This window comes from Hakea prostrata, chromosome 8 (assembly GCF_041222555.1).
Source record: "Hakea prostrata isolate BN-2017 chromosome 8, UWA_Hpros_2, whole genome shotgun sequence".
Taxonomy (NCBI): Eukaryota; Viridiplantae; Streptophyta; class Magnoliopsida; order Proteales; family Proteaceae; genus Hakea; species Hakea prostrata.
The window spans coordinates 46,777,339-46,921,517 of record NC_142607.1 but is presented as its reverse complement, the minus strand read 5'-3'; the positions used below and the strand labels follow the sequence as shown (position 1 = coordinate 46,921,517).

At 37.5% G+C, this 144,179-nt stretch overlaps 5 protein-coding genes, 9 non-coding genes and 1 pseudogene across 18 annotated transcripts; 12 read left to right on the top strand and 3 right to left on the bottom strand.

Moving 5' to 3' along the window:
• Positions 1 to 484: 484 nt before the first annotated feature.
• Positions 485 to 11,684, bottom strand: MIK (pfkB-like carbohydrate kinase family protein). Its single transcript, XM_089165962.1, has 2 exons — positions 10,263 to 11,684; positions 485 to 840 (listed from the first exon to the last, which is right to left on the bottom strand). The coding sequence occupies exons 1-2, from the start codon at positions 11,130 to 11,132 to the stop codon at positions 643 to 645; spliced, it is 1,068 nt and encodes a 355-aa protein (XP_089022088.1). The 5' UTR covers positions 11,133 to 11,684; the 3' UTR covers positions 485 to 642.
• A 7,170-nt stretch (positions 11,685 to 18,854) lies between these two features.
• On the bottom strand, positions 18,855 to 56,652 carry ATH9 (ABC2 homolog 9). The gene is made up of 12 exons (XM_089164647.1): positions 56,271 to 56,652; positions 52,969 to 53,123; positions 42,483 to 42,608; positions 42,088 to 42,183; positions 41,764 to 41,864; positions 41,581 to 41,617; positions 39,320 to 39,538; positions 38,484 to 38,595; positions 24,248 to 24,339; positions 23,954 to 24,133; positions 23,665 to 23,778; positions 18,855 to 19,176 (listed from the first exon to the last, which is right to left on the bottom strand). Exons 1-12 carry the CDS (start codon positions 56,452 to 56,454, stop codon positions 18,976 to 18,978), a joined length of 1,617 nt encoding a protein of 538 aa, XP_089020773.1. The 5' UTR covers positions 56,455 to 56,652; the 3' UTR covers positions 18,855 to 18,975.
• A 10,875-nt stretch (positions 56,653 to 67,527) lies between these two features.
• LOC149008242 (pathogenesis-related protein 1A-like) lies at positions 67,528 to 68,018 on the top strand (annotated as a pseudogene).
• Positions 68,019 to 79,549: 11,531 nt separating this feature from the next.
• LOC149008241 (uncharacterized) lies at positions 79,550 to 83,425 on the top strand. Of its 2 annotated transcripts, XM_089166879.1 has the most exons (3): positions 79,550 to 80,268; positions 80,374 to 80,651; positions 83,031 to 83,425. In XM_089166879.1, exons 1-3 carry the CDS (start codon positions 79,962 to 79,964, stop codon positions 83,121 to 83,123), a joined length of 678 nt encoding a protein of 225 aa, XP_089023005.1. In that variant the 5' UTR covers positions 79,550 to 79,961; the 3' UTR covers positions 83,124 to 83,425. The 2 variants fall into 2 exon arrangements, with proteins under 2 accessions (XP_089023005.1, XP_089023004.1); XM_089166878.1 differs by lacking the exon at positions 83,031 to 83,425 and having other exon boundaries at positions 80,374 to 83,022.
• A 1,622-nt stretch (positions 83,426 to 85,047) lies between these two features.
• LOC149008240 (HSP20-like chaperones superfamily protein) lies at positions 85,048 to 98,144 on the bottom strand. The gene is made up of 5 exons (XM_089165801.1): positions 97,958 to 98,144; positions 97,574 to 97,722; positions 97,433 to 97,481; positions 97,137 to 97,279; positions 85,048 to 85,367 (listed from the first exon to the last, which is right to left on the bottom strand). The coding sequence occupies exons 1-5, from the start codon at positions 98,004 to 98,006 to the stop codon at positions 85,281 to 85,283; spliced, it is 477 nt and encodes a 158-aa protein (XP_089021927.1). The 5' UTR covers positions 98,007 to 98,144; the 3' UTR covers positions 85,048 to 85,280.
• A 7,992-nt stretch (positions 98,145 to 106,136) lies between these two features.
• On the top strand, positions 106,137 to 110,070 carry LOC149008239 (vacuolar cation/proton exchanger 3-like). Of its 4 annotated transcripts, none has more exons than XM_089165708.1 (12): positions 106,137 to 106,264; positions 106,404 to 106,660; positions 106,767 to 106,834; positions 106,933 to 106,961; positions 107,093 to 107,289; positions 107,393 to 107,611; positions 107,707 to 107,835; positions 108,737 to 108,853; positions 108,949 to 109,002; positions 109,083 to 109,199; positions 109,285 to 109,378; positions 109,480 to 110,070. In XM_089165708.1, the coding sequence occupies exons 2-12, from the start codon at positions 106,484 to 106,486 to the stop codon at positions 109,524 to 109,526; spliced, it is 1,248 nt and encodes a 415-aa protein (XP_089021834.1). In that variant the 5' UTR covers positions 106,137 to 106,264; positions 106,404 to 106,483; the 3' UTR covers positions 109,527 to 110,070. The 4 variants fall into 4 exon arrangements, with proteins under 4 accessions (XP_089021834.1, XP_089021832.1, XP_089021833.1 ...); XM_089165706.1 differs by lacking the exon at positions 106,137 to 106,264 and having other exon boundaries at positions 106,273 to 106,660; positions 109,480 to 109,543; positions 109,645 to 110,070; XM_089165707.1 differs by lacking the exon at positions 106,137 to 106,264 and having other exon boundaries at positions 106,273 to 106,660; positions 109,480 to 109,543; positions 109,628 to 110,070.
• A 5,837-nt stretch (positions 110,071 to 115,907) lies between these two features.
• TRNAK-CUU (transfer RNA lysine (anticodon CUU)) lies at positions 115,908 to 115,980 on the top strand. The gene has a single exon. It is a non-coding gene; the product is annotated as a tRNA-Lys (tRNA).
• A 7-nt stretch (positions 115,981 to 115,987) lies between these two features.
• Positions 115,988 to 116,068, top strand: TRNAL-AAG (transfer RNA leucine (anticodon AAG)). Its single transcript has one exon. It is a non-coding gene; the product is annotated as a tRNA-Leu (tRNA).
• A 3,442-nt stretch (positions 116,069 to 119,510) lies between these two features.
• TRNAK-CUU (transfer RNA lysine (anticodon CUU)) lies at positions 119,511 to 119,583 on the top strand. The gene has a single exon. It is a non-coding gene; the product is annotated as a tRNA-Lys (tRNA).
• Positions 119,584 to 119,590: 7 nt separating this feature from the next.
• Positions 119,591 to 119,671, top strand: TRNAL-AAG (transfer RNA leucine (anticodon AAG)). The gene has a single exon. It is a non-coding gene; the product is annotated as a tRNA-Leu (tRNA).
• A 7,404-nt stretch (positions 119,672 to 127,075) lies between these two features.
• Positions 127,076 to 127,148, top strand: TRNAK-CUU (transfer RNA lysine (anticodon CUU)). The gene has a single exon. It is a non-coding gene; the product is annotated as a tRNA-Lys (tRNA).
• Positions 127,149 to 127,155: 7 nt separating this feature from the next.
• TRNAL-AAG (transfer RNA leucine (anticodon AAG)) lies at positions 127,156 to 127,236 on the top strand. The gene has a single exon. It is a non-coding gene; the product is annotated as a tRNA-Leu (tRNA).
• Positions 127,237 to 137,854: 10,618 nt separating this feature from the next.
• Positions 137,855 to 137,927, top strand: TRNAK-CUU (transfer RNA lysine (anticodon CUU)). Its single transcript has one exon. It is a non-coding gene; the product is annotated as a tRNA-Lys (tRNA).
• A 7-nt stretch (positions 137,928 to 137,934) lies between these two features.
• On the top strand, positions 137,935 to 138,015 carry TRNAL-AAG (transfer RNA leucine (anticodon AAG)). Its single transcript has one exon. It is a non-coding gene; the product is annotated as a tRNA-Leu (tRNA).
• Positions 138,016 to 140,959: 2,944 nt separating this feature from the next.
• TRNAK-CUU (transfer RNA lysine (anticodon CUU)) lies at positions 140,960 to 141,032 on the top strand. Its single transcript has one exon. It is a non-coding gene; the product is annotated as a tRNA-Lys (tRNA).
• Positions 141,033 to 144,179: the final 3,147 nt, after the last annotated feature.

The following is a 144,179-nucleotide window of genomic DNA, read 5'->3' as shown; positions in this document are numbered from 1 at the left end:
AATTGTCTACATACAAGGGGAACATGCAATCGGTATTTTTCCCTAAAGTTGATTGTTTTTCAAAACCAAAAAAAAAATCATGCGAAGCAAATTTTCGTAAAATGATATTCAGCCTTGCCTTACGGAAATCATTTTAAGATCGTTATTTCTTGGATCTCTAAGAAGAGATGACACTACTCTTGATCCATCAAGAGGTGAGCAATAGTCTGTAATGGAACAACCTCAAAGTGAAATAAGAACTACTAGGCATATAAGACAAGGGGATTAGATGCTACGAATAGGAGAAGATTCAATGCAACAATTTACTAAAAAATGCTAAGAACAGAAGAAGATTCAATGCAACAATTTACTCGAAAAGGTATAGTCGAGTAAGAAATAAGAAGGGGTCTACTAAATTTTTTTTTTTTTTTTTTAAAATGGAAAAAAAAAAAAAAAAAAAAAAAAAAAAAATGGCAACAAAAAAAAAAAAAAGAAAAGATTTTTTTTTCTTTATGGCCACTTTGCGTTCTCCAGTCTCCTGGCTAAACTTTGATTAAAAAAAAATTCATCAGATTTCAGAAAATTTCCAAGTGTAATGATCTACCTTAAGGGTCACCAGGGTTGCAAACTATTATTAAGTGCTGGCCAAATTATTCAGAGAGTTTAGACAACCTCCTCAGGCAGGATAGGCGGATCCAATCGATCTTCCTTGCCATGGTTGACTGAAAACAGCTTAGCTGCTCTGATAAGGTAAGCCTGGAATTCTTCATGCTCAGCTGATTTCCGAAACTCTGTTGCATTTTCTTTTCTTTCACAGCCATTAGCACAAGGGATCTTCCTCTGTAACTCATCCTTTACTCTCTGAATACACAATGTGAAAAAGAATTAGAACCAATAAATATCACAGCTTCAGGGAAGAAGTCACTTCAGGGATATTAAGGCACCAATATAAAGAAATGATTTGGAAAAATAAACCACAGGCAAATCAGTCACTCCTACGGCAAATGTTCAACACCTATCAATCTGCATCAAATCAATGTGCAGATGCACAATCTTAAAAAATATACCATCCATGCACTTCAATGCAAAAGGAAGATATACATTTGGATACTTCACCAAGCACTCTGAGCTTTATCTTGCAATAGTTAGAATTAAAGAAGCATGAACTCCATCTCTTCTGCAATTCTAAAAGAAAAGCAGCCAAATATTCCACATTATTATATTGGAAAACCATTGTAACCTGATAGTCTAGTCCAATGGTCTGCGTTTTGGTTCAAACAATCTGGAACGTAACACCGTGAGCTTTAAAAGAGAAAAAATTACAAGTAACACAATTCATAAAATAATGTTTGACTACCAAGTACAGTGGTAAGGTGTATTACCTCTATGGAAATATAAAATCAAGAGTGTGTTGGGGGGGGGGGGGGGGGGGCAGAGATGCTACTCAACTCTAAATTAGTAGTGTATCAAGGCAGCTGAGGTTCTTTATTGCATAAAAGAAAAAACTTCATTATTAACAACTAGCTCAGACTTAACCAAACTACATGGGGTCAGCTACAATGACTTTTTCCCTCCAATCAACTCCATTCAAAGTCATAATTGATAGAAAGCATTAGCTATGCATGTCTTTCTTACGACTTCTCCTCAGGTTATTTTAGGCTAATCACTGGCTTTTTTAGTTCCTTCTGAAACAAATCACTTCTCCATGCTAGAGCACCCCAAAGCTTCCCCTGAACATTGCTGCACCATCTATCATACCGTAACTTCTCATACAACTGCTCTAACACAGCAGTCCTTGCTTTATCCTCCGTATATTCGCCACACATCCATCTCAACATCTTCATCTCCATTACACTTAATTAATATACGATGCTCCTCAAAAGCACAACACTTAACCCAATATTTCATATACGGGTTATATGACTATCTTATAGGATTTTCCTCTAAGCTTTAAAAGAATTACGCCAATCAAACACCACTCCAGATTCACCTTCTACTCCATCCATTCTATTGAAATCTTTTTCTGAAACATCATTTTATGTTTTAAGTATCTGAAAATAAGTCTCAATGTTATGGATCCAAGTTATACGGCCACCTATATCAGCAATTTAGATGGTTATAATTAGGACTGGACACTCCATTCATCAGTCAACAGATTTCACCAAGAAAATGGTTAGACCTTGGTCCGAACTGTTCACCTTCATGCACTCAACATTCTGTCTTCCTGACCAAATGATCTGTGAATTTGGTCCTAAGGCAAAATTAAAAGCCCGGCACAGAAGCAAGAGTAATTGCACTCCAAAATGAAATATACTTCCCCTCTGGAATCAATAAACTAGCATGCCAATCATAAGATAACAGATAACTAACTGCTTATACTATTTACGAAACATACAAGGCTGCAATCCCGGCAGTGTCCTTCAAATTTCATGGATGGGGCTATTATTGGGTGATACAATTTCCATCATCAAGAAAAGGGCAATTGCTTAACTTCCAATATAGAAAATCCAAAAGCAGGATTGCAGATATTACTCTCCTATGACCAACAATACTTCCTGTCAGTGTAACTGTAGGTACCTTCCAGAAATAAAAATTTGTTTCCCTCCTTAGAAGGAAATCTTAATACCAGAAACCCTAATGATAGGCAACATTTCGGGATCTTATTTTCATGGTTTCTAATGTTAAGGCTGAAGACTAGAAGAGTAGCAGAAACCTATCATAATCATAGTTCATAAGGGCCTTGTTTCCCCCATGTTGACATCATCCACATTCATAAATTATATTCAGAGGGAATAAATTAAAAGGAATAATGTGAGAGTTCAGCTAACTCATTTCAGACAACCAGCCACCATATTTCATTTCCAAAATTTTGCAAGTTTTTGTGTTGACCCAAGTAGGGTGATGTTATGATCACACACTGCCAAGGGAAGACTTTCTGTACAATTACATGGAGGATAATGAACGGCAAAATGAATACTACTCATGTGATACAAGCCAGTCACACTAAGAGTCATTTAATCAACTAATGGCCTAAAACATGGAAGAAGTGTCATGCAACGTACATTACTTCTACAACTTTGAATATAACAGAGAACTGTTACATACTATAGATGATACATGCAATTTCAGTAGGAAATCAAGGAGGTTACTAGAAAAAACTAGAGTACCTATAAAAGCAAATAGTATCAGGGCATTAAAAAATTCTGGTTATTCACCATGGATAAGAATTTATTAGTCCCATCAGGATTATTATTACCACCATTGTTGTCAATTTTGAAGACACTGCATCTGGCGGCCTTATTGTTGCTACCATAATAGATAGATTATAATTGTTGTTGTAGGTCATAGAAAACATATATGCAAGGGCACAAATTTGACTATATATTATTTTCACAATAGAAGTTTTTAAATGCTTTAAAGCTTACGAAATTAGTTTTCTGAAGTGATGGTAATGCAAATTGGGAATGATCTGAGCAGGCACCTGGTAAAATATGAACAGGGTACCGACAACAATTGGATCATAAATTTTGATTCAGAAATTCCTTGAAGTTTACAAACACAGTTTAATTTTGAGGGATATGTTAAAGAAGAAGCTAGGATGGAGGGGACTTCATGGTTATCAAAGTTATGCATTAGGCCAGTTGCCAAGGAGAGGGAGGCACCTGTACATTCCTCCACATAAGATCTATGAGCCTCTACAGAGAAAAGAATGGGAAGAAGAAGAAGAAGCTTATAACAGATCTAGTTGTCTTTCATTTAGAATAGGAAGATATGACCAACAGGAATTTATGTTTACTTTCTGATTTGGCTTATTTGGTTTACTCAAGTTAAGGACTTCAGATTGGTAAGAGCTTTCTTCTATATCTATTATTCCCCTGTTTTAGGGGGATGTAAGAGTCAGTACTGATTGCAGTTATTGTTTTTCTTGGAAAATGGAAAAACGTTTGTTGATGTATTTTATGCATTAATCTGAATCTAAGAAGCCACTGCTGTTGCTATCATCTTGGATATTACTTCTCACAGTTGCCCAGTTTTTCTGACTTCAATTGTTTTGGTAAGTGTTATTATCCTCTTTATGAAGGGAACTGAACAACTGCCAAGGTCCAGAGTTTACGTATATCAAGGAATAACAGAAGCTGGTCTGAATTGAAATAGTGCAAGGAGGGTCGAACAGGAGAAGTACAAAATTAGAGAAACAACCCTCATATAAAGGTAAAAGGAATAGCAGAGAGAAATACAGAATAAATAGAGCAGAAGATGAAACTCATGGAGATACTAAGGCAAAAGAAATAAATAACAACCAAACTAGGACATACAAACAACTATAGCAACAAATAACAAATCTAATACTGTCCATTAGCTAAACCCTAAACATGAAGTTTTTGGTGAACTTTAATGGGGGGGGAAATAAGGGAATAACAAATCCTCATGCTATAAACCTACTCTATTTTTCTCACATCCCACACAGAGACTAGAATACTGATGAAATCAAATAAATGACAACTCCATCAAGCTTTACAAAGAATTTAACATAAGATTCTTGGCACGCTAGGTAAATTGTTGGTTAAGTTGGAAGCCGAGATCACCACACAACTAGGCCGATGAATTGTCAGGACAAGGTGTGAAGAGGATTACATGGACAACGAGGAACTTTTTGCCACTATTGGAGTTATGGGTTATACAAATGTGATTAGCCGCAGTTTTGGGTGTACCAAAAGCAGTTTAGGATGTCACAAGAAATTATATGGGTCCCTTGGTGTCTATTATGCAGTCAGGGTTGTCACCACGTTAAGATTGTTCATCTTCAGCTTGATGCTTTCTAATCAAATCGTGAGCATCCATTTGGCATCCAGGGATGCTGCTGCATTACCTTGCTTCTTTTAATGGTATGAGCCATTTTCAGTGCTGAATGACAATTAGGCATGTCCAGAAGTTTCAGATCAATTAAGTGATCTGTAGAGCTACCAAGGCATGATTATGGTTTACCCAAACCTCCAAATCAGCAAGTTTGAGTCCAACTAAAGTAAGCTCTATTCTCTAAAATGGAGAGGTTTTTGTTCATATGATCAGATCATCGGATCATATCAAGACCATGTCAAGAGTGAATCCCATCTATCAGAACAAAGTGATTTCTGCACGGTTGGTTCGTTAGCAAATTTATATCATTCTATTCAGATGTCATCATATCTAGGTGTCGATTGGTTGAAATCTTATTATTGGATCTGGGTCTTATTATGGATTTGGAATGAATACAGAATTTTCCATGTTATACTATTCAATTCTCAACAACAAACTAATTTTCAATTGGGCTTATACACTTTCTGGTCAGTCTAGAGCATTGAAGAGCCACTCTAGAGGTTACTGATTATTGTTGATTCAAAATCTTGTGGGTCCATCTACCACAGGTTACAAGCCAATATAAACTAACCTGTGAATGTCACCTTTTGGGCTAAAAAATGAAATGAAAATTGCTCTGTTCTGAACAGGATAGATTAAGTCTGGGAAGTTTGCTTCCTACTACAATTCATTCTACAAGTACAACTGATTCCACCAATATTGAAAATCTAGTGGTACTATGGCCATTTTTTGACCTAGGAGTATGTCAGACTGTAGTAATCCTAATCCCTACATTGAAATTCTTTCTTCTTTACATGCAGATAGGTAAATCTTTCTAGGCTTTCACTGATCCCCACATCCTATTCATAGAGAAAAATCAATCGCTAACCTTAAAATACTGAAGTCATCACATGGGTACAAAAGTTCCACATATGAGAACAATAACCCCAACTCAAACCTACCAAGGCACTTAATCGACTGCATGAACTCAAAAAGTATATGTTTCTTTACCAGCCCACTGTGACATAAAATTTGAGATTTGCTGCTGGTTCTGGTTTTGATCCTGCTGGCAGCATTAAAAAATCAACACTAGTTTTGCACTTAAATGTAGTATGTGGGCCAACTTGGGTGGATAAGTTTCACGATATACCTGAACTTGTGCAAATTCACCTGGAACTATATAAATGTTATAAATCAGGGAGGAAAGCTTCATTCAAATTGCCAAACTGGAAGTCACTTGGTATACAGCACAGTAGAGGAATAAGGTACCAACAAAATTCTGTTGGAAAGCTAAAAAGCACTCAAAAGGCAAACCCTGTCAGACTTTCAGAGCCTCTTTGGGTGATTGGCTAGTGTTATAACCTTGCCATTCAAAAGAAAAATAAACTGGCTAAATTTACACAGCCATGTGAAAGAAATTTGGACGTTCAACAGGTCCTAAAAAGGTCACTCTAGAAAGAAAATCATGGATCAGCTTTTTGGTTTGTTACCCAGTGACATCTGAGTGATCATTCCTTTCCAATTTTCCATATAAACCAAAAACTACTTGGACCATTCAAGACTGGACCAATGAATTTGAAAAATGTATACAACTGTAAGATATTTGTCTTTAGCCTAATGTAGACAGTTTTGAACAACATAGTCAAGATGTTGACCATCAATTAGTTGTTTGAGTGGAGTGCATGGAAATGCGTGGAGGCATTGACTACAGTTGATTGACTGCAGTTAAGTCATTAGAAATATTTTATACGCTAGTTATTCAACAACAGTAACTCATTCCCAAGGAACATTATTTCGCCGCAAATCGGCGAAATTTCGCCAATTTTCAGTAGTTTCGCTGGTCAGCGAAACAAAAACCTAATCGAAACAAAAATCTGTAAATATCGCCAGAAAATCGAATCAGTTAAAATCGCCGGAAAATCGACGATTTTCCAGCGAATCAAACAAAAATGATTGAGTGGAGTGGAGTGCATGGAAATGCGTGGAGGCATTGACTACAGTTGATTGACTGCAGTTAAGTCATTAGAAATATTTTATCGCTAGTTATTCAACAACAGTAACTCATTCCCAAGGACATTATTTCCCGCAATCGGCGAAATTTCGCATTCAGTAGTTTCGTGACCAGCGAACAAAACCAATCGAAACGAAAATCTGTAAATATCGCCAGAAAATCGAATCAGTTAAAATCGCCGGAAAATCGACGATTTTCCAGCAAATCAAACAAAAATGGTTGAAGGAGAAGAAGAAGAAAGAAAGAAAGAAAAAGAAAAAGAAAGAGAAAGAAAAGAGAAGCAGTAGCAGCAGCGGTTAGCACCGTGGAAGAGGAAGAAACAGAAAATAAAAAAAGAAGCAGTAACCGCCACTGCTGGAAGAGGAAGAAACAGAAGCGGCGGTGAGCTGGAAGGAGGTAGTAGCAGCGGCGAAAGAAAGAGAGATAGGACAGAGAAAGAAACAGAGTAGTCGCGGCGACATTTCCGGATTGTTGAAGGAGAAGAAGAAGAAAGAAAGAGAGAAAGAGAAAGAAACCGAAGACAAGTAGTTACCTGCAAGGCTGCAAGTGCTGGCTTGCTGCTAAGGCGCCGGCGAAATCTCACCGATATTTCGCCGAGATTTTGCCGGTTGCCCGGCGAACCAGGCGAACCCAGCGAGATTTCATTCCCTGCTCATTCCAACTAAATGGGTTGGCTACAATGATCTTGCCCACCAATCAGCTCTATTTGAAGTTCAATTTGAAGCCAGTTCAAATCTATGCATGTATTTTCTCACCCACTTTTCTTAAGGTCATCTTAGGTCTGCCACTGGCTCTTTTAATTTCTCCAGTTTAAGTCAAATCACCTCTCTGCACAAGAGCATTCAAAGGCCTACACTCAACATGGCCATGCCACGTCAAACTTTCTCGTACATTATCACACATCAGGGCTACTCTCATACCGACTTTAATATGATCATTCCTCGATTTACCTCTCTGCACAAGAGCATTCAAAGGCCTACACTCAACATGGCCATGCCACGTCAAACTTTCTCGTACATTATCACACATCAGGGCTACTCTCATACCGACTTTAATATGATCATTCCTCGATTTATCTTTTCTAGTTTTTCAAAAATCCATCTCAACATCCTTATCTCCACAGCACTGAGTTTTTATAAGCATTACCCAACATTCTGCACTATAATCATAACTGACCATATAACCCAGCTACTAATTTTTCCTTGAAAATTTTTATGGAATTAACCAATTACACAAATAACCACACACACCTCTCCATTTCAACCAGCCTATTTAAATTCTCTCTAAAGCATCATCCATTATATCACCACATTTATTTATGACTGATCCAAAATATCCAGAATAACCACTTTGAAGAATTTCCATCTCGTCAAGATTCATCACCTCACTATCCATCTTAGTGTAACCAAAGTTACACAGCATATATTTATTCCCCTTGTTTTGTTATTTTTCCTTATATTAATGCACAGATAGGTGGGAACAACACAAAGAGACCTTCAAAGGATCAGAATTTTTATATAGTTGGTATGGAGAAGTCATCCTTTATTTAGTCCAGTGTTGGTACAGGGTGTCTAACTACTGTCCATTGCTGAAACCAAACTGTATACGAGTATCGTACTGAATTGAAACCCTTACAGAAAGTAGTCAGATACTACCATCCTTTCAAGGTTGAGTTCAATAGGACCTATACCCTGAGATGATGTGGGTTCAATCCTGAACTTTAATTCATCGGAAACTATTATATTTGAAATCACATATTTTCACAAGTTGAAGTTCAAATTTTTACAGCTGTCAATGGTCAAATTTGTTAAAAGTGTTATTTTGGACGAATTCAGTTCAGGCTGACATGAAAAGATTTTAAAAAAAAAAACACCACAAGAGGCTGGTATTTAATGGCAGCATGTGAAGCATAAAACTTGCAGAAAATCATCATCTGGATTATGGACTTAACAAAGCCCAGAACAGTAGAGGGAGAGAAACAGTAAACTCGAATTCAATGACATTCTTCATAATTGGTGGCCTAACCATTTAGACTGACTTTTGAATTGAAAGTTGATTGGTTGAAAACTGCAAAGCAGTGGACTGAAAAAAGTCTTCCTTAAGTCTAGAGTTAACCATGCACTTTTGTTTGCCATTAATAGTGCAGAGTGATTTGACATTTTCTATTCACACCGAAGGAGCCTACACTAATTGCAATTCTCATGCACAATATGCCTTCATTATTTATTTTTTTATCTTTTGGGTTCATTTTTCTTTTTGTTTCAGAAGCTAACTTTTTTTCTTTTCGTTTTTTTTTTTTTTTGTTGGGGGGGGGGGGGGGGTGTAATATCTTAGTTGAGATATCTTTATTATCATCTTGTTAGCACTTTTAATGATGGATGTCAATTTTTGCATCCACTACCTCTAAGGGTAACTACATTGTACAAGAAATCATAAAGTCACCTTATTATTTGAAGGATGCATACTTATTAAACAGTGACAGGATGCACATATGCATAACTATGACAGTTTAACCATGCTTCTACCGAATAAATAAATAAACAAAGAAAGAAAGTTTAACCATGCAAAACACTCCGCTTATGGTAACTTTATTCTTTAACCCTAATGACAAAGGCACAGGACTGAAAAGAAAGTTTAACCATGCAAAACACTCCGCTTAATGGTAACTTTATTCTTTAACCCTAATGACAACGGCACAGGACTGAATACCATCAACACACTTGTCTAACGACAATTGTATAGCACCAAAGGCCGTTGTAAGCTTGTATAAAGAATGTATCAGATGATACCTTTCAATAAAAAATAAAAATAAATAAATAAAAGGTATCATTGATACCTAGTATTTATATAAGACATGCCCAAATTCTTGATATAAAACACCAACCAGGATTGAACTAAAAAGATATCTGATGTAGGTTTCCAGGGGATACACCTTCCTTGTTCTCCAACTGTGCCCCAAGCAACCAGTGCTCTTTGCAAGTAAAACCTCACTGTATACTCATTAATGGATTGGTTATTTCAAAGTCTTCAAGAGCAATTTACGTGCAATTTACTGTGGGAAGAAGGGTCCTCTAAGGTCCTAAATGAAGCTAGTGGGACCTCTATTGCTGCATGATATCCTGATGCGGAATTCTTAAATACTGAATTATTTGCTAATTTACTGCTATCATGCTCTTCTTTGAGATGAAAGTTCAAATGGAACTGTATATTTTGGATTTAAAGTTGCACTAAGTTCCTCAAAGCATGTATTAACTCTCAAAAGAAAGAGAGAAGTATTTGCAACCAACAGAACTGTTCGAATCCATCTACATTCCAAAGTAGTAACATATTTCATCTATTCATATGCATCAAATTGTATCTAAGAAAACAACGAAAGCATACTTAATTAGAAAAATCCAACTCTAAATAGGAAGAAGCAAGAAGAAAAGGAAAAAACCTGGAGCAGTCTTGAGTCAAATTTGGGAAGACCAATCTGAGCAACGGTCAGTGAACCAAAGAAATTACCCAAGAGGGCTGCATCCGGCACCTCCAAACCTCGAAAAAGCCCTGCAACAAAACCCCCCAAGAAACTATCGCCAGCACCTGTAGGATCAACTTGGACAGTCGGAAATGCCAGAATCTGCATTTCCTCATTTTCCCGGAAAACCCTACAACCGTCCTTCCCGTCAGTAACAACAACAGAACACCAATTCCGTGTCTCTTCAACATCAACAAAAGGAGCTTCCTCAGCAGAAGCCTTGAGGAAGCCAATCCGAGGAATGAGATGAAAGAAACCACTCTCTCTGAGGGAAACAAGCTTCACAGTCCCATCCACAGGATCAAATTCACGAATTAACGCTTGAATGTCAACAAAAACTACACGACAGATATCAAGCATACGCTCGAGGGTTTCAGGCAGGATCTCCCCTCCAACACCAACGGCCAGTCCGAAATCAAACTGGGAATCGGGAAGGTCTGAAGGGTTAATCGGATCACATGCACGAACCCTTTTGAGAACACGGTCTTGAAACCCATTAGAATCTGGCTCAGAGGTGAAATAGGCATGGAAGACAGTGGTCAGAGAGGAAGAACAGAGGATGGGTTCTTGGGGGACAGAGTAGATAAAATCAGGGCCGACCTTGGAAACATAATGACAGGAGATGGAAAGATTGTCAAGAACGTTAAATACGAAAGACGCAGCACCACCAAGACTCTCACCCACCACTTGCCCATCACGGATCAGAACGTCGTGACAGTAATTTCCCACCACCAGACCTCGGAGATGATCCACCACCGCCTCTGATTCTTCTGGAACTCGACTCACCATGGTGACTTCTTTGATCCGGAACAGAAATTGAGGTTTGTTTCAGTTCTTCGTCGACGCCTTCTGATTTCATGAGTGCTTACAACAACCCAAGTTCAGACCATGAAAACAAACGGAGAGAATCTGCGATGTGGAACAATTATGCTCAAAGAATGAAAGCGTGTTCCTGAGTTTTGAATTGCGTTCGATAAGGAAGCGACGCGCGCCAACAAAACGACTGAGAGAGAGAGAAAGAGAGACAGAAAAGCAGGGGAAGAGATTCTTGGGTACGTGGTGTGTGCTGTGTTTTCCACTATTCCACCTTCAGTTATTCTGAGCCATTGGTGTAAAAGGGAGAATTGAAGAAAATGGGAAATGAAGGGTTCGCAACTCATCAACTAAAAAAGACAAAAAAATTCCCACTATTATCGCAGGAGAAAGGAAGAAGAAGAAGAAGGATTGTATTTGCAGCATTATGGGGACTGCAAGAGAATTTGGAATTGGATTTTGATTCTTTTGAATTGGAAGTATTCGAAATCTGGTAGAAAGTTGAGGACCGTTATTAGTTTTCTGTTCTTCGGGGACATTCATTCGGATCCCGGGAAAGTTGAGAACTGCCATTTTCCGCTGCTACACCATACATGTACGAGGCTAGCTCAGGTTCTCAGTTGTCAATGAATCCTGGACAACCGTACAATTGGAATCTATTCGCCTTAGATTGGTTTGCCGATCTGATCGTCGTATGTGAACTTAGATGGGCTACCAGATCGGACGATTCAAATTGGAATCGTTGTGTAAGGGGTGGTTTGACGAGTCACTATATCATTGCTCTAAGTTGATATTTCTCTCTGGATTTTGGAGTCTTTCCGTTTGACGTGTTCGGCCGTTCCAACTTGACGCCTTTCTTGTCAGGTAGTAATTCAATGCCTTCATGGTTCATAGCATATTAATTAAATTTAGAAATTTAAAAATATAATAATCCAAAGGTGTGTACCGAAGAGTTTAAATCACACAAGTCTCCACCCAACTCTTCATCCACCCACATCACATGTGGTGGGCCTGCCTGACTTGTATGGGATCCATTGTAAAGATGGAAGGATCGGTGGACAGCCTGCTTGGGTGGAGAGGATTTAAATTCCAAATCTAATTGGTACATGAGCTTCTCCACTATGAATGAATCATTTTTCGTCTAAAAGCATTATGGAAGTGGACGCCTGCGATCATATGTCTAATGTTCGTAGGTTTAGATACCATCTTGAGAGGCCATAATGCTTAGAGATTTCCTCCACATGTACCATCAAGGTTTAAAGTAGTAGTATTGAGTATCATATCGGTCAAGTGATTCTAAGAGACGTATCATACTAGTTAATGTATTTTAATGTGATCTAATACAAAGATATTATCGATATGTATTGTATCGATTGTATCCAACATGGATATATATCGACTAGTATTATACCATATCATGGGATACTTAAAACCTTGGGTATAACTATTCTATCCCCTTCTTCTATCAAAGAGACATTAATCTAAAGAGTGAAAGGATTCGAACAAGTGAAATACTTCACTAGCAAAAAAAAAAAGTGAAATACTTGGGTTTTTATGAACTTGAATGAAATAGATGGGCTTCTTGTTAGGATCGAAACTAAGGAAAACTCACACACAAAAAATTAAAACCCACATAATTTTTATGTGGGAAACTCTCAAGGGGAAGAAAAGCCATGGCCGCCAAAACAATCCACTAATTTCAACAAATTGAGGAACCAATTACAAAAGGAGAAGAGTTACATATTTCTATCAAAAAACCCTAAACCGATATATAATCAACATCATCCATATCTTAGGGTAATCTAGGCCATCGGATGAAGAATTTCCATGTAAATCAGGTACACAAAAAACTAGTTTTGTTTGCTCCATTCCCCACCACCACCCGTAATCACATAGAATCGGACCTACATAAATAACAAATCTCCCACTTAGGACTGATTCTCAACTGTTTCTTCATTTAGTGGATTGAGGCGATGTCTTGCCAAAAATCACATAACAAGACCAAGAGAAGTTGAACAAAACTCCAACTTCTCCCTTGAGATTAACTTGGTGAGCATATCTGCAGGATTCTTACTTGTGTAAATCTTCTCTAACCTGAAAAAAATCCTCCTCAAGCTAAGACCTTATATAGTGATATTTGACATCCATATGTTTGGTCCTCGAATGATATGCCAAATTCTTCGCCAGTTGAATTGCACTGTAACTGTCACTATGTAATATGCAATCTACCTGCTTATACCCTAGTCCTATCAACAAACCTTGTAGTGAAGTCATCTCCTTACAAGCTTTTGTTGCAACAACATGCTCAACCTCAACAGTTGATAAAACAACAATCTTTTGCAACCTTGACACCCAAGAAATTGTTGTACTACCCAGAGTAAACACATAATATGTAGTACTCTTTCTTCCATCAACATCTCTAGCCATGTCAGAATCAACAAAATCATGCAATTGTATATTAGTACTTGAATAGCACAATGCCACATCCTTGGTACCTACAAGATTACCTAAGAATCCATTTTATTGCATTCCAGTGTTCCAAACCAGGATTAGACATATACATGTTAACAACTCCCACTTCATGAGAAACGTCTGGTCTTGTATAGACCATGGCATACATGAGGCTATCCACTACTGATGCATATGGAATCTTTGCCATCTTTTTCTTTTCTTCTTCAGTTTTGGGACTATCCAATCTTGAAAGATTTTTAAAGTGCCCTACAAAAGGTGTGCTAATTGGCTTATCACTCTCCATGCCAAATCTCTTCAACACCTTTGAAATGTACTCACTTTGGCATAATTTCAGCATCTTCCTCTCCTTGTTCCTTTCAATCTTTAGTCCCAAAATTTGCTTTGTAGTACTCAGATCTTTCATTGAAAATTCTTTGGACAATTGCTTCTTGAGGTTCCTAATATTTATCATGTTAGAGCCTGCAACTAGCATATTATACACATACAAGAGCAAGATGATGTATGAATTTTCAAAGTTCTTAAAATAACAATAATGATATGCATGACAACGAGTATTATTATTTCCTTAAATAAACCTGTCAAATTTCATATACCATTGTCTTGGGATCTGCTTAAGTCCATTGAGACTTTTTATAAATTTCACACAAGGAGCTCCTTGCCAATCTCTATATATTCCTATGGTTGCTACATATATAGATCTTCCTCTAGATCACCATGGAGGAAAGCGATTTTGACATCCAATTGTTCTAAATGTAAATCTTTTGCAACAACAATACTTAGAACAGTTCAATTTGTAAACAATTTAACCACAAGAGAAAAATTTTAGTAAAATCGATACTTGCCTTCTGTTGGAAACTTTTTACCACCAACCTAGCCTTGTATCTTTGAGAGCCATCATGTTCCTGTTTCAACTTATACACCCATTTGTTTTGAATTGTCATCTTCCTAGCTAGAAGCTTAACCAATTTTCAAGTCTGATTTGTATATAGAGAATTAATCTCATCATCCATGGCTTTCTTCCATTCCATTTTACTAACAACTTGCATTGCCTCATCATAGCAACTAGGTTCACCACCATTTGTGAGCAATAAATAATGTAGAGATGGAAAGTAACGGGTTGGGGCAATAATAGTCCGTATCTCACGCAGCATTGTAATGGGTGGAGTCATTGGCTACTCATGAGTTTCATGTTCATCAATCTGTTCTACATCAAGATGTCCAAGATCATTAGAAGAATGTCATTAAATTCAACATATTTTGGTTCCTCCAATTTGTTCTTCTCTTTGATCTTATCCATCTTATCCTTGTAGAAAACATCCTCATTAAATATAACATCTTTACCTCGGATCACTTTTTTCTTATCATGATCCCATAGCCTATAACTAAAGCTATCTCCTTCATAGCCTGTAACCAAAGTTATCTCCTCCATAGCCTAAGAAAGTGCATATTTCTTATTTTGCATCTAACTTAGATCTATTTTCAGCATCAACATGAACATAGGAGATGCAACCAAAAATTACAAATGTGATAGTTTTACCTCCTTTCTTATCCAAGCTTCCTTCAGGCAATCTGAAGTCAATTGTTGTAGATGGTCCTCTGTTGATCAAGTATGCAACAGTGTTTAAAGCTTCACCCCGGAACTTCTTTAAGTAATTTAGCATTCAACAACATGCTCATGGCATACTCTATAATGATTTTGTTCATGAGGTTAGCTATGCCATTATGTTGTGGTTTCTTTGGAACAATCTTTTGTCTTCTTATTCCATTCACAACACAATACTCATCAAACTCTTCACTGCAATACTCACATCTATTATCGGACCTCAAGCATTTCAATTTTAAACATGTGAGTCTCATTCTCAACTAGACATTTCCACTTTTTAAAGATATCAAACACTTCAGATTTATTTTTTTTCATAAAATAAATCCATAACTTTCTAGTTGAATCATCAATGAAAGTAATATAATATTGAGAACCTTTAAGGGAAGGTATCTCTCTATCTCTACGCTACCACCATAGCACCCTTGATAATCTTCCAAGTCGTTTTAATGAATTTTGTGTCAAGTCCTACATCATTAGCTAATGGACCCACTGAAATCAAATTTTTTTGTAAGTTTTGGAACCCATTGCAATGTCAGTTGTGTCCCTTTTGGCATTCCAATTTGCACATTTCATCTACCAATTATGTCACAGGATTCATCATTACCAAGATATACCTTGCCAAATTTTTTTTTTCATAATTGAGGAAACACTCCATGTTGGAAGTGGCATGAAATGATGCAACAGAGTCTAGTATCCAACAGAATTCACCTTTCCTATCACAACACAGAATCAAAGTTTCATCTTCATAACCTGATTCATTGGAGACGTTCATTGAACTGTTGCTTTTGTCATTCTATTCTACTTTCTTCTTTGGTGCTTTATAGTCACGTTTGAATGACCCTTCTTCTTACAATTCCAACATGTCAATTACGGACCCTTTGAATGACTCTTTCTAGATTGTGACTGTTCATTCCCTCTATTGTTGATGTGTTTTGAATATCTACCTCATTCTTCAATATTTAGGGTAGAATTAGATGTTTCCCCACATGAGTTGTTCTTCCTCCTTATATCTTTATCAAGAAGAAAGCCTATCATGTCCTCAAACTTGAGAGTAATGGACCCTAAAGACTATTAGGTTGACTTAACAAAATTATAAGGACTAAAACTTCATTGTTGAAATTAATTCCCACGGATTCTAACAGACTCGTGATGGTGTCTCCAATGTCTTCATATTAAATATTTGTTTCATTAGAAATACCTTGTTTGATGCTTAGGGCTTTTCATACATCCGTGCTAGGGCTTTCATCACGTCCTCTATGGTCTTTTCCTTGGATATGTTGAAGGCCACCGACAGAAATAGTGAAAGATGAATCGCCTCCAAGACTTTCCGATCCTGTACCTCCCACTTCTTGTCTAGGTTGACCTTTCTTCCCGCCAAGTGGCAAATATAAATCCTTCTAATATAGGTAGTCTTTGACTTGCATCTTCCAAAATCCAAAGTTTGAAGGATCAAACTTCTTGATCCACAACTTCCCTTCTTCCATTATTGCTCCCACTCAAATTATGGCTCTAATACCAAGTTATTAGGATCAAAACTAAGGAACAATCACACAACAAAAAGAAGAAAAGAAACACAAAACACAATTTTTACATTTGAAACCCTAAGGGCAAGAAAACCTAGGGCCGCCAAAACAATCCACCAATTTCAACGAACTGAGAAACCAATTACAAAGGAGAAGAGTATCATAATTATACCAAAAGACCCTAAACCAAGATATAATCAACACCGTCCATGTCTCAGGGTAATTTGGGCGGTCGAATGAAGAATTTTCATGCAAGTAAGGTACACAATCGGGCCCACATACATAACACTTCCAAGAGTAAGAAGCATGGAAAGAAATTTCGTCGAGCAGTCACCGAGGGCGAACAAAATGCGGTCGAAACCCGAAACAATATTTCGCCGAAAGGACGATTTTCGGCGAAACCAAGATTTTCTGGCGGAACTTCCAAATTTGGCCGGAAAATCGACGATTTTCCGGCCAAACTTCAGATTTTTTTTTTTTTTCTTTCTATTGCTCTTTGAGTCGTGGGTAGAGCTCCGGCTATTTCGCCGGAGAAGAAGAAGATGAAGAAGAGAGAGAAAAGAGACAGGGAGAAGAAGGAAAGAGAGAAGGGAAAGAAGAAGGGGTCTGGAGTCTCGGATTTCGCATTTACTAACAGAAAACCAAAGAGTAAGAAGACCTCAAAATAGAATTTTTAGGGATTGAAATCACAATTGCAAAGATGTGTGTTGACTTATTACTTTGCCTAGTTTTGTGTTGGCACACAATTGTACAGAATGAGCTGATCAGAAGGCAAAACCAAACACTACCGAGACTCGGAAATTATAGAAATTCAAACAATAAAGTGAGCTTGAACTCAAGAAGGAAAATGAAAAGCAAATGAGAGAGCTATTCTTTGCCTCAATGATCTCTGATTCTCTGGTGTCATGTTCTAAAAACCATATATTTTGAACCCAACCTACTAAGAAAGCAAGGAAATGGAAGCAACACATTTACAAGGTTTGAAGAGAATTCAAGAAAGCTTTAATTAGAACAGGTCTATCAGCAGCCTGGGAAAGCAGCAGAACATTTCAAGACTGAACTTTGCCTGAACACCATAAAAAACACGTCGCTAAAATACAGTTCTTCTTAGGCACTCCAGGGGTACCAAGTAACATGAACCTTTCCCCACAGGAGACGCCCCAAGAAAGATGATAACCTCATCTTCATTTAACCCTAACCAAAAATATCCCCTCCTTAAAAATATTCCTCTGTAATCCAGAAAGGTTTTGAACAAGGTTTACATGCACTGAATCGTATTTTCTTTTCCTGACTACCATTAACAAGGATCATCCATCTCCCAATAATTCATTTGGAAAGAGGTCTTCCCCACAGCAACAGCATGTAGAATCTCTTGCCCCTATACTAATCATGGCATGGTAAATAGTGTCTAGTAGGAAAAGCTCACATGGTATCACCCTCATGATAATGTATGGATAAGCATCCCCAACTGATCATGGGCAATTTGTTTTCCTAATAGCAAACAACCATAACATTTTCCCAACCAAATGTAGTAAGTTTAGATGTCTATGATAATAATTGAAATAAGAGAAAAAGGGAAAATAAAAAAGGGAAGAGGAATGGCAATCCTGTAACATTCACTCTTCCACCATTATACATCTGCTGAGACGGTTAACTATGAAAAACTTGTGCTAAGTCAGTAACAGCCTTACCCCAGCTAAATAGGATCAGCTGTGAGCTACATGGATTCCTGCTCTTCAATCAACTCTATTCAAAATAAAAAATGAATGTTAATAATGTTTTCATGTTTACAAATAAATGAGTCAGAATCAGAGAATGCTGACAAAATTATTACAAATAATTTGCGCTGAAAATCTCAATTATGCTCAAATGAGGCTTTACACGAAGACATGTTTCTGAATTTGCCGTCAATCCAAAAAAATAAATAAACAACATGAATATTTTGCTCCTAGAAGACGTGGCTTTGTTGTTATACATTTACCAATGCATCTGTAGTTGCATGTATAAAAGTCACCAGATACAAACCTAGTGCAGCTGGCAGGCAGTGCGTTCTCAAACGCAGACCGAAGTATGCAAATGAAATGAAAACGGGCGGAAGAGGCCAGAATGGTTGCTCATGTACAAGGAATTGACAGCAGAGGCTTGAATACCACCTGGTAACTTTTGGGAAAGTAATTTACTTGACTACCAAAAAGGGCCTGAGCACATGTTGTCCTGAGTCTCACCCAGCCAAGGCTTTCCTGACCCGGAAAAGCCACATGGCCATGTGCATGGTGAAGAGTCGAGCTTCCAGTATCAACTCCTCCAGCCATATGCTTAGCGCTGATAAAAAGGACTTCTTCTGTGACATCTTCATCTCAATGACTGCCTCTGATGAAACTCTTCCAATGATTAGGAACGTATCCAGAGAAGATCCTTGTAACTGTAAGATAAGCATTGACAGGGTAGTAACTCAGTCCATGTTCCTTGCACATTACATGCAAATAAATAATTCACCTCAAAAAAATGCAAAATAAATAACGCGAAGGAGTGTCCTCAAACCAAAGAAACCAGCAGGAGATTAATTGCTATTAGAATCAATACAGTTACAAAGACATATAATAACTAGAACTTTCTTTTAACGTGTAGAAGAATATAAAAGGGTAAGAATAATAGACAATAGATATAAGAAGGGGGTAGGGGATTGACCATCTCAGCCCTGGTCTCTCACCCACAGCTATCTTGGCTGTTGAACATGAATTTTACTCCATAACTGAGGCTAATAGGCCACAAATCAATTTCTCCAAGAGTCTTCTCTTCTATTGCAATGAAAATCTATTTATAGGTTCACTAAAGCTTAAATAAGAAATTTTAAAAAAAAAAATCTAAATTGAGACAATAATGAAGATAATAATACATCCCAAAAAAAATGAAGATAATATAACAACTAGAACTTTCTTTTTTAACATATAAAAGAATATAAAAGGATAAGATAATAGATATAAGAAGAAGGGGGGTTGAGGATTGACTATGTCAGCCCTGGTCTCTCAACTACAACTATCTCGGCTGTTGAACATGGATTTTACTCCATAACTGAGGCTACTACTAGGCCACAAATCAATTTCTCCAAGAGTCTTTGCTTTTATTGCAATGAAAATCTATTTATAGCTTCACTAAAGCTTAATAAGAAATAAAAACTTCTTTTCTCAGACAACAATGAAGATAATAATTCATCCAAAAAAAATAATGAAGATAATATAATGACTAGAACTTTCTTTTTACATATAAAAGAATATAAAAGGATAATAATATTAGATAATAGATATACGAAGAAGGGGATAGGTGATTGGCTATCTCAGTCCTGGTCTCTCACCCATGGCTATCTCAGCTGTTGAATATGAATTTTACACCATAACTGCGGTTACTATGCCACAACAATTTGTCCAAGAGTCTTCTCTTCTATTGCGATAAAAAAGGTCTACTTATTGCTTGGTTAAAGCTTAACAAGAAATAAAAAAAAAAATCAATGAGATTAGTGACTAATAACCTAGTAATTAGTGACAATAGAATCCTATTAAAAATAGACACTGATAAGCCCCTTGTATCACGAGTCTATAAACGAAAGCGTGGCAAGCAAATCCCCTAAATCGAGTGGAAGATTTGAAGAGTCATATTACATTTAGGTTACTTTTTAGGATTAGATTTGAAGAGTCATATTACATTCAGGGTACTTTTTAGGATTAGATTTGAAGAGTCATATTACATTCAAGTTACTTTTTAGGATTAGATTTGAAGAGTCCTATTCGAATTGGGATGATTCTTTTGATTAATACTGTAGGAACGAAATTGCTATAAATAGGGGGAACGAAGAGTAGAGGAGAGAAGGTTTTTGAGTTATTGGGTGAGAGTTATTGCTCTTGGGTAACCGTAGGATTCACCTACTGTTAGTAGTGTGTTTTGTTTCTCGTTCAACTTTTATTCAAAATCCATTATTGCTATTATCTTCTTAAGTTATTCCATCTTTGTTAAGTTGCCTCATTCGGGTACTTAACAATTGGTATCAGAACTGTAATGATCCAGGGAGGTAATGGCACTACCTTCATTTTCTAGTGAAGGAGGAGTTCAGAGATGGATTTTAGAGGTTCTTCTCTTTTGCTGGGAGAACCAGATCGAGGAAGAGCAGTGGTTGGGGGTGGCGATCCAACATCTGGAAGGAGAGGCACTTGACTAGATTTATCACAAGAATTGAACGGCATTTTCTTGGACGGGATTCAAAGAAGCCCTGAAGTGTGAGTTTAACGATGGGAGACAACCGAGATCAAATTTGGCGATAGACACCAACCAAGGTTGGATCGAGTATAGTATCAATGTGACTGAATCGCCAAATTGGGTTGTAAAGAAGGCTGGAAATAAGTATCGAACGGAGGATGAAGTATTGGCCGGCTACGAAGTCACGCATCACCAAACGTGGAACAAAAAGACGAAGATAGGATTGAGTGAAGATACCTACCGGACCAGAGTGGAGGAGCAATATTCTGCAATAAAATCGAGATGCGGTGAAGTGAAGAAGCATAGAAGGAGGCCAGGTATAGTCGGCGGCAAGTTGCAGGCGGCAAAGACTTCGGTTTGCAAGAAAGGAAGAAGACGATGGAGTTTTAGGGTTTTTGAGGTTGGTTCGGTTCACCTCAAACCGGTTCGTAGGTTTGGTCCAATCCCTATGAGCCAAAGATTGTGTTATTTGGGCCTCAATCAGTTATGTTTCGTCGCAAACTTAAGGCCCAAACAAACCCAACACAAAAACTGGGCCGCTAGACCCCCAAAGAAACCCCCTTGGGTCAAGCCCACTCCATTAAACCCCAGCCCATCTTATTTCATTAACCCAATATCCAACCCATATTCCTTAGTCCACCATTTTAAGTGCTTAGGCATAACCCATTTAAAAGACCACCCTTGGGCCCAACCCTTTCCATTAACACCAAGCCCATCTCGTTTGATTCAATGGAAAGGATTGCCTCCTTGTGAAAATACTTGGGAAATTTATGATGAGATGCATTAAACCCCAGCCCATCTTATTTCATTAACCCAATATCCAACCCATATTCCTTAATCCACCATTTTAAGTGCTTAGGCGTAACCCATTTAAAAGACCACCCTTGGGCCCAACCCTTTCCATTAACACCAAGCCCATCTCGTTTGATTCAATGGAAAGGATTGCCTCCTTGCGAAAATACTTGGGAAATTTATGATGAGATGCAGTCCCACTTTCCAGATTTTCACCTTCAGGACAAGGTGAAATTGTTGGAGGGGAGTATTGATAAGCCCCTTGTATCACGAGTCTATAAACGAAAGCGTGGCAAGCAAATCCCCTAAATCGGGTGGAAGATTTGAAGAGTCATATTACATTTAGATTACTTTTTAAGATTAGATTTGAAGAGTCATATTACATTCAGGTTACTTTTTAGGATTAGATTTGAAAAGTCATATTACATTCAGGTTACTTTTTTGGATTAGATTTGAAGAGTCCTATTCGAATTGGGATGATTCTATTGATTAATACTGTGGGAACGAAAATGCTACAAATAGGGGGAAGGAAGAGTAGAGGAGAGAAGGTTTTTGAGTTATTGGGTAAGAGTTATTGCTCTTGGGTAGCAGTAGGATTCACCTACTGCTAGTAGTGTGTTTTGTTTCTCGTTCAACTTTTATTCAAAGTCCATTATTGCTATTATCTTCTTGATTTATTCCATCTTTGTTAAGTTGCCTCATTCGGGTACTTAACAGACACTAACAAGAATTAGAAAGTACTAAGCTTTATAATCAACCCACACGAATAAATAACTAAAAAAGAAACTGAACGAAGCTTCTAAATCTCCCAAGAATAATATTATCTGATCTTGGGCCGCACAAATCTTTTGAGGAAAATTTCCACCTAAGGTCAAATAGGGGTTGTGACACTGCTCACATGAACACAACATGAACAGTTTTTTGGACTCCCGTCCATCTTCATTCATGCTCCATTGAACCAACAAAAAATTGCTACATAATCACAGCAGGCTGCCTTTCACAGCAGTCACATCCCACAACCTTGTTGGACTGAATTTGGGGCTTGTTCCTAGTGGTACATATGCACTTTTAATCTACATCAACACATAGGTGTCAAAGTCCTGTCCTGAGATGAGAAACACAGAGAAATGGTAATGGTGACTATTGGATGGGATTTCATTCAGGAGGTCGTCAATTTTATGAGATGATCTCCTCCTTCCATCCCACAAACAGACTCTGCTCAAGTGCAAATTTTATAACTATTAACTGATTAACTACTGTTTCAAAATGGGGAAAACAGAGAAAGCATGCAAAGTTACCACCAAGAACATACTCGGGACCCTACAGTAATCAATTCATCAACCATGTCAAGTGCTGTATAATATTATAATGCATGCTCATTCTTCTTTTCTTCTTCTTTTTTCATCCCCCCCAACATATGTTATCAGAACTAAGGCAAGCAATAAATAAATTACAGTAGCCAACGATCCAAATTAATTGCAGGATTGCAAGTTACTAACTACAAAACCAAACCCAAACTGGAGAAAACCTGGAAACTATGCTCTAGCCTAACAACAATGATTCTATGATTAATATGGAATTATATCATTTCACTTGAAATGTTAAGAAACAATAATTAATCCCCTCAATGAGCTGCAAAACCTAGAGCTACGGACTTGCAAATGATGTTGTTGAGGTGTTGAACCTTTGATTTGAACTAGTCAGAAAAGAAACATCTCACAGCATAAGAGATCATTCAGAGCAAAGCAATAGATACTAGTGCTCACAGATCACTATTGACCAAGAATTACCATACAAACAAGGCAGAAATTGCAAATCTCATAATAATTAATACCATTAGATACCAATTTAAAAAAAAAAAAAACTCTACCAGAGCATGGTTGACTGATCGTAAGCAATCATTGGTCTTCAACATTAACAAAATCACACGAGGAAGTCTACTTAGAAGCTCCGAAATTTGGGGGAAATACTGAGATGCATACATCTGCAAAGAAAGAATATTGTCAGGAGGGTAAAAGATGAAACATATTTCACATTAACACTTTAACAGAACCAGATGAAGTTGATCATGCAATAAGTAAACTAATCATGCAACAATGTTTGTCTGAAAACCAGAGAAAGTATCATCTTCCTAATAACAAAAAATGTCATAAAACAACCTGAAGTTCTGAACGGTCACTGTCATTCCCTTGGACAACCAAATGGTCAGCAGCTGTGTCAATGACCCTATTCCACGGCTTCATTGTAAGAATCCCTGCAAAAAGTATATACAGATCCTCTCCAGCACCCAGTTTTATACTGTTCTCCTTTATTGCATTAGCATCAGAAAATACTAGTGCCTGGACAAAATTTCAAAACATATTTTTAAAAAAAAATTAAATTAAACTAAAATAGGTTGCATGAGACGCAATTTTCTGTGGGAAAGATAGGGGAGGGATTAGATGTCTGAATACCTTCCAAAGAGCAGCATAGTTACTTCTAGTAGAGAAATCAAGTTCCTTGTAAAGGCCATGGTCAAGCAGCACCAACTGAGGTTTTCTCTTGCCTATAATTTAAAAGGAAGTAGATAAGTTCATATGAAAAAAGAGTTATGCATAGTGCATGGAATATGGAAAAAACCAGAGTTCCAGTAAAATAGTAGATTAAAACAAATTATAAAAAATATGGCTGGATAGGTCCTTCATCATGCAAAAGAAAACCCAATCCTCAAAATCATTACACCAGAAGTCCCTGAACTTCTTGTGAGCCACGACTAAAAGTTTATGGCTGAAGGTCTATAAACAGTTACCCTTCCTTGATGAAGGACCAGCACCAGATAAGGACTCTTCAGGCTTGCTCCCAGCATTTTCGTAGCTTTATAGTTTCTAATTAATTAAGCAAAGCTGGGGACAGAATTTTCCTTTATGCATGATATTCTATCTTATGCCTTTTAGTTTGAGCATTATGTTTTAAAAGCCTCCACTATCAGTGTCTCCTATTCCTAATTCTAACCGAATAGACCAAGCCCCCCCCCCCCTTCTCTCTTTCTCCAGGTGGAAAACCTAGTAGTAGAGCCTAAACCCTAGGTAACAAAAAAAGGAACTTTCCTTGGGGTGTCTGGACAAGGGGATGGGGAAGCAACTATAGCTTGAGGACACATCAAAGAAGGCAGCGTTCCAAATGCGTCCAAGGATCTAGAGATGGAGGTCAATCTTCTAAGGCTCCCCTCCCACCAAAGGTGATAAATAAAGATTTCCCCAGAAAAGCAAGGAAAAGGGCAAGTGAAGAAAAGGTGATCAAGATCTTCCATACCATGCCAACAAAGGATGCAAAAAGAGTTGGTGGGAATATGGTGGTTTACGAGGAATAACTAGGTGGGGAGTGAAATATTCCACCCAGATCTCTAACCCAATGTCATGTGTAGGACCCAAACCCTAAAGATCAAGCCCACATCAACTGTGGATGATATGTGTATACTGTCGACTGGATAACAAAACCATGGAAAACAAGGGAGGGGACCTCAACCAAAGTAGCTCTAATTAAGTAGGAAAGAAGGAAGGGCGAGGGAGTACTTGGGTTGGGGAGAAGGATTACACATTTCCAGCCAATGCACATCATTGAAGCCTACACTCAAGTACCTTATGCAATCATTAACAATAGCCACTGCACCATAGCCGAGTTACAGGCTAATTTGGGACATGACAGAGAGAGAGTTGGACACCTAGGATCCTCACATGAAAGTAACCCTTCGAGTCCCACAGACAATGCAAAAAGAAACAGGTCATTTAGAAAAGTATCGGAGGAGTTACGAATGGAACAACATACACGGGTCTAGATTAACTGATAGAGAGGGGCGGTCGATTCGATCAAACGACCCTCTTACTTGTAGTAATAAGTTGAACCCAAGTTAGGGGACTTAGAATATCCTAATTACCCTCAGGAACTGTCCTAAAACCCTTCTCACACCTCACTAAATTAGAATATCTTGTAGGGGAGAAGTGACAGAAGAAGAGGCAAGGAGAGTGAGGGAGTAGTAAAGGGCTGGAAGGCCATCAAGAACCACGAAAATCAGCAATTGGCATTAGATTCAGGTAACCCTTATTACCCTACATAGTTGTCAAGGCGTTGCCTAAGCACCGCCTAGGTGTCCTAGCCCTTTTTTAGGTCAAAATGACCTGGTGTTGCATTGTCACCTTGCTTGGTGTCGCCTTCGTTTTCATTGTCCTCTATCACCTCGCCTTGCCTTGTCGCCTTGACAACTATGCACCCCTATACAATCCTATACCATTTTTGCATTGATTGGGGAATCCTAACATGGGAACCCAATAAATTAAACTTGGGAATGGGGTAAATCCATGGGGGGTTTTGTTGTTTGGGATTAGGTATACGTTTCCCACACCTAAAGGAGCTAGAAACAACAAATGTACTGCAAATATGAAGATTTGAACCTCACCCTTCACTTATAGATAAAATTACCTTTGAAATGATGAATTCAACATGCAAAGACATGGTTCGCACTCAGTCAAGGAGATGAGTAGCCTCAACAAGATGGAAATGGACTCTCAGGGTGGAGAAAGCCCCAATTGGAACTACAGAAGAAGACCCAATCATCCAGCTCAGATTTGGGCTATAAACCCCATTGGACGATCAGCCAATTGATTCCCCCCCCCTCCCCAGTGGTCCAATAGACCAGTGGCTTTGAACTATAAGAATTTGGGGATTTAGCCTTGGGAAAAGCTCCAACATGCATATAATCTTTGTACATGTCAAGGGGTCAGAACTCCAGCTTGGAGAGGCTATGAAGGAAACCACACACTGAACCAAGGGTTTGATCATCAACACCAAGGTGAGGGGATAAGTGCTAGGATTCTAGGAGATCTGCCAAATGTATTTCAATGCTCTGAACTCTATTTTGACCAAATTTTCTGTTGATATGAATGTATTATCGCTGCGATTACTTGCATGTATGTAGGATTGTGAGAATTGACATGATGTGGTGAGATGGACATGCTTACGGTAGTGGAAGTTACATTCATGAGATTAAATTCAGTACTTTTATTTTATTCCTTATTATGAGAATGTGGAAATAATGTGATCAAGGTTGACCGCCCCCCATAATGGGGTACTAAAACCCAGGCCCAATGGGCGCACCAAAGGGCTGGCCGAACCATTATAGCGATATTTTGGTCATTTTCTTGACATAATTAGGGTGTCTTAGGTCTGGATCCCGTTGAGTCCAATGTGTCATCTGGACCCTAAATCTGTTTTTATTTTATTTTTCTGTTTATTATTTTGCAAGTTATTTGAGAGTCCTTATGAGGTTGAGAATTCCAGTTAGGTAGGGATCCCACAACTTAGAGCCCACTTTAATCTCCTAATTGTCAAGACTCCATACCTACTCTTAGAATTTGGATGGAAGTCCTCTAGAGTTAGTTACCGAGTTTTTGGGGGTCAAAATACTTGGTCAAAGTTCGGGTTAAAAAATGGAGTCCTGATTGGAGTCTATTTTAAATTAAGATTCATTTTGGATAATTAGGTGTTATTTTCTAGGATGGATTTTTTTGTGCTTTTTATTGAGTTGTAAAGGGGATCCTAGGATCCTAGTCTATAAGGTATTGTTTACTTGCAAGATAAGAAGGGTGGGAAAATAAGCATGCAAGACCCACTTGTAGTGAGGTTGCGGAATAGGAATGGAAAGGAAGGGGTTTTGTGAAAAGGTTGAAAATGTGGGTCCACTTCTACAATTCCCCTCCCTTTCCCACAACATCCCACAGAAAATATAGGATTTTTAAATGAGACAGGGTGGGAAAAGTGGGATGTCACATCAGCAAACAAGCTTCCTTAATTTAAGGAAACTTGTCTACTCATTTTCTCACCCCATTGAACCAAACAAACCATGCTTTGGGATTTCATGGAAAAGTTTACTTTTTTTCCACCCCTTTTTTCCAACCCCACTTCAAATTCTTCAAACAAACGGTACCTAAGGGATTCCCTAGTTAAGCCAAGTTATTTCCTTATTAGAGCGCAAGTCTTTTCTGTCCACTTGTTAGGCTATAAATATCCCATCCAACTCCATTGCAAGGCAAGTTGAATTGATGAATAAAATTAAGAGTTTGGAGGCATAAGGTCATTGTTTTCTTGGGAGGCCCATGGCGGATTTGAGTGTTCTTCTTCTTGTAATTCAGCCCTTGTTCTTCAATTTCCAGGCTTCCAACATTAGTTCACCAAGTCCCAGCAGCCATTCAACATCAACGGCAGCTCAAGTCCAACACCAAGTACAACCCCCCCCCCCCTTCTCCATTCCATCTGCAAGCCTTCCCCTCCCATCCCAGCGATAGCAGCAGAAACCCACCCCCTAATTCTCCCTCACCCATTCCCTTTAGGCCTCCCTTCTTCCACCAAAAGAATCGCCCCATCCCTAAGAACCTAACCCTACCGTTAGTACCTTGAACACCATTAATCCTAAATCTGAAAATTCCTGCACTTCCATCTTCAACCCCTATAAACCCAGATTTTTACCCAACCTTCAAACACCTATATCATTCCAACCCCAACTCCAATTACCTTGCCTTTCAGGATTAGCATCCCTACCCCTTCTCCTACACTCAATCCCAGCCCCAATCAAATCCAAGAATCCCAAACCCATTCTTCAAACACATCCTAATCCATCTAGGACTGACCTAAATTTATTAGAATCAACCTGAAAAATAGAACATTAAACAACAGCCTCCTCCTTAGCCTAACCAAACACTATAACAGCATCCCCTTAAAGGCTTAAAGCCTTAACCTGGAATTTCACTGGAATTAACTACAGCAACCGCTGAAACCCTAAGCCCTTCTATTCAGCCTTAAAACCCTGAAACTTAATCCTATACTTAATTCCCAGGTCTGAAACCCAATTACAGCATAGTGTTAACCCCTAAAACCCATCTTCCTTTAACCCTCAAGGTGGCTGAAACCTCCAAGACTCAACCCTCACCTTGCCAACCTCAATACCTCCAAGAGGCATTCAATTACAAGCTTCTACTACCCTAGAAGACTGCTGGTTCACAGATAAAGGATCCTGGAGTGACCCAATATTAGGGTTTAATTTCAAAATCCCAAACCCTAGAATCTAGGTTTAAATCAGGAAATGATCATGCAACAATGATGAGCATATGAGCTATGACATGAGGGTGCAAGGTTGTGAATGTGACTACGGGTTTGGGTATGTGAATAGGCTTGAGCATATGCATATCACATTGTAACATCTACCATGAGCATCATGCTAGAATGCATGGTTAGGGGTAGTCTTACATGCTACAATCCTACCAACAGGGTTGATATTGTTGGGTTACTCATGGCATGGATTTTATTTTTATCCTTATAATTGCTTATAGTGTAAGGTGTTAAAAGAGACGAGGTACGAGAGTGAGAACAGTGTTGCTTGGGAGTTTCCCAAAGCGATGGCTGAATCTGTTAGGGGCCACAAGGTAACTGGCACATTATTAGGTTATCAAGGGCTTTCCAAAGCGACAGTCGAATCCATTTAGGGGGTACCAGTAACCTGAATAAGGGGTGCTAACCCAAAGTGATGGCCGAATCTATGAGGATTATCGTCCCATGTTTCCTGATGTACCATGAGTAAACGACCGATGCATGGCTAGGAATGTCCCATATCACAACACTACCTAATTGCAATAATTGCAAGGTGGGTAACCTGTGGTGATTGTGAGGTGTTATGCAGAGAAAAATGTCTTACTAGAAGTGGGTTTACAAAATGACCGAATCCGTGAGAGCCATATGACAACAAGAAAACACCATTAACCAGATTGTGTTCGGTGTTTCCAAAGCGACAACCAAATCAGTGAAGCGTATAATAGTTCGGTAAGGTTAAAGAGAGGGGGTGACGATTGAACCCGTGAGGGATTGGTTCCCAACAGTATATACGTGACAGTAGGTAGTAGACTCACATTTATAATTTTGGCATGATATTTGATGGCATGTTGGAGTGTAGGATAGCATTCACTCATACTTTAGATTTGTGAGTTCTCTTGACAAATTTGGTGGAACTCATCCCTAGGAAATCTTTCTTTTAAATGGAGATACAAGTGCAGAGCCATGGTGGGAGATCTCGCGAGATATCCTGTTTTTTCACCTTGGCGAGGCGAGATGGAGGTCGAGATCTGCAAGTTGGGATATCTCGCTCGAGATCTCGCCATATCTCGCCCTAGATCTCGCTGGAACTCTCAATTTTTGCCTTTTTTTGTAGATTTTGGCTGAATTTTCACTTGCAACTACTCTTAGCACATCTACAACAAGGAAGATCAATCATTTTCTACTTGTCTTATGAATTTATGATTTAATGACTTAAATAAAACTTCTAATGGTTGTATAATTATTTTATTCTTGAAAATTGAGATTGTGATACTCGTATGGATGGAATTTTGATAACATTTAAGTTAGTTGATGCATTTGATATACTTGCTTTTCATTTATATGCTTTAAAGGTTCTATATTACATGTTGTATAACATTACATTCCCTAATCCTACTACATTTCAGTTTCACATTATGGGTAGACTTAGAAATCATACATAGGGTTGTTTCTGCAAATCCAAGGCCACCAACGTGTTCAAAAGGCCTTAAATAAGCTAAATACCAAGTTTCAACCCAATTGGGACCCTAAAACCCACAGAGATGGGCCACCGAGTTGACGCCAAAAAATTGTATATCTCGACCGAGATCTCACCGAGATGGTCGAGATCTCTCTTTTTCAAGGTGGCGAGATCTCTCTCGAGAGCGAGATCTTCTACCATGTGCAGAGCCCATGCAAGAGGCAGAGGCTACTGCTAGTGAGGCAGTGGCAGAGGAGAGATTACAAGGGATGGTGTGCCCCTACATGATGCCCTTTGTGTGTGCTACACCTGCGCTTACAGATCTTAGATGTTCGTCACTTTTAAGAACTCATGTGGGGACTTTATGTTAAAGCTTTTAAACTTTAATTCCAAACTTGTAAATTTGGATTTTGGGTTTACCGCAATTATCATTGGCTTTCCATATTAAATATTTAATGATATTATGACTTTTCTCCTGGGCTATTGATCATGTGTTGAAAGTTGTACTTAGTTATGGTACAACATCGGTGACCCCCGAGTACGAACTAAACAATTTTAGGGCGGGGTTTAACAAGGAGACACTATGATGTAACTAGGCCTATATCCCCCCCCCCCCCCAAAAAAAAAACACACACACACACACAGATTGAAGGGCTATGGAAGCCCAGGAATTGAGCCCAAACAGCCTCCTAACCATGCAGCAATCAGGGTTGACCAAATATCCCTAGGGATATTTTGGTCATTTTCACACGCCTTCTTGGGGTTCCATGAGTACTGGGAGACTCTTTGTCCTATCAGGAGTCTAGAGCTATTTTATTTTCTTTAATTGGTTCAGTCAAAGTCATGATAATTAAGAGTCCTAATCTTGGTGGAAGTCCAAGTTGGAATCTAATTGCAAGATTCCTTCTACATAATTATTATTATTACTTTGCTATTTTCTTATGGTCCCAGGTGGCAATTAGTTATTACTATTAGTTTTAGAAAATTCTTTATTTGTGGTCATAAAGTAGTTGAGTCGAATTCAGTTTCTAGTTTAAGTCTACGTTTTCCATGTAAGGCTATTTGTAGCCCCACTCTCCTTGTAAAGAATCAGTAGAAGATAAATAAGAGAATGAGGCTTGGAGTCACTGGAGAGACCACACAACCTGGGCTGAGAGTTTTCCTTGACTTTCAGCAAATTCAGCCATCTGTCTTCAGTTCCAGCAGCTCCATAGCCTAATCAAAGTACAGCAACCACAGCCCCCTACCCTACCCTATGACAGCCCTAGAAACCCTCCCCCTTCCCTTTACACCCTGCGGCCAACCCCTCTTCCCTTCCCTCTTCCCTTCCCACTTCATTCCACCCTCTTCCTGTTTCTTCGTTCTTGTGGCAGCATCTGGAAAGAAAGAAAAACCAAAAAGTGGGGGGGGGGGGGGGGGAGAACAAAGAAAGAAAGACGGAGAAAGAGAGAAGGCAAGAAAGATCAAGATTCTTGGAAAGAAGTCCAAGATCCTAACAAAGAGCCTTCAAGCCCAACCACAAGGCTTCCTTCTTCCTTTTTCCCTTAGCTGTAGACCTCCCACTCTTTTTCTCAAACGATAAAACCCTAATCCATCTCACCTAGGTCTCTCTTCTCGAATTATCCATTACTTTCTCCAAATCATCTCAAAACCATGCCTAAACCATCCCAAGACTCCAGCCAGAGGATTCCTGGGTAAGTTTGGTATCTCAAACAGTCAAACCATACCCATATTAACACATTCTTTTCATACTAACCCTAGTTCATCCCATAGGATCGTTGGGTAACCCAAACCCTAGTAATCTCAAAACCACCAGGCCATCTTAATTTTGTTCAAACCCTAAACCTTTTGAGAAGACCCTTGTTTACCAAGTATATAAACGGAAGGGCAAATAAGGGAAAGCAGCATCAGTTATAGCAGAGCCACAAGAGAACCTAGCACGTCTAACATCTGAAGCAGGGGAAGAGACAGGTGGCAGCTCATCATTGGACACTGCAGCTCATCATTGGACACTCCATCTGGCAGAAGATGATTGGATAGAAGAGTAAATTCTGTTAGAGTTTGTTACGTGAAGGGGAGTATGAAAGGGGGACTGAGGAAAGGAAAGAGGAGAAAAATATAGAAGCAGCAAGCAGAGCTTGCGGGGAGAGGGAGGACCTCTGGGAATGGCTCAGCCATGGTGTTGCTCAGTCGGTAGATGTTGATTGATGCTGTGTTTATATGTGTTTCATTTTAGTTTGTTTAATTTCAGTAGAGTTCACAGTTCTTAGTATCTCAATCTGTAGTCTGCAGCTATTTCTACATCAGTGTTCTTTAATGGAATCGATTAGTACTTCAAGTTTACCCTGCTGAATATGTCATTCTGAATTCAGTTTCTGTGATAGTCCCTGCCATTAATTCTTTACAAGCCGTAGCAGTAAGAGATTAATAGGGATTCAGGGCAAGTTAGGGGGGGTCCTAACAACTTGGTATCAGAGCCCTAACAATCCCAGGGAGATGCGATGACATTGACGATATTTTCAGGTGAAGGCAGTGTACGGGAATGGGTGATGGAAGTATCGTTATTCTGTTGGGCAAATCACATCGGTTACAAGCAGCAACTGAGCGTGGCTCTCCAGCACTTGGATGGTGAAGCCTTAGAGTGGGTTTACCAGAAGAGTTGGCCAGTGTTCGATTGGAGATACTTTAAAGAGGCTCTGCAACAAGATTTTGGTGGAGGGAACACACCAGATTCGAGCTTAGTTGAGAACATCCATCATATAGAAGTCGATAACATGCAGCAAGGTAGCGGAGTATCAGCCAGAAACAATTTCCAGATGTCATTGGGTCTTCCGATGGCAGCAGCTGAGAACTGTGCCGACAACCTTGGTGCCGAGAATCTGTGCAATATCTCTGTGAAAGGGATCAAGGGCCAACAGCTACCCTCTGCTTGTGTCGATGACATGGCAATGGCAACATTCAAGACAGGAAAGCCCGATCTAAGGAAGAAGGTCACACCTGCTGTTAACGTCTGGCAGCGAAAGCCTTGGCGCCGGAAGGATGGAATCTACATGTATTCTCAAGACTCTGCTCATGGACAACAGAAGAAACGACGACCTTTCAGAAAGGTGAGGAGCTGGGTGGTTCGAGCTACGGCGAAACCTCCTTGGATGAAGCCGAATGTGAGAGAGGATGGCCGAAATCTTCCGGCGGCGGTTAGGGTTGTTGTTCGCAGGAAAGGAAGAAGAAGACGATGGAGAGTTAGGGTTAGTGGAGTTGTTTCGGTTCGCATCAAACCGGTACGTGAGTTTCATCCAAACCAATTGGGCCAAAAACCGTATTTCTTGGGCCACGATCAGCTATGTTTTGACTCACACATTGGGCCCAAACAAACCCAATACAACAATTGGGCCGCTAGACCCCCAAAGAAACCACCTTGGGCCCAACCTATTTCTTTAAACCCCAGCCCATGTTATTCCATTAGCCCAATACCCAACCTATATTCCTTCACCCACATTTTTAAGTGCTTCAGCCTAGACCCAAATCCATCCTATCTCATTAGCCTAAGTTCTGGCCCATATTTCTTAACCCATGGACTTAAGCAGTTAGGTTTAATCGACCCAAAATTAACACTTTCGGCTCAGCCCACTGTATTAACAAGCCCAGCCCAGTCCTGTTATCAGATAACTAGCCTATACTATTCGTCCCATGGGTTTACATACTTAAGCCCCACCACTTCAATAGATCCAATATGGGCCTGGCCCATTTTGTTACAAGGAAACCCATTCCATCTCATTTCCATTCTGGGCTTAAACATTCTAAACCAATCAACAAATCAAACTCAAACCAGTCTGAACCAAGCCCTTACCGAACCAGCGGACCGAACCACAAGTGGAGGAAATGATCGTCTTCAACCTTGTAAAATCGAGACGGAAACCAGGCAGCAGAACTGGATTTGCAGCGTTGCGATGGGTGTGGGGTTCGTTGCCAGCGACAGCATCTTCAAGACCGATTGTTTCACTGCAAGCTGTAATGCTATTTCCCCAGTCGTTTTGCATAAATGTTTTGGGGCTTTCGCACAGAGGACTGCTCACAGGTGTCGGACGACAGCCGCAAGGAGGGTGCTCGTAAGGCGATCACGCAAGGACCCAAGGCTTCTCACTCGGTTGAGAGGACAAGGTGCTGGGGCCGCTGTGCTCGACGGAACAAGAACCACCGATACGCAGGCATCTGCTGTGAGAGTCACAGTTTGTCATCTGCAGGACACACACACCAAACTCATTCAATCACCCTGTCAAAACACGAAGGAACTCATCATCCCGGAAGTTTTGGAGATCTTGAAAAGCTACAACACAGCCAAAGTTAGATTTGGTTCTCGTTACAATATCAAATCCTCAATCAGATGAGCTATCTTTGAGTGCCCTTTTCTCGGTGGCGATATCAAGAACTGTGAGGGTGTAGCTCTCTGCACATGGGCTAGTGCCAGCATCAGAAGCATCAATAATCTTCGCACTTCCTTGCATACCTTCCGTCAGTCTACAGGATGCAGTGGGGAAAGCATTATCTCTGGAACTTGCGAACTTACTTTGGAGCAAAATCTTATATCAACAACAGTTGTAGTATTAGTCTGTGATGGACCAGAGGTTTCTCCAGAAAATAGTTTTCTGTCCAGATTAGCTCTGCATTTTCCATTCATTTTTTCTCTATGGGATAGAGACCACCCAAAAGCAAGTAAGTCCTCACAATTCTTTTGACCAGATGGTAAGTATATGTCCAATTCGGATACTGCTGAACATTCAATTGAAGAAATTCAGGCTTATTCTGAAGAACTTGACACTGTATCAAGCGACAAATATGATAAAATTTCTGCTTCCAGAGGAGCTGTTCTGAAAAGAGAACATATTATTAGATGGAATATCGGACCAGGAGTCTACATTGCCAAAGCATGGGTCAAAGGAAGGGCTTGCATTCCATTGCTTCTTCTTCAGGTCTACAGAACAGGGGTGCTATTGGGTGAAAGTCCTTCATACATATATGGATGCTCAATTCCTTACAGCAGGTGTTGTGATCTCCTCTCTGTATGGACTTTCAAACCATTTGCAATTGGGATCGGTAAACTGACAAAGAGGGCTGGTCAAGATGCTGAACTAGCATGGTTATGTGGCAAGCATGTGAAACTCAAGTTTCAAATTTTGCCGCACCTTGAGGACAAGGTGAAACTTAAGGGGGGAAGTGTTGATAAGACCCTTGTTTACCAAGTATATAAACAGAAGGGCAAATAAGGGAAAGCAGCATCAGTTATAGCAGAGCCACAAGAGAACCTAGCACGTCTAACATCTGAAGCTGGGGAAGAGACAGGTGGCAGCTCATCATTGGACACTGCAGCTCATCATTGGACACTCCAGCTGGCAGAAGATGATTGGATAGAAGAGTAAATTCTGTTAGAGTTTGTTACGTGAAGGGGAGTATGAAAGGGGGACTGAGGAAAGGAAAGAGGAGAAAAATATAGAAGCAGCAAGCAGAGCTTGCGGGGAGAGGGAGGACCTCTGGGAATGGCTCAGCCATGGTGTTGCTCAGTCAGTAGATGTCGATTGATGCTGTGTTTATCTGTGTTTCATTTTAGTTTGTTTAATTTCAGTAGAGTTATCAGTTCTTAGTATCTCAGTCTGTAGTCTGCAGCTATTTTCCACATCAGAGTTCTTAATGGAATCGATTAGTACTTCAAGCTTACCCTGCTGAATATGTCATTCTGAATTCAGTTTCTGTGATAGTCTCTGCCATTAATTCTTTACAAGCCGTAGCAGTAAGAGATTAATAGGGGTTCAGGGCAAGTTAGGGAGGGTCCTAACACCTTTCTATAAACCTCCAAAACCAAGATACACAATTTATTACCCATTTTCTTCACCAAAACCATCCCACAAGGAAACCCATAATTATTTAGACATTCCATAACCCACAATTTACCCTTTCTTTACCCAAAACAAACCCATCAACAAAACCATAACCTTTTATTAGCCCATTTAGTAGCTGGTTCTAATAACAGAGGGTCCTAGAAGGTTAACCGAAACCTTCTGACATCACACTGGTTGAGGGATCTCCAAATACTCAGAGAGTGGCACACGGTCACCAAATTAAAATAAAAAAAAACTTTATGAGTCTTGCGCACGGGGAGGGGGGAACCAAACTAGGGGGGACCAGGGGACAATTTGGCTACAGAAGCAAGTTCACCTCTAAGTGGAGGATGTGGAAAAGGTTCTAGAGGGTCTAAGGAGCCAGATGGTTTGATACGGAGGAGGGCATGGGAGGGTGGGAGGGAGGACCAAACCTATGTGAGACTCACATGGGAGAAGTGGGGGAATCAGGAGCCATTGGAGATGAAAGAAGAAAGGGAGTAGACTTGGGAGTGCAGGGGGCCAGAATGGTTGTAGAGGATGCCTATTGGATGCCAGGGGTTGAGCCAAAAGGAGACAACAAAGTTGGTATCCTAAGTAGAGATAACAAAGAGGGGCTAGGGTCTCACCAAAAGAAGCTTCCTCCAGACCCAGGCAAGGCTAGAGGGGAGAGAAACCATCCCAATGGAATCAGTTTTGAGAAGATGGGAGTAAACCGAATTAACCCATATGGAGTCCTGTCTAGACCAAACTTTCCAAATGGGTTTCAACAAACTGGCAACATTGTAATCCTATAAGACCCCTATTTAAACCCCCCCCCCCCCTTTCCCCTTAAAAGAAGAGTATTGAACCAGTTTGTGCAACTTCAGCTTTGGCTCTAGTGAGACTTTAGGCTCTAGTGAGACTTTAGGCTCTGGTGTTTAAAATCCAGATCTGTTGGTTCCTTGGAATTTTAAATCCAAGCAACTGGGATCCTAGGTGTTTCAAGTTCAAGGCTTGCCAGTGTTTCAAGGCCAAGATCCTTAGGTTTTGGATTCAGCCTGCCATTACCACTCCTCATTTCCTCCATTGAAGCACAACATACTCAGCAAGGTTAGTACATCAATAGTTCATCTCGTCGTCTTTCTTCCCCCCCCCCCCCCCGCTTTTTCCCTTTCCTAAAACCAAGAAAACCCCACATTGTCCTACCTTGCTGCATATCTAAATCTCCCAAACCAGCCATCAGAATCTGCCCAAACTTCATGTGCATCATTACCCCAACCCACTGTCCTTCGATCCAAATCTCATCCTAATCCTAGAAAACAGCAAGTTTTTTATTTTTGGACTCTCCAATACCCTAAAAACACAAACCTAGATCTAGATGGTAACCCAATCCAACCACCGGTTCAGACCAGCAAACTGAAAAAAGAGATAGCATTACCCAAAAAAAAATGAGATAGGAACCAAGTATGGCAGCACCAATAATACTGCTACACTAGAACACTTCGACTACAATTTGTTCTTCCTGTTCTTGTGGATGTATGTCCTTGGACCTGCATCATTCTGAGTTTATCTATATGATGCTTCTTGACTGCCCAGGATTTCATCGTACATATTACAGCCAGTCGAATGACTATTTCACGATACATATTATAGCTAGTCGAATGGCTAACTTCAACAATATAGAATCAAAATTGCAACATACATAAATATCCCCAATCAACTGAACGTCTAACTGCATTAAAAATAAAAATAAAAATAAAAAAGAAAAACACGGCCCAAGTAAAAATGAAGAAAACTGGCAATGAGTGGAGAAGTCTAATCTTGAGGCAACTGGTAACCATATCTCAGAATTACGACCAAAATTCTTGTTGTTAACCTACTTTGTCAAAATCCTACCTGATTAGCCTTACCCCATTCATCTGAACTTCCAGATTTTACCTTTATAGTCAAAGCTTAGGGCGAAATAATTAAAATCCAAGCCTAAAACCATGCGATTAGATCAAGTCCCTGTTAGTAAATTGGATGATGCCTCATAAACCAGTCATTCCAAATTAAAAATTGCATGGAACTAGTATATTACTTGGCTTCAAAAAATAATTAATCTAAAATGGAAATACTCTCAGATTTTAAAGTTTGTATTGCACAAGGAAAATGTCTGACACTAACAAAGATCACAGAACAGTACTCAAGACAGTAAATCAGTAACAAAAATTAGTTGAAGTGGTGCCATAATAAATTACTTTAAACTATCAACAGCCTCACCTAAAATACTCTTTGTACTAGATGGTAAAGGGCGAATCAGAATGTTGGCAGCATGTGGATCACAATGCACAAATCCATGTCTGAACATCATATCTGCAAAAGCTTCGCTAACCTGCATGGTTTGAAGCAGTGATTTCTCATCCTCTAAACTTTTCTTCAATGCCAACAGATGAATAATTTAAGAAAAAATGTCTGCTGTGAACCTCAGCACAATAGTAAGGTTGGCCCATTATCACAGGTTCAAATCGGGAAATAGAGTCTCTGCAGGGGGGGGGGGTAAGGCTATATGCAATATGATCATCCCCAGATCCCCCCCAGTGGTGGGAGCCTCACACAATGGGTTCGCCACTCTAATGTCCATGGGATAATTCCAACCAACCATTCCAATGAGGGCATCAATAGAGAAGTTGGAACATGCTCTGCCACATAACTCATCCAACTTGAAAGCCAAAAACTAAGACAATAAGATTTGAATACAAAAGAATGCATTGAACAGATAGATAAGACCATACATAAAATAATTTTTCATTGCCTGAAAACCATACATCTATTTTGTTCGGAAGAAAAGGAGGATCTGGACAAAATAGATGAAACGGAAGAGATCCGAGTGAATGGAAACGAAAAAACAAAGGATGGATTCCACTTTAACTTTAAAGAGACATCCTATAAAAATAGCCCAGTTTTCAAAAATATTTCGTAGTTTGCCTGAAGATTTACAAAAACATCCATTATAAAATAATCTAGCAGGGACACCACATTTTATAACATAAGTATTTCGTAGCTCAACTTATAAACATGCTCATTTGGCAAACTAGTCAATGAAGTAATAAACTTACTATTTTTGCAACTTCATTTGGTTGAATTCCAAGTCTTTGAATAGCCTTCACATCGCTTACTTGTGCACCCTCTATAAATTCCATAGTCAAAAGCTTTGAGGTACTCAAAGTCCAATAAACTATTGGGGCATGAACATACTCTGCAAGATGAGGGGATAACTTCCTAAAGTTATCCATACATTTCTCGCTGTTCTTGGCTTCTACCATGAAATCTAATTCCTGATGGTCACAACTGGAACTGATCAAAAATTATGCTAACGAAACTTTTGGGAACTTGATTTCAAAGAACATAGAGGTAATGAATATTCATTGCTACATTATGCAAGATAAACAAATTTTTTCAAATGAAATGCATAAAAAGTGCACCAGAGATTAAATGACCATATAGTTGGAACAACTGAAATCACAGTTGATAACCTTAAAACAAATGAAATGCATCATGCCAAACAGAATCCTGTTTTTTGTTCCTGACGAAGTGCAGACACGAAGAAAAAATGATCATATAAGTGAGATTTCATAAAAGCAAATGCATCTACTTTTATCTACCTTTTGTGTACAGGATTAGGATGAAGTGCATTTAAACCAATTTGATTGCATTCCCAGTGTGTAGGCCAATATTTACATCAGTGTATATATTACTGACAAAGTTTGACACCACACAGCTGCAAATGTGAAATTCATACAATGGTTTTTGGTTGAATTTTACCATCTTAGGCCTGCACCAAATGTTCAATTCTCCCACTGTTTCTGCAGGCACTTCCATTTACTAAATTAGAATATGACCAAATTGCAAGACCTTCAAAGCTTCCAGAATTAGTTGCCATTCCAAAAAGTTTCTAATTCTCTTTATGAGTACTTTCCATCTGTGACTGCTCAAACTCCAGATCCAACCATTGGATTAGAAAATCATATTCTGAGGGTTATGTCCATCGACCTAGATCAGAGTCCCATCAGATTGCTCAGTTTTGATCATTTCTCACATCCCAATCCCAGGTAGAATCTCGGCCCGGGGATCCTGGTTTCCTTCAACAATTCTAACCTAAACTTATAGGTGGGCCCTAGGATTCCATTACTATTTTAAAATGAATCCAATCTAGACATAGCTAACTAGTCCTAGGAAATTAACTGATAATCTTGATTTACTATTATTTGACAATCCCTTTGGGGGGGGGGGTGAATAACTCCTAGAAAACTACTTGAACTGTGAAATTTAAAATAAAAAAGTTCTTGAACTTTGAGAAGCACTAACAGAATAGAATATAAAATTTACTCATGTCTTGTGTTTGACATGCTACTCCATCATTTGGATTTACAGAAATTGGCCCATTACAAAGTTAATCCAAAAAGCATTTGATAGGTCCCTAGTAACACAAGTCTACACTCGACAGGGAAAGTAAATCCCTAAATTCTAGGGAAGGAAATGATTGGCAGATTTGAAGAGTCCTATTGTATTCAGGTTACTTTTTAGGATTAGATTGAAGAGTCATATTACATTCAGGTTAGAGTCATATTACATTCAGGTTACTTTTGAAGAGTCCTATTCGAATTGGGATGATTCTGTTAATTAATACTGTAGGAACGTAATTGCTATAAATAGGGGGAAGGAAGAGTAGAAGAGACATGTTTTGAGCATTGAGAAAGTTTATGTGAGAGCTATTGCTCTTGGGTAGCCGTAGGAATCACCTACTGCTGGTAGAATGTATTGTTTCTTATTCAACTTTTATTCAAAGTCCTTTTTTTCTTCTTGAGTTATTCCACCTTGTTAAGTAACCTCATTCAGGTACCTAACAGCATTCCACGTAAGGCTCATATGACCCAACAGAACTTGAAATTAAGCCCAGCCAGGCCCCATTAAGTTAGCTCTGTGCATCATATTTATTTGAAGTAATAACCGTAAGCTATTTCCCTTTCCTTATTGCTATATTTTCAGGGTACTAGCCTGAAGATATTGCTGGCTCATCACTACCACTAACCTCTCTTCTATTTCTCATTCATCACAACTGGTCTGCTGGCTTTGGGATTTGCTACTCCAACTGCCATTGGGCCCATTACCCACAGGCATGATAGGAGATTTCCACTCCCTTTCAGCCATCAGAAGGATAGATAAGCAGGAACTAAATGTGACATAAACAGATTTATATGGTGAACCAAATCCAAATGGAATGCAAGGACACCACTCAAAAAGTTAATACTTGTCAGGAACTTGAATCTGGTTAAATATAATGAAGAAACAGGTAGAAAAGAAATGGGAGTAGACTTACCTTCGGTAAAGTTTCACCTATTTCATCAACCAACCACCTAAATTTGAAATCGCAAGGTCACTGGGATTAGCAAGGTTATTCAAAGACATAAGATAAGCTTTGCTTAGTTTTTCTTGAAACTACAATTGCAGAACAAAAGACTTGGATCAAAAAGCAACATAAAAAGAACATCTGAATGAGTACCTATAATCAAATGAAGGAAAAAAGTTATGGAGGGTGTTCACTATCAGACCCACAGTAGCCTGATCTGCAGCTACTGTATCCGTCATGTGAGTGTGCTGCACCTGCACATCAAGATTGCAAAGAAACATGGAAAGAAGTCTCAAAAAGTATAGCAATACCATAAACCAGCTTCAAGGTTGCAACAAAAACATGAAAAGAAGTCTCACAAGTTATAGCAATATTAAAAACCATTAAAATATTTAGAATTTATGGAATTCCACTTGAAAATATACAAGTTAAATGCAATGACTTCCAAGATGAAATTGAAAGAACAGCAGTTGTAACCTTGACAGCAACTTTCTTTCCATCATGAGTGCGAGCAGAATGAACTTGTGCAAGGGATGCACTTGCTAGAGGCACAGGATCAAATTCTGCAAAAATCTGCACAATCAGAAGCACTTGACTGAATAGGTAGGTATAAGTAAAACATAGTACCCATCTTTTATCGAAATATTGCTGTTTAAAAAACAAGATCAACAGGAAGATACACACAGAATGCTGTAGATAAGTTGTAGAAAGTTTTCTAGCAAAATTGCAAAATAAGCAACGATAATCAAGGTATCAAATATCACTTCACCTTTCCATCCAAAAAAAAAACTAAATTATACCCATTTAATTATAGTCAGTCATGCCATTGAATGAATGAATTTCCTAATAGCAGATGAAGGAAGATAATGTACTTCATCTGGCAATCCACCAAGCTCTTTCTTGAAGACATTGCAAACTTGATCATATGAAGAAACTGGACATCTATTCAACATTGAAGTTCGCATTATTTGCACATATTCTTCAGGAACTAAATACTCCTGCAACAAAGGACAGCAACAGGAACCAGAAAATGAGCAATTCCCATGATTAAGCAATTACCATTCATTTCATCTCTACGATATTGAAATTTTAACATATGAAGTAATTTCTGATGCCTGTCAGCCCCCAAGATATCCCAAATTACTCAAACAGTTCGTGAACAGTAACCAGGAATTGATTCCTACTAAAATTCACAGTTTCTTTCCAAGTCATTTTTTTATAGTCAGACAGAAGACAAATGGAAAAGGCAACTACATAACCTGATCATGATGTAGCACAAGCAGTTAATGTTCACGCTACATCAACCTAGGAGATTGTTCTTCATATTTGGTGGGCTCCAAGTTCAGCTCGCAAGGGGATAGATTATTCTTCATATCTAATAGGCACCAAGTCCAGATTGCAAGAATCAAAATAGGAGATGCTATTTCGGGTAGGAGTTTTAGAGATACTGTCGGATTTTGTTACTTATCTATTGGGATAATTATGCAAGTAGGGTTTAGTTTGGATAGGTCAATAGGAAAAATTTTAGTAAATTTAAATCATTAAGAGTCTTAATTTTACTGAAATATGTTTCTTTGATTATTTAAATCCTTGTATTCAGCTTGAAAAAGATAATGAAGATATGAATTACTAGGTTTTTTATGTGCATTTGCACCCCGTCCCCCTTCTCTTTTTCTTGTCTTTGTATGAATCTTCTTCTCCCTCCCCTACTACCAGTCTGATTCTTCTCAAGCCCGTCTTCCCCCATATTCTTTCTTCTTCTTTTCTTATTCTGTCCCCCACTTCACAACAAGCTCATCTAGAAAACCTGCATCGAAACGACAATGAGAAGATGGTATATGACACTCTTTTATTTCAAAAGTAGGGGGAAAAAGGCAAGTTGCTTTTAATAAATGATAGAAGAGTTTTTGGTCTCAAACTAGCTTCATGTGGAGATTGAGGTCAAAATGACATGAATTTTGTGGGATAGTTAATCCAGATCCATCACCAAAACAGGATTACTTTCCTAGGAATAAACCTGGGAGTGGGGTCATATAGGTGTTGGGCATCAAACCCATGGGTTCCCTATGTAAATAGGCCACTTTCATGTGCCTTAAGAAAATAGAGAAAAGAAGAGGAGGTTCCTCAAATATTGACATTTAGGTTAAGCACGAATTCAGCTTTGTTACTAAGATTAGGTAACTGACCTTAATACCCCCCCCCCACCAAAAAAAAATACCTGCCGAAAAGATCCAGATTGCAGGAAAAATAGAAAACTTAATCAATTGATTTTTTTTTTGGCCAGGAGCAAATAGCTACCTGCTATTGCCATCTTCTTCTCCTGTGTGAGAGCTAGTTTATACTTTATACTGAGTGTGTAAAGCAAGGTTGTCAAAGTGACAAAGCAACCAAAGTGATGGAGGGCTTCCAAGGCACTAAAGCGACAAAGCGCCAAAAAGCGATGACTAAGCAGTCAAAGTGTTCTAGTGTCAATTTTTTTATATTTGATCCAAATATCAAAAGTTACATAAAATTCCTAGCATTTAAGTATGAAACATTTTGCAAACTTAATGAAAAGTTCATTCTTATAATCAGTAGATAAGATTGGAAAATGTAACATAGTCATTAACTTCAAATATAACAACATTGAAATCACAAATCAAACTTCAAAGTTTGACAACCAAATTATCAAAACAACTACAACCCTACTGGGAGACAAAAAGTAACTCACACACCTGCTGAATAAATAACTTAGGCATTATGCATTCACTTCCAATTGTACCAGGAAAAGTAACATAATAAAAAATTTAAAAAAAACCCAATATCAGAATCTTAGAGAAGAAATGCTATTTCAGAATCACAGAGATGTGATATTGGGTTTATTGTTGGTAACCAAATATGCGATATACTGTTATTGGGTTTACCATTGAAGTATTATTTCAGAATCTCAAAGAAGAGAACAGAAAGAAGGGGAAAAGAGAGAGAGAGAGAGGAAAAAAGAAAGAAAAAAAAAGCCAATAAAGATGTGGTTGGGCGTTCAAAGCGCCCACTCGGATGCTTAAGCGACAAAGCGACCACTTTATTGACTTCAAAAAAAGCAACGGTTGCTTTGACTGGGTAGGGACCGCCCAGATGCTTAAACGATACCTTGACAACTATGTTGTTAAGTCTAAGCTGGTGTTGGGAAAATGAACTCCTTGATGGTGAGAAGTCACAAGGTTTTTTAAAGCTTTCCTCTTCACTATTTTGAAGAGCACTCACTGTTCATGAACAGATTCAGTGCAAGCATTTCAAGTCGAGAAGACTTGCTTCCAGCCACCATTCTAATTCGTCAAAATTAATCTACAAATTCCCCTTTTTGAAGCCCTATGCATGTTAAATTCAAGCTGGCTCAGTCTGAGATCCGTTAACTGGCACTTGGTTCTTCTAAGGCTACATCATTAAAAATTTTACACCAGTTATTTCACTCCATGCTCTGCATAAAGAACAACTCCATCATCATATCTTTTGCACAATTTCCTACAAACTTGTTCGTATGACATCAAGACAGTTTATAATTTTTGAGTTCAACAGGACAAAATAAGTTCACTTCCTTTCTCTGTGAGTTGTATTCCAATTTAGCAGGATAAAATCAAATCTGTCTCCAGACCCATCAACCTAATCTTTCCTTTTCTTTTTTTTTTTTTGGGGGTGGGGGGGGGGGGGGGGGGGGGGTGGGGTGGGGGAAGGGATTGCTGCTAGTGAAACAGTGAAGCAAAACTCTGCTCATACATATGTATCCACTATCCATTAGACAAGGCATCTCAAAATTATTGGATATAGGAAGAAAAAGGCCAAGATTCTCTTCTCCATCAGAAACTAGGAGGGAACATAAACCACCCATGCTACAAGGAGATAATAGCAGGGGGTCAAAAGTGTAACTTCAGGCCCCAATCAGCACCAAAGTATTGAGACTTCCTTAATCCTTAATAGAATACCATCCACTATGTTTACAAACAATTTTTTTTATAAAGATAACTATGGAATTCCGTGATTGGTTAGGTACTTTAAGGAAGTTTAAATTCAGTAGGATGAGGAAATGTTATTCCTAGAATAAAGAGAGTCGGTTACAACTAAATTAATGCCTATTTAGGTTTAGTTTCTTTTCTTAAGAGTCCTAAATTATTGTAGCCTTGTTTTTAGGGATTCCTAGTTTGTTGGGGAGAATATTTCTCCTTTCCTTGTATACGTACCTGTAATTTATCGACAAAATAAGAGAGATCTTTTTCCCTAATTACCTGCATGGTATCAAGGCAATAGATCTGAACCATCGTCTCTCACTCTCCAAACTCTCAACCATCGTCTCTCACTTGCCAAACTCTCACAGCTACCGAAGAGAAAACCACTTCTTCATTAGAAATCACATCGGTTTCTGGAAATCATGCTGCCAACAATCATGGCAGCGCAAACAACGTGCAACTTCAAATTAATAGACACAAACTCAATGGCAACAATTACATAGAGTGGTCACAATCAGTCATGATGTACATCTGTGGGAAAGGTAAAGATGAATATCTTACAGGTGGAGTCACTCCTCCAAAGGCTGACTATCCAAAATTCAGAAATTGGACCCGTCTTGGCCGATCAACTCAATGACCAATGAAATTGGTGAGAATTTCTTACTCTATGGCTCAGCTCATGAGATCTGGGAAGCAGCTAAAGAGTTCTTCTCGAGCAAGGAGAATACCTCAGAGATTTTCAAGATTGAATCAAAACTCCATGATCTTCGGCAAGGAGATCTCTCAGTCACTCAATACTACAATACCCTCACTCGAAACTGGCAAAGATTGGATGTGTTTGGAGAACATCAATGGCACTGCTCAGATGATGCAAACAAATTCCGTGAGATTATTGAGAAAAAGCGGATATTTAAGTTTCTAATGGGACTAACTAAGATCTTGATGAGGTTCACGAATTCTACGAATGAAGCCTCTGCCTAACATTAGAGAAGTATTTTCTGAGGTTCATAGAGAAGAAAGCAGAAAGAAGGTGATGCTTGGAGAATCTACCCTAGTTTCAGTCAATGAAAACTCTGCCCTAGCTGCACGTGGAACACATTCTCATAACAGTGACAATAGACAACGGAAGGGAAGACCATGGTGTGACTACTGCAAGAAACCAGGTCATTCACATGACAGCTGCTGGAAAATCCACGGCAAACCAGCAGACTGGAAGCCTTCAAGACCTGCCATCAACAAAGAAAGCCGAGGAAACCATGTCTATGTAGATGATCAACCTCCTTCCACCGATGCCAATCCTTTCAGCAAAGAACAACTTGACATGCTGGAAAGGATGCTCACTCAATAGAATTCTGCCATCAGAACAAGATCTTTAGCACAAAAAGGTAACTTTTTATGTGCACTGATTGCAAATTTAGAAAAACAAGACTCATGGATTGTAGACTCTGGGGCTTCAGATCAGATGATTGGAGATGCAAACCTCTTCCAGGAGTACAGTCCATGCTATGAGAATCTCATAGTAAAAATGGCAGACAGGTCTCTCTCCAAAGTGGCAGGAATAGGTTCTATCATTATCTCAAAGGACCTCACTTTAAACTCTGTTCTTCATGTTCCGAAATTGGACTGCAATCTTTTATCAATTAGTAGACTTACTCGAGATCTTCATTGTGTTGCTAAATTCTTCCCAAATACTTGTGAATTTCAGGTTTTGGATTCGAGGAGGATGATTGGCAATGCTAGGATATGCTCAGGTCTTTTCCTTCTACAAGTCAAGAAAACTTCTAGAGGGCAAACTCACAATGCAGTGTGCGTTTGGTCTACAAACCAGATCAGTAAAAATTCCCTTTCACTTTCTAGTTCAAAAAAGGATGGTGATATAATGTTATGGCACTATCATCTCGAACACCCTAACTTCATGTCTCTTCAAAAGATGTTTCCCTCTTTGTTCAGCAATAAAAGTCCTAAATTTTTTCAATGTGAAGTGAGCCAATTCTCAAAACATACTCGTAGTTCCTATCCTACCATTCCATATAAGGCATCACATCCTTTTTCTATGATACAGTGATGTATGGGGACCTTCTAGAGTCAAAAACCTCACTGGTAATAGATGGTTTATATCTTTTGTTGATGATCACAATAGAGTCACATGGTTGTTTCTAATTAAAGAAAAATCTGAAGTCAGTTCTAATTTTATGCAGTTTAACACTATGATTCAGACACAGTTTCAAACCAAAATTCAAGTGTTAAAAAACTGACAATGCAAGAGAGTATTTTGACACCGTTCTGGGGGAATACTTTACAAGCCAAGGAATTATTCATGTCAGTTCTTGTGTTGATACACCCACAACAAAATGGGGTTGCCGAGAGAAAGAACAGACACCTTCTTGAAGTGGCTCGATCTGTAATGTTTACAACAAATGTTCCTAAATTTTTTTGAGGGGAAGCCATTTTGACTGCTGCCTATCTCATAAATAGGATGCCTTCTAGAGTTTAGAAATTCCAAACACCGCACCAAGTTCTTCTTCAATCCTATCCAAACACCCACATTCCCTCTACTTTTCCTACAAGAATATTTGGTTGTACTGTATTTGTTCACATTCATACACAACACAGGAGCAAACTTGATCCAAGAGCAATCAAATGCATTTTTGTTGGGTACTCCTCAAACCAAAAAGGCTATAAGTGTTATTCCCCAACCACTCAAAAATTTTACAATTCTATAGATGTCTCTTTCTTCGAACACACACCTTTCTACAAAACTGATATTCCGGAGGAGAACCTTAATCAGGAATATTAGCTTTGGGATATTGAGTCCAATGAGCCATCGTCCGTGAGAAATATGAGTCCATCTTATATCCATATCCAAACTAAATCTGAATCAGAAAATTCATTTCAGCCAAAACCCGATAACCCAAGTGTTCCAATGGCTCAAAGTGAATCTGAAACTGAGTCTAAAACACCCCAACAGTCACAACCTGCAGCTATCAATGAGTTTCGTGCCTACTCTAGGACAGACAAGACCCAAAAAGGTAAAGAGCTGCTGATATCTAAGCAAGGTCATAAATCTAATCCGGTTCCAAAACCACAAAGCTCATCAAGTAACAGTGGTACAGAATGTGTTCAAGTGGATTTTCAACAATCTTGACAAAATACATATTCCAAGTTCTATTCATGAAGCTCTCAAAGTACCAGAATGGAAGGCAGCTATCTGGGAAAAATCCGTGCATTAGAAAAGAATGAACCTGGGAGATATCCGATTTACCATCAGGAAAAACCCCTGTTGGTTGCAAGTGGATTTTCAAAGTCAAACAAAATGCAGATCGGAGTATCAATAGATTAAAGCGAGATTAGTTGCTAAAGGTTTCACTCAATCCTATGAGATTGACTACCATGAAACTTTCGTCCCTGTAGCCAAACTAAATACTGTCAGAATGTTGTTTTCACTTGCTCCCAATCTTGACTGGCCTTTATATCAACTAGATATCAAATGCATTTCTTAATGGAGATCTAGAGGAGGAAGTATACATGGAGATACCACATGGGTTTGAAACTCATGCAACCACCAACAAAGTCTGCAAACTCAAGACATTGTATAGGTTAAAGCAGTCACCAAAGGCTTGGTTTGATAGGTTCACATGAGCAATGAAACAGTTTTTTTTTTTTTTTTTTTTTTTGATGAATAAATAATATATTAAAGACAAGGAAAGGAATACAAGGTCTTTAAGCAGAAGACAAAAGAGAAGAGCTAAGGCCCCAAGAGAAAACAACGAGCATGTTCCTTGGGGAATCAACAACAGGGGGATGGGGAATGGCTAACAGCTTAGAAGAAATCTCAAAATAGATGGCGTTCCAAATCCTATCTATAGAGCGGGATTTGGAAGTCCATCTTCCAAAATTGTGCTTCCACCAAAGGTGATGGAAAGAGGCACAATACACTAGCTTACCAATCCGATCGCAAATGGAGGTTCCAGCAAAGTTTCTCAAAATCCAAGGCCAATCCCAGGAAAACCCGAAGGAATGCCACGAACAGGACCAAATGGAGGCTAGGGTTTTTCCCCAGAGTGATCTGGAGAAAGGGTAAGAAAAAAAGAAGTGATCCAGATCTTCCAAACCATTACAACAAAGGATACAACTGGGGCCGACTGGGATATGGCGGTTGATAAGGAAGGATTGGGTGGGGAGAGCAAGGTTAAGGGATCTCCAAAGGGTTAGGGAGTGACAGGGAATGAAGTTTTTGAACCAGGCCAAAGGGGGCCAAGGGGGCCAAGGGGGCTTGGGGCTATGGGGGGGAAGGAGGTTCCAAGCAGAGGAAGTAGAGAAGGTTTTGGTGGGGGAAGGCAACCAAACTGTGGTGTCATGAGAGGAGCTAGAAATAAGGGGTAAAGACTCCCAAACCTATGTGAGAATGGGGAGGGGCGTCGAGGACCAAGTGTCATTCAAGATGAATGAAGACAGGGGCACGGATTTGGGATACAGGTGTCACAGACAACACGGGGGCCAAAATGATTGAAGATAATTCCCATTGGATGCCACGGGTCTAGCTGGAAGGAAATGGACGTACCAGAAGCAATGGAAGTGGAGATAGCAGAGATGGCACAGGAGCGCAGCAAGAGAATTTTCCTCCAGACCCATGAAGGATTGGACGGCATTGAGGTAGTCCAGAAGGAGTCGGATCGGAGGAGGTAAGAATAAACCCACTTAACCCAACTGGAATCTTGCTTTGAGGCAATTTTCTAGATGAGTTTGAGAAGGCAAGCCATGATAACATCAGAGATTTGGCGAATACCCAGGCCTCCTTCAGAGGTAGGACGGCATAGGGTTGACCAACTAACCAAATGGATGAAGCGAGAGGATTGCCATTTCCATAGGAAGGCACAAAACAAGGATTCCATCGCTTGAATTGTTGATTTGGGGATGGAGAAAACTCCGCACCAGTAGAGGTAAGAAGATTGGAGGACTGAGCGGATAAGAACCAACCTACCAGCAAAAGAAAGAAGCTTGCACTTCCAGTGCTGAAGCTTCTTGCGGATATGATCTAGCATAGGGAGACAGTGGTGGCGAGTGAGCCTACCAGGGATGAGAGGAAGGCCAAGGTAGACCACAGGAAAAGAGTCGTGCTCGAAGCCCGAGAGTTGAAGAAGGGAGGAACGAAGCTGATTGGGGACACCGGAGAGAAAGAGAGTGGATTTGTCAAGATTGACGCGAAGACCCGAGAGGGATTCGAAAAGGGAGAGAGCCAAGAGGATGGAAAAAATGGACAGATAGTCCGCTTCAGAGAAGATCATGAGATCATTAGCAAAGGCTAGGTGGGTAAGATTTAGGGACTTACATTTGGGGATGGGAGAGATGAGGAGATAATCAGTTTTGGATTGGAGGATGCGGGAGGAGATCTCAAGAGCTAAGGAGAAAAGGTAGGGGAGAGAGGGCATCCTTGGCGAATACCCACCCGGGAATGGAATAATCCAGTCGGGGAGCCATTAGCAAGGATGGAGAAGCGAGGGGTGAAGATACAGGTCTCAATCCAATGAATGAAGGGAGGGGGGAAACCCGTGGAAGAGAGAATATCATTGATGAATTCCCAACGAATAGAGTCAAAGGTTTTGTGGAGATCTACCTTAAGGAGCGCGGCTAGGGAGTGGTCGGATTTATCAAAACCACGGATAATTTCCGCACAAAAAAGAATGTTGTCTGTGATACTACGGCCCGAGATAAAAGCAGATTGATTTTCGCTCACAAGAGAAGGTAAAGCCTTTTTTAGTCTATTCGCTAGGATCTTAGAGATGAATTTGTAGAGAATGTTGCAAAGGGAAATGGGGCGAAGTCAGGGAGAGAAAATGCTCCTTGCTTCCTGGGAATGAGGCAAAGGAAGGTTTGGTTGATGGAAGAGAGTTGAGAAGGGTTAAAGAAGAAGCTACGGACGGCATGAACAAGGTCATCTTCAATGAAATCCCAAGAGGCTAGGAAGAATCCCATGTCAAACAGATCACACTATGTTTGTTAAGCACTCACCAAAAGGAAACAGGGCTATTCTTATTGTGTATGTGGATGACATTATACTAACTGGAGATCCTGATAATGAATTACAACAACTCAAAAGTTTTATGGCAAAAGAGTTTGAAATCAAAGATTTAGGCAATCTCAAGTACTTCATTGGCATGGAGATAGCACGGTCAAGGAAAGGAATCTCAGTCTCACAGTCCAAGTATATACTAGATTTTTTAAAAGAAACAGGAATGCTTGGATGCAAGCCTCTCAATACCCCTATGGATTCCAATTCAAAACTGGGAAGCAAAGGTGAAAGTGCACCCATTGATTAAGGAAGGTACCAAAGATTAGTTGGGAAACTCATTTATCTCTCACATACCAGGCCAGACATATGTTTCGCTGTACGCATGGTAAGTCAGTTCATGAACCAGCCAACTGAGGAGCACATGGAAGCAGTTTACAGAATATTGAAGTACTTAGAGATGACACCTGGTCTTGGATTGTTTTTCAAGAAGACAGAAGACAAAGATGTCAAAATCTTTACTGATGTAGATTGGGCAGGATCTATAACTGATAGACGATCAACCTCAGGATATTGCACATATGTATGGGAAAATCTGATCACTTGGCGCAGCAAGAAGCAATCAATTGTGTCTCGAAGTAGTGCAGAAGCCAAATTCAAAGCATTGGCTCATGGGATATGTGAAGGAATATGGCTTAAGAGGATAATAGCTTAACTAAAAATCCAGATAGCCAAACCAATAAAAATGTTCTGTGACAATCACTCCACGATCAGCATAGCAAAGAATCCAGTGCTTCATGGACAAAACATGTGGAGATCGATCGACATTTTGTGAAAGAGAAGATAGAGACAAGCATGATATCACTTATATACATCCCAACCTATCAACAAGTTGCAGACATTCTAACTAAGGTTGTGCCCAAGAAGATGTTTGGAGTACTTAATTGCAAGCTAGGTTTACTTAACATCTACACCTAGCTTGAGGGGGAGTGTGGAATTCTATGATTGGTTAGGTATTTTAAGGAAGTTTAAATTCAATAGGATGAGGGAATGTTATTCCTAGAATAAAGGGAGTTGGTTACAGCTAAATTAACTCCTATTTAGGTTTAGTTTCTTGTCTTATGAGTCCTAAATTATTGTAGCCTTGTTTTTAGGGATTCCTAGTTTGTTGGGGAGAATATTTCTCCTTGCCTTGTATATGTTCCTGTAATTTCTCTTGCAAAAATAAGAGAGATCTTTTTGCCTAATTAACTGCTAACAATTGACAGAACTCAGAGTCATTCACTAATAGGAAGAGGAACCACCTTTGTGAGACACTTCATGATTCTAGCCATAGTCAGGCAAATACACAAATTCAAACAGATAAAAGCATACCAGCTGACTGAGGTGTTGACCAAGCTTGATATAAATTCCTCCATTCTTGAAACACAGTTCCTGAAGCCTAAGTGCAGACCTGGTGTGAACTTCGTGTTTAATTTTTTCCCTCTCGACACTTCCTTCCGGAAGTCCCAGCAGTGAGTATTCATAATCTGACAGCAGAAGAAAACAAAAGTAAATAGAAATACAAAGTATGAGGGTCACAAAGAAGCACTATAAGACCATCCAATCTCATCAACAACCAAATGCATCAGAAAAATAAACCTATCACACATTTATTGATATGCCTAACAGGACAACTGTTGTTATTATCTCACATTCATAATTTTCACTATTAAATCCTTTGATCATTTCATAAAAGTACTAGTGTTTACTCTCTCTTTTTTCGGTACAGATAAATAATCGCACTCAAGAAAGATATGGAAGAATGCTAATGGCTTGTTGAAACTGGAGAAAGGGTTTTCTTGTTCTTATCCCTTTTGGTATTATTTACCGCATGTACCTTATCTACCAGCATGGTTACTGAATAGTTCCGGCAATAGTGTACTTCAGCTGAGAATTAATGAGCTTTTCATAGATCAAAACCAACAATTATTGGGTAATAGATATAACACATGTAGCACATGCACTCAATAGTGCCTAGTGCTTCAGTTTCAGGTATATAACATTCAAGCGTGTCCATGGTGAATGACACTGACTCAGCCTAACTAAATGTGTAACGCCTCGCCTTCCAATATGGAACAAGGCCGTTAATTAATCCAAGAATCAGTTTCACTAGGTAGCAAACCAATTTAGACAAAATAGCAAGTTAATAAAACTAAACCCAAATTATACAAAGTACTAATCAATGAAAGTCGTTTTTTAAATATTAATAAACTGAGACATTTTCATTATTCTGGAATTTCCAAAATGAACTAATTGTTAAAGTATTACATATTCCCAAATAAAAACATCCAATAAGCGATTACATGATTATTCGAAACTAAATAAGGGCCTGTTTGGTTACATGAGTCTAGAGATTTCAAATATCTAGAGATTTCAAATCTATGGAGTCATAATTTATAAAATTAACTGTTTGGTTAACCGAATATGTGGAATGAAATCAATGGATTCATCAGTGATTTTTGTGAATGCACAAATGTTTAGCGTTTTTATAATAGGGATGAAATCTTTGGATTTCACCCCATACCCATAAATCTACAGATTCACATTTTTAGTGTAAAAAGATGAATCTTTAGATTTCATGAATCTAGAGATTTTCACAACCAAATGGGTATAAATCTCACATTCATAAATCCAGAGATTTCAAATCTCTGGATTCATGTAACCAAACAGGCCGTAAGAAACATTTCAAGAGTCTTAACAATTAATAAATAAGTGAGGTTCATCATTAGGTTGGGTTTCCTCCATCTCACGAATCATGATCCAATCCCTCAAAGTCATGCTCTCTACACTCATCATTTAGGAAAATATTACGGGCATAGAAAAAAATTTGAGGGAAACACAAGTTTCGACTAGGTGAAAATGGGAAACCTAGGTGGGAAACTGGGAAATTTTGAAGAAACTTAGAACTTTTTTGTGTAAGTTTTGACAGGTTTTAGGGAGTATTTTAGGGTGGGACTCTGCATTTAAGCTAATTAGAGTATAAAGAACACATTGGCTATATTTTGCTAAAAAATCAATGTAGATATGTCATTTAATGTACATAAAATCAATGTAGAGTTGTTCGAGAAGTACACTAAACTTAAGTACATAACATTCAATATATAATTTCTAACTTCAAAACATCATAACAAAGTAACTGACAATGAAAGGAAAGTACAACTCAATGCCAAGAGGAGTGCCTCGGTGGATCCATCCTATAAGTCGAATAATACTATGCCTATAACATCCCCTCCTCTAACCAACAAACATAGACATCCCATGACATTTTATGCCTATGGTTGTCAAGGTAATCGACAACTGTAACTGTATAAGTCTGGTCATCAACATGCCTAAGATAACCAATCTAAGGGAATACGCAATTTGGATAGGGAAGTCCTGATGGAAGGGGTATTTGGGGAACATGAAAGAAACAAAAAAAATTGAAAATATGGGAAAGCTACAAAACATGTAGGAAAAAGTCTCAAGTTTCCACGAAATTTTCCAAGTTTCCACGAAATTTCTCAGGTTTCCACGAAATTTCTCATGTTTCCCACGAAATTTGGGAATTTTTTTTCTCATGATCCAGTTGGTCTAGCTGGGTTAAACAAAGTTTCGACAGGGTTAAACAAGTTTCGACAAAATTCCGACAGTTTCGATCGAAACTTGGGATTTTTTCGGTCCCCTAGTTTTTCGTTTCGAGGTTCCCAAAAATATGGCTTTATTTTCAGGCAGCGAAAATGGGTATGGAAGCAGGGGATTGTTGGACACATTTTGAAGAAGATTCAATCATCTTTAGTTATTTAAAAAAAAAAGGTCGTACTCATAAATTATTGAATGCTGTTAGAGTACTAGTTGCGCATGAACTCCTCAACAACCAAATCAGTAATTCGAATTTGAATTTGAATTCATCAAGAGTTCTACCAACATCAAGAGAACTCAAGACGGGAATAGGACAAAGATAAGAATTATTTCGAATTTCAAATTCAAGACTGTATCTTGTTGTGATAAGGATTCAGCAAATTCAAATGTAAAACAAATCCTAGATCCAAAGGCTGATAATTCTAGGAGTCTCTATAGAACTTCTATAAGAGATATACTACCTCCATCAACAAACAAGAGGACCCACTCAATAGTGGAAGTAGGATGCAGAACAACCAAGAGAACCCATTCAATGGTGGACTTAGGTTTCACACTGCATCCGAACCACTCTAATTCTGTGTTGCCTTCCCTATCTGCTTCTCTTCTATCTTTTCTCAAATCCTAACTTAATAAACGCATACTAAAACCAGAACGGTGGAATGGAATAGTGAACTAGAAATGGTGAAGCTTAAGGCTTAGTGAGTTGAGTTGACTCATATGAAATCCCGAATAGTGGAATGGAATAGTGAACTTAGTGAGTTGAGTTGAATTAAGAACGACTTCAAGCATAACATTCAGCCAATTGCGCTGCTAATCAAATCCAATTGTACCAACTGTTTCCCTAACTGGCGTTCTTAACAAATATAATATATAATTGAACACTAAACAGCATAAGATAACCAATTAAATAACTAAATTATGGATCGAAAAACGCATGAGTACCTCGAACCTAGCTAACATTTCAAAAGGAATTCGAATGAAAAAAAGTAAAGAGAATATAGAAAAGAAGAACAGACCTAAGGCGACGATAGCAGCAGTATAGGAACTACGGAAGAGCCGAATCGGAACCGCAGTGCAGAGCTTGAAGGTCGTCGCAGGGTTGTCGGAGGTCAAGATGGCCGCTGACGCAGCTCCGCCGCCAAGAGCTGTTGAAGCCAACGTTAGCTTCGCTCCAGCCCGCAACAGAGATCGCGCGGCCATCCTGAGAAACCTGAGAGACCAACTTCAACCAAAAACGAAGGAGCAGCGAAATCAACGCCCTTTGAATCCGTGCTGTTATTTAACTACCTTCGTGCTTTGTAAGGTCCGAATCACGCTGGCGGATTTAATTCCGAGCTTGCCGCTTCCACTCTCTCTCCTCAGCCGTCGGTCCATAATTTAGCTCTCCTTTTAACCTGTTTCCAGTCATGCCGTAAATATGCGCATATGCTCGAAATTCTAATTTTAACCAGATGCGAAATTACGTATACACCCCTGAATTTATAGTCAATTATATTTAGGGTAATTTTCATTTGGACCCCCTGAGGTTTGACCTATGTCATTTTTAGTCCAAATAAATGAACATTTTGCATTTGCCTCCCCTAAGGACCGGGTGTCAACGGTTCGGGTTGGGCCGGTTTTGGGCCGGGCCTAACGGTTTCGGGCTGAAAAACACTCAGCTCAAACACGGCCCATTAAGAAAATAACGGTTTCGGGCTGGTGCGGTTTGGGTTCGGGCTAACTAACGGTTTGGGCTAACTAACGGTTTGGGCTAACGGTTTAGAATTGGTTTACTAACAGTTTGGGTTCGGGTTTATTAACGGTGTGTTTTGAGTACCTTGTTGATATGTGAAATTTATCAATAGTATGTGAACACATTTAAATATTAAGTTATCTCCAAGTCTTTTGTGGTGGGTGTTCAAAACCAAAAACTTTTTTTTTACAAAGAAATGAAACTTATAGAACTAATATACAAAAAAAAGTTGGCATCTTAATGAATTTTAGTTGGTTGTCTCTGCTTATTTTCCTCCCCCTTCTTGACACTTGTAAAAATGGATCAAAATAAAGCATTAAAAGATTTTTAAATGATAATACACTTGCTAAATATTTACTAAACCCATCTTCCAAATGGCGAAGGCTTTGATAAGCTTGTTGTTTGCATATTCCAAAGTAAAACAATTAAGGAAAACAAATGGATATTTGGGCGTTTTTCTTGTCTTTTACATTTAAATTTAAGTTATTTTATTTCTTTATAACGGGTTTAACGGGCTGGTTCGGGTTCGGGCTAGTTTCGGGCCAAATGGTTTGGGCTAGCGGGCCACACACGTGCTGGCCCGGCCCAGCCCGAACCATTGCGGGCTGAGGTTGTTCAGCCCAAACACAGCCCATTAAGTTTAGGTTCGGGCTATAGCGGGCCGGTTCGGTTCGGTTTTAACGGTTTGGGTTAGGTTTTGACACCCCTACCTAAGGTATCCAATAAGGTCAATTAAGGACAAATTGTGATTTTTATGACCAAAATACTCTCATATTAATTTGCATCATGTTTTCATAATTAAAAAAGAATGGGTTATTTGCATCTTATAAATTTATGAATTATTAAATCTTTGAATATAAAAATTTAACGATTTAAAATTTATTAATTTTCTTCTCAATTCCTACTTCTTCTTCATCCTGGACCCTTCATCTTCTTTGATCCATAGCCACAGATCTTTAAACCCTAAATGTTTCAATTTCAACCATGAACTTTACTCGCATCCCCGCATCCCCACCACTACAGCCAGCCACCGGCACCGTCACCTCCAAAGCCCAGGAAGCAGAATTAGAGTAAACACTGTTTTAAGCTAAGGTCTGAATCTAGAAATGCTAATGTACTTCAACCACGCCAAGAAAGGTTCACATAGCTGAAAGCACAGGTTTGTGCGTAGTTGAAATACCTAACGATCGAAGGAGACTGAAAGAAAGTGATTTCTTCGTGACTCTCACAGTGCCTTTAGAAAGAAAAAGGGATCGCGAGTAATAAAGATTGAAGCAGAGTGCAGAGAGCTTCCACACTTAATTTGAAGGCAATTTTTTCTCTTTTACTTAACGAAGCTAAGTAGTTTAAGTGAACAGAAGAAGCATCACAGGAAACTCTCCATGAGCTCTCTGAAACCTGGCGTTTGTGAAGTCTAAACTCTCCAAAGTGGAGGTGAAGAAGCTAGGGAGAAGCAGACGAAACTCCAAAATGGAAAAGCACAAAAGGCAAAGCAGTCTTTAATAAGTGTAGAGTAGAGTGACGTCTGAAGCTTAAAACAAGCTTGGTAGTTGGGTCGGCGGCGTGGGCAATGGCGATGGTGTATATAATATGTTCTGCTTCCTGGGCTTTGGAGGTGCCGGTGATGGTGACGGGTGACTGTAGTGGTGGGATGCGAATAAAGTTCATGGTTGAATTTGAAACATTTAGGGTTTAAAGATCTGTGGCTATGGAAACAAAGAGAAATAGAGATCAAAGAAGATGAAGGGTCCAAGACGAAGAAGACGTGAATTGGGAAAAAAATTAACAAATTTTAAATCTTTAAATTTTTATATTCAAAGATTTAATAATTCATAAATTTATAAGATGCAAATAACTCATTCTTTTTTAATTACAAAAACATGATGCAAATTAATATGAGGGTATTTTGGTCATAAAAATCACAATTTGTCCTTAATTGACCTTATTGGATACCTTAGGGGAGGTAGATGCAAAGTGTCCATTTATTTGGACTAAAAATGACATAGGTCAAACCTCAGGAGGTCCAAATGAAAATTACTCTTATATTTACTATCCTTTGAAAAAGATCAATACAATTTTTTTTTTAGTATATATATCAATACAATTTTTATTAAATGATGATGTCATCATAATATAATATTTAAAAATGCAAATTTTAGTTTTTTTTTTAATTTTTTATTTTTATTTACATTCTTTTACAATACCAACTTACCCTCATCATCTTCTCTCTCTCTTGTTCTTCAGCCTTCTTATTCCTTGGTTCTAGTCGCATTGTCCTCACCACTATATGTTTCTTGATCTTGGTGAAAGCAATTATCCTGTATTAGCTACCTACTTTTAGGGGCCACTAAAATCTAGTTGCAAGAGTTGCTTTTGATGTTGTTTTACTCGTTAATCGTATTTACAACCTAAGTCTTCCTTTTCTTTTCTTGAATCCTCCGCATACAAATCCTCCAAAGTTCAATGCCCTACTAACAAAAAATATTCCACCATCATCCTCTAAAATTTAGAGCTACATCGTGCACTTCATCTTCTTCATAAATTAGCATCATTGTTGAGTCATGGATGGTGTTGGTCTTGAATCTACACTGGTCCTGGGTTGGTTCAAAGGCAACATGAGCTAACTTTAAACTAGGTATCTACACATGAAAAAGAACCATAACAATTGGCCGTCTTTGTGGACAGAAAGCCACTTCAGATGATTTAGTCAAATTCCGGATCACACAATTCCTCGTGGTGAGGATTTAGAACTCAAAGAGTATTCAATGCTTAGGATAGTTGCAAGAGAGTAAATGTATTTGTTCTCACATGATCTTCCTTCTTTGTTTCATTCTTTACCTTTATACTTAGGATACCATGATGCCCTCATGGAGAAGATTATTCTACCTCCTCCAATTAGCATATGTCAAATAAAGAGCCTAAATTGATTGTAACACTTAGTTTCTTTGGAGAAGTCAAAGCCCAAATCTTCTTGAAGAAGCTAAGGGTGTAACACACTTGGTTTCAGATATTGTCACAAATATATTTTCACGCAATCCCTTGATTTGACATTTAACCCCATAATTTCCAAACAAATCATCACGAAATAACCCCAAGGAGATTAATATGGATAAATATCTTGGTCATTGACGTTAAGTACTCATAATAAGCAAAGCATTAAATTTAGCATTTAATGCTCTGATGCATCTTGATCCAAATTCCACCCGTCTTCCATCTTTCCTCCGAGAAATAACATCGCATAAGACACTTCTTGAACGTACATTCCGTTATGTGATAATGTCCATGTGGCTCTTATTGTAGAATTGACTTTTGTGAAATGTCACTTTTCGAAACTTACCTAGCAATCAGCATTGTCCCTCTGGTTGGATCAATACCTAAACCCCTTAAAAAAAAAAAAAAAACCCCCCCCCACCAAAAACATGAAAAAATGGGGGAGAGGGGAGGGGCAGTAAATTAATTAAATAAAAATAATATATCTAGCCCGGCCCCCCCCCTCTTTCCTCTTTTTTTTTTTTTTTTTTTTTTTTTTTTTTTTTTTTTTTTTAAAAAAAAATTTTTTTTTATAACTCTACTACCCTATTTAAAAAGAAAGAAAAGAAAGCAAGAAAAGCACAAATAATATATATTTATTTTTTATACAATATATTAAATTTTTTTTTTTTTTTTTTTTTTTTTTTTTTGGGGGTTTGGGCCGGCTCCGCCCCCCCCCCCCCTCCTCACTTCTCTTTTTTTTTATATTTTTTTTAAGCATTGTGCACGTGCAAATGCACGTCACTTAATGTGTTGTATATATAATTTTAGGTCTTTTCTTATGAACGGGAGAGAGAAGTTAACCATGATGAATACCCAATTTCACATTTAGTTGTCACAATTATTAAAATCCTACCATCATGGAAGGTCGAGGAAGGCCGCATGCATTCTCTCTCATGTTTCTCTCTCTTAAAACCAAAAACTACCGTTTACAAAAAAAAAAAAAAAAAAAAAAAAAAAGAAGAAGAAGTCCTAAAACTACCCAAGTGTCTCTAAAATCCTTAACCACCCAAGCACTCACGTTTCTCTCTTGTAAATCCTAAAATCCTAAAACCACTCAAACACATCACCTTATACATACATACCCACAACCGTAGCCTAAAGAAAAGGGATATAATTCAAAGAAAAACAGAAGGAAAGAGGAAGAAGAGAAGAACAGTTTTGCAAAGATTCTTACTCCTATCGATTCCGAAAAGGAACAAATAAAATTCATAATCCTAATATTCCACAGACTCTGATAGAACAGTAAATGGAATGAGGAGGGCTTCAGTTGATAGACATAGACAATATATTTCGTTTTGGCAGGTTGTAGAGGGAGCAAGACTTGGTGGAGCTGCTAAAATTATTGGTTTGGATTTGAATCGAAACAAGTTTGAGATTGGTAAATGTGGACCAAACCATCCTTCTCCCATTTCTTTCCTGCTAGATTTGAGAAAGTATTATAGTTGCCATGATAGAGACCTTGGAGCTAATGAGTTACTGGTTATTTTTGCATGCAGCTGTCACAGCTTTCATTAACCCAGCTTTCATTAACCCATCGGACTGTGGGAGAAAGCCAGTCCCGGAGGTCTTTGCTCTCAACTCATGCATATTTTAGACATTTTATTATACGATTAGACAGAGATGCTCCTTTACCAAAAGAAGAAAAACATAGTTGTTGTTTATCCAAATACCCAACCAGAGAAAAGAAATACGGGGGTCGAAAAACTTAAACTAATCATAAAGATTTGAGCAATTAAAGAAGAACCTGATCTGGTTTGGATGTTCTTTATCCAAATACCCAACCAGAGAAAAGAAATACAGGGGAAAAACTTCATGAATCGGAAAGATTTGAGCAATTAAAGAAGAAATTGAAAATAGAGACGGTCCATTTTCAAAAGCAATTCCGAAAGCCCCAAATAAATTTGGATGAACAACGATGAAAGAACACCATATATTAAGTAGAAATCACTCACATTGTTTCGAGATTCTTCACGAGATATCCAGTTAATGACGACTCCTCAAATTTCATATCCACAACCATTCATCTTCATCGTCTATGACCCAACCGCTCCGAAGACGAATCCCTACAACACCATTAGCTAATAATGCAACTTTCAAACCTCACGCAGAACACAATAGGGTTCTTGATTTATTGGTTTTGCGAGGGAAGCAGCGTTGTTAATGCCAAAAAAAAAGTACCTCAGCTGCGAGATATTCGAGCACAACCGCCAAATACACTGACGCACCGGTTCCAACACGCTGAGAGTAACGACCTTTCTTCAAGTAACGACCGATTCTTCCAACAGGAAACTGCAAACCAGCCTTGACGGAGCGAGAGATAGAGAGACCGAGAGACTTTGAGAGAGATTGAGGGGATTGAGAGGTTCGAGAGAGATCAAGCGAGAGATTCAGAGAGAGTTCTGTTTCCGAGCGAGTTCAGAGAGATCGCGAACGAGAGGATTCCGAGCGAGAGACTGAGATTGTGAGAGTGAGAGGTGTTAAAGAGATACTCATGATTTAAAGAGAGATTCAGAAAGAGTTCGAGAAGGAGAAGGAGAGGATAAAGCGATAGAGTTTGAGAGAGATTCAAAGAAGTCAAGAGAAATCGAGAATACATTAACGATAAATTCATAATAATTCATAAGACAATGTCCAGATTATCCTTATAAAAATAACTAAAGCAATAACAAATAGTACAACATTATTGGTATTTAGAAAAATTATAAGGACAAAACAGGACAAAAAAAGTTTTGCGAAAAAAGTAGAGTACATGCTTTTATTATAGTAGTATGATTAATATAAATGGGACTTCGCCCCCCCCGCGAGATATTACTTCCCCCCCCTCTCTAAAATGTAAAGCAATCAAATTTACAAAAAAAAAAAAAAAAAAAAAAAGCAGTCAAAGTTGACCAAAGTATAATAATGTAAAATACACTAATTATAAAGTTAAAAAAAAATGCAAACCTAATGAACGATTTTCACATGTTAATTTAAAATTTTGAAAAATAGCCACAAACGTTGAAGTTCCTCGTGGAGTTGTGGTAGGCAAAAAAATAAATAAATAATCTCACGTAAAGTATTAATAAGTCATAGGGATTTGATTAGTATTTGGGTCAAACTCATCAACCTAGGTTTTTGGTGACTATTATTCAAAATAAGAAGTACCCACAAAGATTAAAGTTTCAATATTTAAATTTTATTTGGTGAAAAATAATCAATATAAATTATAGCCAAATTTTAATGTATTTTATTCCCCTATATAATTTGAGTAAGAAGATCATCTCTGATTGGCTAGAGTTGGAATCGGAGTCAGAGGAAGTTGACTTGTAAAAGTTATAGTTGGTATTAGGAGATCATCTTTGACTTGCTTAGAGTTGGTATCAAACAAATCATCTCTAATAATCTTGATGTCACTTGCATATGGCTCTTTGGTGCTTTTCATTGTTGCCAATTGTTGTGCTTAATTTGAATAAAGCTTACGAACCAGGTGTGATCGTTTGGTTTGGTACAAATAGTTCATGTAGTGGTCTAGTCAGAGAGACAATAATGAATTTTTGGGTTCATTCTGAAAAGTGGCATTCCAAGGAAATCAACTTTACGATAAGCACCATGTAGGCAGATGTAGGCAGCGCACTTTACGAAATGAATGTTTCAAAACACCTTCAAAGATATTACTTCTCTGGGAAGAACAGAATGCGTCAGAGCATTAAATACGACATTTACTGCGCCTCTCCATTATCTTGAGAACTTAAAATCAATCACTCTGCATTAATTGCACATCAAATCAAGGGATAAAGTGAGCAGAGATTCTAGATAATATCTGAAGCCAAGTGTGTTACACCTCAAGCTTCTCTAAGAAGATATAGGTCTTGGTTTCTCTAGCAAGCTAAATATTATATTCAATCTGAACTCTTTATTGGGCATATGTCAATCTAAGGGAGCAGGAGAATCTTCTCCCACAAGGAGATCATGAATCCTAAGTATAAAGGTAAATGATGAAAGAAAGAACGCAGACCAAGTGAGAAAACAACATCATTTACTCTCCTACAATAATTCTTAGCATTGAATGTTCTTTGAGTTCTAACTCCTCCCTACGAGGTTTTGTATTATCCGGAATCTGACTAAATCGTCTGAAGTGGCTTCCTGTCCACAGAGGTGGCCCACTCTTAAGGTTCATTTCTTGTGCAAACATCTGGTTAAAATCAACTCAAGTGGTCTTTGAACCAACTTAGGTCCAGTGCAGATTCAAGAGCAACACCAATGAAAGTTAAACAATTCTCGTCCAACTTTGTATGACCCGATCTATGTAGTTTTTTTTTTTGGTAAACCCGATCTATGTAGTTGTGGAGCTAGCAAAGACCCGCGAAAATAATCGGTCTAAAGACCTAAATCATGGTATGACTTAAGAATTGATACTTGCTTATAAAATCTTAAGGAGTTGAAGATTACTACAAGCTGAGTGGCCCCTATGGTCCCTATATCAACATGGAGTGGTAAGATTCATACTTCTCAGTGGAGAGGTCATGGGTTCGACCTTCGTGGACGACAAAGCTTCCTCCGAAGATGTAATCGAGGCTCGCCCAAGTTAACCTGGATGAACCCCAGACACCAAAAAAAGTAAAACATAGAGTCCAAGGAAAACGTGCACGGGGATTGGAGGCTTTTAAGATAGGTGAAATTTTCATTTCATGGGCATATGGTGGTCATTTTAACTTCTTATACTTCTTATGTCTAAGACTCTAAATGCATGCACCATGTAGCGTTGCATCCTCTTTCTTTCATATTTTTAAATTATAAATTTTTTCCAATGACAGTTTTTGCGGTTGTGCGAGAACCAATTAGCACTATCGTTTTAGTTTCAACTTATGGGGGTTATGAGGTCATTTTTAAAATAAAGATAAAAAGTGACAGAAACAAGAATATAACGTTCAACACAGTGTATATTATATTAAATCATATTTCAACTAAATATTTCTTTTTACAAATTTATAGCAGATAAGATTATTACAATAAATGAGAAAAATCATGCATAAAAACACAAAAAAAAATGGTGCACACTAATTACAATGTTATTTATCACGTTCTTTTAAAGATATAAACTTATACCATACGATCAAGATTAACTTTATTGCTAGTGTGATACTTTTCTGCATAGATAGGTCCCTCCCCCATATTTATGTTCTATTCTGTTGTTTGACGTTTGAAGCCCCCTTTGGGTCGTATGCAAGTCCCCCCCAATGGTTATGGGTTTCGTGTTTGGTTAATGAAGTTTGGGGTCGTATTTCGTTTTAATAAAATTCTCCTATTACCCGAAAAAAAAAAAAAAAAAGGAATTTTCATTGGCCGGGTTTGGTCAGGTTACTTTTAGTTCAGTTTAAGTTTTTTTTTTTTTTTTTCTCTTTTTAAACAAAAGCTCAACTTATGAGGACATTTTTACAAATTGTAATTTAATAATTTTGTGACTGGATACCTTGTCATTTGTCGATTTAGATATTTTAGTTTTTTTAAATAAACTTATTCTTCTCCCCGTAAGCTACCACACACAAAAATTAAAAAAAAAACTTTAGCAAATAACTCCATCTCCAAGAGTGAAAAACATAAGTTGAAGTTTGGAAGCCCCCCCAAAATCTCAAAAAACCCAAAAATCACTTCATTTGGCTCTTCATGTTTGTGGTATTGACGTCTTGGTTTTCAATCCGAGGTTTTGAATCTCCTCCTAAATCTTTTTCCGTTGTGAAATTAGATTTGGGAGCAATGGCAAAGATTCTTAGCAATGACTATTACACCTGCAACACAATCAACGAATATTCCTCATTCAACTTATAGGGAAAGAAATTTCATAAAAAAAGAAAAAGAAAATGAAGACAATGTATGATTTTGTTTGAAAGGTCCTAACCAATTAATAATTTCTTCTTGCTGTAGATGTATATATAGCAATTGAATTTGACTTAAATATTCACCCAAAAATAAAATAAAAACCTTAACGTATGATATAAGTTAATGGATAAAAACAAAACTATAATATAAGAAATTTTTATATTATAACCTTCATGGGTATCCCGATCAAGGTTAAGAAATTTTTTGCCCCCAAGGCATCATTCAATTACCGCTCCTTCTGGCTAACACTTCCTCTCCAATAACTACTTTCGTTTTTTCTGTAACCTCTCAATTATCCATCGACGAACTTTGTTTTTTTTTTTTTTATAAAACTTAATGGAACAAGTTATCTTATCCCGATCATTTTTGCTTCTAATGCCTTAACATAGGCACCATGTAGCATTGTAGCATGGGAAGACTGAATAATCACTACCATTTTAGTTTCAACTTATGGGGGTAATGAGGTCATTTTAAAAGAAAGAGAAAAATTGACACAAGCGGAAATATAATAATCAACAAAATGTATATTAACTTAAATCATATTTGAATTCAATATTTCTTCTTATAAATTAATAGCATATAAGATTATTTTCAATAAAAAAATGATGCATAAAACACACAAAAAAATTAATATATATATATATATATATATATATATATATATATAATATATATATATATATATATCATCCCAAAAAAAAAACATATGGTGCACACTAATTATAATGTTATTATGACAAAATGTTCTTCTAACATTTTGAATTTTTGCAACATGATCAAGCTTAGCCTTTAATTATTTATTTTTGCTTTTTTAACGAAAGCTCAACTTATTTCCGAGGTGTTTTCTATACAGTGGCATGACTACTACGCATTTGAGCCAATCAATGAATACTTTTCAATAGAGTCAACCTATTGGGAAAGGAATTTCATATGAAAGAAGAAGAAAATAATATACGCTTTCGTTCTAATGGTCCTAATCAATTAATAAATTTCTTCTGGTGTGGATGTATTAGCATTAATCGAATTTGACTTAAATAATTGCCAAAGATGAAATTAAAACTCTAGCATATGATATAAATTATGGGATTAAAACAAAAGTATAATGTACACAAACTATACTACTAACATGATAAAATACTTTCTTGATGATAAGAAATTCTGCCACTTGATACCTCAACTAATCTCCAAATTCTGCCACTTGCTAAAATGAGTATTGTCATTGCAAGCAACTATTCCAACTCAAATCCTAATAGTTACCAAACCCATCATTTCATGGTATTACAGTCAAGGTTAATTTTTTTTTTTTTTTTTTTCTGAGGTTTATCCGGACTTGCTTGAGCGCACCTCGATTATATCCCAGAGTGAGCTTTATCATCTGCAAGGGTCAAACCCATAACCTCTCCACTGAGAAGTATGGATCTTATCACGCATTCAATGACCACTACTTCCAACGAACACCCCCTTCCCAATAACCCAATTTTGTTTTTCGGTAAAACCTCCCACAATTATCAATCGACGAACCTTGTTTTTCAGGAAGCTTCGATGGAACAAGCTATCTTATTTAGGACACTTATATAACAGCCTATTCAATTTCGGACTTCTACCCGAGAAGATAACCAGCTACTCCAATTCAAATCCCATCATTTCCGCTGATGGCAACATATAAGCTTGTCCTTGGTTCTTCTATGCTTGATTGGCTTGGCCTTCTTCCATGTCTCCCATGCTAAAAATTCTCAAGATGATTACTTATCACCTCACAATTCGGCCCGTTCAAATATTGGTGTTGGATCCATGACATGGGACGACACAGTAGCTGCATATGCTCAAAATTATGCCAACCAGAGAGCTGGAGATTCTGCTCTCCAGCACTCCGGTGGACCATATGGTCAGAACCTTGCTGGGAGTTCCGGTGACATGTTGGCCACAGAAGCTGTCAATTTGTGGGTGGATGAGAAAGACTACTATGATTACAATTCCAACTCCTGTACGCTGATGGGAAAGTATGTGGGCACTACACCCAGGTGGTTTGGAGAAGCTCAGTTCACCTTGGTTGTGCTAGTGTACTCAGTGCAACAATGGAGGGACCTTCATCATCTGCAATTATGATCCTCCAGGCAACTATGTTGGGGAACGTCCTTATTGAGTTGTTGTGATTCAAGAAACCTTCTTAGGAACCTACCTCTAATTTGTTGTTATATGTTAAGTTCCTTTATTTTTATATCTTTTCTTTTCTTTGGGTAAGGTGTTGTATGTTATGTTGTTCAACAACAACACTAATAATACTGAGAGGAAGATATGAATAAAGTAATTTATTTTGACAAAAAGGAAAAACAATAAAGTAATTTAAGTTTCCTTTAATCTATTTCAATCTTTGTTAAGGAGACTTGTTCTCCCAGTGTCTTTCATTATTTGATAATATAGAGAATATATATACACTCCAGACTGGAATCACGGATTATAGTATTTTACCATGCTCAAGCCTTGCCCTTGTGAAATCCCTCAAAACCTAACCCAAAAATTCATATTGTAGGTCCGAAAACCCAGAGTACAGAAAAAAGACAATTGTGGGCCATCAAAGTTGAGACCACTAGATTGAACTCTGAACCAATGGAAGTAGATGGAAACGATGCTAAGTTGGGAGTTCTATCAGAATTTGGGAGAAGATCTAACTCGAACATTGATGGACTTTGTAGATGGATCAAGAATACAATGATGCCATGTGTAAAAGGTCTTGGAAAATCAAGTAAAGCCCTTCCATAGCATAGAATAAGACCCAAGATTGAGATAGGGCATTCAAGGCCATAATTTCACTCTTGGAACAAAAGTACCAGGGGTGGGTTGCTGATGTGTCCAAAATTTGCTTAGCCCTTAGTGTTCCTAAAGATGAACTTGCAAAATAATGTTAGACGTGGTCCGACCGCAGGGTCGGGAGGCCACCTCCGAAGGCTAAGTCAGTTAAGGAACTGATCACAAGACTCTGGCTAGTTGTAGAGCATAAATTGAATGTAATTGTAAAGGAAAACAATTCAAAAACCTCGTCTTTGTGTAGGTCACTGGTTTATATAGGTTTTACCTCTCAATCCCAATTGTTGGATTCCGTCGCATCCTCTTGACCATTGTTGGATCTTTAGGGTTTTCCCCTTTTTATTCGGAGCTATGGGTAGTTACCAATCTTGGCACGATCCCCACACTGTGTCAATGGAAGTTACCTATTATGACTTGGTTACGTATCCCGCAATCTTCGGGATCACGTTCGTATTTTGTAATCGTCAAATTGTTCATCCGTGCACAATTGCTAAGACCTGGTCAGGACCGGTCTCAATCGTGTTAAGGCCAATGCCATCTTGGTTTCTTGACTCGGCCATGGTCCAACCGAAATTGATGACCCGAACCTCGATTGACCAGGTTCGGTGCTATTTCCCCTATATCATTAGCACCCCAAGTTGAGTGATCGGGAGGAGCCCCTAGACCGAAAGCTTGACTTGGTTTTCCCTATCCCGATCATGAATGAAGTTGAAATGTCTTTTTAGTCAAGATCAAATCGCATTTATTCCGTTTGTGCTTTTGTCCGGCGGTATGCTCTCAAGCCGCCTAAACTCCTTGTTATTAGCATGACGTGAGCCACGTAACCATTGGGAAGCGTTGCCATAATTACCCTGATGTTTGAATTGTCAATGATCGATAACCATTGATGAATTCAAATCTACTCCGTTGATCAACTCCATTCGAACAGTCACTCAATCTTGTTCGTTGATCGAACTTAATCTTGTTCGTCCATCCTTGCCCTTAAGTCTATAAAAGACTTCTTCTCCTTCATTTTTGCTTTCCATTTCTCCGCGAACCTGTTTCTTCCTACGAAATTTGCTTTTGCTCTGAAGATTTTCAACTTCCGTTCTTGTGATCAAGGATCTTCACTCTTTCAAGCTCCAGCTTTCTCAAATCACAAGTAAGTTCTTCATCTTTTCTTGCTATTTCAAATCCTTCCTTTTTGTTCGGGTGGCTGGCGTGTTTTCTCTGTTTGCCTTTTTGCCTTATGCTTATAAACCCTTACTTTAGTGTCCAGCTTTTGCTCATTTTTCTCTTATTTCCTCCCAATTCCTTCTTCACATTTCTACATTACCATATATATATATATATATATATATATATTTTCCTCCACTCTCTCTCTCTCTCTCTCTCTCTCTCTCTCTCTTCCTCATAATTTCCAAATAATTATATACTTTTTTAGTTTTTTACTTTTCCTATTTCACTTGTTATTTATTTTTTATTTCCTTATTTGTAAATCCTTCATCAACTTCTATAAATACTACTCTCCTTTTAGACTTAGGTTACACTTATTTATTTAGTTTATATTTTTTGGGCTATCAACACTTATTTTCTCTTTAGCTTATTTAAGTTTTCTCTAGTTATTTGATTGCTTTTTGGGGTTCTAGTTTTTCGATTAAATGTTTACGTTTAATTTTTATATGTAATGCAATGAGTATTTAATTTATTTAGTTTCTTTTATGCAAGTGTAATTTCTTTTTTCCTTTCAATGCAATTTCAATTTCAATTTCGAGTTCAAGTTTCAAGTTTCAAGTTTCAAGTTTGAAGCTGATTTGTTTTTCTTTTGGGTTTAGCAATTGCAGATTTATTTCAGATTTGGTTGTTAAGGTTGGTTGAGATTCGAATTCGATCGTTCAAGTTTTTTTTTATTATTCAAGATTCAAGGACACAAGTAAGTAGCCTTCGTTAGTAATTTTTTCTCCCCCCTCCATTCCTGTTTCTGTCTATCCCTCTATATTTTTAACTTGTGATTTAATTTTCAGTATTTATTTATTGTTTTCCTATCGCCTAGGTCCTTGATCAAAGATACTTACAATCGTGCCTCTCTTTGATTAATGTTTTCCTTTTCCATTTATTGCTTTATTATTACTTTTTGCTTTTCTTTTTCTTTAATATCTGTTCCCTCATGGACTGTAAGTTACGGCAAAAAGTCCACAGTCAAAGTCATCCTAGTTATTTATTTATTTATTGTTTACATATTTTATTCCTACTTTTTATGTATGAATTGATGAATGGTCAAGTTATGTCTGTTTTATATTTATCTCAATTTGATCGCATTAGATGTATGTGTTAGGAACATGGTTCCTTGTGTCGGCAATAAATCGCCGACACAGGGCGAAATATCGAGGTGTCGCTGGAGGGCGACATGATACCCCCAGCGACACCGACTCAACATTTTATCGGCGATATATCGCCGATGGTCGACTTTTTCAATGCATCGGGTGAAGATGACCTGTCGCACTTCGGAATCTGCCGGTGCTTGGCGTCAATGTCGGTGCTGGTGGAGGAGCAGGACTGCAGGAGCTAGAGGAGGTCACGTCGTCGGTGATCGGATCTTCCACCAACTGATATGTTTTCGTCAAGAATGGCGCCGGAACCGATCGCTGCAACATCTTCTCCAATTCCGGATCGAAGAAAAAAATGAAAAAAACCAGTATAAAAACCCTAACCTGCAGATTATTTTTTAAAACATAAATGAATTGGATCCATCGGCTTGAACGAAGCACTATGTCGCAAGACTCAAAACCCATTTCAAGATTTTTGGTCTTCTTCGCCTCCAAGCAACGGTGATCAGATTCCATGACCGGCCACCTCTAGCTCTTAATTTCAACAACTTCCCCTGTCTGCAACCATTCTGGCTATTCATAAGAACACAACTGTTCCGTTCACAAAATTCGCCAAAGAAAACAAACTCCAGCACTAACCCCTCTCTGTCCCTCTTTGCTCCTCTGAAACGATCTCCAAGAAGCCACCCAGATTCTTGCCCTTCTTGTTAAATCCTCTCAAATCACTCACACCTACTATGCCATAAGGTTTGTTGGTTCTACGCAATGTACGACACATATCGATCACCAATCTATTTGCTTACCTGCAGCAAATGCAAAGACGCAGAGGAGTAAGAAGAAGACATTAATGGCGAGCTCTGATTCTGGAAGAAGCAGGAACAGAGCATGAGAAAGAAAGAGAAGAAGCAAAACCGGTGTTTGTTTCCCATAATCAACAGCCAAATGTCGACCGACTTCTGGCGACATGTCGCCGTGTCGCCAGGGTCCGACACGGCGACACGGGTCGACATATCGAACCTTGGTTAGGAATACTTATTAAGATTTGCTAATTTAGTTTAATTAATTAATTAGTTAAAAAATTGAATAATTGTCTATCGTGCTACTAATAAGAGGTTAAATTCTAAAATGATATATCTCCCTGAGATCAACCCGTTAGCTATACAACACCATGCGTTTGCAGTAACTTTTATAGTTTTATTTCACCAACAACCAGTTCGGTTTTACAACTGTCAAATAATATGTGGGTTTATTTGTGTAAGCATCTTTGCCTTTATCCACCGGTGGTGGCAAGTACTTGCAAGTGAATGGAGTTTCACTTACAAACCTAGCTAGATTGACTAAATAAAACAATCTTAACTATGGAAAATAAATAATAAGATGCAATTCCAAGAATTGCTTCATTAGTTGGGATGAGTATAACATAAAGCCCTTTGACAACAAATTATTGAATCTCCCTCTTTCTCATGCAGCAGATTTCTTGCAAACCACTTCTCTAATAAATTGATGAAGTTCCCAACCATCTTTGAAGGTTCTTGAGTGTTCTAGTCTTTGTTGAATCTTCACATAAATTCAATGCTTATGATTAGATCGATAAAATCAATAGCTGAAATTCTAATTGTCTAGCTGTAACATTGAGATTTAGATTATTATTAGGCGGAATCGAAATTTTTTAGGCGAAAATTTAGGGATTTAACCGAAACGGAGAAACTTCGACTAGATCACAAAAGACGGATAAGATAAAGAAGAGAAGTTGCCTTCCTAGGACAGAGGCTAGGGTTCAAACTTTCGCATATACAAGAATAGGAATCACTTGACATACCCTTATTTCCTTTCCGTACATGGTCTTTTTATTTTTCTATTTTTGGTTGTTAATTTTTAACACCTTGAGTCCTCTAAGCAGAGCATAAACTAGTGTTGGTCCCCTTAGTACAATAAAAAATGTCTGGGTTCCATAGCAACTAGGGAGTCGTTTGACAACTCACCGAAGAATAGTTCCTAGTGTTTCTGGCTTCGAGAAGCAGAACAATAGGCCAACAACCATTTGATAAAACTTTTTGTTTTGCATCAATTTTGCAACATGAAACAGAATTCATGAAAATTTTTGTTTAGCGAACCAATCTCAATACAACAACTATTTTTTTTTTGGTTTGCCAACCCTGGTTTCCAAGGCTTTGCCTTGACTAATCCAGTGTTCAACCCGGGTCGCACACCTGGCTGTGGTGGGCGAATCTCCCAGCGGGGAATTTTTGCATCCGCAAGGATTCGATACCGGAACTTTGCTTAAGCAGACCAAGGAACTTTGCTTAAGCAGACCAAGCTGCTTAACCTAGTTTTTCTTTTTATATGTGGCTCTTTCTTTTAGTTTATAATTTTTCGTAATGCCAACACTCGCACGCATCCATAGTAAGACAATTTTGTTTCTCCCACTTGGTGCCGTGAAGGGATCAAGGAATGTGAAATTCTACTTCTCCTAATTTTTGCGTTTGCCTTTTTATTATTCTTTTTTGGTATTAATTTGTGCCTCTGCCTGAGATACCCAATGTTTCAAAACAAAAATTACGGCAGTGGCTTATTCTAATGGAGAATCATATACAAGAGAAAAATAGCAGCCACCATTGTGGGGATTTTTTCAGAACTTTAGGGGCAATAACACGTTTTTTTCCCTTCTTCTATTCTTTGTGAACGGAAGAACGGGTTATATGCCTTTGATAAAATGGTTTGTTCTTCTGTTCTTTAGAACACTTTTTGCAGAACATCAAAAAGATGAAACAGAAGTGATAAAATTGGTTCAAAATGAAGCCTTAGAACAAGTTTATCAAACTTTTTTTTTTTTTTTTTTTGTATAACAAGTTTATCAAACACCAACTTACTTTTTAACCAAAAAAAAACATCAACATATTCTATTAGTGTTCTAAAAGTCTTTTCAAAACGGATTTATTAAACGCCCATTTTCAAGCAAAGAACGGTCTTTTAGCACAGAAACATTTAAAAACGGTTTTGCATAAGAACTGGTTTCCCGAAACGGAAACGATACCAAACGCCGACTTAAAATCCAAAAAATGACGCAAGTTATATTTGTCTGCATATCTATATTTCTCCATTGATCACCAATAGATAAAGAACTGCCTTTTATTGATAAAAGCTTCATTTAGGATTATATTGAAAGGCTTATGTTAGGCCACCGATCATATTTGTTGCAGGAAAAAAAGATGGATAAACTAGAGAAATGCTTATTATGCCTTGGTGAAGGAGGAAAGCTTTGTAACACCTTTCAAATCTGCAAATACCACAGCTTTATATTTGCCATCAATATTATGATGATCTTTTGCAGTGATGTAAAGTCTGAGTCTGTACTTTATATCTGCACCAAGCTGATATTCACCTTTCGTCACTGCACTGAATTGGAGAGCTGTCTTTGCCTTTTTGTTATGTTCAGTCACTGCAAACTTTCCATTCCATTGAAGAGCTGGACTATCGATATGTTTTATTGGCTGCCGCCCATGCACCAGGAAGAGCAGAAATCGTCTGCAAAACAAGCAAACAAGAAACAACAACAACTACAAAGAAATATTGGGATGCCATACTTCTTTTTTCTTAATATTTCTTCACACTTGCTTTGAAAAACTGAAGAGGGCCTTTGGTGAATTTATATTACATGCATGAGTCCGTTGCATTAAATGTTTTTATTCTAAAAATAAGTCATAATATATGTTTTCTACCCAAAAATTATTTGGAATAAATGTCTCCCATAAATGGAGAAATTTCTGCCAATAATTACCCAAAAAATCTCTGGATCATATCATATATTATCCTTCCATAAGCTGAAGATCTCTTTACCAGATTAAATAAGTTGGAGGATCTAAAAACCTTGTTAATCAAATGCTAAAATTTCTTTTAAACTCTCTCTTTCTCTCTTTTTTATTTTTATTTATTTTTAATCTGAAGTTTATCAAGGTTAGCTTAGGTTACAGACATGAATTCGAGCCTTAATTAATCTTAAGGATATTTGGAAATCTATGTAGCTTCTTCAACATTCAATTATTTGGATTTCACAAATATTCTCTTCACATACATTTACAAAAATATTTGAATCAAAGCCTCATAAAATTTGAAAAATTGCTTTGTCTAGATTTTAATTCGGACAGTTGTCGATAGTATCCTATTAGTTTTCGGAAGGTTTTGGTCATATTCGAATGATTTTTTTTCTACACAAACAAATTCTTCTAAATGGGTGTGAATATAGACTGAATACCAGTTTTCAACTACTCCTTGATAACTGTACCATCTTATTTGTGAGGAATATGTTTAAAATATAAGAATTTAGCAACTTCCTTTTTTTCTACTTTTTAGTCCTTTTTGAATAGAAAATGTACAAAAAAAATTTGATATAGCTTAAGTTAAAAATTTATAAAAACAAGAATACAAATAGTTAGAATTTCATTTGAGAGAGAATTCTTTCACACTCAGATTAGTGAATGGGAAATGTATATTAATATTATATGATTACAATTCAAATATTGGAATTTGAACTACAAGTTATTTACAATCAAACTCTATAACTTGTTGATACTTTAACTATAACTCAAACTCTTCTTGATCGATTGGAGATAAGATCAATCAAGGTAATAGCTAGTTGTTATGGTGGATTTGATTTTGAATTCGAATTCAGAGACTTATGCTTTACACTCCCCTGCAAGGTCATTGGTTGAGAACAGATAGTGAGCTTGGACTTTAAAATTTTGAATAATGGAGTAGATAAGCCTTTGGTGAGAATGTCTGCGATTTTGTCTCTTGTTGGAACGAATTGGATTAAAAGATTTTTTGTGGCAACTTGTTTACGAACAAAATGTTAGTCAACGAGGTTTGGTTGGGGGGAAAGACCGGGGGCAGGGGGGGCCCCAATATAGGGGGGGGGCCCCCCGCACCCCCCCCCCCCCCCGGGGTCCCATTTTAAGGTAGATGTAAAAGCTATTCCGTCGGATCCGAAATCTTAGTCGAGATTTCAATCTCGACCGTTGAATTTCGACGGTCGAGATCGAAATTTCAACCGAAATCTCGGTCTAACCGTCCCAAATGCATGGCTTGACAATCCTACGCATTAAATGCGCAGGACCCAAACAATACCCCATCTAAAGACCTCAAACTCTACTACTAACATTAGATAATACTTTATTGATGATGTGAAATTCTGCCACTTGATACTTTAACTAATGTCATGTCCAAATCTTTGATGTCATCTTTTCCCACTCTCCAAGCAAGTCTCATTTGTTACTTCAAAATTTATGCATTCCTAATAGATGTCTTCCATAGAGAATTTTTGGAAATAGTGATAATGCCAAATTTAGTTTTGGTTTTGTGGCTTAAAAAGAAAAAAGAGAAGGTTTCTCATCTGGCTATAAATTGAGTTTTTTCTTCAAATCCAAAGTATATAGCTATAAAATAAGATTTCTACTTTCTACACCCTTCCATGAAATCCATATCCTTGCTCACTCAGCTCGCATCATTTTACATTATGAAAGAAGTTGTTCTGTCTCTTCTGTAAATGTTTTTGGAAAAAAAATTGATTATGTAAATGTATTCTGAGTACTCACTCTATCTTTTACTCAAAAAACATTGCTTTTGGAATAGCACTCTCTTTTAATTTAAATAAATTAATATAAATTCATGGCTTATATGCGAAAAAAATTAAATACACTTTAAAATTTTTTAATATGAGAAAAATCTTTCTTAATGGCATGAAATTCTGCCAGGTGAGAACTTGTTAAATCTTTTTAGTGAGAAGATTAAAACTCAAAATCTTGTTAAAAGAAAGATTGGAACATTGAAATCTTCTCGATCATTAGCATCATTTAAACGTTCTCGGTTGGCCAATCTCTACTCCATGTAAGTAGTGATGTAACTCCCTTCCTGACTTTGCATCTAACCAGGAACTCAACTACTCCATAAACTCCTGAGTTAAAAAACTATCTCTAATAAATCTTTTAGGAAACACTGAACCAGATCCATTGCTTAATTGAGTTATATACTAATTATACTATTAACATGATGTTACGAATAGAGCAATCAATCACCCACACAATCGAATAGAAAACAAAAAAAAAAATAAAAGGAGACACGGATTTTACCCTGGTTCACCTCAGTGCCAAGCTACATCCAACATTAGGTTTTTCACTATATTCAATATTCGACTACAAAAGAATATATATAAGCGCTTAAAAACCCTAGGCCACAGCCATTCATGGGTCTAAACCCAAACTGCAAAGAAACTCCGAGTCCCACAGAAATATGGACTCTCTACAGGCTATGGGGCACTGTCCCCACACCTCCACCCGGACAGCCTGTCCGGACTCCCACCTGCTCACTGGAGAGCGGGATCCTCATGTCTGTCGGCAACACAATGAGAAGTGTGAGTCATACTCAACACACACGAGAACACACTTTTCAATGATTTGAAATCCCACCATTTGATACTTTTAACTAATGTCCAAATTTTGTGGGCTTATCCTCAAAGTCATCTTCTCCGACTTGCAAGTCTCAATACATCTTTTTACTAAAATAGTGACAGTGCCAGCTTTAGTTTATTTGGTTTTGTGGCTGAAATGATGAGAGAGAATAAAGTCTGATCAGGCTAAGTTGTATTTTCTTCAAACCCAAACCCAAACCAAGTAGAAAAGTGCAACATAGAATTAAGAAGAAAATAAATTACAATTTTTCTTCTACTTTATACTAAAAAAAATGGTATGCACTTAAAAAATTTTCAATATGAGAAAAGGCTATCTTAATGGCATTTAATTCTGCCACATGAGAGCTTAGCTAATTTTGAATATTGTGGATATGTCATTAATGTATTGTTTTCAATGTCTTAACTTTTATGGCTGATTTGTTGGTAAGAAACAAATTTATTGAAAATTCAAGCTATTATAAATTTTCGCATTCAAATTACATAAATTTCCAACCAAAGAATTGGCACTCTCCCAAATTTTTGGTAGCTCAACCGAAAGGGCTACCTTATATAAGGAATCAGTCACACCATTAGGGTTTCTTGAAATAAAGTTGAAAGCAACGGATTTAAAAGAGTTGTTTAGCTGAATGATATTGAAAACACAGGTTCCGAACAGTAATCAAAACATGTCGAAACAATATGTTAAATCAATTTTTGAATTTGACCTCTACAATAAGTAACTTGGCATCGATTATAATAGTATGTACCAAACCTTCTCTCATTGTGAATGCTTCAACCGTAAGAGTTAAGTTGCAAATTGTGCCGCATGTATAGGACATGACAGGAGACCCATTTGACTTTTTCACCAAAATGTCAACTCCATTCTTTTTGGAATCTAACAACCATGTAGCCAAGGTTTAAAGTATCCCACGATACTAGCCGATACATATCCATATTTGACCCAACCGATACGATACATCTCGATACGTCCGTCTCTCCATTGAGTTACACTAAAATATACTAACCAGAGTGATACAATACTCGATATAGGACGATACGTCTCTTAAAATCACTTGATCGATACGATACTCGATACCGATATTTTAAACCTTACATGTAGCATCACAATTTCACTTGAACCAATTAAGAGGAGGGATTAATAGGTAAAAATGATTGAATGTCATATCCACACTTTGCTGCAAATCTATGTAATCTAAGGGGGTAAAAGAGGAAAGACATCCCAGGATTTTGACCCGCTACTCCGACCCGACTTATTTATTCGATCCATCTAAGATCCGAGTCGCCAACGAAGACAAAATATTGATTGAAGCACGTTGGCTTCTAGTTCTAGAAATGAGGATCCATGAATCTATCGCCGATACTTGACTCGTCTACCTATGAGTCATCACTCAATAACTAAATTCATAACCGCCACGTCTCGTGGCGGCGGCTGCCGACTCATGATGTGGGTCCCACTGTGATGATCTCGTTCTCTGGAACTGTTCTGGTCATCATAATAGTTGATGTTAGTTTAGGTCAAACCGAATCAGGTTAATTGAATGGGAACTCAACTCAATGAAGCGTCATCACTGATCTCCGCTCTCTGATTGCGGTAATACGAAATGACTATTATACCCTTCAGTAAATTGAAAAATCCTTTCATCTGCATGCTCTCCTTGACTCAATTGCTGCCACGTTGCCTTTCACGGAATTTTCCAAGAATTTCTGACCACGCAAAGGGAATCGTGCAAAGCTTTTTCAGAGAACGTTCTGGTGAAAAGGACTGGACTGGAGAGAGTCTCAGATGGACAAAGAGGAACTGGAGAGGTGGATTCGGAACCAAGTTATTCAGTTATTCTCATTTCTAGAAATTTAAGAGCATTCACATTAATCTCATTCAAAATAGATCCGTTGACCAAACGAGGCAAAAATGAAGCAAACTGTAGACTTGACTAAAAAAAATTCACAAGAAAACGAGAAAAACAAGGATGGAGGGAACCACTTTCTCTCATTCAAAAGCAAACAACGGTCATTTGATTTTTTTATTTATCAAATATAAAAATAAAAAAATAAAAAACTTTAAAGGAAATTCACATTTTTGTGTTGATCGGGATAGGTGGACAAGCGAATAAAATCAGAAGTCCTCCATCAAAACGGAGCTAAACCTTCTCTCGTTTTTGCTAGGGTTCTTGGAATTCTTCTCCAATGCTAGCTTTCGCTACTGCAACCATTTCTGGTTTGCTTTCTGTGTTTGATTCATTGCTGGTTGTTGAGTTAGTTCAATTTCTCATCAGCTTCTTCATTCCATTCTTCTAAAACTCCTTCCTACTGCAATTACTGTTGATTTGAAAAGCGAACAAGTCAATTTCTCCATTTTTGACGAAAATCTCCGTGTAGCCTTCGTGTTTCAATCGAGTATTATTGTCGTTCTTTATTCAAGATAGCCTGAAAGATTCAGAGTCTCTTCTCTCACTCCCATCAGTCAAGAAATCTTGCAATTTCTGTTCCTAATTTATAGATTTTGAAGCAGAAGATGATAAAGAGAGACAAAGGAAGCAGATTGATAGGAGAGATGGGGTTGAATAAAGAAGAGAAATCGAAACGGATATGGAGAGGGTTGAAAACCCTATTTGTCCTGGTAACTATGTTGATTTCTCTCATCATCTTCTCTGCTCCTGTCGTTCTTGTAATAGCAGATGCGCTTCTCCCTTCTGCAATTCTCTCCACTTCACTCCCTCTTTCATTTGGGGCTCTTTCTTCTTACCTTAAAAATTACGATTTCCGAACTTCTCTAATCGATATACCTCTCATTTCCATCGCCAGATCCGCAGTAATCATATGTAAGCTTCTGAACCAATCAAAACTTTTCCTTTGTTTGATTCAGAAAAAATAAAAACAAACATGAAACTGATCAGATTTTTTGTGTTTGATTGATTGTTCTGCAGGCTCTTATTATTTATGTGACGGACCAAGACTTTCTCGCGGTCCGTACTTTGGAGTTACAGCTTTGTCTTCGGTGATTTCTCTGGTTTTTGTTTTGTTTAAAGCTTCTTATGTCTTCGATGGATCACATGGAATCGATGAAGAAGGTTATCACAGAGTAATGGAGATGGCGTTGTTCATTTGTTCTCTCGCTTTAGGGCTCTGCCACACAGTCGTCGCTTACAAGACCAGTTGCAGAGAAAGACGAAAAATGCTTGTTTACAAAATTGACATTGAAGCGGTAAGTTGCTCATCTGTTTCCATATCTCTGCCTAAGGACATTTTTGGAATTAGATTCAATGCTTTACACACGGTGAAGAGATACCCCCACTTCACTCTTGGTGGTTGGATTGGATAGAAACTTTTAAAAATTTAAAATAGGTATGTAGTTATCAATATTTGGTGTGTGAAGGAAAACTTTCACCCATCTAGAAGAGTTATTTAAGCTGCTGACGTATGCCATGATTTTAATATTCAATTTCATTAATTTGTAAAACCGTGTTGCCGAAATTTCAATTTTAACCGTTGGCAGCACATATTGTGCATTAAATGTGCAACATTCAAGCCTGTCTCATGATTTTGTCAATAAAAATAATCGATTTTTTTTTAATTGTTTTGATTTTTCAATTTTGGGCTTGAATTCTTATATAGCTCTATGATCAATGCTTTACTTTAAATTAAGAATTGGAATCTTTTCAAGGTCAGAGACAAAACCCTATAGTTTATTTAAATTATAAATAAAATTATTCCCTAAAATGTAGTAATTATTTATATTAGATTGATCAGATTTAGCGGTTATACATGATAACCAAGTAGTCAGGTTTGACACATAAGATGAATGTGTTATTTTTTTAAATTTAAAACTTCAATACTGATAAGAACATCAGATTGGGATCACATGCGACATCATTGCTTAATAATGTTGGACATATTATTAAATGACTACAACATTATCAAGCAATGATTCGCATGTGATCCCAATCTGTCGACCGATTCTCAAGGGATTGACTCAGGTGATATAGATTAGCTATATAAAATAATATAAATCGGCCCGGGTTTTCATAGATTTCAGAATAACTGTATTTGCGGTTAGCAAGTTGCATGGGGTAGGGGTGTAGGGAGGTGGGGTCCACATTCTATCCCAGCCAGCCATGAGCCAACCCCTCCTAACGGCAATGGCCAGTTTTGCTCAGTGGAGCGAGAAGCATGAGTTCACATCTTGTGAACCTCATTGGATTTATCGAAATCATTCGGTGAAACGTGGTGGGGCCCAGTGAATTTCGGGCCCACTACCTGGAATGAGAGAAAGAGAAAAATATTCTGAGTAGGCAGGGACTAATTAGGCAATGACACGTGTCATAGTGGGTGGAGATTATTTGAAAAATCTGACGTGGGATCCATGAGTAATGAGTCATCATGTGGTGAAGGACCGATAAGAGAAGAATTAAGTTGTTATGTCTTTTCTACTTTATAGCAAATGCTGACATGGAAAAAGCTCGGTAGTGGGATTAGGTATGAATTTGGTAGATAGATACGAAAGTATTCTGTTGGTTCCTGGTTGCGGAAAGTCTAAAATGCCCCTTCTAGAGTCTCTCATCCAAACACTAGAACTTGTAAATTAGGTTTAGGGTTGTTTTCAAGTTTCAACAGAGTTTGATAAAAACACAGAAAGATGTTTGAAGTAGCCCGGCATGGATAATGCTGACATCAATGCTTAGATAAAAGCATGCATGGTTGGGCCCCATCCCCCAACTCTCTCTTTTTCCCAATTCAATAAATTATTAAATTAAAAAAAAAAAGAATTCCATAAAATAGAAATAAAAAATTGAAGATAAAGTTTTTTTCTCATTTTCACATTAGCGGACTTTTCCTGAGAACTCTTGAGAAAGAGATTTTTCATAGGAAAAAGTCACAATCCTTTTTCTTTTTAAAATGAATACTTCAATTGATATTAATAAATTCCACTTTTTTTCATGTCTTCTTTCTTAAATTACGTGGATCTTACATATTCTCTGTGCCATTATTGTTGTAGCATGAAACATCGAAATTGCTTGGGTCATATGTATGACCATCTAAGTCGAGATTTCATACCATTAGATCCAAAATCTATGTTGAAATTGAATCTAGACCATTGAATTTCAATGGTTAAGATCAAATTTTCGATCTTCGGTCTGGCTTGATTGTCATATGTATTACTTCCATTAATGGCTGTATAAGTTAGGAAATATTCAACAACAATTCAGAGAAGCAAAAGAATATATATACATTTTATATTGTTCAATAGAAATGATTCTTTCAACTTCAGTTCAGTATGACCCGGTAAGAGTTGTTTTTTTTTTAAATAGCCCTTCTTTGACCAAAACTAATTTTTCTGTATGACATAATCAGTGACGTTTATGTTGAAAATTCAAACTAGTGTTCTAGAATACAAAAAATAATAATAATAAATCTCACAAGTAAAACATAAGAAACGAGAACTAGAAGATAGAGAGAAAGTATTTAATTTATTATCAACTAGGAAAGTAGTTCTTGAAACAGAATATATTCAAAATTGGTAGAATTACGCATTAAAAAAATTGGATTCTCAAAGCATGACAGTTCTGATAATTAATTCTTACAGGTTTGCAAGAACGGATTCCCAGTGTACCAAAAGCTCCGTCAAGAGGAAATTGAACCAAAGATGCGGGTTGGGTTAGGGAAAGTGTCTCCCTAGCATCTCATCCATTCCTCAACATTGTCTTTCAGCTATAGTTGTGCAGGTTCTTATTCTAATAGAAATCAAGACTTGAAAGAACTGGATGGTAGATTCAAGAGACAAAGAAGTCCGGTCACCAGCCAGAGATGCAAGTTTACATATACCAATTTTCTCTTCTGTTTTTTTGTGTTTGAGTGTTGGAGGGTTGGGGGGTATATGTCAGGTTGAGTGTATATACAGTTAAGCAATCTCTCTGTGTAATTAGATATGTATAGAGAGTTCATGCCAAAAAATGCAAAGCAACTAGAACTGTTCCTTCACCTGATCATCCTCATCAATCAAAATCAACAAACTTTAGCCAAGGAATTTCTAACAATAGAAAAATAATCTCTGAATTTCATCTTTGATTGATTCATGAGTTCTGGACATTACACTTCATATGCTCCCTATTGCAACAGTAACAACATTCAGATGAAACAGATCTTAATCCGGGACCTCTACTTCATGACCCTTGTTCTCAATTCTTCTACTTCACATAACTAGGCCTCCATTGACTCCATACACAGATTTCCCTCAACTTCTAAGAGTTCAATGAAGATTTCAATGAAGATTTAACATCTTCTGTACTGACAGTGTCTTTTCCCCATATGCTCATAATTGTAACTGTTGTGCCAATTTGCACAGAACCGGTGCTCAATCTCAAGCTAGTGGGCGGACCAGGCTGTTACCAACCGGCATGCAGTGTTCAAGATAATTGAGGTCTTCAATCCTCCTCTAGGGGTGTCAATAAAACTCTGTTGACTCAGTTTGGGCCAAACCCGTCCTGAGCGTTGCTCGATTTCAGCCTGATTTTTTCAACGTGAAGGGTGAGCTTGGATTAAAAGATAATGAGCCTTGACAGGGTCGGGTTCAGCCCTCGGGCCAACCCGACCCAACCCAGCCCAGCTCAGCCAGACCCTATGTTACCCTATGTTAGTTAAGTTTAATTAAATTTATAGCTAAAAGTTATCTAATGCCACAAATAGCATATGAATGTAGTGTCCCTTGGTAAAATACATAATTTGCAGACAGAATTCATCGGTTTGATTCTACATGGTGGCAATAGTATCATTTATTTTGTTTCCCACTAAAATTTAGTGTCAGGGTCAGGGCAGGCTGGGTTGGGTCGGGGTCGTGCCCTGTCAAGGCTTGGTTAAGGTTGAAGATTTTCAAACCCTGACAAGGTTGGGTTGAACTTGGGTTTCAATTTAAGGCTCTAGGGTAGGGTTTGGGTTCAAGGCTTATGCTCCAACCAAAGATCAGGAACACCCGAGAACCCAGACTTAAGCTCCAACCAGGCACATGAAGCCTTGGAGGTCAACTAGCTCAGGAAAATTGGGGACCGTGAACCCATTTGCAAGCCTTGTGCTTCAAATAGATGAAAAAGGGATTGGACTAACATATAGAACTCGAACTCAGAACTCCTAATCACATTGAAATTCTTCGAGTATAAAATGCCTTTTTTTTTTTTTTTGTTGAACTGGTGAATATTTTCCTTGGAAGGTGTACCTCAATATATCTGAAGGGTGTGAAAACTCTATTGCAAGTATAGACTATTGGCGACAGCTTAGTACTTCCTCTTTGACCCTGTACAACACCTTCACCAAATAGACTCCGGTGATCCCACTCCACCCCTTTTTGTCAATCATGTTTGTCTTCAGCGGAAATAATTGCAGACAACAAGCCTTTCTCAGAAGAAGCATACAAGTCAAGCCCCAGATGACCCGCCACCTTACCAGTCAGCCACAAGATCCACACCAATTATGTGAACCCCAGTGGCTATATAAGAAGTAAACGTGTATCCCTGCATACCTAACAAAAACGCTTGTTCCTGAATCTCCAACAACTCCGTATGCAATTACACTATTTCCAACGGAACTTTTTCAAAAGGGAATTTTGAGCTGCATATGCTAAAGAAGACATGAAATGCATTGGCAATTAGAACAAATTAATTCATTCTACGAGAATACAGTCAACTTGGGTAAAACACCAGTCACGGAGATTTACATTCAAAACAGACATTGTACAGGGGATAAATACATGACTGATTAATTAAGTAGACCAAGAAGATGATAGAACAGAAATATGGTTACAATCACAACTAGCTGATAACAATCGTTGCAGCAGCGTAGATTTTCAATCATTGCGGATTCCACCCATGAATGTCTGTGGATCTGGGCAATTTCCAGTAAACTGCGCCTGAGAGAAGTCAAAACCTGGGTTCTGCAAGCAAACAATATAGTCAGCAGAAGTTTAAGGGGCAGAACAAGGACAAAAGTAACTTGTGAAGAAACAAACCAACAAAGGGATCCAGGACTGAGGGACACAGACATCAACATAATGCATCACTCGCTGAACGGAACAACACAATGGCAGGACAAACTGATGTACAAATGCTTCACTTTGAAGAATGCTAAAGTATTGTAATGGAAATCTGAGAAAACCCTTTCCTCAACGTTCTCTTTTCCCCAACATTAACCATAGTTATCAAGGTGCCACCTAATTTCACCCAGGCATCCAAGCCTTTTTTTCCCTGCTGGATCGGGGGGGGGGGGTAGGGGTTGATACAGATCTGGAAATTGCTTTAAGAAGAATTGGCAGGAATCATATGGAAATTTGGGGAAATTCAGAGAGAGAGAGAGAGTTAGGAAATTGTGGAAATCATTCTTCATTCCCTGCAACTGTATTGCCCTTCTAACATTTACTAGTCTAAGATTAGTGACCATACCAACCCAAACATGCCCTTACAATTACTCCTGTAAGTGACCATACTAACCCATCCTTTACTTACAACTACCCCGTCTCATAGACCACCTACCTTCTAACCCGGATCGTAACATTGCCAACCCCTCATTAGAATCCTGTACTCATGATTCAGATGCAACAACCCGCTGAAGATGAACTGGTCAAATGCAGCAGGACCATCACATGCCCCTTGCCAACCTTCACTTCCAGGCGACATCCACAAGGAAAGCTTGCTGGAAGAGTTCTCCACACAGGCCCAAGTGTCATAGTGTATAAGAAAAAATATGACCCAATAAGAAACACTCTGTGTTGACACTCCCATTCCCAAATACTGAAGACGTGTTGAGATCTTTAGCAAAGCCCACCGTGAAGTTATTGGGCCAAATAATAGCAATCTTGACTTCAAAGACTTGAACATTCTTCTCTGAGGTTTGTCCAAGAGCCCTATTATGATCCAACATGCAACCTCAACAACTTCAGTTGTAGCAACACCACCATTCAGAAGAGGGCATCCAGCAGCAACCAACTCCATTTTAGTTCCAATCAAGGCCTCTGTAACAAAAGCCATCTGCCGAGCCCGCAACCTGACCCCAACTTTGCCTTCTTCACAGCTGCTATCAAAGGCTGCACAAGTAAGGACCTCTTCCGGCAAGGGTCGAAACCAATCTGTCAACTCAAACTCAACCTCTTGGTGCACATCCAACAGTGACAGCCACCCTTCAATACCCATTGCGGTTATCATCAGTTTAAGATTGTTTGTGTATAAGGTGGGTTGGATGGTAATTCCGAGGAAAACGCATTTGGCACCTTTGAAGCTCAAGAGACCATCACCTTCAAGCTGTTTGTTCAGTGGTTGAGAGTCACTCTTTTCATAGAATTCTGATTTGAAGGAAAAGAACTCTTCAGTGAAGTCTGGTTCCGATACTGTTAATCGAGGTGTGGGTTTATCTGGAAACTCATGACATGTTAAAAATTTGTGCTCAGTCCCCATGACATCTGCCAGTTGAGCAGTCACTGCAAAGGCAAATGGGAACAAGTCCTGTTGGGTCAACTAATCGTAAGCAACAGCAGTACCGAAATAAGAACTCATTGTTAACTCTTCACACTCCCAAAGGACATCTGTAACAATATGATGCGAACTTTCAGCATGAGCATTGGGGCCCAACACCAAAAGCACCTTAATGTACACGCACTGCTAGCTGTGAGGATGGTGTAATATACAGAGATCCTTATACACATGGTGTAGTCCATCCCATTCTTACTGTGCTTGACACTTTTCTTAAGTCTCAGGGGCAACACCAGAATGTGCACAATTGCCACAAGGAACAGGACAATTCCAATATCCCAGAAAACTATAAAGGGCGTAACAAGATCACTAATTCCCAGACATAACCACTGGCGGGAGTTAAACTGCCTACCTCAATAAAATTTCCTTGCGGAAAGAAACCCATCAACAAGATTTGGCTCTTGGGAAGGATTTGAGTGTTACGCTATTCATGTTGTCCTCATTTAAAGAAGCAGGACTGTTATGGGACCTGTTTGCGGAAGGCTTGAGTTGAGTCTCATGGTCCATTTGCACCTGCGCTTGCTGCTGTGGAGTAGTTACATTGTTATGATGGTGCTGTGAATCAGGTCCGCTACCCTTTTTCCGGATCCGTAGCCTACGGGTTTCTTGGATGATATCAGAAATTCGATTCTCAACAACAGTCAGACCTTCTTCCAAAGATTTCCAATTGTATCACCAAGGAAATTAAGGGAAGAGTTACGTGCAATGAATCTTTTCTGAATTTAGGATTCTCCAACTTGTGCTCACTCTCAGTTTGAAAATAATTGGAACTAGGCTTGCAGTCTAACTGCCTATGGCGAGAAGCCACTCCACGAGACCTCCACTATCGCCACCTCTCGCAGCTCCGTTTCGTGCGGCTGCAAAACTCTACTCAAAACGATGGAGGAAGAAGAAGATAGAATCATGTATTTCCAAGAATGGCCCCGTTGATAAGGTATAGTAAATGGATCATTTAATATCTGGGCCTCTGCTTGCATGGGCACCAGCTCACTGGCTGGGCTGGGCCTAGAATTAATACCCTTATATGGCCCCTGCATGGAACTAGACTCTGTAGTCTATAAAATGAGTGAGTGGGCCGTCATTTCTTTGAATTAATCGGGCATTTTAAAGTCCACTTCCTCGTAGTAATTTCCAGTGTTCAGCTTCTTGGGCCCATTTACTTGTTTTAATTAACCAAGCAAATTCAACTGATCGGCCCAAGTTCATTGGTCCAGCCACCAAACAGTCCAAACAGGATGACAAGTTTGCCGCCGCCGCCGCCTCCTCTTCCGAAGAGGCCAATGTCCACCCCATCCTCACTGCGATTCTCACCTTTGGCCATGAAGGTCTCACCGGCGGTGGCGTCGTCCACCGCCTTCTAAGGCTGTGACGCATCACCTGAGTGATGCCTTTCCTACCAAATCTGACAATCCCAGTGACTGAATGACGCTTTAATCAGCAAACATTCCTCATAAACCCCCAATCCTAACACACCAATTTTGATCTTATCACAGTGAGATTGTCGCAATAGGTGTCAGCATTCCCTAGAACAACCATTCCGGTGACTCCTCGACCAGCTTTGGAAACCTCTTGCAGCCAGTTTTCCAATTGCATCTTTCCGTTTTCAAACACCATCACTCAATCCACCATGACCATACCCCTCACTAACTTCAGAGGGTTTAGCTTTAGACTGCCCAACATTCCGCGCCGGCAACTTAATCTCAAACCCCACCATTGCTTCACTACTTAGATCAACACTGCTCAAACCACCTTGTACCCAATCCAAATTAAGGCAGAGATCAAGGGTCTTGTCCTTGGATAGCTTCACTCCCAGTGCCGGCAATTCTTCCATTATGGCCGCCCGAGCAACATCGTCGGTGGTGATACAGAATATGGGTATGAACTACCTAAGGGGGCAATACCCCTTTGTGCAAGGTATTGATCAAGCCACTTCTCCACCGATGATATGAGAGCACGAAGTTCATTCATCGTAGCCCTCTATGCCGTCACTGTTGCCTACGGATCACAAAGTTGCTTCCCTTGATTTGCAGAGGTAATGCTCAGTTGCCTTATACTTTCCTTCATCCAACGCAATTGCAATTCGCTGTCCATTCAGATCTGGCAGGTCGGACCAATGTTACAAATCCGCAAATCTGGAAATTGGTTCAAGAAGAATTGGCGGGAAGCAAATGGGAATTTGGGAAAATTCAGAGAGAGAGAGAGAGAGAGAGAAAGAGTTAGAAATTTGTGGAAATCATTTTTCATTCCTTGCAACTGTATTGCCCTCTAACATTTATATTAGTGACCATACTAACTAAAACATGCCCTTACAATTACCCCCTCTCATAGGCCACCCTACCTTCTAACCCGGATTGTAACAAAGGGTCATTGCTATCAAACCAGGTTTGACATTTATAATGCCAAATATCATTTCAGTGAATATTTTCATATTCATTAAACTTTTGATATTTTATTCATAAATAAGCAAATATCTCCCATTTGAGTCCAATAAAAACACATTAATTGAAGGGGGGAAAAAGAGAAAATGAAGAAGAAAAAGAAAAGGCAATTCCCTCCCTTCCATACCCCACTCCCCCAAAAAATATCACGAACAAATAACACTTAGGACAGAGGCTCTCGAAATTGTTCTAAAGCAATTAGATTCAGTTTCTGACCAGGTTGGTGTTCTGACATTTGAAATCAAGAGGTGGCTCTACATTCAGATTTACCATCCTCTCTAGTTACAAAGAGAAGGAAGGGGCTCCAAAGCCTTATTTCAAGCTGATAAGCCCCTAATAACCCACGTCTACCAAAGGAAGAATAAGAAGAGAAGCAGGGGATCAGCAGCAGCAAAGAGCAGGGAGACAGACCTATCAGCAGGGGACAAGGGGCATGTAACTATTGGGCAGCACCTATAACTGAAAACATGCAGAGGAGCTTACAGGTGGCAGCAAAAGATTGGTGGGCAGAGGAAGTTTGTTAGAGAGGAGGAATAAGAGAAGGCAGGAAGAGCTTGTTAGGGGGGGGGGGGAGAGGAAAAATAGCAAGCGGTGCTTGTGGGGGAGGGAAGATCTCTCGGGGGAGCTCTGGGTGTGGAGCGGTTCTTGTTATCAGGGGAGTGAAGTAGTTCTTGTTTGAAGGGGAAGAAAAACAGAGGAGTTGCAAGCAGAGCTTGCGGGGGAGAGGGAAACCTCTCAGTCTGTAGATATCAATAGATGTTGTGTTTATTTTTTATTTGGGAGAGTTGAAGATTGGGCCGCTTGGGGATTGAGTATGGATTGAGGCTGGTAACATGTATTGGGTGTGATTCTATAGTTCAGTTATTGTCTTTTAATTCCAAGAACTGCATCTCTTCTATAGATATCTGATTTGTATCTGTTGATGAAGTTTATCAAGTTTACTGAATGAACTAAGTTTCATTTATTGCTGTCTTTATTGATTTTGCTGTGATGAATGAATATAGCCATTACTGTTATTAAGCTTTTGCGTAGGACTTTGGGAAGGCATAAGAGGGTCCTACTATCACAAGCTAGAAACAGCAAATGATACTAAATAATGTGAGGAAAGTGGGAGGATAACACTTTGGTTGCCTAATCGCTTGGGCTTCTCTCCACATTAACAGAACATTTTAAAATTTTAAATAATGAACCTTCTTCCCTCGTGTCTCCCTTCCCAGTTCCCAAACATCTTCCAGACAAAGCAAGGAAACAAGCAAAACAAACTCAAGGACCATACAGTGTTTATAATCATGTATTCTGAGAAACATGATTGGTTGAATTATTAAGAAGATTTCAGCTAGTAGAAGACCCATATTCCAAAATTTCATAAAATATCCCGCCTTATGCCAAAATGTATTAGTAAGACTACAATTCACCATCCAGACAGATAAGATTCTGGATAAATTGTGGCTGAAATATTGCATTTGTCTGGCTATCTACCTTTAGAAACATATAAAAAATGTATGTTGCATCCAAAATTATCAACATGACTTGCAGTAGATGAACTTCTGCACAAATAGAAGGCAAAGGAGCACCAATATGACTGTGGAGGATTCTTAAATGCCTAAATCAAGCTTCTTTATAGCTTGAAACTATGCATCAGAATAGTCAGGATAGTCTGCAAAGAGGGCAAACTGGTTCCCAAGGCTTCCAAACAAGCAGAGTCTGTGAGGCAATTTTCCTACGCAGCCTTAGGGCAGCAATTTTTGCTGAGAGGCTGTTTCGACACCTTGTCCTCAGGCTATAACTTTGGTCCACTGAACATTCTGCCAAGCCCCCCCCCCCCCCCAAAAAAAAAAAAAACCATATATTGAACCAAACCGAGTTAATGCAACCAAATAAATTCCATTCGGTTTCCTCTTTTTCTTTTTTTTTTTTTTTTGGGGGGGGGGTAAATGAGGTGTGCAGGCAAGATAACGTGCACCTTGACTAATCCTCAGAGGAGAGTATATATATTTAGGGGAAAGGCCCCGACCCCAAGGAGATTCAAACTCTTTCGACTTCTTGCGTACGAGGTGTTGGACTTTGCCAACTAAGCCAACCCCTTGGGGCTCACAAAAATAGAAATGATTGACATAACTTTCCTGAAGTTCATGGTGGGGTATCTACATCTACCACTCCAACAACTGAGGAGACTTTTGCTAATCTTCTTGTGTCAAACTAAGGGATTATGGAGGCCAACATCAATAGTAATGAACCTAACATTAATGATGGCATATGATTAGCATTTATAGTGGGTAAAGTGAGTGTAAATGGTAATGCAATCCCTAAAAGATAACCTCATAGGCACTTTACGGTATATATTCTCTTGTAGGTTGATGGCAATGTCAAATGTAGCTGAATATGGGTCATGAATATTTATCTAACTCTTCAAAGAACAATTCTTATGCCCATTAGGAATGGCATTCACATGCATCAACCATCTTGCTGCATTGACCTAATGATCTTCATGTCACTACAAAAATAAACTTTCAAGGACAAAAACATCCTTGCAACAACGCCACAACCTTGTCCCAACTAAATAGGGTCAACTATACCAATCCTTACTCTCCAAGTAGATATATTTGAAGTCATACCAAAACATGATACAAGGCCTCAGTTATGTGGGTCTTTCATCACCTTCGCATAAGATTATTTTAAACCTACCCCTAGCTTTATTATTTTCTTCAATTTGAATCAAATCACTCTTCATACAGGAGCATCCAAGAGATACTTTTGAAACATGACCATCCCACCTCAAACAAATTCCTTGCAGCTTATCATGTATCGAAGCTGCTACGAACTCGTATCTAATATTGCAATTTCTTACTTTATCCCTCAGTTTTGCCACACGTACATTTCAAATCCTTACGTAGTTTTGAGTTTTTCTCATGGCGCCCACTTAAGTGAGGCCTACATTCTTGACTGCCCACTTAAGTGGGAAAATTTCCAAGCTGCCCACTTTTCACTTTTTTTAAAATTCCAAGTTACCCACTATTAAGTTTCCAAGCTTTGACCATTAGTTTTTCAAATTTAAGTGGTCAAATGACCAAAATATCCATCTATTTGTCAAATCACTAAAATGCCCTCTCACTCACTCAAGAAACCCAACCCCTATACCTCGCCGAAAACCCCACCACCCTTCCCCTGCTAGCGACAACTGGGGGCGCCCCCCCCCCCCCCCCCCCCCGAAAACCCCAGGGCGGCAGAGGCCCCGGCCAAACATCCCCGACTAGGGGGCCCGGGATTACTCCGGCCCGCCCCCATCCCGCCCACCCGATCTTGGCCCCGATCTTGGCCTTGATTTGTGGTGATCTAGCCCTGGCCCCATTTGTGGCCCCATCTTGGCCCCTCCGATTTGAGCAAGACTGGACCCCCACCCACAGGAGAGGAATAATTGTAATACATATGGGTGGATACTGACACGGCAAATTTTAGAAACATGATCATGTTTTGTAGAAAATTAATAAAAATAAATTATAACCCATTACCAATGTAATAAGCATCTATTTGATTTGGCCTGATCCGACTTTAATTTTGGCTCAATCTTAATATTAATTTGACGATGATCATGTACACGATAGATTTTTACCCCGATCTTCATAGTAACATGATATGAATCTTGATTTTGATATTTAGTCACTTTGATCATATTAGACTAATAATTCACTTTTATATTATTTTCGGTAATTTTTATTTTTCCAACAAAGTCATTTTTAGTTCAATAAAATCTTGATTTTGTTTTTTGACTAAGGCGAGATAATATATTATAAATAATAAAACTATTACAAAGGAATTAATATCTAACAAACCGACCCCAACTCTCATCATGAATATCTAACAAATCCGTGATATTTCAAAAAATTTATTAAAAACATATAGCTATGTTTGTAACTAAACATCATTTTCTTTAACATGAAAAAATACTTTTTTTTAATACTAAATTATCGCGATTTACTTGTTAACAAGGTTTTGAATATGAATTTTTTGTATTGAATAAAGATATCAATTTATTGAACAGTGGAATGAAAACATACCACCACGGCAAGTTCTGACTTTGAAGATAAAATTTTCATTTATCGATTTCTTTTGAATTATGAATCTCGATGTTTCTAAGTTTACAAAAGAGTTTGTGTGACATTCTCTATAATTTACGACTTTCAAATATGCCTAAATTTAATTACAATTCTCTCTCTACTTATTCTATTTCATGAATAATTTTAACCTGTCGGAGAAAAACCAAAGGAAAAAAAAGAGAGAAACGAGGAAAGACAAATTGGAAATATGGAATGAAGTTTGACCATTGTCTTAGAAGTTAGAAATTAATTGAGAATGAGATAAATTTTTCTTTTTCCTTTCGAGCTTACATATAATAACCATAATTTTCATCGAATAGCAAATAAAAACCCTGAAAGGATTTTCTATTCTCTAAAATCTAAATGGGTATAAATAGTTAAATACATATTGAATATAAGTTTTGGATTATTTGTTGACATCTTACTATTATTTCGAATGAGTTTGGAATTTAAGAATTTAATTACTTTAATATGTATTTTAATTACTACCTATCTTACATTTGATATTTACGACCAAAGATATGGCCAATTAAAGCTAGGGACAAGGCAATTTGGGCCAATGGCCAATCCACGGGGGACGGGGCCAGGGCCACAGGCCAATCGGGGCCAATAATCGGGGCCAATCGGGCGAGCAATTAGGGACGGGACGGGGCCAATCGGGGCCAATTAGGGCAGGGGGAGGGCCAATCGGGGGAGGGATAGGGACAGGCCAATCGGGGCCGGGATAGGCCAAGGGGGGCAACGGGCAAAGACAGGCCAATTGGGCGGGGACGGCAATTGGGATAATAAAACAACAAGGCAAGGAGGGGGGGGGGGAAGGAAAAAAAGGGGGGGGGTTCTCCGCAGCGACAACCACCTCTCCCCTTCCATTTCAGCTTATCCATTTTTTATGGCAAAAATGGGAGCTCAAACTGTTGAAACTTGAAATACGAACGTTCAACAAAATCGCCAGTAGACCAGAAGATTTATGGTCGATAGATTCTCAGCGACCTGGTACGATCCTGATCAGTGATGGCGCTTCCTTTCGGGAAGCTCACTATCATTGTCGGCACAGGTTATTCTTCGCTTCTCTATTTCTCAATGTCATGTGTCCCACCGTATAGTTTGAACATTCACAATCGCACATCTACTTATGCACTATTAGATGGTTCACATTGAAGTGGACAAAGTTGACCATAGATGAACTAGATTGAACAAAAACCTGGTCAAACCAAAAGGCGACCCCGTGAGTCATTAGTCAGACCAAGTTTGACCCCGTGAGTAATTGACTTCCACATAATTGGGTGAAGATCCCGATTCTCATAAAAGACTAACCTACTAGAGTCCGAATTAGACTACACTATAAAAGCACAAGGGATACGTTACTAATACTATGAGGGAAGGTAATAGAGTTCCCGGTGGACTCCTCCATTGCACAAATAAGGTAATATTTTAGGCCTATAAATACTCAGGCCTTGGGGAGAAGAAGGTAAGGATTCTTGAGTTACTTCTCTGAAAGCCACGAGTTAGTTTGAGCTTTCTTATTCCTAAAGCCTTGCTTCTTGCTAACTTGATCATCGGAGGCGTTACTCGACCAACACGGTTGAGCACATTTTGCAGGTTCGCTTGTTCGTGCAGTCGAAGCAGGATATTTGCAGCAACACACACGACACCCCTTTTGAAAAAATAAGGAGAAGAAAATTGAAGGCAAGTAAAAATTAGCCGACTTGTCTTTGCCTTTTATTTTTATGAATCTTCAAGATCATATCAAGGACAAAGTCCAGAGATAATAGCTTCAAGCTTGTAAGCTTGTTTCCAAACCTTTCCACAGAAGAATAAAAGACAGGGGAGGGGTCCAACTTAGCTTCGAGCTTCTTTAGCCAACTTGTACTGTCTTTTCTCTATCTTTTGTGGTGGTTGCCTATAGTGATGGGGTTTCTAGCGAGGTATAGGAAGAAGATGGGTGAAACTCACCTAGAGGTTGGGTCACTTGAGTGAGTGAGAGGGCATTTTAGTAATTTGACAAACAGAGAGGTATTTTGGTCAATTGACCCCTTAAATTTGAAAAACTAACGATCAAAGCTTGGAAACTTAACCCTGGGTAACTTGAAATTTAAAATGAAAAGTGGGCAGTTTGGAATTTTTCCCACTTAAGTGGGCAGTCAAGAATTTAGGCCCAACTTAAGTAAGCACCATGAAAAAAACTCTTCAGTTTTTTTATATTTTCCTTCTTGTGTGCCCAAAGTTCTACACCAAACGTTGTAGCTGGTGGCATGATAGTCCTATACAAGTTTCCTTAACCTTTAAAAGAATGCACAAATTGCATAGCACTCCAATCGCACCTCTCCATTTCACCCATCTTATTTAATTCTCTAACCAACATCATCTTCTCCATTACCTTCTTTATTTATAATCGAACGTAGATACCTAACATAGTCACATTAAGGATTCTCTCGCTCATTAATATTCCCCACCTCATTAACCGTCCTCATGTAGCTAAAGTAGTAACAAATCATATAACTTTGTTTGTTCTATTTATCTTAAAACCTTTTGAATATGAGTTGGATCTCCATCACTCCAACTTCAAGTTGATTCATGCATTTGTTCCATCCATAAAAATGATACAATTAGTGAAAACATATTTTCAGGGAACCTCATCTTATATGTCTCTATTCAAATAATCTGTAGTAAGCACAAACAAATAAGGGCTTAAGGTTGGTACTTGATGTAACACCGAAGCACATGAAGCCTCTCCACCTTGACCCCTCGCAGTTCATACATTAATCAGCAAACCATCATCATTCATATATTTGATGATGTCCAAATTTTTATTTGAAATCTGTTTCTTCTCTGGCACATGCTAGACTAAGATCATGAATATTGGGTCTGTCCTGCCAGATTTTCAGCATTACAGAACCCACCCCCTAACTGAAACAAAACTATAATTATAATGCATGTAAAAGGAAGTTAGCTGCATAAAACAGCAAAAATCTGCCATCAACAAAGCGACAAACCACTCAATATTACTTCAACTTCATCCCATCATACTTCAAACCCTCAGCGACAAAAAATACAGATCTGAGACATGAAACTATCACAATGCGAGGATCTCTCTTTCAACTCCAAAAAACTTTTCACTCCAAAGCATCACCCTGAGTGGTTGGAAATGCAATAAAGTACTCATTTTCAGCCTATCCTATACCAGTAATACTTGCCAGCATCGATATTCGAGTTTATTTTTAGTCTATCATGTTTCATTAATGTTGATTATACTTAGAAAGAAACTTCAAGGTTCGGGAGGAGATTGTTTGGAGATTAAAAAAACTAGAATGCCTGGAAAGAAATGCACATGGAGGTTTTAGGCATAAGACAAATCCATTACAAACAAATGTACCAAAAATATGGATGTTTTATCTAATATCTTGATACCATGCTTCAACTCTACCTATAAGAGTTTGAGTATTCCTTCTTCCTACAATTTTCCGTGTGCAAAAAATGCAATGGCATTTCTAAGATGTGTTTAGTGCATATTAAAGACCACATCAGCAGCATATCATCCATGTAGCAATAAATATCTATGGGGTGAGGAAAACTGATGAAGAATGGATAGGCAAGCATAAGTAAGAGCAACAACCAAAGCATTAATTACAGTACAGACTATAGAGAGAACCTCTTCTTGGAATCTCTGGAGCATAAGGCGCTTCTGCTCAAGATCAGCCGCAAAAGGATCAAGCTGGCCTTGGCCCATGATAGGTGAAGACCAAGTGTGTCCTTTATCTCTCTTCTGCAGAGTTAAGTGCATTATACCATCCTCTGATCACATGAATCACATCATACAAAATAAGTAAGAAAAACAACAGTTGGTACAAAAGGAAATTGATAAAACTTGACAATGCATCAATATGGGATAACATTATGGGCATACTTGCTTAGCACAGAAAGCAAAAGAAAGTAAGAAACAAATACCCAGAGTCCAGAATGATGAATCAGTCTTCACAGGGCTGGTAAGGTCATGCTGAAAAAACAAGAAATACAGAGAAAATCAACCCATAGTTCTCCATCGGACATAAAAAAATAACTATAGAAGATGTTATTTTTACTACCCACGTTAAGATAAGGTGGGTTTCCTTTGATACCAACTTCAATGTGCTGAGACTGTATCTTACAGCAGAATAGCTTTGTAGGAACATTAGGCGGTAGCGTGATATACATGTTCACCTCCTCTAGTGTTTGATCCCATTCAAAGACTTTCTGACCTGAATTACACGAGTAAAGGAGACAAGACCACCCAGAAATGAAGTAAATGGTAGAGGATTTTAGACGATCCAACAAAAATAAATCTAGCAAAAAGGAATCATAGAGTTTAAAAGTGAAACCCTAGAATCCAAAAGTATCCAGTTGGTTCAGATCAGAAAAGAAAAAAACCCATGATAAAAATAAACTTCCCAGATACTTGATTACATACACTAGAGAAAAAGAGAAGTGGCTAACCTCCATGGATGAAACTGTGACGCTTCTCTGGTGCTAACTTCTCTGCCATATAAGTATTTGATTTTATTTCTCCGCTGGCTATGGAGAGCTTCTGATTTCGACTTGGAAGTTGGAACCCTCTCGTCTCAAACTCCTCCCTGTGCAAATTGAATACCAAAGGGAAGTTTCGAGGCCTTCAATATCGGAATTCGACGCTCACGAAATAAGAGATGGGTAACAGTAACACGCCACCCCGAGGCCGGACGGTCCGCCCTTCGGTTAGACCGGGCAAAATTTTTTTTTTTTTTGTATTAGTGCTTTTTTTGTTAATACTGAAAATGAAATACCGTCTGCAAGGATTGTGTAATTAATATGTAAGTTCAAAACATAATTAATCAACTATATCAAAGATAAAAGTTCTATACCATCAAAAAGATAGATTAGCCATCTCATTCCTCATAAATAGTTAACTAGGTTAGGGTTGGGTGCAGTTTGCATTTATTAACCCTAGTTTACCCTCAGAGTTCGAAAAACCAACTCAAATCATATTATAACTTACCCAAACTCTTGGGTGGGTTGGGCTTTAAGAGAATGAAAGATATGAATTATGCTCTTCTTCTAAAATAGGGTTGGAGACTGCTAAATGAGCCCAACTCTCTTTGGGTTGCCTCTCTTAAGGCCAATACTTCCCTAGATCCAGCATTTTCAACCCAAAAGTAAGGAAAAAGAATGACCCTTGGAAGAGCCTATGTAGCATTATACCAAATTTAGAATCTATGGTGCAAAGAAAAATTGGCAATGGGGGGAAATATATCCAATTGGTATGACCCTTGGTTCCAAATGCAAAACTATGGCCAAAAGCTACAAGGTGGCAGATGCATGGGTGTCGGACTCAACGGTCAGATGGCACAATACAATTAGATGAACAGGGAGTATTTCGCACATCTCAATCCTAATAATATTTTACTCAATTTAAATCTTAATTCCTCTCCTAATAAATGGTCTTCAAGCATTTCCTTCAACAGTGAGGTCTCTGCCAATTTGACAGGGTGAGCATTGAGGAGACAGAAATATCCTTACAATCCCTTTCCCTTCTCCCAGTTGTTGAACTTCTTTTGGAAACTACCACTACATCCAAGGCTTAAATCCTTTTTAAAGCATTTATTGAATGCAGTCCTACCAACTAAATCTTGCTTATCCCAATGGACGAAGTTGCATACTAGTTGTGAACTATGTGGAGATAAGGAGCATACTACTTGACTCGTTTTCCTTCCATGTGAATGGACCAAACTGACCTGGGCGGTAGGACCGCTAGGTCTAAAAACGGAACACCTGGCCAATGATTCTTTTTTGCAATTATGTAGCATGATGCTAGTTAATCCGCAACTAAACAAAAGCTCCGCCCGGTGGCTTTTATTATAACATGTTACTCTATTTGGCTAGAAAGAACCCAAACCAAATAGGGTGCTCAAAAACATCTAAGTTGGGTTGTAGAAACTAAAATTATGCCCAAAATTCCATTAGGGGAAGCCCATGCATTCAAAATGAAGATCAAACCTTAAATAATAAACATGTTTATGCACTATTACAAAGAATTTGATTATCATCAACTCACCAATTCTAATGTGCAGAGGGGTTTCTAGCCAACTTTAAAAAGCAACCGGTGGATTGCAGGGATGGTGGGTAATGGCGGTTGCTTGGACTTTGCTTGGGTCCTGTGCAATTAATGCGCAGGATCATCATCAACGGTCGAGAATCAATTTCGACCGAGATTTTGGAATTTGACGGTCCGAAATCTCGACTTGACAATCATGCACATTCATGACCCAAGCAATTTCGCAGTTGCTTCTTCCTAAAGATAGACAAGTTGAAAAAGATGGATGAAATGAAAGCGCTACTTAAGGCTTTACAAGTAGGAGTTGAAACAATAAAGGAACGTAATTTACCTCTCATAAAGGGGTGGTGCAATCTTGAAGGAATATTTCAACTACTACCCAAACCTAAAGATAAACATTTGCTGTGGATCTTAAAAGGCCTTACTACAAATATAAAGGACCAACTTTTTCGTAGCTTTGAATCCGCCACCCTGCTCAACTGTTTTACTAGGTTAGCAACTTATGCTACTTCTAACTCTATAGGTAGTTTTTTTTTTTTTTTTTTTTTTTTTTTTTTGGTAAAAGAAAAAAGGAGATGCAACAACGATGGCCTAGCGCCCCCCGCTACGCAATGTTCTAACTCTATAGGTAGTTTGATAGTAACTAACGATAACTATGATAGTGCTAATGGTAGTTGTAATTGTTATCTGAAGTTTTACTAGATGTTTTGTTTTCACTATCAAAAAAAACAAAAATCATTTTGATCATTTTATGAATCACATGGCTACCCTAATAGAGGATAGAAGATATGAGATGACTATGGAAACTTCTTGTAACCTTCTGGAAGAAAATGACAATGAAAAAAAGATAAGGGATCACGAGTGGTTTCATGGTATTTGCATATCTTTTTCTTACCAGATATTATGTAGGATTATTTCATTTTCAAAAAAAAACCCTTGTCAGATATTATGTAGGATTATTTCATTTTTAAAACAAAACCCTAATAAGATCAGGAAACTTTTAATAGTATTTTAGCCTATTCTACTGTATGGTTATCATTCTGGGGTGGAAAAATGTATGATTTCCATCATAGGATTACTCAATTGGTAATGATCAACACATCTTAATTAAGAGATCACAAACTCAACACCTCCAGTAGTGTATATAATAAGTTCCACCCCTAATATAAGTTTAAAAAAAAAAAACATATAATTTGTATATATAATAATCCCTACTTTTAATATAAATTTAAGTGGAAAAAAAAAAAACCAAGAAGACAAAAGAAAGAAGAAAAAAAATTTGCCCAGTTTGGCAAAAAAGTTGGTACCCGCTGTTTGGTTTGATTTTTCAAAGTGTTAGCTACTTGGTACAAGATGAGTAGGAATCAATGCAAACCACTAGTTTCTCTTAAAGTGAAATACCAATTGCCTTTTTAGGTCAAAAGTTTCAAAACCTGTGTTGGGTTTTCTTGAATTTAAAAAAGAAAGTGTTTGATTTTCTTGAGACGCTTCTTAGGTAAACGTAAAAGTGTAAAACATTGTCTACGCGTTTGGTTGGCGGTCAAAGGTTGTACTTTCAATTCAAAAATTGTATAAAAAATTATAAATTTAATTATTTTTATTTAAAATTTTAAAAATATATATAAATAAAGGTTTCATAAAATGAAATTACGCGTATGCAATTATGTGCGTATTATTTTATATTATTTTACCTTTTTGTATAAAAAGACGATTCATTGAGAAAATGAACTCTCGTAACCAATGACATTTACATTAATTACATTTGTAAAAGCCATAGATTGGTACCAATCGGGGTTGGTCTTAGTCCGCTTAAGCAATGTTCCGGTATCAAATCATTGTGGATGTAAAAAATCTCTGCTGGGAGACTCACCCACCACAGCTAGGTGTGTGACGCGGATCGAACAACAGTTTATATAAATCCTGATAGGAGTAACCTAACTGAGGAACTTCAAAAAGCTGGACCGGATGAACTTCAACTTCAAAAAAAAAAAACTATAGTCAATTTTGATTTACAAGATCTTGGCAATTTGACTTCACCAAAAAATTCTTAGTTTTATGTTATCTTATGAACTGAAATCTTCTATCCGTATAGATAGAGGACTATATTCCCTTCACATTTCTCTATCATATATTTAGGAAGGAGATCCACTTTTAAGCATTGGAAAAATATCATCAGAGGTGAGCATTGCTCTTAATTTTGTGATTGAGAAGTATCAAGAGAATATAATCTTTGACCCTTGTGGGTAAAGAATCCCAACTCTTATCGTATGTCATCTAACATGGAATGACTTAGCAATTGGATTATTTTTTTAATTTTTATTAAGTCAAAAGGAAACTTAGCTAGCCTAATTAGATTCACTATATATATATAGAAAGCTTCATGTCCCATTAATTATTATTAATTAGTGGTCTAATGTCTCCATCTAACCTAGATGACAGCTTTAATCCACTAAAAGATATCAAAATCTTTCTTTCATCATCTTTTATTTTCTTTCTAGTTAGTTAACAATGGATCAAATGGTTCAATCCAAGCAAGATGCTAAATTAAGTCATTGTTATCTGAGGGAGTACCAAACCTCTTTTTGATCCCACCACGCCTTAACCCTCTTTATTTCCTTTCTCTTTTCTAAGCACTCTGATTTATGAAAAGGAAGGAGAGCACTTGTATTTTGTCATATATAATTCATAGATTAACAATGGGTTGGAGATGCTAGGAGAGTAAAGGAAAAGGTGTTGGTTGGGAGTAACAATCTAATGCTAATCCATGCCTTAGGAGTGATTACGCATTTCAAGGAGTTAGTCACGCCGAAGGTTTGAAAGAAAGGTTGAATGGACTAGACGAATCCATAACCTCTAGTCTATATTCCTTTCGTATCTCTCAAAACACGTTAGGAGAAAAGTCTATTGGGTTTGAGTGTTTTGTATTATGAAACAGATTTTAGGTTGTATTTGTAATTGAAACAGAGTTTGGGTCAATTACGAGTAATGGGTTAAACTTGTAACTATATTAGGATTAGAGTTTTATGTTTCCTTATAAATAGTCTTTGTATGATAACTTAGAAAGCATAGAAACAAAGGATAACATTTTGTGGGTGTGAGGTTTTCTAAAATAGTTGAACTTCTTTTTTCTCTGGTAGACGTAGGCAGAGTTTTGTCGAACCACGTTAAATCCTTCTTGTTTGCTTTGCTTTTGTTCTTTTCTATTTGTAGTTGTACATCCGTTATCCCTAACAAAGCCCACCTCTAAATTCTGAGAAGAAAAGTTAAAGATAAATCCCCCTCTAATCGGCATTAAATCAAAATTCAAATTTGACCATTGCAGATGGAGCTCCTTTGTCGACCACTAAATTAAGATATTTTTATGAGGTGGTGCATCCACAATGCATTAGCATATGATATGATGAAACTAAAAATTCATTTTATTCAGTCAAAGTCTAAAAGGAAGTATATCCCATATCTGTTTTGTCATAAAAATATTCGAGAATTGATTCTTGTGTGCAAAATTTTTGAGTGGTTGTATCAAAAATGGTTATTGAAACCCTAAAGTTAAATTTTGTAGGCTATACAAAAGTTCATGGATATCATTGTGTATGAAATTCAACAATTTAATGAGGATGAAGTCTATCTAATGGTTGAAAGTACGATCGTACACATACACATTTATGTATAAAAATCATCTCTATTAAAGAAATACAGTATTTTGATTGCTCTTTTGACTAAGACTACTTTAAGATTTAGTTGACAAAAGACTGCATCATATTATGAACTAAAGGTGTCAATTCGGTACCAAAACCGTTTAACCGTGACCGAACAGCGCCATTTAAAACCGTACTGTACCGCACTGTTTCAAATTTATACCGTATTTGGGTTATTTGTGTAATTTTCTCTTTCAACTTATAACCCTAACATTTAGCTTTAGCCTTTAGTTCCATGCAATTTAGAGCTTCATTTTGTTTATTGGGCTCCAATTGTCACAAGCTTGGTGGTACACTTGTACTTTTGTATCTTTAATTCTGTATTAGTGGTTGTTGATCAGAGCTTTCTCAGGTAGTTAGTTTCATGGATTTTACACTATTGGGCAAAGCCTCACTTGACAAAGTTGATTATAGGTTAAGGCAAAAGCCCAGATAGTCCAACCCAGTTTTGTCGCAAACTTAAAAATGCAAAATCGATACAGGTGTTGAATATAGGCATAAGAATGTTGAAGATACCGATACTTTTGTATTGCATTGCTATAAAATAATCAATTTATTTTATACTAATTTCAACCGATCTCCTATATTTATGATGAAACAAAAGCAAGTTCAAGGTAATCTATATATGTGGAGTTTGTGGGAGTAAAACCCAACATTATGATTTGAAAAATAGACTTCCGTATCAAATATCGAACCATGCGGTTTTTTCATACCGATTTTATACCAATCATACCGCACCACTTTTAAAATATTGTTTTCATACCATACCGTATAAATTCGGTATGGTACGGTTTCAATATGAGGTTTTCAAAGTCGATACCGTATTATACCGTACCGAATTGACACCCTTCTTATGAACTATAGAATCCAAATATTCTTGAAAATAGTATTTCTAGAGCATTGGGAGGCAACCTCTTATTAGAGACCTAAAGTCCTAAGAGGTCTGTAGTTCAATCTTTCCCTTACCTTCCATCCCATCTTTAGGCTGTGTTTGTTTGCAAAGGTGGGGTGGGAAAAAAGAGATGGAATTTTTTTTGTGGGCCCCATGTGTAATGGGGTGATGGAGAAAGAAAAGAAAGGAAATGATTTTATCTAAAATTTTAATTGTGGGTTTCATATTTTACTTTTTCACATTTTTTCACAAAATCCCACACATTTTATGGAGATTTGAAAATGTTTGAGGTGGAAAAGTTAGGTTACCACATCATCATTTAAGAAATTTGTCTCTAACTTTTCCACCACAAACAACCAAACAAACTACACTTTTATGATTTAAAGAAAAAATAATTTTTTTTTACTTTTTTCAATAAATTTCTCACCTTTTTTTTCCGCACCACCTTTATTCCAGTAAACAAACGTAGCCTAAAGGACTTGTAGTCAGTCACGATGACGCATGATGACGGATGCGGGAGCAAGCCACGGACCGCCCGAGCACCATGGCGGATTTAAACTTGCTCAAACCGAACTCACCGATATTCTCCACATGCAAAAACAGTCACACTCTTTGGCGGTTTACAAGAACTAACCCAAAATGACCGAACCAACGAACGATGCCTAAACCCCTCCTTTGTCTCCTCCTTGGATTTTGAACGCGGAAGAACGACACAAGCAGCCGGCGACACCTTGGCAACATAGAGCTCCGCGACTCTTAATCTTTGTACCAAGCAAAACCTAGAAATCATGAATTTTAATTAAATAGAGCAAAGGACAAGAAGATTATCCAAAAACAGGATTCCTTTATTCGCGCATCCAACACACGCCCAACCCCTCATAGGAGAGAGCACACGATATGCACCGTGAAATGAGAATGAGAAACGGGACCAGCTCATGGACTTACGGGTATCCAAGACAGTCCTCCACATCGATTCCACAGCAGCCCCACCACCGAAGCCATTGTCGCCACCACAAGCACCGCCACCCCGAACCTCGAGGGTAGAGCCCGCCACCCTAACCCAACGGCCCTCCCGAGCAAACGATGAACATACAAACGGACCGGAAAAGAGAAAAATAGCCCAATGATCGTAAGTTATTCTTCCGTCTATAAACAAAAGCACTTGGCTCTGCCACCCTGAGAATTCAAGAAAAGAAAGAACAAAGATCAGGTTGAGGCCCTCTCTCAAGATAAGAACCAATAGTGGTGCGGGTTAGGTCGAACAACCTAAAAGAAGAAACGAAACGGAGAGAGAACGAGATTGCACATGACGAAGCGAGCTGACATCTAGAAGATGGATATAGATGGAGAAAACAGACAAAAAGCGGAAGAGTAACAACGCGGAGCCGGCGCCAAGAGAAAGCCGCGCCGCGCGTCCCCGCAAAACGAAGGAGGAAGACGAAAGGAAAGGGGGTAGAAGCACGCGAATGCGGTCAATGGTCGCTTGTAAAACCGCACAAGAGTCACAGGACTGAATTTGCATGTGGAAGAAAATAACGGTGAAGATTCAAGTATTTGGGCAAAATTTAAATCCAGCCGTGAGCTGCTCGGAGCAGTGCCACGTAGGCGCTTCTCCCAAGCAAAATCCCATGATGACGGGCATCAACTTAGTAAAAAAAAACTTAAACAAGATATTATTAAAACTGGAGGTGAAATCCTCTATATATATGAAGAGAGAGAGAAATACATTGCAAAATAGTTGTGGTGGTCATAAACTAGCCCACAGGAACCTCAAATCCAAAATAAAAATCAGAATAAAGTAGAGGAGAACAAATTCAACTGTACTTTTAAGGATCATTGTCTATATGTTATCCTTCAGTTCATTCAGTTCTGGCCTCCGAAAAATGATATTATCTTTTCCTCATTTAAATAGATTTTATTCCATTGATGTAACGGGCGAGATTATTATAGCAACGTAAGAAACGCTCATCAAGCATGAGTATGACAGAAGCTTTTCGTTTTTCTTCTCTATTGTCATTTCGAGAATTCGAAGGGAACAAGAGAATGAAGCTTCCGCGAAGTTGCAGCGACATCTTTCGTGTCGCCATTATACAGTTCGAGCTGGGTGTATTATTAATATGGGAGAGGTTAGAAAAATTCAGACAGAAGAAAGATTTGTCTTTTCAAATTCTTTGCAGTCGTTTGGATAAGAGTTGCTTCAGTTGCAGGGTTGCTACTGTTATTAATTCGCAAGAAAACTACAAGTGTCATCAATGGCGTCTGCAGATGAGCTTTGGAGTATAGAGAATGGTGGTAACTTAAAGGTATCAAGCAGAGAGATTCGTTCAGGAAGAACTGCTCACAGCATGTCATCGTCTTCGTTGCGCAAGAAATCCGACCTTGCAATCGTCTCAAAAGTTCGATGTAGCCTTCTGCGACTAATATTACGAAACCTGCAAGAAGTTGTCTTAGGGACAAAGCTTTGTGTTCTCTTTCTTGTTGTTCCTTTTGCCTTTATAGCTTCTGCTTATAACTTTGGAACGGTGAGTTGGCTGCGATGTCAGTTTAAGTTGTTCTTTAATGGGTTGATCTTCAGATTATAATTCTTTAATTCGAACATGATATGTGTTTGTTTAAACAAAAACACAGCCATGGGTGTTTGCATTTAGTCTGATTGGGCTTGCTCCGCTTGCTGAGAGAGTCAGCTTCCTCACAGAGTATGTTTCCCTTTTCTTTTCTTTCTTTCGATAATTCTTATGTAAAATGAAAAAGGCTTATAAATTATTTTTATTTTTCTGGGGAAAATATTTTGCAGACAAGTTGCTTTCTACACTGGTTCAACAGGTAGAACTTCTTCCTCTCTGGCTAATAGTGTTCTTGTGTTTGGTATTTGATTGAGCCCACCTGGGTATCTGAAAGTTGGATGAGTGAAGGCCTTATTGTTGTATCTGTTCTGGGTTTTCTTTTTTATGTAGTGGGAGGATTATTGAATGCAACATGTGGAAATGCGACAGAGTTGATAATAGCATTACTTGCTCTTCACCAGAACAAGATAGCAGTGGTGAAGTCTTCTCTTATGGGTTCTGTGCTTTCAAACCTTCTTCTTGTCCTTGGGAGCTCTCTGTTATGTGGAGGCTTAGCAAATCTCAGGAAAGAACAGAAATTTGACAAAGTAAGAAGAGATTATACAGAAAAAAGACACACAAGCTGTTTGATTGTCTGTGGCAGTCAACTCAATACTTACAATTTCCTCACATAACTTTTGGTTTCAACAGAAGCCAGTAGATGTCAACTCCCTACTGCTGTTGCTGGGCTTTATGTGCCTCATGTTGCCTCTTGCGTTCAAATACGCCATCGGCTCTACAGTTGCCTCTTTTGGAGGAAACCCAACTCTCATGCTGTCAAGAATGAGCAGTATCATGATGCTTCTTGCATATGCTGCTTATCTCTTCTTCCAACTGAAAACCCATAGGCACTTATGCGAAGCACAAGAGGTTCTCTGCTTTCTTTTGTGATTCTTTCATTCACATGAGTTCTGTATTCCTTGAAAATATTGTTGAAAGCTAATTTCTGGTGGGGAATTGATCAGGATGAAGATGATGATTTATTGGGTTCTGAAGAAGTGGCCGTGATTGGATTATGGAGTGCATTGGGTTGGCTTGTGGTTATGACCACCATGATAGGCCTGCTATCTGAATATGTTGTTGCTACCATTGAGGTAAGATATACATTCTATTTGATTAAGTTGATTTCAACCTACAGCACTACATCCGAACCATTGATACTAGAAGCTGAAGGTAGCCATGGATGAGGCCCTGGATCCTCCACTTGGGGAGCAAAGAGAACACATCCAAACTTCAGTGTTAGGGCAGGCCTGGGCTAAGCTAAGGATATCAGGGCTGGGCTAGCTTCAAACTGTTGCCCAACCCAGCCCTATTACACCCCTGGATAGAAGTTGTAATGCCATTACGGTCATTACCTAGGCTAGGGTCATTTGGTTGGTATGGACCAGTTCTGTTTCAGTTTCATCGACAGTTTATATGCAAAAATGCATGAGTTGAAAACATGATCCACTAAGAGTGCACCAGTTTTGGTTCGCTTTGGCTTCCATTTCTCATTTTTGCTTACTGTCAGTTTGATCTTGGTGTGACTGTTATTTGGTTTTGGTTTACCTCATAAAGATACACAGAAGTATATCCAAAAAAGTGTGGTTTTCTTCATGAATTAGGCTAGTAATGGTTTATTTACTGGCTTGTATATGCTCGAGTTCAGTTCTTAAATGTGATTCAGTGTTTTATTAGTTTCAGTGCAGTCTAGTTCAGCTTCGGTGTCACATAATTTCCATCCAAAACATGATCCAATAAGCTAATATGGATTCTTGTTCAGCTCAGGCTCGATCTGGTCTTAAAACCCGTTAGACCTTATCTCCATGGTCTTCTTTTGATTGATTGGGTCATTATATCCACAAATTTTGCCCCTTAATTAAAGACATACAATGAAGTCACCTTTCATTACTCCTCCATCTTATATGATTCATGTGATGTCAGAATGATAACAGCTCAATGAATGTCCCTATAACTAATTCAGAGAGTTACTAAGGAGTGTGACCTGCCAATCAGGATGCTTCAGAGTCGTGGAGTATTTCTGTGAGCTTTATCAGCATAATATTGCTACCAATCGTTGGAAATGCAGCAGAACATGCAGGAGCAATCATATTTGCATTGAAGAACAAGTTGGTAAGTATTGCGAATTTTCTTCAAAATGATTATTTAGTTCTCATTCTCATTCTCATTACTTGAATTTACTGATTTAAAACTTGGATATGATGCAGGACATATCTCTGGCAGTTGCTTTGGGTTCTGCAACACAAATTTCCATTTTTGTGGTAAGATATTGATCAATCTCTTAGTCCCTCTTCAGACTCAAAGTTGAAAAACATTCTAACTAAAAATAAATATGGTTCAGGTTCCTTTAAGTGTGCTGGTTGCATGGGCAATGGGCATTCAGATGGACCTTGATTTCAACATCCTTGAGACTGCTTCTCTTGGTTTATCAGTGATAATCACAGCCTTTGCTTTACAGGTATGCCAAAGATAAATTATAAATGCAATCCAATAATTTGACTAATTTATGAGATCAATAGTCACAAAAGAATCTTAACTTGCAGGATGGAACTTCACACTACTTGAAAGGATTCATTCTCTTGCTTTGCTACACTGTCATTGGAGCTTGCTTTTTTGTCCTCAGAAGTGCTCCAGTTAGTAAGTATCTTCTAAACCAGGATTTTTCTGCACAGTACCCTGCAGAAATTTAGTAGTTCTAACCTCACCTGCAAAATGAAATTTTCTTCTGTTAATGACAGATGAAAAAAATGCTCTTGAAATTCGAGCTGAACCATCACTGGAGTAATTTTGGCAGCTTAGTTGGTGAGCATCAGAATTCTACTCTGTATCCATTTAAGTTGTTTGTAATTTGAAGAACAAGCATAACTTACTGATATGGAAAGAAAGAAAATTTGTTGTTGCAGACAATGGCCATTTATGGGATATGAAGAATCTGAATTACAAACCATGATGGAATCCTTTTGAGCCTCTCAATGCATTCTTATGCTTACATTTTAGTTGTGTTTCGCAGTTCAAAACAGTTTCACAGATTACATTTTTTATATCCGTTGAATAGTTCATCTATGAATCAAAAGCCCAAGTGACTACCTCAGTCACTAAAGCCGAGAGAATACTATTAGACCAAAACAATAATGCCTTTGCAGATGGAGTTAGGCATATCTATGCATGAGTCTACCTTGTATTGCTTTCCTTTTGCATTTCTAGGAATCTCTTGTTAGCTACTTCCTCTCTCTCTCTACCAGGTAAAATAGCTCATTGATGAATGAGTGCTTGTTATTTTGTTGTAGGTCTCACAGTATTTTGATGAATAGTTCTAATATCTTGATTAATTTTCCAGTCATTGAATGTGAAGATTTTTATCTCTCCCATGTATTCACTCTCTATTTGTTCTTACTCTCCTTTCAAAGTTTCACCTCTGATTCTCCCAAAAAAGTGAACTCTTACTCTCCCATGTATTCACTCTCTATTTGTTCTTACTCTCCTTTCAAAGTTTCACCTCTGATTCTCCCAAAAAAGTGAACTCTTACTGTCACACCCCACCCGCCGGTTTCGGTTACCCGCCCGACAACCCGTGGAAGTGATCCGTCACAGGATCCACGATTTTAGTCTATCAATAATAATAAATACAATTATAGACAATCAAGAGCAATAAATGTTCAATAAATGAATTAAAAAATTACCGGAGCCCAAACACTCCAATAAAAATAATAAGTGAAAGAATAATGAATTAAAATGAATACGAGTTCAGCTGAAGCAATCAAAAGAGTTATATTATTTTCTTTCCAGTTTCCTTTTCTAAGGCTAAATAATGTTTTTCATGAATCTCTAGAAAGGGTGTCCTTCAGTTCTTCTCCATTTGCTGAGCGAACTATCTAACCACTTTCCGTCTCTGTCCATCAATAGGTGCGATAAGCGCACTCCATGCACTCGCAGGAGCTCCCGCACAAGCTATCTCCATTTTCCATTGCTGGTGCCACATCCTCTTCATACGGGAAGGTTCCTTCATAGGAAACCAGTCCATCTTCCGGCATAATTCCTCCATCTATGCAGGCTAATAAACATATACAAAATAAAGGAGTGAGTTCTGGAGAACTCAATAAGAACAATTACAATTCCCATCAATTATCCAACAAAGCATAATTGCATAAATGATATGAATGAGTGCAAAGTATGAATGATTCTAAGATTCTAACTATGCAAGTCTCTAACAGCTAACATGCTTTAAGATATACACCAGCCTTCCTCTGGGTAAGTCTAGCCACTTTGGTCCGGCAAGGACTGGTTACCTTTGTAGGGATCCTGGGCAAATGGAAGGTCCACACCTGGCTCTCAAACCATGACTGGGGTTAAGTCAACACTTTCTCACCACGACCATTGGTAATGAGTACTGGCGCATGTCGGGGTTTCTAATCCAATGCAAGGTCATACTGGTAACATGCCTACATGAAGTCCAGATACATCCCCTATGGCACCAACCAACTCGGTTCAGTATCCTTCGCAACCTAGGAATGAGAATCCTCACGGATTGGCTACCGTTGTTGGACTCCACTCCTTAACCCTATGGTCATCCACATATTATTGGGGCGGAAGCTCTCATGACTCCTCACGACACCCGGTCCGTTCCTTGACGTCCATGAGCCCAACTCTAACATATGCAACACTACCATTTATATGACTAACAGTGGACCAATGTCACATCACTGTCATCACGGGGCATCCGGTTTCAATCCCCCTATAGAAAGGGTAGTAGCATGTGGGGTTCCTAGCCATGCAATTCTAGACTCTACCTAAGAATGTCATCCAATAGTCATGACAGTGCTGGAGACATCAGCAGGCATGTGTCCCATTCCATAGCCTTCTGATATCTCAAGCTAAGATATCCCAAAGGAATACCTCATCCATCAGAACCTCACACTATGCATCATCAGTATATCACAATCATAACCAACAAAGTATATATGTAAACAAGACAAACAACGGAATATAACATGATCAGATGTAATACATGCTACGAAGCATATATAATGAAAGACTAATGCTAACAGACACTGGACTAGCATGTTTAAGTCTATTCATAAAAATAGGATTGAATGTCTTTACCTGCATATAAGTAAACTGTCCGTAAAAAGAGATCCGTAAACTATTACAAGACTTTCTTTTCAAACAGAGAATACCTAAACACAAGGTTAGAATAATGTATAAGTTAATTGAATCAAAGTGGATCAAAACCAAAAGTCATTTGGTCACTGTTTACCAGCCAGTCGCTTGGGCCGATCGCGTTAGGTTGAGCGACCGCCACTAGTGACCGCCCCAAAAACAGAGAGTTTCAATCCGAAACTCAAGCTTCTGATCATCCGTTTTCAATCCGGATTTCGAGTGATCATGGCCTAAGTCTCGAATCTAACACTCCTATAGCCAATGGGTGAAAGGAAACCTAACAATCACCATCATTAGATTACCCAAAACTCTCCCCTTGACTGGATTATCCTTTTCACGAAATCAGGGTTTCATTTTTGGATGAATCACCTCAAGTAGATTGGAAAGAGAGTTACAATCGATCAAAAGGGTAACCACCATGATGAGGGGATGAGTTAACTCGAAATTGAAAGACAAAGGAGATAAAGGATGAAGGGTGAATCCATTACCTCACTCCGAATAAATAGGGAAGGACTGATCTTCAGATCACTGCCAGCACTTTAAATCCGCTTTCGGCATTTCTCCGCAGCCGTCTAACCTCAAAAAATGGTAACCACGAATAAAATATTCGTAAATTGGATGAGGGTTACCTTTTATAGAAGTCAGGGAACAAAATAGGGCAAAACCCGAAACAGACCGGGCGATCGCTTGGTTTGATCAACCGCCCCCATGTATTTTGCCATACAAGAGTGCTTTTGCTAGGGGGTTGATATCCAAGTACAACCTAGCCCTAAAGAAGAGATGGGGGAGATCTTACCTTCATTCCGGACATCTCCAAACATCGTTTGCCTTCCAGAAGACCAACTACCAAGCAAGGCAGGCTCTTCAGACAGGGGATCCAGATCCATGGGTTCAGGGTATGGATCATGGACTTCTATCCGGACACTCCACAAATTTACCCGACTAGACCTTCGGGTTCTCGGACCTGCAATACGGATCTTGGGTTAGAAATATGGGGGTTGTTACACTTACCCCTGCTTCTCTCCTAATATGTTAAAATGATCAAATTATCAGTTGTTATAAGATAGAGAAGATATATTAAAAACAATGAAGAAAATTAGGAGATGAATCGAACTCTTTTTATTGGATTGTTTGCATTACATATTTATAGTAAAAATAGCATCTTCTCTGATATAGAAATATCAGAGTCATACAAGAAAATATAATATATGATATTAAAATTGATTCTTACACACGATAAGATAATCTTGATATGGGGCGATAGATTTTTGCCCATGACAAAATGTAAATAGAATGGAAACATTGACTTCCAATATTGTGAGTTGAGGTGGCTGTGATTTTCAACTAATATGAAAATGTGGATCACCAAAATTACATGATGAGTTGGCTGAGGTCTTTAGCTAGAAGTTACACATTTCGGTATTATCTCTTTGGAGGTGATGGACATCCACAATCAATATTATGTATAATACTTTCTCTTTGATGTCCATCAATAAATAATGTATCTGGTTAAAACCTTATTAAGAAAAAATTATGTGAAAAAAAATATTGGTGAAGGAAAAATAGTATACATTTCTAAATAATACATACTGCTGGTTGTCTTATTAAAAACATTACCAAAAAAATCCAATGAAACAAAACTTTAGTGATGAGAAAAAGAGTGCAACACATATTATACTCTCCCTGGTTATAATATCATTGGTGATAACAGCATTGAACATCTTTGAGTCTAAACACTCTAATTTCATATACCAGCTCCTCAAAATTTGAAGTATGCAATGCTTCATTAAATAAATCTATCAAATCATTACTTGGAAGAATTTGTTAAAAATTGATTTTATCATTTTGTTGAAAATCACGAATAAAAAAGATTTTTGGTATAGATGTTTCAATCTATTTCCTTTGATGTATCTAGTTGTATACTATGAACAAGAAATATTAGTGTCTCAGTTGCACTAAGATATGATACTTCAAGACTAATAAATTTTTCATTGTTTTCATGGGATTGAAATGGATCTCTATTTATATTTTATAACTATCGGAGTGTTCAATGAATATACTTTATCCATGTAAAATCACTTCAAAATTTTATGTATATTTGATTGATGAACAAGTATTTCATTTTTCAAATGTGATCAAATATTTCATTTGTCAAATGCTCAATTTACAAGCCAAGACAAAACTTTATTTGTTTAAGATATTTTATTTCAACTTTTTTCAAATAATCCACTGCTTTTTTAAACTCTTCAGAAGTTTTGATGATATTTAAGTCATTAATATATATACTTATTATAATAAAATTATATCTATATTTTTTTACTAAAAATACAAGGGCAAATAGGGTCATTTTTGTATCATTATTTTAACAAATATTCACTGAAGCGATTATACTACATACGCTCTAATTGCTATAATCCATATGATGATTTTTAAAGCTTTATTGAACAAATTTTTTGGGAATATTTATGTGCTTCAGGTATTTTAAATCATTTAAATATTTTCATCTAAATTTCGCACTTAAGTGAGCCATGTAAATAGACTATAATAACATTCATTAGATGCATGTTAAAATTTTCATATACTACTAAACTAATAAAATATCTAAAGGTGATTCCATCCATCACATGAAAATATTTTTTTTTATATTATCAATGTCAGGCCTTTGCAAAAACTCTTGTGTCACAATTCATGTTTTATAATTTGTTTTTATTTTATATTCGCACAAATACCAATTTATACCCCCATTGGCTTTCCACCTTCAGATGTTTGAACTATAAGTTCAAAAAAAATATTTTTTCAAGTCATTGCATTTTTTTTTTTTTGACCAATAATTTATTCATTTACATTCATTAATAGATTTAGGTTCAAGATCCTCATTGTGTTTCATTATGTGCAAAAATGTTATCAACAACTATATCTTTTCGATTCCATCTTTTCCTATAGTAACATAACTAATCGAGATATTTTTATTTTATTATTTTCAGATACCTGGACATCTCATCGGATTTTATGAAAAATTATGTTTGCAAAATTTTCATGAGCAATTGTCAACACATTATGATCTTCTTGACCATTAGCTTATTTCCCTTTTCTAAGATTTTTATCCTTGGAATCGATTGATCTTCTACGTTTTAAATGTGATTTAGTTTCATTTGCATTGATGGATTGTTTTGTTAGGACATCAATCCAAATTTGAGTATTTACCACTGAAATATAAGATTTAGTAATTCTTGATATGTAATAAAAGCATTTGACATTTGATTTAATATTTTGTAAATGAATTATTTTTTGAACTTCATGTTCACATTGCTTAATGCGATGATATAAATGAGATAATGATAATACATTCCAATTAATCTCTTTTTCCAACTGTTTATTCTCTCTCCCTGAGCAAACATTCAAATGGTTTTTAATAAATTATTATATAATTTCAAAATTTTCAAATATGTGGAATCAAGTAACTATGCACTCTTTAGGCTTTACTACTTTTTCACGAAAACAAAATCTCTTTTTGTTATATCTTTAAATACATATTACAAAAGAGAGTTTGGAAGAATTAGAAGATCACTCTTTAAAAAAAAATTTGTAATGAAAAAAAGATCACAAACCAAAAATGGTGTGAGACCCTAAAAGAAAATAATTGGTGGGGATCCAAGATTTTTTAATCCACTTCTTCATTGTCTAGGCAGCAAGGTTCTCGCATATAGTTTGGTTAGTGATTAATGAACCTTTGTTTGTTACTGTGCCAATATCTTTCACATGGTCTTTAGATTGTGACATTTTAGAAATTCAACAACTATAATTAGGAGAAAGAAAATATCGCAATCACTAGAGTTTTAAAATACATATATCACGATATGAAGATTATATGAATATCAAATAAAATTTTATGAGTATTAGACCTAAAAAAACTTTCTAATTTTATCAAAGACTACTCTCATCCACCCAAAAAAAAAAAAAAAAATCTTCAACTCTAATATATAGATATCTTGAGTAACAATTTCATTCAGCCCGTCTAGCTCAGTTGGTAGAGCGCAAGGCTCTTAACCTTGTGGTCGTGGGTTCGAGCCCCACGGTGGGCGTTACCATGTTGAGATGGCCGAGTTGGTCTAAGGCGCCAGATTAAGGTTCTGGTCCGAAAGGGCGTGGGTTCAAATCCCACTCTCAACAAATATTTTTTTTAAATGAATCCCTTTTCTGTCGGAGTGTGATAATTTTTTTCACTTGTCCCAAATCTCATGGGGTTCCAAACTAATAATGGAATTTATGATTTCTCTTGGTTAGTGGTGAATGAATGATTATCATTTGCAAAAACAAGCAATAAAAATCCTTTAGAACGTAATGCTAGATTCACCATTATCTAGAGAGATAAGACCTAGCCTTTTTTTTATTTCTTATCAAGGTTCTTGCAACCAGAAATTCGTACAATCAAGGTTTCAGCACATCCTAGAAGGCTGATTTCTACTTCTATTATTAACATAAAATACTTCTGATCCAACTAGTGAAACCTTCATTCCATAAGCAATCAAAGAAGATACAGATATGTAAAGAGAGAAATAGATACTGATGTAAAAGAATGATGTTTAAATGAGAACAAATAGCATACTGGAAGTGGAAGATGGAATGTTGGGTAATCGTATCATAAATTCTTAAAATTACAAAAAATCAAATTGCAATATAATTATATAGATTTGTTTTTTTATTTCCTTTTCTGGTCTTTTAGTGGAAGTTAGTTTGATTATGTTAGGAGGGGTGGGGTTTCGTTCTCTTTTTTTCCTTTGTTTGCTTGATTTGTTTGGGTTTTGCCTTTGTGTTTTTTTAGCTTCTTTAGGAATTTTTGGTAGGCAGAAAGGAAGGAGTGGAGATGCAAGAAGAAAAGATTTGAAGGGATCTTCAAGCTTAATTAAGAAGTTCTCGTAGGGTTTGTATAATTTAGAAGAAGTTATGCATAGGTCACCTTTGTGAGGCTTAAACTATTGTTAAGTCCCATTAGTGCAAAAAATTATGTCTACGTCCCAAACCAACTAACACCATTTGAGAGGTGTTAAGTTTGTTCGTAAAATGACATATTGAGGTTCAACAAACTCTCAGTTTCCAAAGGGAAAGAGCCATGAGATGTTAATTGGTTTGGGATCTATATGTAATTTTTTGCACTAATGAGACCTATTGGGAAATGCCATGTCAGCATTGCCAAATCAGTCTCCATTAGTTTTTTATGATAACAAATACAAATTACTAATGTCTATATTAACATGTGTCCAACTCATTACTAAAGTGGACCAATTCCAACTCATTGGACCAAACTCATTGGATGATCAAGCCCAAGTCAAGATCAAACAATCTTTGACAAAGAATCAAAGTCAAGATGAATATCAAATTCAAAGCACAAGAAGATATGAAAATCAAGTCAAGATCAAGACTTAGATGAATTTATGACTTAGGACACATTCATATACACTCATGTGTAATCACATTTAATTATATGCATATCATGTCACTAGACTGACCTATGACATATTAAGAAAGTGTATGAGACTTAGGGTTGACCAAAAAGACCAAAAACCCAAGCAAAGTCCAAGTCCCAAACATGATTGGGACTTTGTGATGCACCAACGGACACCCTACTGCTCTAGTCAGTGAGTGATCCCCCAAAGAACAAATATTGGAAAACCAACCTCCCCACGGTAACATAATGATGAACAAGATACATAAACAATGAGATCAATATAAGCGAAGAGAAACAATATTTTTAACGGAAGAATGATACCAATATAAAAATAATAAAATGTAAGTGTACGGAAATCACTCCACGACTACAGCATAATGTAGCTGGATAAATGCACTTCAACCGATTCTCAAACCTAAGGAAGAAAGAAGTAATAAAACTAATCTAGAGTGTGATCTCTTTATAAAGCCACGAAGAACAAATATTGAGAAAACCAACCTCCCACATACACAATAACATAATCATGAACAAGATATAATCAATGTAATATAATATAAACAATGAGATCAATATAAGCAGAAGAGAAACAATATACTTAGAGTGCAGAAAAGAATGATACCAATATATAAATAATAAAAATGTAAAGTGTGCGGAAAATCACTCCACGACTACAGCATAAATGTAGCTGGAACAAAAGAAATATTACATCCTAGCCAAACACAGTTAGACAAGCCCTAGGTATGACAATCAATAATCCGGGAAAGTGTCAAAGGGCACCATCGAAAATATCCCATACTATTCCCACTGATGTCCAAGGACAGAAATGTCAAAAGGACACTTCCCAATCCCAAATCATACCTAATCAATCACATTCCCAATTCAGTCATAACATACACAATCGATATCTCATCATATAAGAAAGATGCATATAAACATGATCAATCGCATATGTAGATAACAAGAATAAGTATTCATAATAACAAAAGAATACATGAACATGGTACTACTGTACTTGAAGTACTACAACAGTAATATAATATTAAGAAAATATGTAGTGAATCTAAGAAATTCCCAAAATAGAAACTAAGATTCATGCAATCTATGTTATTATGGAAACAATTGTCCTTACCTTAAATAGATTCGAAGATATTCCGAAGATCAAAGAAATCAAGTCCAAAGTTAGCAAATCAACCCTAGACAAGCATAGATACAACATCAGGAGAGAAACCTAGAAAATTGGAAGTCGAACGGATTAAATCGGACTAAAGCATCAATGTTGTCCACAGCTGGCTGATTGGCTGGTTGACTGATCCAGTAGACCAAGTGAACAGTAATCGTAGCCAACACTAAAATTTTGATTTGAAACCATACTTCCGGAATTCAAAAGGAATCTAAGGAACAGTAAACTAAGACTATCTAGCAAAGATTAAGCATCAAACAAGGATCAAAACATGGACTTTCTATTTTGATCAACATCATGGTATTCAATGAAAAAAAAAACACCATGAATGCAAAGGAGAATGAAGGATCATGTCAAGGGGATCATAATCAAAAGATCAGAGATGAAAACTAACATATAATCAGATCTAGTATACTAGAGAAATCAGATTAGAAGAATGATCATGCTTTCATGAAGAGAATCATATAATCATGGCTAGAATCAAGTATGTGAATCATAGCATTCATTGAATGAATGGAGATTCATTCTAACTTGAAGAAGACTGTAGAAGAGGTGTTTGCAAGGTTGCAATACCTACTTCACAATCACAATAGCAAGAACAAGATCAAACAAGAGTAAATCAAAGAGAAAACAAGAGATTACTAACCTTGAAGATGATCTTGAGGAAATAAACTATAGATCTTCAAAGTGTCCTTCAGAATCACCAAGGAGAGGCTTTGGAGGAGGTTTCCCACGTCCACAATAGGTTATGCCAGCAAGGGAGACTTTAGAATACGAAGTGTACTTAAATAGAACAACAAAAGACCTAAAAGCAAGATTTTCTCGGATCTTATAAATCAGCTGGCTGACTGGCTGGTGGACTGGGTATTAGACCTAAAAAATCTTTATAGTTTTACCGAAGACTACTCTCATCCATACAAAAAAAAAAAAAAAAAAAAAATTCTTCAACTCAAATGTATAGATATCTTAAGTAAAAACTTCATTCAGCCCGTCTAGCTCAGTTGGTAGAGCGCAAGGCTCTTAACCTTGTGGTCGTGGGTTCGAGCCCCACGGTGGGCGTTACCATGTTGAGATGGCCGAGTTGGTCTAAGGCGCCAGATTAAGGTTCTGGTCCGAAAGGGCGTGGGTTCAAATCCCACTCTCAACATATATTTTTCTTCGTGGGGTTCCAAACTAATAATGGAATTTATGATTTTTCTTGGTTAGTGGTGAATGAATGATCATCATCCGTAGAAACAAGCAATGAAAATCCTTTTGAACATAATGCTATATTCACCATTATCTATAGAGATAAGACCTACCTTTTTTTAATTTCTTATCAAGGTTCCTGCAACAAGAAATTCGTACAATCAAGGTTCCGGCACATCCTAGAAGGCTGATTTCTACTTCTATTATTAACATAAAATACTTCTGATCCAACTAGTGGAACCTTCATCCCATAAGTAGTCAAAGAAGATAAGATATGTAAAGAGAGAAATAGATACTGATGTAAAAGAATGATGTTTAACTGTGAACAAATAGCATACTGGAAGTGGAAGATGGAATGTTGGGTAATCGTATCTCAAATTCTTACAATTACAAAAAATAAAATTGCAGTATAATTATATAGATTTGTTATTTATTTCTTTCTTGGTCTTTTAGTGGTAGTTATTTTGATTCTGTTAGAAGGGGTGGGGTTTCGTTCTCTTTTTTTCTTTGTTTGTTTGATTTGTTTGGGTTTTGCCTTAGTGTTTTTTAGCTTATTTAGGAATTTATTTTTGGTAGGCAGAAAGGAAGGAATGGAGATACAGGGAGAACAGATTTCAAGGGATCTTTAAGCTTAATTAAGGTTTGGATAATTTAGAAGAAGTAATGCATAGGTTGCCTTTGTGAGGCCTAAACTATTGTTAGGTCCCATTAGTGCAAAAAATTATGTCTAGGTCCCAAACCAACTAACACCATTTGAGAGGTGTTAAGTTTGTTCATGAAATGACATATCGAGGTTGAACAAACTCTCAATTTCCAAAGGGAAAGAGCCATGAGATGTTAGTTGGTTTGGGATCTATATGTAATTTTTTACACTAATAAGACCTATTGGAAAATGCCATGTCAGCATTGCCACATCAACCTCTATTAGTTTTGATGACAACAAATACAAATTACTAATGTTTACATTAAGTTGTGTCCTACTCATTTACTATAGTGGACCGATTCCAATTCATTGGACTAAACTCACATGATGATCAAGCTCAAGTCAAGATCAAGCAATCTTGGACAAAGAATCAAAGTCAAGATGAGTATCAAGTTCAAACCACAAGAAGATGTGAAGATCAAATCAAGATCAAGACTTAGATGAATTTAGGACTTAGGACATATTTACATACACTCATATGTAATCACATTTTAATTATATGCATATCATGTCACTAGACTAACCTAAGACATATTAGGAAAGTGTATGAGGCTTAGGATTGACAAATAAAAACCAAAAATCCAAGCAAAGTTCAAGTCCCAAACTTGACCGGGACTTTGTACTGCAAACGGAGGTCCGTCTAGTCATAGAGTGCTAGACAGAATTTTCGTCTGGTCCTGATATAAGCCCAACGGCTATATTTTAATGGATACCAATTGAGATGGAGCTCTGGCTGATCAGACGGACGTCCGTTTGGTCAGACAAAGCTTTGTCTGGACTAAAATTTAACTAAAGTTTTCTATCCATTGGGAGGTTGGGCCAAGCAATTGAATGACTTCTTTATAAGCCCAACTACCCCCATTTGAGAGGATCTATCCCATCTACTGAGCTATTACTATCTCACAACTCTCAAAGCTATCATTTGGTGAACTAGCATTGATTACTTGCCTTCCAACTCCATCCAACTTTGAAGGACATCCCAAAGTAGTCAAGCAAGTTCATTGGAGTCAAGCTTGGAGTTATTGAAGGCCATTGGGACTTCTTAGTTGTGCATCTCATATCTTGGGCATTCATTCATCATTGCATCACACTCACATAGAGGGTAAAATGTCACTCCCCTTGTTAGGTAATATCATTCACTCTTCAAATTGTATTGATTGTTCAATTCTAGTCTATGTTGATTAGAATTGGTAGAGGATGCTATTGCCTTACTTAGAACAAAGATTGTAAAGGGTGCTCTTGCCCTAGTAACTATAGATTGCAAAGGGTTTGATTTCTACCCATTGTATTAAAAGAGAATCACTAGTGGAATACTCTCTTGAGGCCAAGAGAGTAGTGGACGTAGACTTGTAAAGTCAAACCATTATAAATACTTGTTTTGTGGATTGATTGCATTATTTAATTATATTTGAAATACACAATTTACTTTGTTTTTGCAATTAAACCAAAAAAATTAGGCAAGTCCACTAGTTAAAACCTATTCAACCCTTTCTAAGTTATATTAACGATTGATATGAGAGCAGTAGCTCAAATTGAGATTGAAATCAATCTCTAAAAGAATAAAAGATCATGGCATCATCATCCAACCAATAATCTTCAAGACCCAAAGGACATAACCTATAGGCCTCCATATTTTGATGGAGAAATGTTTGCTTATTGGAAAACTAGGTTTGAAGATATTGTATGTGTTATTGACAGAGATGTTTGGGACATAATTACATATAGACCCAATGAGATTACCATGTTTGATAAAGATTTTAACAAAATACCCAAACCAATGACCAAATGGGATGGAGCCGACAATGGCAAATCCCAAGCAAACCACAAAGCCAAAATGCTTCTACAATGTGCCTTAAGTGAGAAGGTATACAATAGATGTGATACTTGTAAGAATGCTAAGAAAATTTATGACAAATTAGTTGTTACCTATGAAGGAACCAACCAAATAAAAAAAATATGAATTTGGATGTTCATATGCTTCAATATGAAAACTTTAAGATGTTAGAAGATGAGAATATAACTTCTTTATTTACTAGATTCACTAACATTGTTAACAAGTTTTATAGTTTTGGTAAGGATTTTGCTAATGAGGATGTGACAAGAAGAATCATAAGAGTTCTTCCACCTTCATGGAGACCCAAGAAAACTGCAATACAAGAACTGAAAAATTTAGAAAATATCACACTTGATGACTTTATGGGATCCCTACTTGCACATGAGCGGAGCTTGAGGAAGACAAGAGATATGAAGAAAGTCACTCAAAAGAACCAAAGAAGAAGTCAATTGCTCTTAAAAGCTCCACCAAGAAGGATGATGAACCTAGTTGATTCAACATGGAACCAATAAGATCTAACCAAGTTGGACCCATGTAGGCATGGAGACCAATGCATATCTTTTCCTTCTTATATAGGTTTGCTTGATGAACACCCAAAGAAATGAATGGTACATTGATAGCGGTTGTTCCAAGCACATGACGTCAAATCCAAAGCTCTTCACAAAGCTTAGATCATATGATGGAAGAGGCATCACTTATGGAGATAATAAAAAAGGAAAGATAATTGGTGTTGCTACGCAATCCTATTCGTCCTCTCAACCGGATGAACCTGCAAGAATGAGCTCGACCGAGGAGGTCGAGTGTCACCTCCGACAATCTAGTTAGGAATCTCTCCAATTAAGGAAGACAATAAAGCAATGAACAATAAAGTTTAGAGTAGTGATAGCTCTATTCAGTGTATCTTTCTCTTTTGCTTACTCGCATTTTTATAAGATTCTTTGGACTTTTCAATGTTGGAGTTCATCTCAAACTTGATATTTGTTCGGACTCCAATACGAACTCTAGTAGTAGAGTTTATATCAAAGTAGGGTAGATCGGTGTGTATCATTCTATGATTATGAATCTAACACACATAACCGCCACTTGTCTTCCAGAATTTTCTTTATGAACCGACCATGGGTAATCCGATCATGGTTTGGTTTATAATATGGTCCGACCAATACTGGTTCGAACTTAGTAATTATTCCTTTATCGGCATTGATCAAGTTAATATTAGAGGTACTTCTATATTAGAGGTACTTCTATCTCAAATGTATATTTAGTTGATAAACTATCATATAATTTGCTTAGTGTAAGTCAATTGTGTAGTATAGGCTATAAAGTTGCATTTGATGTTTTTTGTTGTCATGTGAAAGATATGAATAACTAATTGTAAAAGGTATTAGGAGAGATAACATATATACTTGTATTTTTAATGAATCATCTCATAATATAACTTGTCTTATGTCACATGAAGAAACTCTTATTTGGTATAGAAAACTAGGTCACATCAATATGAAGTTAATTGAGACCATTGCATCAAAGAATCTAGTTAGGAATCTTTCAATAATAAAGTTTGATAAAAACTATTTTTGTGATGCATACCAAAAGGGAAAACAAACCAAAGTATCTTATAAGTCCAAGAACATAGTCTCCACTAGTAGACCACTAGAATTTCTTCACATGGACTTATTTGGACCGATTCTCATAACTAGCCTTAGTGATAAACACTATACATTTGTCCTTGTAGATGACTACTTAAGGTATACATGTACTTTATTTCTGATACATAAAGATGATGTATTTGAAGAATTCACCATTCTTGTTAGGAAAATTCAAAACAAGAAAGGATACCTCATAACCACCATTCAAAGTGACCATGGGAGGGAATTTGACGACAACAACTACTTCGGAGAGTTTTGTGATAAAGAAGGCATAACTCATAACTTTTTCGCCCCTAGGACCCCCAATCAAATAGAGTAGTGGAAATGAAGAATAGATCACTCCAAAAAATGGCTAGAACCAAGCTTAGTGAATTCTCAATGCCAAAATATCAGCACGCGATGCTTGAATTATGTTTTAATTAGAAAATTCTAAACAAAACGCCAATGAACCATGGAAAGTGAATTCTCAATGCCAAAATATCTTCCGAGTGGCGAAAGCTGAAGCCAAAATGAGATAAAATCAAAGCTTACAGCGATGTCTTGAATCACTGAATTCTAATTAGAAAACCCCCTCAAAAGAGCGCCGAACCAAACGTAGGGAAACAACGAAGAAGACGGAGGGAAGAGAGGCCTCTCCAAACCCCCGGAAACCCGGAAGAAGACGGAAGAGACGGGGGGAAGGGTAAGGCCAAGCAAGTAGGCAACCGCGAAAGGCGGGGAGAAGACGGAGGTGAAGAGACGAAGGGAAGGGAGGAACCGGCGAGGTGCGCGGGAAGGTTGATGTTTCCGGAAAATCGGAAAAGTTGTAATTTTGATATCGCCCCCTTTTAATTCGCCCTTTCTGGGAATTCGCCATGATATGAACTTTATCACAATAAAGAACTTAAGGTTGATCACTTCCAAATATTTGGATGTAAATGCACTATATTGAACACTAAGGACCCTAAAGGAAAACTTTGATGAAAAAGTTGATGATGGAGTTTTCTTTGGATATTCCCAAAATAGTAGGGCATCTAGAGTGTTAAATAAAAGAAGCTTAGTTGTTCAATGAATGTCACATGTGATGTATCTCCACCTAAGGATGAATATAAACATCTAATTGGTGAGGATGATGATGGGAGGGTTGAATATGTCATTAGAGAAAAAGTGAACAACTTATCTCTAAAAGAACCTAAAAATGATCACATAGATGGTGGGACCCCCTCTCAAGAGTTACCTAAGGAGGTAGTCCCATTGGAAAACCATCCCTTTGAACAAGTCATAGGTGACTTAGGTCAAGGAATCTAAATTAGATCAAGAATTCAAAATTTCTGCAATTATGTTGCAATGAAAGAGGCCCTAACCAATAGTTATTAGATCATTGCCATGCAAGAAAAGTTAAATCAATTTGAAATAAATGATGTTTGGAAACTCATTTAAAGACCCCGAGACTATACCATCATAGGCACCAAATGGGTATTTAGAAACAAGCTTGATGAGGAATGGTCAAGTCATTAGAAATAAGGCAAGGTTGGTGGCCCAATGGTATAATCAATAAGAAGGAATTGACTTTGATGAGACTTATGCACCCGTAGCCCAATTGAAATTTATAAGAATACTAATAGCATTTGCATGCTATAAGAATTTCAAGTTATATCAAATAGATGTTAAAAGTGCATTCTTAAATGGATTCATTATGGAGGAAGTTTATATTGCACAACCTCCGAGATTTGAAGACTCTGCCTACCCCAACCATGTCTTCAAACTTAAGAAGGCTCTTTATGGATTAAAACAAGCTCCACGAGCTTGGTATGAAAGATTAAACAAATTTCTGGTCCAAAAGGTATTCTTAATGGGTAAGGTAGACACTACATTATTTGTAAAGTATAAAAAAACTGACATTATTATTGTGAAAATATATGTGAATGGTATCATTTTGGTGCTGCAAATGTATCTTTATGTCATGAGTTTAGTACTTGTATAAGAAATGAATTTTTAAATTTCTTTCTTGGTTTGCAAATTAAACAAAATGAAAATGATATCTTCATTAGTCAAACTAAGTACATCAAAAAACTCATAAAGAAATTTGATGTGACATCTCAAAAGATTAGTGTGACACCCATGAACACATCTTTGAAATTATCAAAAGATGAGGATGAGAAGCCTTTTGATACCACTAAGTATAGAGGTATGATCGGAAGCCTTCTATACTTAACGGCTAGTAGACCGGACATCATGTTTAGTGTTTGTGCTTGTGCAATATATCAAACCAATCCTAAACAATCTCATGCTTGTGCCGTAAAGAGAATATTCAAATATTTGAAAGGTACATCAAACTTAGGCTTATGGTACCTTAAGGGTCAAGAATTTGACCTACTAAGTTTTTTGGATGCCGACTTTGCCGGTTGTCATGTTGACCGGAAGAGCACAAGTGGCACATGCCACTTGCTTGGACCATGCCTAGTGTCATAGTTTAGCAAGAAACAAAATTGTATTGCTCTTTCGACAACCGAGGCGGAATACATTGCAGCCGGTAAGTTAAATAAGTCTATGGGATTATGCACTTCAGTTTGAATAACATGAACAAACATTCAAATGGTTTTTAATAATTGAATACATAACATCAAAATTTTCAAATATATGGAATCAAGTAACTACATACTCTTTAGGCTTTACTACTTCTTCATGAAAACAAAATCTCTTTTTGTTATATCTTTAAATACATATTTACCAAAGAGAGGCTTGGAAGAATTAGGAGATCACTCTTTAAAAAAAAATTGTAATGAAAAAAAGGTCACAACCCAAAAATGGTGTGAGACCATAATAGAAAATAATTTGTGAGGATCCAATATTTTTTAATCTACTTCTTTATTGTTTAGGCAACAAGGTTCTCGCATACAGTTTGGTTAGTGATTAATGAACCTTTGTTTGTTACTGTGCCAATATCTTCCACATGGTCTTTAGATCGCGACATTTTAGAAATTCAACAACTATAATTAGAAGGAAAATGTCGCAATCACTAGAGTATTAAAATACATATATCACGATATGAAGATTATATGAATATCAAATAAAATTTTATGGGTATTAGACCTAAAAGAAGACTTTCTAGTTTTACCAAAGACTGCTCATCCACAAAAAAAATAAAAAATAAATGATTCTCCAAATCTAATATATAGATATTTTGGGTAAAAATTTCATTCAGCCCGTCTAGCTCAGTTGGTAGAGCGCAAGGCTCTTAACCTTGTGGTCGTGGGTTCGAGCCCCACGGTGGGCGCTCTCATGTTGAGATGGCCGAGTTGGTCTAAGGCGCCAGATTAAGGTTCTGGTCCGAAAGGGCGTGGGTTCAAATCCCACTCTCAACATATATTTTTTTTAAATGAATTCCTATTCTGCCGGATAAATTTTTTCACCTGTCCCAAATCTTGTGGGGTTCCAAACTAATAATGGAATTTATGATTTCTCTTGGTTAGTGGTGAATGAATGATCATCATCGGCAGAAACAAGCAATGAAAATCCTTTGGAACATAATGCTAGATTCACCATTATCTAAAGAGATAAGACCTAGCTTTTTTTTTATTTCTTATCAAGGTTCCTACAACAAGAAATTCGTACAATCAAGGTTCGGCACATACCTGGAAGTGAAAGATGGAATGTTGGGTAATCGTATCACAAATTCTTACAATTACAAAAAATCAAATTGCAGTATAATTATATAGATTTGTTTTTTATTTCTTTTTTGGTCTTTTAGTGGAAGTTAGTTTGATTCTTTTAGGAGGGGTGGGGTTTCGTTCTTTTTTTATTGCTTGATTTGTTTGGGTTTTGCCTTTGTGTTTTTTAGCTTGTTTAGGAATTTTTGGTAGGCAAAAAGAAGGAGTGGAGATGCAGGGAGAAAAGATTTCAAGGGATCTTCAAGCTTAATTAAGGAGTCCTCGTAGGGTTTGGATAATTTAGAAGAAGTTATGCATAGGTCGCCTTTGTGAGGCCTAAACTATTGTCAAGTCCCATTAGTGCAAAAAATTATGTCTAGGTCCCAAACCAACTAACACCATTTGAGAGGTGTTAAGTTTGTTCGTGAAATGACATATCAAGGTTCAACAAATTCTCAATTTCCAAAGGGAAAGAGCCACAAGATGTTAATTGGTTTGGGATCTATTTGTAATTTTTTGCACTAATGAGACCTGTTGGGAAATGCCATGTTAGCATTGCCATGTCAACATTGCCAAATCAGCCTCCATTAGTTTTTTATGATAACAAATACAAATTACTAATGTCTATATTAACCTGTGTTCAACTCATTACTAAAGTGGTCCGATTCCAACTCATTGGACCAAACTCACTGGATGATCAAGCCCAAGTCAAGACCAAGCAATCTTCGACAAAGAATCAAAGTCAAGATGAATATCAATTTCAAAGCACAAGAAGATGCGAAGATCAAGTCAAGATCAAGACTTAGATGAATTTTTGACACATTCATATACACTCATGTGTAATCACATTTAATTATATGCATATCATGTCGCTAAACTGACCTAGGACATATTAAAAAGTGTACGAGGCTTAGGGTTGACCAAAAAGACCAAACACCCAAGCAAAGTCTAAGTCCCAAACTTGACTGGGACTTTGTGTTGCAGACTGACGTCCGTGATCCGTCTAGTCACAGAGTGCTAGACAGAATTTTCGGTCGGGTTCGATATAAGCCCAATGGCTATATTTTAACCGATACCAATTGAGACAAAGCTCCGTTTGGTCAGATGGAACTCCATCTTTACTAAAATTTGAGTGAAATTTTCTATTTGTTAGGAGTTTGGGCCAAGCAATTGAATGACTTATTTATAAGCCCAACCACCCCCATTTGAGAAGATCTACCCCATCTACTGAGCTATTAGTACCTCACAACTCTCGAAGCTATCATTGATTACTTGCCTTCCAACTCCATCAAACTTTGAAGGACATCCCAAAGTTGTCAAGTAAGCTCATTGGAGTCAAGCTTGGAGTTATTGAAGGCCATTGGGACTTCTTAGTGGTGCATCTCATATCTTGGGCATTCATTCCTCATTGCATCACACTCACACAAGGGGTAACGTGTCACTCTCCTTGTTAGGTAATATCATTCACTCTTCAAATTGTATTGATTGTTCAATTCTAGTCTAGGTTCATTAGAATTGGTAGGGGGTGATTTTGCTCTACTTAGAAAAAAGATTGTAGAGATTGTTTTTGCCCTACTTAGAACAAAGATTATAAAGGGTGTTATTGCCCTAGTAAATATAGATTGTAAAGGGTTTGATCTCTATCCATTGTATTGAAAGAGAATCACTAGTGAAATCCTCTTTTTGAGGCCAAGAGGGGAGTGGACATAGACTTTTAAAGTCGAACCACTATAAATACTTGTCTTGTGGATTGATTGCATTATTTAATTATTTTTGAAATATACAATTTACTTTGTATTTGCAATTAAACAAAAAAATTAGGCAAGTCCACTAGTTACAACCTATTCACCCCCCTCTAAGTTGTATTAACAATTGGTATCAGAGTAGGAGCTCAAATTGAGATATAAATTAATCTTTAAAAGAATAAAAGATCATGGCATCATCATCCAACCAATTCTCTTCAAGACCCAAAGGACTTAATACCTCTAGGCCTCCATATTTTGATGGAGAAAAGTTTTCTTATTAGAAAACTAGGTTTGAAGATATTGTATGTGCTATTAACGAAGATGTTTGGGTTATAATTATATATAGACCCAATGAGATTACCAAGTTTGATAAAGATTTTAACAAAATACCCAAACCAAGGACCAAATGGGATGGAGCCGACAAGGTCAAATCCTAAGCAAACCACAAAGACAAAATGCTTCTATAATGTGCCTTAAGTGAGAAGGTATACAATAAATGTGATACTTGTAAGAATGCTAAGAAAATTTATGACAAATTAGTTGTTACCTATGAAGGAACCAACCAAATAAAAAAGATGAAGTTGAATGTTCACATGCTTCAATATGAAAACTTTAAGATGTTAAATGATGAAAATATAACTTCTTTATTTACTAGATGCACTAACATTGTTAACAAATTGCATAGTCTTGGTAAGGATTTTGTTAATGAGGATGTGACAAGAAGAATCTTATAGTTCTTCCACCTTTATGGAGACTCAAGAAGACTGCAATACAAGAAGTGGGAAACTTCGAAAATATCACATTTGATGACCTCATGAGATCCCTACTTGCACATGAGCAGAGCTTGAGGAAGACAAGAGATATGACGAAAGTCACTCAAAAAAGCCAAAGAAGAAATCAATTGCTCTTAAAAGCTCCACCAAGAAGGATGATGTAAGTGAAGGAGAATAAAGCGACTCCGATAGTGATATAGCACTTATCACAAGGAGTTCAAGAAAATTCTCAAAGGAAGAAAAAGAAGATACCCACCCAAGGGACAACGGTTCAAAGAATCAAAAGGAAGAACTCACCCACTAACATTCAAGATGTCATTTGCTTTGAGTGTAGGAAACTAGGTCATTTCAAAATTGAATGTCCTAACAAAGGAAAGAAGAAATCATACAAAGCTGGAGTTACCTACACTAAAAGCGATGATGAGGAAGAAATGAAGAATCCGATGAAGAGAAGATCAACTTAGCATTGATGGCTAAATCGGATGAAGATCAAGACCTTGAGGTAAACTCTATATACAATTGTCTTGATTCCACTAATGAAGAAAATGAAATAGATGACATTGATGAGGAAGATCTAGTTAGTGGCTTTCAAACCTTGTATAATTTAAGTAAGAAACTTGAAAAGAAAAATTAAGGTTTTGAAATGTGAGGTATCCGTTCTTAATGACACCATAAATGATCTACGAGAGTACATTAAGAAAATAGAAACTGAAAACATTGATCTAAACAATGCTCTTATAACATTTACAAATGGGCAAAATAACTTAAATAATATTCAAGGAACCCCCCAAAAGAATCAAAGAAGGACTCGGATTCAATGGTGAAACCTCCACTCCTAGAAAGGAGAAGGAAGTTAGATTTGAAAAATGCACATCTAGTAAGAATCATTCACCAAAACCCACAAATGTTCAAGGAAACATTCAAAGTGGAAAACAACGACTCAACCTCAAACCAATAAAGGATAAAGGAAAAATTAGAAGAGGAAAATTACTATTTCCAAAGGAAATGGCAGAATGGGAATCAAAAGAATGGACTAATTGCAGTCTTAGAGCTTGAGATGAGAGTGAGCTAGTAAGACTTTTAGGAATGAAGATCCTAGATTCAGAAATTAAGGTATTTTCAAGCAAGCAAGGTATGGGGGAATTGTTGATTGGGGCTCTTTTCAAACTTGCCTATGTACCTTCCTAGTGACTTGGACAGTATCAAGTCATTCGTAGTTTGAACGGGATTTAGAGAGGCTAGAGTAACTAATGAACAAAAGGACCAAATTATTCTAGTCAAGGTTATTCAAGAGGTAATGGAGGAACCAAAACCATTATGACCATAGATGACAAAAATCCCAAAATTACCAAAATGTCCAAAGCCAACAACATCACCAATTTTGGCAAAATCAAAATCAAATGATGTTTGGTTATAATTAGCCATATTCTTGCATTGCACCTTATGAGCATATGCCTCAACCTCCATTTAGATCATATATGCCAGACCATTAAAGACCTAGAAGAAGTCAAAACTTCTATAAAAACACAAACCAAATGAGTGGGCAAAGAAGTCAAAATTTCAATGGACCAAGGACAAAAACCTCAAGTCCAAGAACCTTTTGACATTTGTAACCCAAGATTTCAAAGACCTAAGGGGTATCAACCTAGTTGGTTCAACATGGAACCAATAAGATCTAACCAAGTTGGACCCATGTAGACGTGGAGACCAATGCATATCTTTTCCTTTTTATATAGGTTTGCTTGATGAACACCCAAAGAAGTGAATTGTACGTTGATAGCGATTGTTCCAAGCACATGACGTCAAATCCAAAGCTTTTCATCACAAAGCTTAGATCATATGATAAAAGATGCGTCACTTATGGAGACAATAGAAAATGAAAGATAGTTGGCATTGGTCAAGTTAATATTGAAGATACTTCTATCTCAAATGTATATTTAGTTGATAAACTATCATATAACTTGCTTAGTGTAAGTCAATTGTGTTTTATATGCTATAAAATTACATTTGATGTTTCTTGTTGCCATGTGAAAGATATATATATATATACTTGTGTTTTCAATGAATCATCTCTTAATATGACTTGTTTTATGTTACATGAATAAACTCTTATTTGGCATAGAAAACTAGGTCACATCAATATGAACTTAATTGAGACCATTGCATCAAAGAATCTAGTTAGGAATATTTCAATAATAAAGTTTGATAAGAACCATTTTTGCGATGCATGCCAAAAGGGAAAACAAACAAAAGTATCTCATAAGTCCAAAAACATAGTCTCCACTGGTAGACCACTAGAATTTCTTCACATGGACTTATTTGGACTGATTCCCATAGCTAGCCTTGGTGATAAACACTATACATTTGTCATTGTAAATGACTACTCAATGTATACATGGACTTTATTTCTAAAACATAAAGATGATGTATTTGAGGAATTCACCATTCTTGTTAGGAAAATTCAAAACAAGAAATGATACCTCATAACCACCATTCAAAGTGACCATGGGAGGGAATTTGACGACAACAACTACTTCGGAGAGTTTTGTGATAAAGAAGGCATAACTCATAACTTCTCCGCCCCTAGGACCCCCCCAATCAAATGGAGTAGTAAAAAGGAAGAATACATCACTCAAGAAATGGCTACAACCATGCTTAGTGAATTCTCAATGCCAAAATATCTTTGGGCTGAAGCCACAAGCATCGCTTGTTATGTCTTTAATCATGTTTTAATTAGAAAATTCTTAAAAAAGACGCCATATGAACTTTATCGCAATAAAGAACCTAGGGTTGATCACTTCCAAATATTTGGATGTAACTGCACTATATTGAACACTAAGGACCCTAAGGGAAAATTTGACGAAAAAGTTGATAAGGGAGTTTTCTTGGGATATTCCCAAAATAGTAGGGCATCTAGAGTGTTAAATAAAAGAACCTTAGTTGTGGAAGAATCAGTGAATGTCACATATGATGTATCTCCACCTAAGGATGAATATAAACGTCTAGTTGATGAGGATGATGATGGGAGGGTTGAATATGTAATTAGAGAAAAAGTGGACAACTTATCTCTAGAAGAACCTAGAAATGATCACATAAATGGTGGGACCCCCTCTCAAGAGTTACCTGAGGAGGTAGTCCCATGGGAAGACCATCCCCTTGAACAAGTCATAGGTGATTTAGGTAAAGGAATCCAAATTAGATCAAGAACTCAAAGTTTTTGCAATTATGTTGCATTTTTATCAACTATAGAACCCAAAAATGCAAAAGATGCCCTAATCGATAGTTATTAGATCATGGCCATGCAAGAAATGATGTTTGGGAACTCATTTAAAGACCCCGATTCCATACCATCATAGGCACCAAATGGGCATTTAGAAACAAGCTCGATAAGAATGGTCAAGTCGTTAGAAATAAGGCAAGGTTGGTGGCCCAAGGGTATAATCAATAAGAGAGAATTGACTTTGATGAGACTCTTTGATGAGACTGTTAATTGTGTCTAAAGATGCTACACAAATGCACGTGTCGCAATCAAATAGTAAATAATAAGTAGAGTATCGATCCCACGGATAATTTTAACTTTAACTTTCAATGTAAAAGTAAAACTAATTTAAACAAGATTAACAATATTGATTTGTGATTGATGAACCAAATAAACAAATGATAGGTAATTAAACTTGAGAACCTAAGTGGGAAATATGGAATAGAAGGACCTTTAATGAATGATATGAGTGTTGGAATCAGTTTCCCTTCCCCTGAATTTATAATGCGAATACTGAAAGCAATACTACAGCACAAAGTATATCAAGAACCTGGAATAAAATGACATAATGATATTTTCCAATATACATATGCATTAGCATCCTAATTCAAAATCTTCATATTCCTATGGAGAAATGAAATGAGAATGCAACTTATACTCAATCCCAATCATGGCAATGTGAGGTAAGTGAGTATTCCTACCCAACCTACTAATTAGCTAAATCCAAATAAAGATTAAGCTAACTCACACCATTCAGCAAGCATCTAGACTCAATTAACTTTCCAGTTAACTAAAATCATGGCATTCATTTATGGAAAATCAGTCAATAAATCAAATTAATCAATAACTAACATGTTGAATTCATTGATAATAGATTGTACTGCAGTAAAACTCAAGAACACTTGATAATTACATCTTAAAATACAGGTTGAGGTACTCTTATCATCCCAACACAATAAGAACTTAGCTCATATTGGAATTCAAAAGCACAGAAATATATAAAGTCATCAACATCGTTCAGCTAGAGTATAAGAAGATAGAATTATAAAACTGAATAGAAAACTAGGAGATGCAATGCTTCCACACGAACTCCAGCCTTCCTCTCCAGCAGCTCTATTTTTTCCCACGAGTTCAGCTTTTCTGGTTCTCTTTCTATTCTGTTCTCTTCCTGTCTCCCTCAACCCTTTCTCTCTTTCTTCTATAAAATGTCTTCAATCATTAGGGTAGAACCTGGCTGTAGGATTAGAACATCCCCCTTGAGATCCAGGGCTGAGAACATTCATGTATTTACAAGAATAAAGTCCCCTTTAGTTAGCCATTTTTAGTTATTTCCATGTGAACTCAATCTGGGAATATTCTGCTCCGTGATGTTGCAGCATCTCTATAGTAAAGTTAGAAGACATGTTCTTCTTCTCTTATGGGTCTTCACCTACAATGCTAAGAGAAAGAGGGTTAATCAAATTTATCCATTAATTGAAGAGAAACTCATGCAAGAATGACATAAAGGACCTTCACAAGACTTAAAATGGACTCACTAAAACAACATTTAATGACAACTAACATAAAACAAAGATAAAATACTCTTAAATCAAGCTATCTCAAGTATAAAATTACCAAACTTAACTCTATTTCATAGAGTTATCAGAGACCCATGCACCCGTAGCCAGTGGCGGAGCCACGTTGGGACCGGAGGGGGCCATGGCCCCCCCGTATTTTTTGAAATTGGAAATATCCTTGTTTTTTTCCTTATTTCTCTATCTTTAAATGTGAAATACCACTATTTGGCCCCCTCCAAAAATTAAAAATAAAAATTTAAGATAAAGATGATGGGTACAAATGTCATTCATAATCTCTATCTAATGGTTATCATTCAATCCCTAGTTTTAAGGAATAAAAGGTTAAATTCTAATTAAAATCTAACTTAAAAACTAACTCACGATCCATGAATTTCTCCTTATATATTCTCTTCTATTTTCATTTCTATTTATTCGCTCATGGATTTCCTCTTTTATTCCTATTTTTTCTCTTTTTTTTTCTCACACGTCTCACAAAATATTGAAGTAGTTAGCAAACTTTGGAATTTTCCTAAATCTTCTCCACATTAGGTATTCACTCTCTCTTTCTCAAATTATTCATTTCTCTCTCACACACTCACGAATTTTCTATTAATTTACCTAATTTTTAATGTAGACTCTACATTAAAATATAATAATATATTATGAGATGGGACCTATAGTGGGTCCCACATTGGCCCACATACATTCGGCCCCCCTCCATGTTCAATCCTGGCTCCGCCCCTGCCCGTAGCCTAATCGAAATACATAAGAATACTATTAGCATTTGCATGCTAAAAGAATTTAAAGTTATACCAAATGGATGTAAAAAATGCATTCTTAAATGGATTCATTATGGAGGAAGTTTATGTTGCACAACCTCCGAGATTTGAAGACTCTACCTACCCCAACCATGTCTTCAAACTTAAGAAGGCTCTTTATGGATTTAAACAAGCTCCACGAGCTTGGTATAAAAGATTAAGCAAATTTATAGTCCAAAAGAGATTCTTAATGGGTAAGGTAGACACCACATAATTTGTAAACTATACGAAAACTGACATTATTATTGTGCAAATATATGTGGATGGTACCGTTTTTGGTGCTACAAATGAATCTCTATGTCATGAGTTTAGTACTTGTATAAGAAATGAATTTGAAATGAGTATGATGGGTGAATTAAATTTCTTTTTTGGTTTGCAAATTAAACAAAATGAAAATAGTATCTTCATTAATCAAACTAAGTATATCAAAGAAGTCATAAAGAAATTTGATGTGACATCTCAAAAAACTAGTGAGACACCCATGAACACATCTTTGAAATTATCAAAAGATGAGGATGAGAAGCCTTTTGATGCTACTAAGTATAGATGTATGATCGGAAGCCTTCTATACTTAATGGCTAGTAGACCGGACATCATGTTTGGTGTTTGTGCTTGTGCAAGATATCACACCAATCCTAAACAATCTCATGCTTGTGTCATAAAGAGAATATTCAAATATTTGAAAGGTACATCAAACTTAGGCTTATGGTACCCTAAGGGTCAAGAATTTGACCTACTAAGTTTTTCGGATGTCGACTTTGCCGATTGTCATGTTGACCAGAAGAGCACAAGTGGCACATGTCACTTGTTTGGACCATGCCTAGTGTCATGGTTAAGAAAGAAATGTTGTATTATTTTTAATATAATAAAATATGTTTCATTTTATTGGATTTGTAAGTGCGGAAAACTTTCCTTTATTTATTTTAGGAAAGTGTATTATTATATAGTCCCACATTGGAAACCGAGGTGTCGGAATCCAGGTTAATTAATAGGTACCACCTATTAACTTTAACTTATAATAATGAGACACGCCAATGTGTGTGCAGTGTATGAGTGAGGACGGTATACCGTCCGAGCGCGCACGCGTGGCGTGGGCTATGGGCGTTTGTGGCGCACGCACTTAGCACTTTGTTATGATCAGCGGTAGATCTAGGGCGAAGGAAGTAGATCCATAAATATTGTTTTGATGGTTCAATAGGGACCGTTAGATCGTGCGGCCGAACGATCCGACAGCTCATATATGAACATCAGCATTCGTATCCCTACAGAGAGGTGCACCCATACGAACAGAGTCATGAACTGTTCAGTGGAGGCACCTCAATGCCTATAAATCCGTCTAGCTTCACAACAGCAGGACAAGAGAGAAAATCCCAAAGTCTTCTCTGTTCTTGAGTTTTGTGAGTGCTTAGCAAAACTTGAGAGATTTAACTCGAAGTTGGGCTTCTTTGTATCCTGGGAGACGGTTCCCAGTACCTCATAGCACCTTGATGTGAGAGCGAATTACGTCTTAAGGAAAGCGACGTTGTAACGCGCCTAGAAGTTCCAGCTCAAATACTGTGATCCTTTTTCCATTTATTTAACAAGAAACAAAATTGTATTGCTCTTTTGACAACCGAGGCGGAATACATCGCAGCCGGTAAGTTAAATAAGTCTATGGGATTATGCACTCTAGTTTGAATAACATGAGTAAACATTCAAATGGTTTTTTATTAGTGAATACATAACATCAAAAATTTCAAATATGTGGAATCAAGTAACTATATACTCTTCAAGCTTTACTACTTCTTCACGAAAACAAAATCTCTTTTTGTTATATCTTTAAAAACATATAACCAAAGAGAGGTTTGGAAGAATTAGGATATCATCCTCTAAAAAAAAATTTGTAATGAAAAAAAGATCACAACCCAAAAATGGTGTGAGACATTAATAGAAAATAATTGGTGAGGATCCAAGATTTTTTAATCTACTTCTTTATTGTTTAGGCAACAAGGTTCTTGCATACAGTTTGGTTAGTGATAATGAACCTTTGTTTGCTACTATGCCAATATCTTTCACATGGTCTTTAGATCGTGACATTTTAGAAATTCAACAACTATAATTAGGAGAAGGAAAATGTCGCAGTCACTAGAGTTTTAAAACTCCAACTCTAATATATAGATATTTTGGGTAAAATTTTCATTCAGCCCGTCTAGCTCAGTTGGTAGAGCGCAAGGCTCTTAACCTTGTGGTCGTGGGTTCGAGCCCCACGGTGGGCGTGTCTATGTTGAGATGGCCGAGTTGGTCTAAGGCGCCAGATTAAGGTTCTGGTCCGAAAGGGCGTGGGTTCAAATCCCACTCTCAACATATTTTTTCACGTCCCAATCTCGTGGGGTTCCAAACTAATAATGGAATTTATGATTTCTCTTGGTTAATGGTGAATGAATGATCATCATCGGCAAAAACAAGCAATGAAAACCCTTTGGAACATAATGCTAGATTCACCATTATCTAGAGAGATAAGACCTAGTTTTTTTTTTTTTTATTTTTATTTCTTATCAAGGTTCATGCAACAAGAAATTCGTATAATCAAGGTTCCAGCACATCCTAGAAGGCTGATTTCCACTTCTATTATTAACATAAATTACTTTTGATCCAACTAGTGGAACCTTCATCCCGTAAGCAGTCAAAGAAGATAAGATATGTAAAGAGAGAAATAGATACTGATGTAAAAGAATGATGTTTAAATGAGAACGAATAGCATACTTGGAAGTGGAAGATGGAATGTTGGGTAATCGTATCACAAATTCTTACAATTACAAAAAATAAAATTGTAGTATAATTATATAGATTTGTTTTTTATTTCTTTTCTGGTCTTTTAGTGGAAGTTAGTTTGATTCTGTTAGGAGGGGTGGGGTTTCGTTCTCTTTTTTCTTCGTTTGCTTGATTTGTTTGGGTTTTGCCTTAGTGTTTTTTAGCTTCTTTAGGAATTTATTTTTGGTAGGCAGAAAGGAAGGAGTGGAGATGTAGGGAGAAAAGATTTAAAGGGATCTTCAAGCTTAATTAAGGAATTCTCATAGGGTTTGGATAATTTAGAAGAAGTTATGCATAGGTCACCTTTGTGAGGCCTAAACTATTGTTAGGTCCCATTAGTGCAAAAAATTATGTCTAGGTCCCAAACCAACTAACACCATTTGAGAGGTGTTAAGTTTGTTCGTGAAATGACATATCGAGGTTCAACAAACTCTCAATTTCCAAAGGGAAAGAGCCACAAGATGTTAATTGGTTTGGGATCTATATGTAATTTTTTGCACTAATGAGACCTATAGGGAAATGCCATGTTAGCATTGCCAAATCAGCCTCCATTAGTTTTTGATGATAACAAATACAAATTACTAATGTCTATATTAACTTGTGTCCAACTCATTACTAAAGTGGACGGATTCCTACTCATTGGACCAAACTCACTGGATGATCAAGCCCCCCAAGCAATCTTCGACAAAGAATCAAAGTCCAAATGAATATCAAGTTCAAAGCACAAGAAGATGCAAAGATCAAGTCAAGATGAAGACTTAGATGAATTTAGGACTTAGGAAACATTCATATACACTCATGTGTAATCACATTTAATTATATGCATATCATGTCACTAGATTGATCTAGGACATATTAAGAAAGTGTATGAGGCTTAGGGTTGACCAAAAATACCAAAAACCCAAGCAAAGTCCAAGTCTCAAACTTGACTGGGACTATGTGTTGCAGACGGACGTCTGTCTATTCACAGAGTGCCAAACAGAATTTTCGTATGGTCCTGATATAAGCCCAACGGCTATATTTTAACATATACCAATTGAGATGGAGCTCCGTTTGGTCTAACGGATCCGTTAAAAAGTTTAATATAACGAAGTTTTAAATCATTTTTCATAGTTGTAGGGGACATATGACGGCGTTTTTCACAAAACGCCGTTACAGAGCTATGCACAACGGCATTTCTACAAAATGCCGTGATAAATAGCATACAACGGCATTTTTTAGCAAACGAATCTCTATGTCATGAGTTTAATACTTGTATAAGAAATGAATTTGAAATGAGTATGATGGGTGAATTAAAAAAATTTTTTCTTGGTTTGCAAATTAAACAAAATGAAAATGGTATCTTCATTAGTCAAACTAAGTATATCAAAGAAGTCATAAAGAAATTTGATGTGACATCTCAAAAGACTCATGGGACACTCATGAGCTCATCTTTGAAATTATCAAAAGATGAGGATGAGAAGCCTTTTGATGCCACTAAGTATAGAGTATGATCGGAAACCTTCTATACTTAATGGCTAGTAGACCGGACATCATGTTTAGTGTTTGTGCTTGTGCAAGATATCACACCAATCCTAAACAATCTCATGCTTGTGCCATAAAGAGAATATTCAAATATTTGAAAGGTACATCAAACTTAGGCTTATGGTACCCTAAGGGTCAAGAATTTGACCTACTAAGTTTTTTGGATGTCGACTTTGCCGATTGTCATGTTGACCGGAAGAGCACAATTGGCACATGTCACTTGTTTGGACCATGCCTAGTGTCATGGTTAAGAAAGAAACAAAATTGTATTGCTCATTCGACAACCGAGGCGGAATACATCGTAGTCGGTAAGTTAAATAAGTCTATGGGATTATGCACTCTAGTTTGAATAACATGAGTAAACATTCAAATGGTTTTTAATAAGTGAATACATAACATCAAAAATTTCAAATATGTGGAATCAAGTAACCTATATACTCTTCAAGCTTTACTACTTCCTCACGAAAACAAAATCTCTTTTTGTTATATCTTTAAATACATATTACCAAAGAGAGGTTTGGAAGAATTAGGATATCATCCTCTAAAAAACAATTGTAATGAAAAAAAGATCACAACCCAAAAATGGTGTGAGACCCTAATAGAAAATAATTGGTGAGGATCCAAGATTTTTTAATCTACTTCTTTGTCGTTTAGGCAACAAGGTTCTTGCATATAGTTTGGTTAGTGATAATGAACCTTTGTTTGCTACTATGCCAATATCTTTCACATGATCTTTAGATCGCGACATTTTAGAAATTCAACAACTATAATTAGGAGAAGGAAAATGTCGCAATCACTAGAGTTTTAAAATACATATATCACGATATGAAGATTATATGAATATCAAATAAAATTTTATGGGTATTAGACCTAAAAAAACTTTCTAATTTTATCGAAGGCTACTCTCATCCAAAAAAAAAATAAAGATTCTCCAACTCTAATACATAGATATCTTGAGTAACAATTTCATTCAGCCCGTCTAGCTCAGTTGGTAGAGCGCAAGGCTCTTAACCTTGTGGTCGTGGGTTCGAGCCCCACGGTGGGCGTTACCATGTTGAGATGGCCGCCTTGGTCTAAGGGGCCAGATTAAGGTTCTGGTCCGAAAGGGCGTGGGTTCAAATCCCACTCTCAACATATATTTTTTTAAATGAATTCCTATTTTGTCAGAGTGTGATAAATTTTTTCACCTGTCCCAAATCTCGTGGGGTTCCAAACTAGTAACGGAATTTATGATTTCTCTTGGTTAGTGGTGAATGAATGATCGTCATCGACAGAAACAAGCAATGAAAATCCTTTGGAACATAATGCTAGATTCACCATTATCTAGAGAGATAAGAAAATCCCACTCTCAACATATATATTTTTTAAACAAATTCCTATTTTGCCAGAGTGTGATAAATTTTTTCACCTGTCCCAAATCTCATGGGGTTCCATACTAATAACGGAATTTATGATTTCTCTTGGTTAGTGGTGAATGAATGATCGTCATCGACAAAAAAAAAAAAAAAAAAAAACCGGAAAAAAAAAATGCTAGATTCACCATTATCTAGAGAGATAAGACCTAGCTTTTTATTTCTTGTCAAGGTTCCCGCAACAAGAAACGACAATCAAGGTCCGGCACATCCTAGAAGGCGTTTCCACTCTATATGAGCCATCCAATTTGAAACTATTGGTTTGGCACTCGAACCCATGGATATGGATGATGAAGATGGTGGACACCTGCAAGCCCAACAGGGTTCAAACCCACCCAACATATATTTTTAAATGAATTCCTATTTTGTCGAAGGGGGAAAAATTCCCCCGCCCCAAATCTCGGGGGGTTCCAAACTAGACGGAATTTATGATTTCTCTTGGTTAGTGGTGAATGAATGATCGTCATAAACAAGCAATGAAAATCCTTTGGAACATAATGCTAGATTCACCATTATCTGAGAGATAAGAAAATCCCCCCAACATATATATTTTAAACGATTCCTATTTTGCGAGTGTGATAAATTTTTCCCTGTCCCAAATCTCATGGGGTTCCATACTAATAACGGAATTTATGATTTCTCTTGGTTAGTGGTGAATGAATGATCGTCATCGACAGAAACAAGTAATGAAAATCCTTTGGAACATAATGCTAGATTCACCATTATCTAGAGAGATAAGACCTAGCTTTTTTTATTTCTTGTCAAGGTTCCTGCAACAAGAAATTCGTACAATCAAGGTTCCGGCACATCCTAGAAGGCTGTTTTCCACTTCTATTATGAGCCATCCAATTTGAAACTATTGGTTTGGCACTCGAACCCATGGATATGGATGATGAAGATGGTGGTACTACCGTTCTGTTGGAAACTGGAAGAAGATCCATAAAGAACTTGGTGGTTTGGGCAAGTGGATTCCAGCTCACAAGTGACAGAGTTGGGAGAACCGAGGCGACAAACCACCTTTTCAAAGGTGGTAGTCACTCCAAGCGGTTGATTGACCAACCAACCGCCACCCTAACTAGTCGGTTGGAATTGTATGCTTAGTTTCAGGATTTTCACTTTCAGAACCCCTATTTAAGGTTCTATATTCTTAGGCGGCAGTAAGACTTGAAAGAAGTTAGAGAGCACGTGTGGGAGCAAGAGAAGACACTCTTCGTGGAAAAAACATGTGATTTCGTTGGATTTTGGATCTTGGAGGTAAGAAAAACTAATTCCCTTCTTTTCTTTTCTTTTAAACCATTATTCTAGGAAGTTATTTTGGGAAAAACCTTTTCTAGAATTCTGATTAGGTTGGGAAACCTTTGTTTTCCATAACTTATCAAATCATGTAAAAAAAGAAGATTTGTATATGTTCCAATGGTGTATTCTTCTGAGAAGGATTATTGCTTACTTTCAGATCTGATTTGGAACTAGAGTTTCTTTAGTTTTCTTGTTTGGGATGTTTAGTTGGTGTTTCAGAGACATGATTTACACCTGGGATCACCCCAAAACTCATTAAAGATGAGGGATCAAAGATGTGAATTTTGGATATGAGATTCTGCCAAAGAGAGCTGGCGGTTGGTCCAAGCCAACCAACTGACCCTCTTTTTGACTTGGTTTCAAAGTTTGATTTGGTTGAATTGATTCTACACCTTAAAATGTAATTGCATGAACATGTTCATAGGACCTGCTGTAACTTGTTACAGTACTGGTTTGGGTGAAATCAAGTCTTATAGAAGGTTTTTTATATTAATCAAGTAAGGGAATAATACAGTCATGCTTGGATGTTTGATATGCTATTTCTTTAATTATTCAAAGCGTGTTATTGTTGAATTAATGTGTTGTATTATACTGTGTAAACATGATTGTCATGCAAAGTAATAGGAATGATTACAATTTGATGTTTATTACTTAATTACTCAATGTGGTGAATTGGAATGTGTGATTTTGGGTTTGGGAATGCATGGGCTTGTGGGTTAGACCATTGCCCTTAGTGCCTTTAGTGTTGCATGTAACATCTGGTTAGGCATGTTAGGATGTCTAGATGCATGGTTAGGTTATCCATGTACATGCTACTGACTATTTGACATGAGAATTGAAGCCAAGTGACTTGTGATAACAGTAGAGTGCTGGTGGGTGTCCAACAATCGGTAACCATCCTGTGAGGAGACACATGCCTACTAGCTTATCATTTATGATAGGGTTGCATATGTTGAGGGTTGAGCTCTTAGGCGTCCAACATTTGGTAGCCATCCCATAAGAGGCATCCACCCTATGATATGTAGATGACCATATGGTTATAGGAAATTAATCATACAGTCGGTAGCCATCCCGTGAAGATTAATGTTTCTACATAGAGAAGGTACTGGACCAAAAGGGCACCACGCATAAGGGAAGGTATCTGGATCATATGTAGTATTTGACCTTTATGACTTTGCATAGGGCTAGGGTATCCCTAACACGTTGCAGTTTTCATACCAATTGGAAACTGAATATCGTCTAAAATATTTTCAAAATAAATGAAGTTTTAGTGAAGGTGGGAAACCAAATCGAATTTGGATTTTGCCCATTTCATTAATTCAAAATAAATGAAATTTAGGGTAAAATTGACATTTAATCTGGTTTTATAAATGGGGTGGCATCATCTTTTGATTTCTTAATTTTAATGAATGACAAATTAGACATTACATATTCAAACTTAACGGCTACTTAACACCGTTATAAGGAAGGGGGCAACCAGTAATT

Coding starts and splice junctions, on each gene's coding strand:
- MIK (XM_089165962.1), bottom strand. CDS start 11,132: ATGGTGAGTCGAGTTCCAGAAGAATCAGAGGCGGTGGTGGATCATCTC. Junction 841..10,262: donor TTGACTCAAGACTGCTCCAG/GTTTTTTCCTTT, acceptor TTGTGTATTCAG/AGAGTAAAGGATGAGTTACA.
- ATH9 (XM_089164647.1), bottom strand. CDS start 56,454: ATGGCCGCGCGATCTCTGTTGCGGGCTGGAGCGAAGCTAACGTTGGCT. Junction 53,124..56,270: donor TGCTGCTATCGTCGCCTTAG/GTCTGTTCTTCT, acceptor TTCTGCTGTCAG/ATTATGAATACTCACTGCTG. Junction 38,596..39,319: donor CAAATGAAGTTGCAAAAATA/GTAAGTTTATTA, acceptor CAAACCATGCAG/GTTAGCGAAGCTTTTGCAGA.
- LOC149008241 (XM_089166878.1), top strand. CDS start 79,962: ATGATAAAGAGAGACAAAGGAAGCAGATTGATAGGAGAGATGGGGTTG. Junction 80,269..80,373: donor CAGATCCGCAGTAATCATAT/GTAAGCTTCTGA, acceptor ATTGTTCTGCAG/GCTCTTATTATTTATGTGAC.
- LOC149008240 (XM_089165801.1), bottom strand. CDS start 98,006: ATGGCAGAGAAGTTAGCACCAGAGAAGCGTCACAGTTTCATCCATGGA. Junction 97,482..97,573: donor GAAACCCACCTTATCTTAAC/GTGGGTAGTAAA, acceptor TTGTTTTTTCAG/CATGACCTTACCAGCCCTGT. Junction 85,368..97,136: donor TCCAGAGATTCCAAGAAGAG/GTTCTCTCTATA, acceptor GTTTGCTTGCAG/AACCCAGGTTTTGACTTCTC.
- LOC149008239 (XM_089165706.1), top strand. CDS start 106,391: ATGGCGTCTGCAGATGAGCTTTGGAGTATAGAGAATGGTGGTAACTTA. Junction 107,612..107,706: donor ACTTATGCGAAGCACAAGAG/GTTCTCTGCTTT, acceptor GGAATTGATCAG/GATGAAGATGATGATTTATT. Junction 108,854..108,948: donor TTGCATTGAAGAACAAGTTG/GTAAGTATTGCG, acceptor GATATGATGCAG/GACATATCTCTGGCAGTTGC.